The 121,896-nt window shown below is 34.3% G+C and overlaps 11 protein-coding genes and 1 long non-coding RNA gene across 16 annotated transcripts; 6 read left to right on the top strand and 6 right to left on the bottom strand.

The window, feature by feature from the left end:
• Positions 1-1,847: 1,847 nt before the first annotated feature.
• LOC149741888 (dynein axonemal heavy chain 3-like) lies at positions 1,848-41,891 on the bottom strand. Of its 2 annotated transcripts, XM_089893170.1 has the most exons (83): positions 41,644-41,888; positions 41,495-41,586; positions 41,343-41,419; positions 41,044-41,272; positions 40,848-40,975; positions 40,080-40,267; positions 39,814-39,979; positions 39,350-39,479; positions 38,996-39,106; positions 38,419-38,557; positions 38,257-38,361; positions 37,712-37,842; positions 37,290-37,488; positions 37,103-37,224; positions 36,965-37,046; positions 36,817-36,909; positions 36,598-36,758; positions 35,943-36,150; positions 35,731-35,864; positions 35,471-35,671; positions 35,200-35,395; positions 34,193-34,387; positions 33,918-34,106; positions 33,666-33,794; positions 33,401-33,601; positions 33,159-33,284; positions 32,919-33,091; positions 32,624-32,852; positions 32,232-32,384; positions 31,810-31,948; positions 31,454-31,652; positions 31,064-31,292; positions 23,784-23,925; positions 23,483-23,713; positions 22,967-23,178; positions 22,735-22,902; positions 22,112-22,199; positions 19,268-19,398; positions 19,111-19,211; positions 17,141-17,273; positions 16,666-16,781; positions 16,510-16,609; positions 16,199-16,293; positions 15,660-15,864; positions 15,057-15,295; positions 14,840-14,993; positions 14,594-14,775; positions 14,332-14,479; positions 13,957-14,106; positions 13,708-13,894; positions 13,326-13,475; positions 13,065-13,255; positions 12,792-12,976; positions 12,612-12,717; positions 12,042-12,175; positions 11,567-11,789; positions 11,322-11,418; positions 10,971-11,155; positions 10,734-10,841; positions 10,464-10,618; positions 10,113-10,278; positions 9,741-9,941; positions 9,545-9,678; positions 9,261-9,432; positions 8,819-9,022; positions 8,524-8,707; positions 8,223-8,464; positions 7,890-8,050; positions 7,661-7,832; positions 7,458-7,601; positions 7,229-7,388; positions 6,794-7,147; positions 6,147-6,307; positions 5,834-6,049; positions 5,037-5,229; positions 4,419-4,624; positions 4,220-4,342; positions 3,989-4,162; positions 3,394-3,567; positions 3,145-3,315; positions 2,947-3,057; positions 2,697-2,836; positions 1,848-2,447 (listed from the first exon to the last, which is right to left on the bottom strand). In XM_089893170.1, the coding sequence occupies exons 1-83, from the start codon at positions 41,800-41,802 to the stop codon at positions 2,375-2,377; spliced, it is 13,365 nt and encodes a 4,454-aa protein (XP_089749296.1). In that variant the 5' UTR covers positions 41,803-41,888; the 3' UTR covers positions 1,848-2,374. The 2 variants fall into 2 exon arrangements, with proteins under 2 accessions (XP_089749296.1, XP_089749297.1); XM_089893171.1 differs by lacking the exon at positions 6,794-7,147 and having other exon boundaries at positions 41,644-41,891.
• LOC149741890 (uncharacterized) lies at positions 17,333-19,518 on the top strand. Its single transcript, XR_016386717.1, has 2 exons — positions 17,333-18,454; positions 19,104-19,518. It is a non-coding gene; the product is annotated as an uncharacterized LOC149741890 (long non-coding RNA).
• Positions 24,860-31,065, top strand: LOC149741889 (uncharacterized). The gene is made up of 8 exons (XM_089893180.1): positions 24,860-25,281; positions 28,625-28,835; positions 28,914-29,286; positions 29,354-29,391; positions 29,631-29,751; positions 29,824-29,873; positions 30,304-30,485; positions 30,613-31,065. Exons 1-8 carry the CDS (start codon positions 25,048-25,050, stop codon positions 30,745-30,747), a joined length of 1,344 nt encoding a protein of 447 aa, XP_089749306.1. The 5' UTR covers positions 24,860-25,047; the 3' UTR covers positions 30,748-31,065.
• Positions 41,892-44,025: 2,134 nt separating the features above from the next.
• On the bottom strand, positions 44,026-55,823 carry LOC149741887 (uncharacterized). Its single transcript, XM_089894103.1, has 21 exons — positions 55,700-55,823; positions 54,914-55,071; positions 54,038-54,800; positions 53,897-53,971; positions 52,236-52,412; positions 51,952-52,137; positions 51,692-51,879; positions 51,247-51,469; positions 50,389-50,523; positions 49,672-49,784; positions 49,142-49,244; positions 48,868-49,062; positions 48,485-48,763; positions 47,908-48,054; positions 47,412-47,553; positions 47,031-47,198; positions 45,958-46,730; positions 45,586-45,747; positions 45,222-45,381; positions 45,040-45,121; positions 44,026-44,794 (listed from the first exon to the last, which is right to left on the bottom strand). Exons 2-21 carry the CDS (start codon positions 55,018-55,020, stop codon positions 44,683-44,685), a joined length of 4,290 nt encoding a protein of 1,429 aa, XP_089750229.1. The 5' UTR covers positions 55,021-55,071; positions 55,700-55,823; the 3' UTR covers positions 44,026-44,682.
• On the bottom strand, positions 55,072-56,606 carry LOC149741886 (uncharacterized). Its single transcript, XM_089894104.1, has 2 exons — positions 55,946-56,606; positions 55,072-55,825 (listed from the first exon to the last, which is right to left on the bottom strand). Exons 1-2 carry the CDS (start codon positions 56,232-56,234, stop codon positions 55,269-55,271), a joined length of 846 nt encoding a protein of 281 aa, XP_089750230.1. The 5' UTR covers positions 56,235-56,606; the 3' UTR covers positions 55,072-55,268.
• A 1,729-nt stretch (positions 56,607-58,335) lies between these two features.
• Positions 58,336-59,665, top strand: LOC149741885 (uncharacterized). The gene is made up of 4 exons (XM_089891431.1): positions 58,336-58,514; positions 58,603-58,734; positions 58,845-58,954; positions 59,022-59,665. The coding sequence occupies exons 1-4, from the start codon at positions 58,466-58,468 to the stop codon at positions 59,565-59,567; spliced, it is 837 nt and encodes a 278-aa protein (XP_089747557.1). The 5' UTR covers positions 58,336-58,465; the 3' UTR covers positions 59,568-59,665.
• A 1,582-nt stretch (positions 59,666-61,247) lies between these two features.
• LOC149741884 (uncharacterized) lies at positions 61,248-73,663 on the bottom strand. The gene is made up of 13 exons (XM_089891074.1): positions 73,385-73,663; positions 70,802-70,923; positions 69,511-69,668; positions 65,019-65,203; positions 64,649-64,751; positions 64,386-64,477; positions 63,964-64,105; positions 63,508-63,629; positions 63,353-63,437; positions 62,995-63,078; positions 62,759-62,900; positions 62,278-62,693; positions 61,248-62,224 (listed from the first exon to the last, which is right to left on the bottom strand). The coding sequence occupies exons 1-13, from the start codon at positions 73,471-73,473 to the stop codon at positions 61,757-61,759; spliced, it is 2,208 nt and encodes a 735-aa protein (XP_089747200.1). The 5' UTR covers positions 73,474-73,663; the 3' UTR covers positions 61,248-61,756.
• A 2,165-nt stretch (positions 73,664-75,828) lies between these two features.
• On the top strand, positions 75,829-79,817 carry LOC149741883 (peroxisomal trans-2-enoyl-CoA reductase-like). Of its 3 annotated transcripts, none has more exons than XM_089891263.1 (5): positions 75,829-76,238; positions 76,620-77,379; positions 77,474-77,570; positions 78,030-78,111; positions 78,576-79,817. In XM_089891263.1, exons 1-5 carry the CDS (start codon positions 76,152-76,154, stop codon positions 78,636-78,638), a joined length of 1,089 nt encoding a protein of 362 aa, XP_089747389.1. In that variant the 5' UTR covers positions 75,829-76,151; the 3' UTR covers positions 78,639-79,817. The 3 variants fall into 3 exon arrangements, with proteins under 3 accessions (XP_089747389.1, XP_089747302.1, XP_089747451.1); XM_089891176.1 differs by having other exon boundaries at positions 75,830-76,238; positions 78,562-79,817; XM_089891325.1 differs by lacking the exons at positions 78,030-78,111; positions 78,576-79,817 and having other exon boundaries at positions 75,838-76,238; positions 77,474-77,997.
• Positions 79,818-85,459: 5,642 nt separating this feature from the next.
• On the top strand, positions 85,460-87,902 carry LOC149741882 (ribonuclease P protein subunit p30-like). Its single transcript, XM_089890875.1, has 6 exons — positions 85,460-85,482; positions 85,548-85,732; positions 86,093-86,241; positions 86,385-86,573; positions 87,281-87,420; positions 87,655-87,902. Exons 2-6 carry the CDS (start codon positions 85,564-85,566, stop codon positions 87,818-87,820), a joined length of 813 nt encoding a protein of 270 aa, XP_089747001.1. The 5' UTR covers positions 85,460-85,482; positions 85,548-85,563; the 3' UTR covers positions 87,821-87,902.
• A 1,518-nt stretch (positions 87,903-89,420) lies between these two features.
• Positions 89,421-107,622, bottom strand: LOC149741881 (activated CDC42 kinase 1-like). 2 transcript variants are annotated; one of them, XM_089888038.1, is made up of 20 exons: positions 107,395-107,622; positions 106,279-106,419; positions 105,572-105,736; positions 105,127-105,279; positions 104,428-104,610; positions 103,623-103,714; positions 103,147-103,273; positions 102,319-102,465; positions 102,141-102,235; positions 101,636-101,715; positions 101,373-101,484; positions 100,290-100,405; positions 92,206-92,275; positions 91,919-92,136; positions 91,526-91,626; positions 91,362-91,443; positions 90,518-91,275; positions 90,275-90,434; positions 89,955-90,214; positions 89,421-89,897 (listed from the first exon to the last, which is right to left on the bottom strand). In XM_089888038.1, exons 1-20 carry the CDS (start codon positions 107,491-107,493, stop codon positions 89,763-89,765), a joined length of 3,294 nt encoding a protein of 1,097 aa, XP_089744164.1. In that variant the 5' UTR covers positions 107,494-107,622; the 3' UTR covers positions 89,421-89,762. The 2 variants fall into 2 exon arrangements, with proteins under 2 accessions (XP_089744164.1, XP_089744243.1); XM_089888117.1 differs by lacking the exon at positions 106,279-106,419.
• Positions 107,623-108,592: 970 nt separating this feature from the next.
• Positions 108,593-110,980, top strand: LOC149741880 (uncharacterized). Its single transcript, XM_089890954.1, has 3 exons — positions 108,593-109,028; positions 109,361-109,505; positions 110,158-110,980. The coding sequence occupies exons 1-3, from the start codon at positions 108,777-108,779 to the stop codon at positions 110,328-110,330; spliced, it is 570 nt and encodes a 189-aa protein (XP_089747080.1). The 5' UTR covers positions 108,593-108,776; the 3' UTR covers positions 110,331-110,980.
• A 3,653-nt stretch (positions 110,981-114,633) lies between these two features.
• Positions 114,634-116,372, bottom strand: LOC149741879 (uncharacterized). The gene has a single exon (XM_089889371.1). It carries the CDS (start codon positions 116,206-116,208, stop codon positions 114,793-114,795), a length of 1,416 nt encoding a protein of 471 aa, XP_089745497.1. The 5' UTR covers positions 116,209-116,372; the 3' UTR covers positions 114,634-114,792.
• Between the last annotated feature and the right edge of the window lie 5,524 nt (positions 116,373-121,896).

Raw genomic sequence — 121,896 nt, 5'->3', positions numbered from 1 at the left:
TATACCTTAGGGGGGATTTAAATATAATATACTAATATATTTAAAAAATCATGTATGGAAAATATATTCGAAATTCAGTCATTTATTGCACTTGAAGATAATTTATAAGCAGTGGCTTGTGCGAAAAACAGTGCAGCAATACCCAATTTGCGGCAAAAGTATAAATTTTATTACTAGTTTTTATCAATTTTCTGTTATTGTAAGTCATATAGTAGGGTGGGGGGAGATGGGACACCTTTTAAGTCTGTTTTTTTCATTCCATTAGGTAGAAAACAAAGAAAATTCAAAGAATTTAAAAACCGTATCTCCACGATTTCCATAGACCGTTGTTATTTGTTTAAAACACGATCAGGGTATTTGGATATTACGTGCTAAAGGTGTCCCATCTTCCCCCCACAGTACTGTACATTTGTCGGACACAACATTTGTCAAATCGAACAATACCCATTTGCGTTCAATCAAAGTCAATTGTCATACAATAATAATATAATGCAGGTATAACATGTTAAAAAGTACGGCAGTAGGGCGAAAAGAATGTTTAAACTTAATTTTCAAATCGTACAAGATTATTTCGTTTTATTTACGTGTAGCATATTCCTAATAAAATTATACTTATATTAATCGAACTTATTAATGATTTTAAACTGTCCCGTCCTATCCTGTTCATTTTCGAATTTGTAAAATTTAACTTGTTGTGCGGATCGCTAAATAACTCGTCGTGTGTTTTATTGTATTTTTCTATTTTTTGTCAATTATTAAAAGAATGATAGTACTAATTCGTGGTATTACCCAAAAATCGATTTTGGAAATATTTGTCATATAGTATGTGCTTAAAAGTCCCACCTTTCCCCAGTGTACTATGTATATCTGTGGTCAATAAATAAAGGTGTGGCGGTAGTCATTTGCCCCAAAGGTCACATATTTTGAGTTTGGAAACATTGGGCAGTATGTACTTGAGGATTCCGTCTTATGTACCCAACATCCTATTATACAGTTATAGTCAAATTTAAAACCGCACAGTTAGCATATATTTAACGATTGATTTAAATAAGTGTGATTTTTCCAACGTGTCTTGAACTTCTATAAAGTACTGTGGGGGAACATGGGACATCTTTAGTACATAACACCCAAGTATACTGATTGTGGTGTATATACAATTAACAACGCTCTGTGGGAGTCGTGAGAATACGGTTTTATAATCCTTTAATTGTTCCTTGTTTACTACCACAGTACCACGTGAAACGAGAAAATAAAACGAAAAGGTGTCCCATCTTCCCCCATCCTAATATATAAATTAAAAAAAACAATCAATGCAGAATTTTAAATTAAACATTAGTAAATAATTACTTGCGCATAACACTGCCTGCATGAATGAATGTAACTTGCTTTATACCCGCATGGCTGCAAAACGATAGTCGCTAACATGACTATTTCTTATCGTGCACCTCGTGCCAGCTTACGAGTTATCGTTAATTGTTTTTTTTTTCTGGACGACCGACAATTTGTACAACCCATAGGTGAATTAAGCAAACAAAAGCACAAATCTGGCGAGTATTCAATTAGAAAAGCAAAGATTAAACCAAGTTATGGAAAACATTAAAACTTTTCGATTCAAAGTTTGAAAACGAATTTAAAAAGGTTGGCGCCGTGGCATAGTGGTGTCCTTGTGCAAGAAACTTACCGGCAATTGCTCCAACCCAATGGTCACTAATTGGTTGTTCAAATTATCAGCCATACATGAAAAAAAAATAATCACCCACGAAGTAACATACGTGGTAACTCGTAAGCTGGCACGAGGTGTTAAACCCGTGTGATAACGACTGTCGTTTTCCGGCCATGCGAGGATAAAGTTACATTCGTTTATTCATTTGCTGCAAATGGTCATAAATTGATAAATGAGAACGTTTTTAACTTAGTAGACTTGTTTCTGTTTTGTTGGATAAAATATAACTTTTTAATATTTTTTTTGAACAATAACTTGTGTATTAAACCGGTCGGCACAACTTATATATAATGCATCGATTGGGATCAATACTTTAATGTTTAAAGTACATTTTTTACAAATTAATTACAATAATCTTACAATAAATTTGCGACCAGTATTAGTGTATAATTGCTGTCAAAGTTAGTGTATAATATACATTTAACAATTTTGCTATTAATACAGAAGGAATATTTTATCTAAGGTCACATATTGATAAACTGCATGAATGAAATACATTTCCACAGATACAATGATAAAACGTTTAAACGTAGGCCTATACCATGTACAAGTTTCATAATAAATATATCACCCATATTTTTTATTAGAAAATTGACTATGAAGGTTGAAGATTGTAGTAACAGATGCACCAGTGCTACTGATATTCCAACATTAATCATCCAATTGACACAAACAAGCCACGCCCCTGTTTACCCAATGTTGAGATGGTTGGGAAGTTGGAAATCTGTAAGAAATTCAAATTTGCGTAAGTTCATGGTGACCATTTATTAAAGATTCCAAACCACAAACATACACAATTAACTTTTTTGACATGCTCTGATGAGCACTACAACCAAAAAACATTTTCTTCTTTTAGGAATATTTAAATGTACAGTTAACCCCCTCCTCTTCTGTATAAATGTAAACCTAATGTGTTTAAAATACACCTGTTGATGGGATCTGATCAAGCATTTAGTAGTAACAAAAGTCTTACTGTATGGTGAGCACGTAATTTGTGGAATGACCAGTTGTTGAAAGATTTCCCCGCCTTGAACTTGTTTTATACACCGGACAATCATACAGTGGTGTCATTGAATCTATTTTATCTCTTATCCGAATTGGTTCGAGCCAAATCTGTTAAATATTATATTAAAACTGTCTTTGTTACCGTTCACAAAAAAACACTAATTGTAAGTTGTCCAGTGTTAAGATTGATATGTTTTATAAAAAAAGCAATTGTGTACCACAGGTATAGAAACATAAAGATTTTTTTTCTTTGATTCCACAATAGTAAGTTTATCTTTGCACCATCTTGCCCCTTCCATGAACAATCCATTCACATAAACTCCAGTAATCTACAATAAATAAAAAATATTATAACAGGGTATGAAATGTTAAAAGTTCTCTATTAAAACTTTAAATAATGTCCAAGAATTACTCACAGGTTGAGTTTTCATGCTACTTTCTGGTTGAACATGAAACTTGAAATCTAATTGGTCAATCGGGATGTGATGTCTCCTTGAAAAATTTTGCATTGTTCCGGTTAAAAATGATTGAGTGAAGAAAAATCCTGATATCCAGAATGTTGCAGGTTTTCCATTATTGATCCAACGCTGTACAAACATTTATTTAAATAATATGACTTAGAACCATGTAGTTTTAGTAGTTGAATAAATGTTAAGAAAATTTACTTTGAAGAACTCAAGCCGTGCTATGAGATCAGTGATGTAACTCCCTAGTGGTTTAAGTGACGGATAAGATTTTGAACTCCATAAGTTTGGTACTTTCCCTACAAGCATATTGTCCAATACATCTTCTAGTTCAACTGAGAGTAAAACAAACCCCCGCAATGCTCGTTTTAAATCCTGAAATATATTTTCTTTAAATAAGTTAGTTTGATGGTGCTGTTGCCACCATGTATAATAATGTAATTTTAAAATTGTATTCACACTTGTATGAATGATGCCATTGGATGGCAGACAAAACCTTGGTACAATAAGGTCAGAAATTTTTACCAGAAGAGCAATTACAAGCCATTACTTTCTTTAGATTTATTTGGACATTTTTCAAATAATACTTTCCTTATTACCTACATCATATGTGATATTTGCATAAAAATATGAAAAAATCACCTTTGTGGTCATTAACTATCAATAAAACTAACAAAGCTTTCAATCGGTAAATCATAATTAATGAAAAAATTTTATATTTAAAATTTAATAGATCAAAATAATTAAAATAAATTATTGAAAACCACAAAGTATTTATCCACAATACGAGACTTACTTGCAAACTTGATTTTACAACTGCTGTTAGTCGATTGAAACGAACAAGTTCTTGCAAAAGTACAGTGTTCATACTTTCACTGTAATCAGTTGGATATTTACTTTGTACATTCTCCAAATTAAAAGTGTCCGGAAGTTTTGATAAAATATCACCCGCCAAATCTTGCACAATCACCTATAAATAATGAAAGTATTTAATAAAACGATTAACATCACCAGTACTAACCACTACCTGTGGCATAGTTCCACCTGCAGATGAGCTTTGTCTTGGCAAAGTTGTGAGAATTCCATCAAATATTTGTTGTGTTTCTTGTTGGTCTTTTGAAATATCAGCATTTTCATGCAAACCAAATACCTGTTTATCAGTTAGTTATTTGAATAGGTATACCAACAGCATGATTGTAAGCTATTGTAATACTGTATCAACTTACCTCAGGATGACTGTTTATCGGCAACTTTTGTATAAATCCAAGAAATTGTTCATGTTCATCATAGTTTGGTACATAATACAAATCGATGGCTGAAAACTTATACGTAGAATCTTTAAATACTTCAGGACACATAAATGTACAAAGTAAACTTTGTAATAAACGTCTATCTCGTTCATCTGTAACTCGACCTCCATAATTGCACTCGCCTGAAATATAAAAAATCTTTCAAGTTCATATTACTAATCTTAACGCTATTTGCATTGAATTTATTCAGCTATAGTTTATTAAATTACAACAAGAAAAACAAAAATAGGAAATGTATTTTCTGAATGTAACTAAGTATAATAAATAAACCAATGCCAATTTTATAACCACCTTTTAAACATACTTATGTTATAATTAAATACTTTTTAGGGGTTAGGTTTGTGAAAATATTTGGTTTTGTTTTGTCGTGTTTAAATTGCCCATTGATGTGTATCAAATTTAAAAATCAAATTTTCCGAAAATAAAAGTTTACCCTTTTATCCACTTAACCAGTGGTTAATAAAGTCTTTTTAATAACAATCGTTATTTGTAAATAATAATATTTGAAAAAAACAAGAAAAAATGACACCTTACCAATTAGATATTTCAGAGCATTTATCGGAACTTCCTCATAATCTTTCATGAACATTAAAGTTTGTCGAATACTGATTCTTAGATCTGATTCGTTAAATCCATACGGAATATTCCAACCTAGTGGACCAAATTTTCTTCTCTCTTGAACAAGAGCATGAAAGAAACAAAGAGAGAAAAGAATTCTTTTCCACTCCTAAATAAAAAAACAACTGTGAATCTTAAAGATTTAAATGTATAAACAATCTATTATTTAAAACATAATGAATCTTTTGTACAAGTGTAAAATTCTAAAAAAAAAAAAATTTTTTTAAACTAAATATAATTAACTTATCTAAGTTTATAGCGAATCAACATTGTATGATGAGGTATAACAATAAACCTTAAAAGGCATAAACTATTATTCAATAATACTGACCCACAATTAGGTTCTTAATTTCATTTTTTAACCTAATTCTACTTAGCATTTGTTTATTTTTTTATGAATTTATTTTATTAAGATTAAAATGGGTTTAGCAAAAGGTAATTTCATAATGTATTTACTTGTGTTAATACCTATGCTAAGTCAGACAGATTTTTATTTGTTTTAATTCTGTTGTATCTAATTTAATAAGTCTATAGTTAGAGTTAAAATTCCACAAAACATCAAATATACATTGCAAGCAAAAACAGCTTTGCAAAAGCTTAACTTTTGCTCAAAAATATCTGAATTGTATGGATGTAACAGCTATATTTGTAATAAAAATGTATTGTGTTACAAAATAAGTTTCAGTATAAAAACCGTTGTTGCACAAATCTACCTTATTTTTCTCGTTTGTGTCACAGCCGGAAAAAAATGCCGGGTCAGATATTGGATCGCTCTTGTAAGAACGAAATAAGTTGGCTCTTAATCCCTTCGGTGGTTCATTTGTCATCTTGACACTATTTTGTAAGACTGACACCGGAAAGTCAGGTGACGGATAACTGGTCAACCATAACCGAAATTCATGGCGAGTGGTGTTGTGATCTGTGATTACCTTGAAGAAAAAAAAGAATTCTTAAATCTTTTGCCATGAGACACAAACGTTCATAATGATAGCAGCAACTCTCACGTATGCAACACACACCACCAACCTCCTCACAGATTCGCCGCAATTCTGGTAACCAAGACACAGCAAGATGACAGTTTTGTAGCACGATCCATGTTCCATTTGTTCTCGCCCACTCTATCATACGCTGTGCTATTGGTCCTTGTCCTTGTCCCAGAGATATTGTTTGCATACCTGAAGACATGCCTGGAACAATACACGTATGCATGTAAATAAAACAAGTTTTTTCTAGTGTGTTTTTTAAAACCTATTAACATCATTCCTGTAAAATATTCCTGACACTTTATTAAACAAAAACATTTTTTATTTAAATATGACTATGTATTGATCTTTTCCAAGAAAAACTACATAGAAAATATTTCAACCTAAGCAAGCATAATTGTGACATTTTCATTAGTGCAAAATATTTCGTGATATATTTCTGCCGAATTAACAATTATAACAGAAATGAGGTGCAACACCAGGTTTATAAACTTTAAAGTTACCAAAAGAAAACTTATTGTCCATGTTCAAGTGACATTCATTTAGAAGTTGGCTTGATAATAAATATTATTTATTACAAAATTAGTTAAGCAGCTTCTACTTTTTTGTTAAATAATGATGTTATGAATATGAATTAATAAATGATAGATTAATTTGGTCATGCAATTCCAAATTTTTGTTGATACATACTGTACATTATTCCATCCTGCATATTATCATCACTCTGTATTTGCAAAGTTTCAGAAAATTCATCCATTTTGATATTTTTTGAGTCAAATGGAAATGAATCAGTGTTTCTAACATCTTCTGTCATTTTCACTTCAATAGAGTGATTGCTATCAGGTGGTACAAGTAGTGAAGAACTTGAGAGTTGTGAAGATTGTTTCACAAGGAGGGAATTTGATTTTGTATTTGTCAGGTTTATCTCTTTTGGTAGTGGAGGCCGGGGAGGAGACTTTGGTCGCAATGAAGCTTTTCTAGATGAAGGTGTCCTTGGACTTTTGGGAGTTGTGGTTTGTGTGTTAACACTTGAATCAACCATGCCTTTTTTATTAAAGATGAGTTGAAACAATGATGGTGTATGACAATGTGAAATGTGATGAACATGCAGCAACTACTTCTTACCTTTCTCTTCTGCAAATTTGACAAGACTTGCCATCGGATCTGCTCCAGGAGAGAGAATGAAGATGAGAGGAGTTGAAGAATCCGAGTCTTGATAACTTGAATGAAGATCAAACGTGGGTGGCTCAATGTACATTGATCCCATCTTGCTTACTATGAAATCCTGCATTATAAACGTCAAAATGCAGGTTTTGTTCCAAACAAAATAAAGAATTTTAAAGAAATGCATCACCTGTATGGCTGGTACCACTTTATCTGGTCTGAAACATCTGACAACTACCAACTTCTCTAGAAGACCCAGTTTTTCATTCCATGGTTCCGGAAATTGTTCCAAATGTGGTGCAGAAGAATCATAAATTACCTTCCATGCTAATGGCTGGGGAAATGTAACATGTTTATTACTACCACTTTTCAAACAAAAACTATTAACCGTACATTGACTCGAATATGTCTCATCAATCCAGCAAATGTGGGTAAGTCACTACAGCGGACTATCTCTGCCCAAGATTTATCTGGTAACCAATCAAAAACAGGATTTGGAAAGGGGTTCTCAAGTGCAATGCCACCAGTTAATAAAAACCTCCAGTTTGCATCATCAACCTCATTACTGAAAGACAAAAGCATTTAAAAATATAATCATTTCAATCATAAAATAAATTCCAACCTTCCTTTCATGATTCCAATGCAAAGAAGGAATGAGAAAAGTAATTTGTCTTTTTCAAAAAGTGATCGACAAACATTTCTAAAGATGAGTTGCGTGAAATGATATTTCAAGCTTTCTATTCGGTCTTTAAGGTTGATTGATTTCTTACTTTGTTCAATAGACTGGAAATAAATATTACAAGTTAAACAATGTGTAGTGAACGCCAGTTAGTTTGAATATAGAAAAAATTCTCCCATAAAATCAGTTTTGTTTAACAAAGTGTGTTAGTTATATGAAAAAAATCTCCCATAAAATCAGTTTTGTTATACAATCACATTTCTAACTTTATCTCACCTGAATATAAAGGTTGATAAACCACCACAGTGAATACTGATACATTGGATCAATGTTTGCAAGCTCAGAAATAACAAAGAATAGAATGGATGAATGAATTGCAACCGGTTTGTAACCATTCCTGGTTTCATCCAACTCTTGTTCAGTCCGACTCGTTATTTCCTGTTTGCTTGAAATTTCCTCTGACAACTGACGACTTTCCGATAATATTCTGATTGCTGTTTCATCTTCAAGAATATTTCCTACATTGTGTAGCAAAGTGTAAATTTTATAGAAATATAATAAAACTGTTGTACAGAACCTTGTTTTGAGAGTACTTCAAGTATTTTGTCCTCAATATTTTTAAGAAGTCGTCGATTATTTGCTCCTTCCAATATTAAACTATTCTTTTTTTCCTCTAGTTCCGGTCGTTCTTTCGCAGCAACCAACCTTAAAAGTTGATCTTCTAATCCAATTGACGTGATCATGAAATTGATTAGCGTCACCTGCAATAATTATTAAGGCTATAAAAAAACATAGACATAATCATTTTTCTCAAACAATAAATTACAGATGCTGAATCCAACATATAAAAACAATTCAACCATTTATTTGACCTTCACAGAAACTTCTGGTAAATAATGTGGGTTCCTTATACGTGTGCTTATATAGAGCTTAAAATCGTGGCTGTACTGAATTGTGTTTTCCCCCAATTGAACATATTCCATTCCACTTTGTTTAAATGTTTGATGCAGTAGAATAGGATCAAGAACGGGATCGATATGCTCGGGTACATCTTCAATAAGAATCGGGTTTCCAAACTAAAAATAATATCACTTTGTTACTAAAATAATCTGTTGTTAGTTTATTTTTTGATCACATTGCAATTAACAGGTTTGTTTACGAAAGCAAATAAAGAAAAAAATTAAGTACAGTTCAAGTTAAGGAAGTTGTCACATGATTTTATTTTGCAATAAAATTATTGTACAAATTAGTGCAGAGAATTGAATGATTTATTATTAAATAATTAATTATCTTAAAAGATTAAACTAAACTTACCTGAAGACAATTTTCTAATGTTCTCAGAAAATCGGTTTCAGTTAGTTTACAAATATGCAAATTATTTTTTCTTTCCATGTTTTTAATCCATTTACAAGCTTGTCCTTGTGGATCGATCATGAGCGGCCATCGATTTGCATTTTCCACTATTATGGCGTTGTCCACTGATGAACTGTCATAATAATGACTACAGTTTAAATTTGTAATCCTTTTTTAAAGAACTGTGTTTAGACTTTTTTACAGCTGTCTTATTTAATTATTAAACAATCTGTATCATTGCTTACTTATCCTTTGGTAGTCCTGCAAGTTGCCACTCCATTATTTGAACAGGATCTCCAAGCGTGTTAGCAAGAGAAAATTCTTCACTTACTGGAATTTCTCTGTTTCTACACTCCATCCACCATCTCTTCAATGCTTCCTAAAACCACAAAAATATATTTAACAATCAATTACATGGTTGTGTAGTCTTAGAAATCCAACCTGTCTATATAGTGGTGTGAATGGTGGCAGGTACGCAACAACAGCAGATGATAGCAAAACATCACCAACAATATTATGATAAGTGTTGTCCAAGGATTCAGTCATTTCTGTCCATCTTTCTTTTTCACCACCTAATCCACTGATCAACTTCTCTGCTCTTATTAGTTTTAACTTTGTTAGTTCAATATTGTGTTCCAGTGTCTGTATTAACAATATCGTTCAGTTATTATAAAATTTAAGAACCGTATATATATATGTATAACCTACTGTTGCCAAACACATTATAAATCACTGTTTTGTCATTTAAATGTGCACATGTATAATAAATGCCATAATATTATACTACACTAATAAATTGTGAACCAAATATACATTTTTTTCTTTCAGTTTTTCCTGAAGATGATTATTAAGACCATGAAGCTTTGATGTTATTTCTTCTAATTCATCTCTTTTAACTTGAAGTAATGACATCAATCTCTTTAAGTTGTCTTCAGCATATATTAAACTTTCTCTTTTTGGAGCAATGACTTTTGCTACCCTGTAAAGGAAAAAAAGTTTTTTTCTAAATGAAAAATAACGTTCACACTTTTGTATAGTTTTAAATAATACACTTTATATTTAAATTTCATACTAATCCATTCTACATCGTGTCACACATGCGAACCTGAGGTGTTGGACAAAGTTGTGTAATTACAACATGTAAATAAATGTTTATAAATAAACCTGTCATAAACTTCAATTGCAAGAACCCATCTACAAAGTCCTTCACAAGCGGATGAAACATTTCTGATCAACTCGGGACGAAAGTTTTGATCTCCAATGAAACGATCTCGTATTTTGCGCATGATCCCAATTGATATGTTGTCTTTGTCAAAATCCTACATATTTTCAAATATAATAAATAAAATTTTCCAATTTAATCCCATAATTATATTATAATTGAAAACAATATTATCATTGTATAATTAAACATTAAGCGTGTAATGTGCTTACCCTCAATGAATCGAGAAACTTCATGTCACCCAACATTTTCTTGGCAGCTGGCCAAAAGTCATCAATTGCTCTTCCACTGCCATCAGTTTTACGATCAGGTTTAATTCCCTAGAATATTTATTATTGATTTTAAAATTGCATTTACTAGAACAAAACATATTGTAACTGTTGTATTGATAAATATTGTGTGCCAATCTACATTTGGTTGACACAAAAGTTTTACGTGGCAAACATTACCTTTAAAATACAAATGGCTTCCATAGTCATTTTCACACCAGCGGGTGGATTCTGCATTGTTTTAATTAAAGCAATATCTTGTTGATGTAATGTATTTAAAGCTGCAATTGCTGAATTCATGGCTGGCATGGCTACTGCAAGCTTATCTTCACATTCCTGCTTGATTTTCTGAGCTTCATCAGCAGCTATAATTTATATTTCCATTAATTTCTTCTTTATAACAGGAAGATACTGAGGCAGTCACTTAAAAGCTACTACATAAGATACCACTATGAGTAGGTTATATAACATGCCCTATTTCCCAATAGTGTGTGAAAATAAAAGTCTAAAAATCACGACTGTTCCGCTTACAATTAGCAGCCACTGCCTCATCAGCTTCAACAAGTTTTTTCACCATTTCCACTTCAGCACTTTCCGCACTGATATTCGCAACAAGTTTTTCTACTTCCTGCAAGAGGGTAAATTATGTTAGAATATACCAGAATAAATTATTTTATGACATGTTTTAAAATACCATCATAATGTACAATAACAACCCTCTTAAATACAACTGCTTCCACCACCAACATAATGTATGTATTCAGAAACAATCAAACCTTAGAACTTTCTTCCAACTTTGGTTGAAGAGCTGTTAAGTCTTGCTGCATCACATTAATTTGGGTTTCCGCAAATTCTAACTTTTCTAAACCAGTGATGTATCGGTTTTTAAAAGTAAGAAGTTCAAGACGCTTCTGCTGAAGTAATCTCTTAAAAGTTTTGATAAGTTCAAGATAAGATGTTGGGGTAATGAACGTCCAACGTCGCAGTGATTCAAAATATCTGCAAACAATGAACTTAAGAGTATCATTCTGAAAGGTACAAAAAATGTTTGGGTTTGCTTAATGGTGCATTTAGATTTTTGTCATACTTGAGCTTCACTATCCAAACCTAACACCATTATTTCTAAAATTTAACAATAGAAATAAGACACATTAACAATAGATAAACATAGTATGCGTTTATTTAATCAAAATAGAACTACTTTTGACATAAATTTTGCTTTGGCCTATATTATTTTAAATATTTTCATACTTGTTTGATAACAATCGAACATCTTGATGAAAATATTTACACAACTGTACTGCAGCTTGTTGCATAGTCTGGCTCAGTTCAACTTCATCCAAGAAATAGTTGGCCACCATTTCCAAAGCGTCATCTGGCCATGCCTAAACATTAAAACAATTATAAAAATATTTTCATAAACTCGTATAATTTGTTTTAAACTTAAGTATTATACTTATGATACTAAATGTCTTTACAAGACTACAGTTTTCATTAATCACACAGTGCCTTAATAAGCATCAATAACACAAGGTGACAGTCGTTACAACACGGGTATTCACACATCTCGTGCCAGCGTACGAGTTACCATGTATGTTACTTTTTTTGTGTATGGCTGATAAATTGGACAAGCCATTAGTGACCACTGGGTCGGAGAAATTGTCGTTAAGTGGCTTGCCCACAGACACATCACCCACAATGGTAGCAGCGACGAGCCTTAAACCCATTACCTCTGGAATAGAGGCAGGCGCGCTAACCACTTTGGCACGGCGCTGGATGTGTTGCACACACTTCTATAAAATATTTTATTTCAATAAAAACCTGGAACCAATCTATGGTGCAGCAGTTAATAAGTGAAGGAAAATTACGAAGCCTCGTTCTAAAGTTGTCTCCAACTGGACTAAAGGCGAGAACCATGTGCAAAGATCTAACAAACAAAATAAACATTTTTTATAGGACATAAATGCTCTTATGTTTACTACAAGCTGAACCCAAACTTACCTGGTAATTCTTTCAATAAACTTTGCGTACATGTTTATAGGAGTTATTTCAACACGATCATCATTATCTGCTTGAGCCAATCCTTGCATTTTATCAATAATTTCCAATCTCTCTTCATTTTCAAATATATTTGGAATATCTCCGGTGTTTAGAAGTAAATTAATATCCTCCAAGAAAGATTCATCCTTGTAATATTATTAAAATAAATATTTTTATGAAAATATATATTGGTAATGAATAAAATCAGTTTAATCAAACAAAACTGAGTGCTACCTTTATCTGAAAATCTCCAAACAAAAATACGGTTGGAACTAGGTCTTCTCCTGTTCTTCGTAAAACCTTTTTTAAATCACTTCTCCACTCAGAAACTGAGTAAGACTTGGTGACATTAACTTGAAATAATTCATAATCTGCCATAAATGCAGCAATTCTCGTAGAAGATTGTCGTCCACTGCCACCGATACCTATAAAAGTTAAAAAACAATTTCTTTAGGAAGTACAAAATATTTCCAATGAAAGTATATTTCTAATTACCAACAAGCAATGCATGTCCATTTGGCTGTTTTAAAATTCTGCTAATGCGACTAATATGTTCAATCGCGAATTGAAACATCACCAAGTCCATGGGAGCTTTAGAAATTGTGTTGTAATCATCAAGGTAACGTTCAATTGTTGTTGTCAGTGCTGAAATTATAAAAAAAATATTAATTAGAATTTTACCTTGCATGTTGCATCCAGGTTAAAATTTCTAAACATAAAGTGCTTGTTAAACTAGAAGGATAATAGTTAATTTGATTTTGTTTTTTTAAACCAATTTTTTTTTTATATTAATGTACAATTTTTTTTTTCCAACACAAATTTAACATCCTTGTTGTTAATCACTAGTGGTTTTTCCTTACGTGGAAGTTTAGCTAACCTTTTATATCTGTCACTTCATCATACAATCGTTCACTTTCACCACCCTCAATCTTTGGTGACATATAATCACCATAAAACACAGATCGAATGTGGCCGTCGGTAATATCACTGCGTTTATTTTTATTTGTAACAAGATGTTGGAAAATGGTGTTCATTTTCTCTTTGAAGTGCATCGTTGTAGCAATCTAAAATCCCAAACAGTAAAAGATTTATTAAATATGATATTTACATTTGCATCTTCACTTACTTTAACAATACCAAAGAAAGTATTTCTGTCTTCATCATCAACCAAACGATCATAAAATACCCGGTAAACTTCATGAACCCACAGACGACAAATTTTTAAAGCTCCACTGACACCTTCTGGACAACTGTCACTCCTAAACATTAAAACTCCCTGCAATTTAAGTTACAGTTATTAGGAAATCACTCACCATTCAACTTTTACATCGCAGAAAGGGATAAGGAAAACAGTATGAACTTTATGAAAAAAATACGAATAAAAGTGATAAAAATCAATGGTGTAAGGGGGAGGATTATTGATTTATGTATTTAACAGTTTGAAATTATTATTTTTTGATTGTTGTCAAACTCTACTTAATTTGCTGCAATACTTTCCTACCTGGATAACTCTTGCATAGTCTCGTAAATTAAATATATAATGAGATTTTGATGGAGTTGGAAGGAATCTTGATATTGCTTGCATATAAACATCTGTTGTTGCCCATATTATAATACGACCAAATCGTCGTAGAGCATTATCAAAACCACTGAACAAATTAAAATAATTTTATACACAACAAATACCATGGCACAGTGGGTTACTAAAAAACAAAAGACAATTGTTTCTTATCTTTAATTTGTTATACAAAAAATGTACTTACCGACTGAAATGTAAATCTAACAGTGGTTGGAATATTGTCTTCATGGTGTCTTCATCAAATTCATGAATACTTAGCACATTGAAGTGACGTAAAAATCTCTCTGTTATTACATTGCGACCACCACCAGGTGGTGCCATAGCACACACCATTAAAATATCGACAACATTAATTTGGCTTGTGTCCTAAAACATGTATATATATTTTTTACGTTTAAAATCCAACCATGCAATAAACCACACAACAAACTTTTTTATTAAACCAATGTCCGTGATCAATCCATTGACGTAACAATTCTATAGGTGGTTGTGCTCCATATCGTTCCTTTGCAGGCATATTAACATCATCCACAAAAACTATCATTCGCTTACCAGCACTTGGTCCATATGTGTATTTGTGACGCCTGAAAAACAAAACAAACTTCTAAATAACTGTTTATGTTTGTAATATCCTATAAACAAATTACCTGTCTAGCTTTGATAAAATCATGTCTTGAGTTTGACTTGCACTGGTTTGTGCAGAGAAATTTATGTTGTTTATTGCATAGAGTTTCTTTGGGAGACTTCTCAAGTAATTGTTGGTAATAGCTGATTTTCCTGTTCCGGTTGGCCCAACAAATAGTAGTTGTTTGTTTTGGTTGATAAACTTTTGAAGAAAGAAGTGTTGTCTGTAGGTATCCACTGTTTCTATGATCACATTACTAAGCTGTGGAAGTGTTGAAACATTTACATAAAGTGTTTTAAATATTTAGTTGCGTCTTGGAAATGAAAAGAAATATGAATTAACTCACAAAATGTATATGTTGATAGCACTAATAAACACACATGAAACATGATGTACGAAAAACACTGCTAAATGGACTTATTCCTTTCTATTAAGATATCTATACTATATATCATAGAGGCTGGATAAAAAAAATTAATTATTAAATAGTTATATTTAATAAAACAGTAAAGTTTTAAAATTTAAAAACACTTTTAACACCCTTAACAGGACATACCAAGCCATTCAACCATCAAGTAATAGAGCTAATGAAATGCTGTATTAACATGTGTAACAAATTGCTCACATTTGTACGCTCATTAAGCTCAGATTTTTTGGTCAAGTTTTCCCATCTATGCCACGAGCCGTAGTTTTGTTTCATATACACATAATCATACACACTTCCACGCTTCGGTATCATTAGATTTCGAGATATACGAAGTTCCCGGGGTCTGGGGTGTCCCGACTTGCTCCCATCTGTGTCTAACAGCTCACGGAAAAAGTCACTGAATCTGATGGTTATATAGAATTACATGTTAAATACTATTAAGTTGGTCTCTGGTCAATATTAGTTTATGATTCTATCTAATCTTCCATACTCCATGTATTACAATAGATAGAATCTCCAATGAACGGTCATGTATGTTACAACCTTATTAAAAATGCTAAAGGGTAAAATAATACTTACTTATTAGCTGGTGGTAAAACAGGAAGATATATAGAATTATAAACACCTAAAAATATTGCGCCGATTGCGATCAATGGTTTCCAATGCTTCGGCCCAAATTGCAAATGGTCTTTATTAATTACTTGCTACCTTGTTAATTACTTTTATTATTTTATAACCTTTCTCTTGAATTTCCATCTACACATGCTGAGATTGACCACACAATTGCAAAAAGGAAATGAGCAATAACCATATTTCCCCGTTCTTCAATTGCCTGTTTGATCAATAAAATGTGTTTTTTTAAACTTTATTGATAAATGTGTTTTAGCGCAGACTGTACAGCCACTAAGAGAAAACTGTTTTAGTCAATTTACATAAAATAAATAATATATATAGTGTGTATAAACAGATTCAATTAAAAAAAACACTTTTGTTGTTTTTTTAAAAATAGGATTACACAATATAATTTAATACTTTTATTGACTTTAACCTTTAAATCTGAAGCAGAAAGTCTTCCTTCAGGAGCTTCATCTGTCACAGTTGTTGAGATACTTTCAGTATCATCGTCCTCCCATGTTTCAAGCACGCTGCTTGCAAGTAAAACAAAATTAAAAACCAAAGTCATCGATTAAACTATTTAATATACCCAAGTTCATTTAGAAGACAAGAATAAAGTTTGAGGAGGTTGATGGTCATGTGCATGGATGACAACCGAAGAATATGATGACAACTCCGCAAAACAAAATGAATGCATGGTGGAAGCTTAAAAAACAGTTACAAACGTGTAAGCAAAATGCATGAATGTTTAATGAACGTCACGAAAATATGCTTATGAAGGGATTTGTATGATATTAATTTCAATGCAGGCTACCAAAATAAAAAAAAACACCACAACATAGAGGTTTATGAACACTTATCAAAATGATAAAATAAAAAATTTACCACTTAATTTTTTATACTGTTTACTGAAAGTTGGACAATATTAACTGTTCAGTGGCATGGAACAGTTGGTTAGCGCATACCTTTAAACTAACCGAAAGGTTATGGGTTCAAGGCTTGTCGCTGCTACTATTGTTGGAGTTATATATTATATATGTACAACACAAAATTGCTTAACTTACGAGCCAGTTAAAAAGCATGCGGATGTTATCTTTTTGTTGTTTGGTTAAATATTCTGGCAATGAAGTCTGCAACCATGATGTCACAAGAGCAGTGCTTCCAAGTTCATCTGGATCCATGTATATCATTCCACACCTATACTCACAAACGTGTATAAATAAGATTTAAAAGTATCTCACAACGAGTATCTCACAACTAGTGATGTACCGAAGTTTCGGTTTGCCGAATTTATTCGGCCGAATCAGCGATTTTGACAAAGATTCGGTTTTGGCCGAATCGTGCGTAAAGATTCGGCAAAAACCGAACTTTTTCAGAGACAATATAGATAGGATTAGCAAGAACTTGCGCAATTTGTGAGATAAGAATTAAAGAATATTTGCAACAAATAAGTTTAATTCAATTAATCGTCATGCTTTATAGCAATGCTAATCATTTCGGATACGGTTCTATGGGCTATGGCACACGCGCACTTTGATAAACTTCGTCATATTCGCGACCGAATCTGCTCCCGATCGTCGATAAAGAAACACTCGCTTTTTCTCTCTTAATAGTGCACGCGTCTGCTCCCGATCGTCGATAAAGAAACACTCGCTTTTTCTCTCTAAATAGTGCACGCGTCTGCTCCCGATCGTCGATAAAGAAACACTCGCTTTTTCTCTCTAAATAGTGCACGCGTCTGCTCCCGATCGTCGATAAAGAAACACTCGCTTTTTCTCTCTAAATAGTGCACGCGTCTGCGCCCGATTGTAGATAAAGAAACACTCGCTTTTTCTCTCTAAATAGGGCACGCGTCTGCGCACGATCCCCTGCACATTTTTAGCACAAAGCAGAATACAAAATGTAAAAGTAAAGTGTTCGTATAATTTTTTTACTCTCGGTATAGTTTTCAGGCAGTAACCGTGAGTAGTTTAAATGCAGGTAAATCGCGATTATGTGAATTTTAATTGATGTAACTATAAGTGCGAGGAGCAAAGCTATCAGAAAATTAGAACCAACACAAATTGTAATGTATTATTGCTAAGTATCGTCCCGGCCGAGCTTGGACAGAAGCCAAAAACGTCGATTTTAGGCACCACGCGAAAATCAGAGTTTCGTGAATCCCAGTTGCAAGATATTAATTTTACACCTAAAATATTAAATTTAAAATTTATATACACATGTTACGTTATGTAACATTCAAAATCCAAAACATTTCATATAAATCCGACAATTTATATACCACAGGGCACAGGCTGCTCGCAAATTAGACTGAGGTTAGCATTTCGTCAGTTTCCACGAGAATAAAATCAGAACAATTGCTTCCCTTACTAAGTGTTGTAAGTATACTATCGCATGCGTCTTCCTTTATTTCCCAAGCCGACGCAGAGCGTAAAATGAGACGCTCATACAGGATGTTTTTTTCTTCACAAAAGTAATTAATTTTTTTTGTTTGCGTGACACAGGTTTTGTCAATGGTTACGCCGTCACAGTAATGAATTTTTAAGTTCTCGAATTAACTGCTCGTCCGTGTTGCAATAAAATTAAATTTATCTAATCCACGCTCGTCCGTCACCGTTGTGCTTTTCTCCCAACGATTTACCTTTCCTGTAGTTTTAGTTCGTAAATACACACGTTATTACGAGACTAATGTTTCCCACAACGCTTTATTGCCACATTAAAGACTTATACTGAAATTGTTGAACTTGTGTGTGACACGGTGCCTATGATAAAGTATTTTCCTTTATGTCGTTTTTACCGACCGCCCGTCGCCGCAGGTTCGGATGACGTCATAAACGATTCGGTTGATTCGGCCGAATTGATTCGGCACAAATGTCCGAATATTCGGTTTCGGCCGAATCGTTTTTTTAACGATTCGGTACATCACTACTCACAACACAATCTTATGTTGATTCATTTTTCCTGCCACACTACCATAGAAAGGGGAACAAAAAACCAAGCGTAACAATTTAAACCCTCATTTTATAGACTTTACCTGCTGACAGTTGCTGGAGAAGCTTGTTCCAAGTTTTCTACCTCAAACATCATATTTTGCCTAGAATCCATTGCAATTATTTCACCACTCATCAGACAAAGCTAAAAATAAAATTTAAACGATCAAAAAACACAAACATAATTTGCCGTCACCCAACCTTTTTGTTATCATCAAGTACAGTGTTTAAGTTTTCCACCCACACAGCATCAACTGGACCATCAAATATCAACCACTTTCTGTTTTCATCCGTGCTATTCGCATGTGCTCGGAAAGTTGTTGCAAGAACACCTAAGTAAGATTTAATAGTTAGTGGTAATTTTGTTGGTTAGTAAATTTAACAACAATAATTAAAAACATAAAAGATAAAAATGTGGCGCATAAAAACAAAATAAAAGGAACTGATGAGAAGTTGAGTACTCTGGCACATTAGTTAGTTTCTGCCTTTAGCCCAGATGATATTGGATGCTTGAGAATGCTATTACTGTGACTCTGTAATCATATGTCATTGTGCAAAACATTTGCTTTTAATCAAAAGTGGTCCTTCATGGATTGTCAGGCAGACATTAAAAATAATCACAGTCATACACAAAGTTACTTAATATGTGGTAATTCGTAAGCGAGCACAAGGTTTATAAGTATATGTTATGTGCCTACTGACTGCCATGACTGCGATTTTCGAAAATTTCGATCATTAGGGTCGTAAACTGAAGATAAATTGTACTTTTGCAAAAGTTATAAATTTTTTACAGTCCACCCAAAACTGTTATTGCAAGATGTATGTAAACATGCTCACATAGCTGTAATGAGACACATTTTAGAGGATTCAACAATGAACTGAAATCCCGATATGTATAAAATTAGTTTATTCGAACATTCTACAGTACATGGTATCACTTTACCAAATAAATAAAAGCAGTAAATGCAATATTTCTTATTGTAGCATATTACAGTTCATTTAAACAAGTGTATATGGTAAAGTTGGACTATCTACTATAATTTTAAACCAAATATCACACCGAAACAATATTTATAATGGAAATAGAAATGATTATCTATCATATCATTCAACTCGTCAATAATAAATGAAAGTTATTGTGTTTCTTGGGTCACAATAACGAAGAATAAGGGATTTTCCAAAGCAAAAAGACAGGTAGTAACGGTAAAACAATAGTTGTTAAAACACGCTTATTATACAAAGAAAGAATTTTTGAATAAAACGCGTGACCGTTACACCCTACAGACAATACAATATAAATTAATTAAACAATATCTTAATTGTAAGAGAAGTGTGCATAAGGACACAGCCCGTACATTACTGCATCTAAATGTTAATTATAATTTTTTAATTTAGAAATTTTGTTTTATAGACTTTTTTAAAACTGACTTACAAACGTTGTTGCTTGACATATTATTAAACAATAATTATAATAAAAGGTCACTTGTTTTACCTGCATTCCAGTCGAGGAACGGTAAAAATAAAGTTAAAGCTTTATAGACTTTTATTATGGCAATTTTATTTTCAATAAGAAATAAATACCTGAAATTGTCTACTATTAAGCAACATAAGTAATAGTATGTTATAAAACATTAAACCAGAAAATGCAAACAAGTTGCAGTATCTATTTTCTTGTATAAATGCTAGCTAAATACAATAGTTCTGATCCAATTCCACTTCAGTGAAGCACTAGTTCTCACAGCATAAACTTAACTAAATGAATGACAATTACGTATCCTTATATGTTTGATTTTAATATTTTTTTTTTGTTTGAATCTTGGTTTATCTTTTATGTATTAGCAGGAATTCTAATATGGTGTTCTGTTTCATACATCAACGACCTGTATAGAGGCCTGCCTTTAAGTTACCACATATTCAACTTAATAAGTTTCATTTGGAGGAGATTTGCTATTTTTGTAGTGAATTGCTGATGTTTTTAGATAACCTATAAGCTACCCCTGGGTTGAAGAACCCCTAGCAGCGAACCCAGACGCACTAAAAACACATAAGAATGGCATTATTTGGTTATATGTTTATATTTTTCATCAACCAAAATAATAACTTGCCGCAGTAAAAACAGCTTTGCCATTCTGGCTTGGCTGATTCCACAAAACTATATTTATTTTAAATTTCCACTTTTTTTATTTCTTTTTAATTAAACTTCTAATTTAAATAGCTTGTTACCTATAAATGTGAATGGTACCTTTAGGTCACATTAAAGCAACTCTATCTTTATACAAACTTTGATCTTTTTGTTGGTATAGAATAAAATACATCTCGTAAGACAAACACTGTATTAACTGTCTGGTGCAATCTTGGGGAATTTAGAAGCGGTGCTGCCCCTAGCTGTTTGAGGATTTTAACTAAACTACATACATTGACAAAACTAGGTATACATCATCTGTCTTTCTGTTCCGTGTCGGAAACATTACGTTTACCTGTTAGAAATAAGACAAACTGTTTCACGAAAATCAGTTTATATAAACTTCTCGGCAACATCAATCTATAGGTATATGCGCATGACCGGGGAGTCCGCATATAAATACAAAATAGCTCTGGTTGAATGAATGGATAAATGCAACTTACTTTATCCTTGCGTGTTCGGAACGAAAGTCGTTATAACACGGGTGTCCATACACCTCGTGCCATTTACGAGCTACCGTGCATGTTACTTTGTGAATCATAATATTTTTGGATATTTTTATTTTTTCATGAATGGCTGATAATTTCTGCAACCCATTAGTGACCACTGGGTTGAAGCAATTGCGGTTAAGTGTCTTGCCCAAGAGCACATGCGCGCACAATGATATAGCACCGACGAGCCTTGAACCCTTTACCTCTCGGTTGCAGGTCGGCATGCACACTTGACATTTTTTGGTGCTTAAACACTCGAATTTTACCAAACCTTATACAGTGAGTATCAATGCGGCCTAATAAACATTTTAAGCCAACCAGCAAATGCTAAAGGCATTGTGCTGCGTTGCGTACAATCATTAGTTAACTTACCGTCCGACCATTCATGAGACACCGGATCGAAGCTTCCGTATAACTGAGCCATCGTTACAGCCTTCGGATTAATAACCTTGATTTGAACCTATACATACATATATTATATATATATTGTACACGTGAAACCAGCGCCGTTTTGTTATTGAAAGTTTATAATTTATTTCGTAACGTCACTGGAACTTCTTTGTCAAGTGCTTATTCATACATATTAGGCAATGGGAAATAGCGCAATAATCACGAATTTCATTCCGTGACATCTTGAAAAACATTTTACATTATAACAGGTATATATGATTTATATTGCACTTCCCGCCATTTCTACACAGATGCTGGTTGCGCACTGAACTGAGTTCTAGTGACTTTACGGGAAATTATAAATAACATTACTATATAGTAGATAGGGTTAAACGAGACCCTTAAGCACATTTTGCCCAAAACTTCCAGTCTCAAAAAATGCAGTAATTGTCCATCATCAAATGGGTAACAGTAAAAGTAGATTTACAAAAAGTTCCGTCTTTACCCGAATCACGGCTTCTCCCACCCTACTATATCGTCCAGGATTCGGTGATGGTTAGGCTTTAATAACAATCAATTTCATGGATTGGTTATTAAGTACTTACGGCATGTTCGTCCACCTCATCCAGGACAGAAATCTCACCAAGAGCTGCATTGAGCACACGATATGCACTCGTCTTTCCCGCCAGTGCCTTACCCACCACCATGTAACCATGTCGAACTTTCATCATCTCATACAGCTGGAAAACTTTTTCTATGAACCACGGGTTGGGCTGCAATTATTAACCGACGTTTAGAAAACTGATGAAAGATAAATCACGAGCTAACACAAGTTACTTGTAAATTCATTGCAGTAACATTTCTCCGTATCGCTTTGTCCAGTATCCCGTGTTCGTGTTTTAAAAGTTTTACACCAGGAAACAAGTCGGAAATTATACCATGGAAGAGAGGAATGTCATGTGAGAGAAATTTAGGAAGATTGACATCAGTGATGGCTTTCAACATCAGTTCGTCCTCTCGATGATCAATATGCGTCAATTTCAGGTTGCCTAGTAAACCACATAATAATACGTTATTTGTCATCAGCTTGTGTTCACAGTATCGTAGGCTATTAGAATACCCCGATATTTTTAATATATAGTAGGGTGGGGGAAGACACAATGTCCTAAAGTTCTGATCATTCAGCACACAATGTCCTAAACTTCTGATCGTGTTTTAAACAATTAACAACGGTCTACGGGTGTCGGGAGGATGTTGTTATACAGTTTTTAAATATTCTTTATTCATTACCAACTGGGCCGATAAAGAATCGAAAGGTGTTCCATCTTCCCCAGCCCTATATATATAATTAACCTGCAGTAGTAAGTACTGATTTTACAGCTCGCATTCCGTAATCATAATGATGCTGTGATGAAAGTTGTTCCGAACACAGTCGGTAAGTTGCCACTATTTTAGTTGCCAGTGTTCGGGCCGCCAAGAAACCCATCGAGTAAAGTGAGATTTCAGCAATCAGTGCGTAATCCGGAACCATCATCGCGACCGTGCGAAAAAGAACTTTTAGATTGTCCGGCAGTTCGGCCCTTCCTAAAGTTCACAATGAATAAAAATCGACACGTTACACGTAAGTTTTTTGTTGCTTGTTACAATAGCTTACCTGCATACCCAGGATTCATAGTGATAAATATAGTGCAAGACGGATCCAACGAAATTTCGGTTCCTTCAAACACAAATTCACTAACTTGATCAGCAACAGCTCGTTGAATGGTTTGTATTTGTTGTGCGACAACTGAGAGAACCTGTTAACAAACTAATTGTAATAGAAGTTTAATGTTCGAAACTACAAAACCATTTTAGCCAGGTATTACTCTTTTTTTTACTCGTGGTCGATGAATTGTAGGTCATAATATATTATGCGCGGCGTGAGCCAAACATCATGTTCCTTCGCAATACACGTGGTATTGGTAATTTTATTCGTAACGATGTTGTCTATTCTTAATATCGTACGTGTATGTTGAAACACACGACATTTCAATGCGATGGCAGCATACATCGCTTGAAAATTAAATCAGAGTATTTTATATGCTGTTATCGCAGGGAGAGTTTAGTTTCCATTATTAAACGCATGTGCCGCGTGATGATATAGTAGGGTGGGGGAAATGGGACACCTTTGGCAGGTTGAAAATGTGTCCCATCTCCCCGCCCCCCACCCTACTATATAACAAGTTTGCGTTATTAACCGCATGCGCCGCGTGATGATACTGATATAACAACCTTACCGAGACGCGGCTGCGACTTGCCTTATGACACATAAGCATATGCCACTTGTAATTAAAACACGAATCACTATACGAAAATATAACTACGTCACGGATTAACGGAGTAACCGGATGATATCACCTTTGTACATAAATGAAATAAGTTTCTATAACATCTAAATATACAGTAGCTGGGTGCGTTAGAGTCGGAATATCAAAAAAATAAGTAAGTTGATTGTTAAAGAAAACATCATGCGGAAATGTTGGATTCAGGTGATAACGGTTTCCCATTTTACCCCACAGTACTGTACCTCTTTAATCTTATGCGTGCACACATTTACAATATAAATACACCAGGGGATATTATATATATACACAGCAAATAGTCGATCAGGTCTCATGAGTTTATTTTTTTCATTGGACCATTCCGACAAAATCACATAACATGTGTGTAATAGCGTGGATAGGAGATTATGTACAAATATGGTTATCGTTTAATCATGCATTTCTTAATACGTAACAATTGGAATTAGAAATAGTAATGCGTAATACATGAGTCGTATTCCGGCCTTTGACAAAACAATTAGTCTTTCAAAAAGCGAGACAAGCGTATCAGAGAAATTTATCTGCAGAAAGTCTTGGTAAATTGCTAAATATTCAAAGATGAAAACGTTTCTTGCTGTGGTTGTGAGTTTAGTTGTAATACATTGTTCTCTCGCTGCAAACTTTACGAATCACTATGTCAACTGTGGAGTAGACTGTCTTCAAAGATTTCTTGAATGTAATATCGAAGGTAACAAAGAAACAGGAATAAAATGTGCCAAACCCAATGAAACATTTATAGAAACGTTCTTTGGTGGTACATGTCCAGATGAGGCACATTGGATATTTTCAGCGGTATGTACAAAGCATTTAAAATCCAGTTAAAACTATCTACACTTTAATATTACTCCAAAGAGGTCATAAATATACTGTTTAGCCGGCTATAAAGGTGTCTAAGAAGCGATGTAAACATGTTTACCCTATATTACTTCTTCGGCCTATATAGAGACGAAACCGTACTGCTTCCTATAACGCGCAAGTTGTTTAACAGATTCTTATAAGCAGCTTCGTTTATCTAGACACTGTCGTCATTACCGAAAAGTCGAATATAGTTAAAGTAGGTATCTCCGCCGAAATAAAATTATGTTTGGATGATTGTCTCTATTGGGGTAATACGGGACATGGAGTAAGACGGGACAGTTTAAAATCATTGTTATTTTTGATTAATAAAATAATTCATTAATAGGGATACGCGTAAATACTAGTGATGTACCGAATCGTTAAAAAAACGATTCGGCCGAAACCGAATATTCGGACATTTGTGCCGAATCAATTCGGCCGAATCAACCGAATCGTTTATGACGTCATCCGAACCTGCGGCGACGGGCGGTCGGTAAAAACGACATAAAGGAAAATACTTTATCATAGGCACCGTGTCACACACAAGTTCAACAATTTCAGTATAAGTCTTTAATGTGGCAATAAAGCGTTGTGGGAAACATTAGTCTCGTAATAACGTGTGTATTTACGAACTAAAACTACAGGAAAGGTAAATCGTTGGGAGAAAAGCACAACGGTGACGGACGAGCGTGGATTAGATAAATTTAATTTTATTGCAACACGGACGAGCAGTTAATTCGAGAACTTAAAAATTCATTACTGTGACGGCGTAACCATTGATAAAACCTGTGTCACGCAAACAAAAAAAATTAATTACTTTTGTGAAGAAAAAAACATCCTGTATGAGCGTCTCATTTTACGCTCTGCGTCGGCTTGGGAAATAAAGGAAGACGCATGCGATAGTATACTTACAACACTTAGTAAGGGAAGCAATTGTTCTGATTTTATTCTCGTGGAAACTGACGAAATGCTAACCTCAGTCTAATTTGCGAGCAGCCTGTGCCCTGTGGTATATAAATTGTCGGATTTATATGAAATGTTTTGGATTTTGAATGTTACATAACGTAACATGTGTATATAAATTTTAAATTTAATATTTTAGGTGTAAAATTAATATCTTGCAACTGGGATTCACGAAACTCTGATTTTCGCGTGGTGCCTAAAATCGACGTTTTTGGCTTCTGTCCAAGCTCGGCCGGGACGATACTTAGCAATAATACATTACAATTTGTGTTGGTTCTAATTTTCTGATAGCTTTGCTCCTCGCACTTATAGTTACATCAATTAAAATTCACATAATCGCGATTTACCTGCATTTAAACTACTCACGGTTACTGCCTGAAAACTATACCGAGAGTAAAAAAATTATACGAACACTTTACTTTTACATTTTGTATTCTGCTTTGTGCTAAAAATGTGCAGGGGATCGTGCGCAGACGCGTGCCCTATTTAGAGAGAAAAAGCGAGTGTTTCTTTATCTACAATCGGGCGCAGACGCGTGCACTATTTAGAGAGAAAAAGCGAGTGTTTCTTTATCGACGATCGGGAGCAGACGCGTGCACTATTTAGAGAGAAAAAGCGAGTGTTTCTTTATCGACGATCGGGAGCAGACGCGTGCACTATTAAGAGAGAAAAAGCGAGTGTTTCTTTATCGACGATCGGGAGCAGATTCGGTCGCGAATATGACGAAGTTTATCAAAGTGCGCGTGTGCCATAGCCCATAGAACCGTATCCGAAATGATTAGCATTGCTATAAAGCATGACGATTAATTGAATTAAACTTATTTGTTGCAAATATTCTTTAATTCTTATCTCACAAATTGCGCAAGTTCTTGCTAATCCTATCTATATTGTCTCTGAAAAAGTTCGGTTTTTGCCGAATCTTTACGCACGATTCGGCCAAAACCGAATCTTTGTCAAAATCGCTGATTCGGCCGAATAAATTCGGCAAACCGAAACTTCGGTACATCACTAGTAAATACCACGAAATAATACTGTACGCTTTGAAAATCTAGTTTAAACATTTTTTTCTTTCTCTACTGCTTTAGTTTTGATCATGTTATCCGCATTGTATTATTATGTAAAGAATTGCCATTGTTCGAACGATAATGGGTATTGTTAGAATCCGAACAACTTTGGTATTACTATTTCACATTTTGCACAGGCTACCCCTCATAAACTATCTTTAGATAGTGATTAAATTTCAACCTTTTTGGGGGGAAACAAATATTGAACGAAAAATAAATCCATCAAAATTTTACAATAAAACTATAGGCCCACACAATACAATGTGGGGAAGAGTGGACAACACAATTGGGAATTTATGTATTCATAGTTTCCTGTACCTTGTAGTTAACCCACCGAGGGTATTCTTTTGCTGTTTTAATTTTTAATTTAGGACATGTTGACCTCTGTCCATTTTTCTCAAGGATAGTACAGGTCTTTACTATGATTTAACGAACACTTAAAAATAGCAACTTACTATTTTGCAGTAATCCGGTTTGACACGCATTTTATAAAGTCGTAATAATACTATCGAATAATTCTGTAACATTATTCTTTTGATTATCATTAAATGTGGGTCTGTAAAAAAAAATGAAAAAAGTCTCGTCTACAAAAGTGTGCCATCTTCTCCCGTCCAAGTATATTTATATATAGTAGGGTGGTGGAAGATAGGATCTTTTCATTCTATATTCTCGTCTTATTTAGTAGTAAACGAAGAAATTTCAAAGAATTATGAAACTGTTCCCTCACGACTCCCATAGACCATTGTTAATTGTTTAAAACACAATCAAGATATTTGGACATTATGTCCTTAAGGTGGTCCGATTTGGTAGTAAACGAAGAACAGTTACAAAATGTATCCACACGGCTTAAATCGACCGTTGTTAATTGAATACAACAGGATCACGCTGTTGAAATATAATCTGCTAAAGATGTCCCGTTCTCCCCCACCATGATGTATTCGTTCAACATCGAATTTTAAAACATTAGTGACGGTCTTTGCTGAGCGCTTTGTTGGGCCGTGAAAAGGCTTTCGATTTATACTGTAACTGTAACATTTGTTTTTTCTGTCCTCAAACGGGCACCTATAGGCGGAATTTAAAAAACAAACCGTCCTATTTGCCAAATCCCGTCTTCCCCTACCCTACTATATAACAGTGAACGTTTTGCGTAATATTAAAAAAATACAGGGTTAAGAACTCCTTTGTTCAAAATACGTACGCCCCAAAGTTAGTAGGTACGTCCAATCCCAAGACAGTTTTTCCCACGCAATCTGATTTTAACCTTGTTACAGATCAACCAACAATGTAGTGGGAATTGCTACGATGCCACAATTGAGGCAAATTACACATGTTCTGTATCGAATAGCACTATTAAAGTTGCTAAATCGCGCTGTTATAACCAAAACTGTTCTGGAATATGGCTTGAGATAAATTCAACAAGTTGTAATGCCAACTGCGGCGGCGGAGCTCAAATAAAAACTAGAAGATGCTTTGACAAGAACGGTATGTCTATATATTATGTTAACAGACATAAATAACGAACAGGCATAATGGCTAACATTTTGTTTTGTTCCATGCAAGGAAACATTACGAAGAGTTCATACAATTGTCAAGGAACAAACGGCGATAAGACGACACAGTTAGTAAATGTGGTCACCTGCAATACTCATGAATGCCCGGGAAACAATTATACAACAACAATCAAACCAAGTCCCTTAAGTGATAGTCTACCCATGTATATATACATTATAATAGGCTGTGGTGCAGCTTTCTTATTCATTGTAGTGGTAATTGTAGTTTGCATAATATGTTCAAAACGCAAACCAAGCAAACCTCAACCACACAAAACAAAACAGTTTGATACTGTTCTAACAAATGAACACGGTTCACTATCGTCACATGAAACAAAACCTGAACCACTCAAAACCAGTCCACACGATTTTGATCAAAACAGGTGATGAATATTATTAAGATTTGTACTGATTAGAATAACTAACACTAATTAGTTTTATAATTTATAGGAAGAGTGAAAAGGAAACATTGGAAAGTGGTACAAACGGTAATGTGCACACAGGGTATATGCGGGCTATAATACTCGCTAATGTGTTATTAGAATAATAATTTCTTGCTAATAATGAAGGCAGTTTATTTAATGACCAGTGTTAACCTAAATTAAGTTATTTAAAGTGGTATTAAGGAAAATATTATTCGTTTTGTATCTTCACATTATCTATAGGTGTGAACTTTCAAATGCTGTTTTACAAAGATAAAAGTAATAATCGTAATTTACATTTATAGCAACAGATTGTGAAAGTGGTGGAGTGGTCATAGATAATGATGTGATATCTTACATCACAATGCATAGCCTTCGAAAATCAATACCGGAACCCGATTGGATACCAAGTGTTGAACTATATGGGTAAGAAAATAATTACCCGACGTTATTTATGTAATTCGTTATACGATAATCTTCATATTCATTTTTTTTCAGCAAAGGCGACAACCTAGTCGCATCTTCAGCAACTGATTCTGAATCGTGGGGTAAGAAACTTCTGGGTCAAACATCGCAAAGAAAAATTTAAATTTAATAAAAGTCGTAAAACCTTAAACACGAACCTACACATTTTGTGTGTAACTGCGGTAGATAATATATGATAGGGCGGGGGAAGATTGGACACTTTTAGTTCTATATTCTCGTCTTAATCAGTAGTAAACAAAGAAAATTCAAAGAATTATAAAACTGTGCCCTCACGACTCCCATAGGCCTTTGTTAATTGTTTAAAACACAATCAAGATATTTGGATATTATGTCCTAAAGGTGTCCCATCTTTCCCATCCTACTATAAATAAAGTAGTCAAGCGATTTAAAGTCACAAAGTGACAGCTTGTTGTATAAACCCACGTATTCTGCTTATGCACCAAATGAAGGGGAAAAATAGTAAATGTTTTAACCACACTAATTATTATAAAGAATCTGAGTCGAACGATGAAAAGGAAGGAAACCCGAATATAAAGCGTGAAAGAACCCGCAAGGTTCGGAAAAGCAAGAAGACAAGAAGAACTTTGAAACAAGTCCCCACAGATATGGATAAACAATACGACGTGCCAAACGTGTTTCCAAGTATACCCGACATATATGCAGTTAAAACTGAGGTAAGATTTTATTGACTGAAATACCCAGAGTTAGTAAACACTTTAGAAATATCCAATTCTGACTATGTCGGAACATTTGACTACGTCGGGACAAGTGAAATGTATAAGTTGCTATTTACTTCTATAGGTGAACAATACTACACCAGAAGGCTCCGATTCTGCTTACGATAGTTTAAACAACATCCCAAAACAACGTTTTACGTCAAGACCTTCACCCGTGCCGAGAACCAGTCGTATTCGCCACAATAAAATAACATTGTGAGCAAAATTAATTCAAGCAAACAAATTTCCCACCAAGCCAAGCAATTAAACTTTCATAAAAAAAAAACTTTTTTTTAAGTTTGTTTAAAACGAAATTCAGCGCAATATAGTTGAACCATATTTCTTTAGATGTTTACTGTAATAGCAAACACTTGCAACATTGTCTTTGATAATCTGTTTAATAATTTTACATCGCGCCTGACTTAATTTTAAATCGCGCATGACTGGAGTACTTGCATGCGCCGCACGCGCACACATTGCACGCGTTATAAGTAAAACTCCTAAACATGGTTATTGGTAATATTAGGACAACTAACCTCCAGATCGATACGGTTAAATTCATCAAAGCATGCCCATGCACCAGATTGCGCTAATCCCTTGAAAAACTTCCCCATGGCTTTGTAATCTAAACCATCTGAACAGTTGAATACAACGCATTGCTTAGCTACAGCTTTGGCCAAATCTTTGCAAGTCTCAGTTTTACCCGTCCCAGCTGGACCTTCCGGAGCCCCACCCAGGTTTAATTGCAGTGCACCCATCAATGTCCTAATTATTTAAATATTTTTCGCGCTTAATTGTAAATAAATCGTGTTTCGAGCTTACACAATTTTGTTATATTTTTGGGAAATATAATAAACATAGATTACAAATCGATCTGTAAAACCAATTTGTTACTTGCTTGAAAAGGTAAATATTGAAGAACTAACCGGTAACAACGTTCAGTTAGTGGAGTTATGACCAGTCGTCCAGTATTGCCAAGATATTCGTAATCATACGGGACAGTTGTAGAAATCATTCTGACAATAACAGCCGAATTTTCCCAGTAATATCTCATTTGCGAAATCCATTGAAAATCACGAACGTCACTTACATTGTCTTCGGATAATTTGGCAACAACATCTCGGGCTAAAATGCAACAAGTTCAACATCACGCGCCTTTTTAAGCTTTGTTGTTTAGTTTTAATGATTCTACTGCATTTGTCTTAAGATAATGCGTATGATAAGGTTGTGGTACTGCATATAATGCGGTGTAATGTTACCGTATATGTACAATAGAAATTACCGTGCACATCTATAGTCACTAAAGCACCCAGAGTGACTCGATCCATATTACTGAGCGAACCACGAACCAACTGAATTATATCATCGATGTGACTTCTGCAAACACTTAAGTATTTTTCCAAACCTCCTTCTTTTATAGCCTGCATAACGAATATAAATCAAACATTACAACTTTTTTATGTCGCACACAAATACGCTCAGTATATTTAACATTATATACAAAAAGTAGATCTTACCGCTGACTGTGGGTCCAGCTGATAATGGCTTACTTTACTGTGAGAGATATGACGTCACACAGGAAAAGAAAGCCATAAAGAGCCTAAACACCCAATACTGGTAAAGATGCGTGTTTTTGTTATCCTTTTCTTTGATTTGTAAAATCATCATGTCGTGTATTGCGCAGATTTGAGCAAACATATTTACCTGTGTAACTTCGGCGGTCCAATATATTATGCTTGTAGCTAAAACAATTTGACCAGGCCATCGCAAACACCAGTGTTTAAACGGCATTTTTGGAAACGCATCGACCGCTCGTGACATCGATTCGTTAATACTAAGTTTCATTCCTTGTTCAACCTGTAATATCATGCTATTTATGTAAATAGTTCAGGCTGTATTATGATTACATAACCATGTATACATTGGTTACATGAACTACGTGTTATTTATATCAGATTCGTTGAAAGTGCCAACCTCCAGGCATGGCAACATACTGTGTGTACTGCATTAATATACACACAGGAATGTAAAAGCCATAGCTAGAACAGAGCATTACTGGATAAATAACACTTTGATTGAAAACTCAAGCTTCTAACCTGTAAGAGCCATTTTTCCACAAGGCCACCTGCCTCGCAAGGGATAATCGGATGAACAAGTTCCACTTGCTCCCCTTCGGCTGATTGCATTGCAACAATACGCTTGCTGTCAGTGAAAACCAAACACGCAATTCCTTCAAAACATTTCTTGAGATGAGGTTGCACTCTGAGTGGATCTCGTGTTTCTGACAATATTTCTAACAGTTCATCGTTGGACAGAAAGAAAAATCTTTAGAAAAAAAGTTATTGTTAGGATATTAAACACATGGTACAAATAGAAGAAAATTGTTGTAACCTTGGAAAGTAAATTCTTTTCTTTTCTAAATATTCGTTTAGTCCGTTTTGTATATTTTCCAATAGAGATTCGGAGCTTTGAAGTTTTTTTAACATTCCCTGTTCAGAAAGTACAACCATAGCTTTTGTGTTCTTTGCTGCGCGGGTCATTATTTCTTTGTAATCCGTGTCGACCTAATACGAATGAAACTTGTAAAGACGGCATAGAAGCTTATAAAAATAACATCTGCAATATGTTTACTTGTGTAAAAAGTTTCCCTTGCACAGGTATTTGATTGCGAATGTCTTCAGATCCAAATATAGGTTCCAAATACAACCATGCTGATTGAACTACAAGCCAACTTTCAATGATGTCTCGGGCTTTTTGCTGTAAAAAGTTGTTATAACGACTGTCGCTACTATGTCGCGTGGGGATAAAAATGTTACATTTATTCATAACATGAGCTATTAAATCTTGCAATTTAATCTTCATATGTTAATTACCAGAGCATTCTCCCATGATGCAATTTCATCAACGAACGGCTCGATGAAAGGCGATCCTTTCATTGTGTGAGTTTTCACGATATGGTCGTCTAAAAGCATTTGAATATCATCAACGGAAGAAAGGATTTTAAGATTTGAATCCCTGTACGGTACAAGCACGAAATCCACTGTGTCCCAATCCTTCTTCATTCTTGTCAAAGCCTATTTCAAATATAAACACATAAACGTTTAGTAAAAGCTGAACAAACATATATTTTACTTATACCTTTTCCAAAGCATATTCTTTTCTCGCTTGGTTACTTATATGAGTAAGATCATCAAGATGGCGTTCCAACTTTAATTTAAGAATTTCGCTTAATGGAGTGTTGGGTTTGGGAGCCATGTCGAATCCGATCTAACAAAGTTTGATGACATTCAAAATCATTTACTATGTAAAAGTTAAAAATAGTACAATCTTACGCATAATAATCGCTCGCTAAATATTTAAATTTAATGCATAACTGTATTTATATCATACCCGTTCCGACATTAATTCCCAATGCCTCGTCTTGATACCAGGGTTGCACATTGCATTTATGATCGGCATGTTTAATCGAAATTTTTCAAGTTTGTTTTTAATTGTCGCAGCTGCTTTTAATGGACCCATGAGATCGGGATGTTGAAATCGTTTCGTTAACTTGTAACTTGTTTTCCACAGATCTTGTATCTACAGAACTCAAAGATAAAAAATGTAAATCAATATGAGAAGTGCCGAAACGACATGCGGATTTTATAAATGCGTCTCAAACTCACCGTTTCGTCGACGACTTCTGCATTTACTTCAAGTAATGGACCATTCAGCCACTTATCATGCATGCTATTAAACGCAACAACGTTTTTCCAGAGCTTTTCAAATGGTTCCTTTTTAACAATAAGTTCTTGTATTTGAGGATACGGACTGACGTGTCCGACGTCTAGCAAAATTTCTTCTTTGTTTATTTGTTGCTTCTGAAAATAAAATCTTGGCTAAACAGATGTAACGAGAGCTATATATGGCAGGGTTGGAAAGACGGAACTCGGAGCGATACGAAGCTTATTTTTAGTTTTTACAGGAACCCATTTAAATATAAACAAAAAAAAGTTGTAGTATTTATCGACAGCATTCTCCAATGCCAATTGTTTCTACAATAATAGGTAACATGTTAAACACTATATAGTAGGGTGGGGAAAGATGGGACACCTTTTCAATCTATTTTCTTTTCCAATTTGGTAGTAAACAAACATTTAACGATTTTTTTATAAAACTTTATCTTCACGGTTCCCATAGACCGTTGTTAATTGTTTAAAACACGATCAGGATATTTAGTTATTATGTGTCAAAGGTGTCCCATCTTCTCCCACCCTACTATAGCAGTTGGAAAGAAAATGAATGTTTAAATTTAATTTTCAAAGCGTACAATATTATTATTTGTATTAGTTATTTGCGTGTATTCCTAATAAAGAATTCTTTTTTTTTTAATTAAAATTAACACCGATTTTAAACAGTCCCGTCTTACCAGGCCAGTTTTCGAAACTCTATGACTACTCCTGGTGTGCGAAACGTTAAAAACTCCTGGTGTGTTTCAATATATATTTCTTTGAGTTGCTGTTTGAGTTGCAATTAATAAAGGTATGATAGTACTAATTCGTAGTATCGCCCTAAACCAAGTCATATATGTTTTGATTCTGTAAATATTAGGCAATATAGCCTTAAAGGGTCCCGTCTTACCCCACTCTATTTATTATATAAGTTCCCAAACATATGAATGTTTAAATTATACCTCTTCAATAAATCCTGTGATTTTTTCTTGAATTTTATTTAAAGCATCCACATAACGTTGTGCTTCTCCCATTCTTTCCTTCCGTTGAAAATCCCGAACAATTTCAGCGACATCCTGAATTCGTGTTTCCAATCCACGCTGCCATGTGTTTAACTTGCTCACCTTTAAATCATGTTCTTTCTGCAAGCGCTGTTCACTTTAAGTAAGAGTCCGTGTTTAATCGAAAGTTTTTTGACCTCTTAAATTATTGTGCAATCGATTTTTTTAATACCTGTTTCGTATAATAGGAATAATTCGTTCAGGCCATGAAAACGTATTATCATTAAGCAACACATCTTCTTTTGATAAAATCGCATATTCCATGAGAAAGAGAAGATTGCTCGATGCAACGTCGAGCTTTTCTTTCATCTTCACCATTTCTGTTAAAGCTAAGCCATCCACGTATTCTTGCAATTCCACCAGACCAACAGTGCTGTAAAAAGATTATATTATTTCAATCTGGTAAAGAAGACATATTTTCCCTGTATTTACCTTATAACGTGGGATGTAATTCGTTTCACTATTCCATCATATGTGGAACATATTGAACGGTTGAATCGACGTGATATATTTACAACTGTGTTTATCATCATTGTTTGTAGGTGATGGCTTCTGTTAAGTAACCACTGTAGACAAATGTGAATCGGTTGATTAAATCGAGCGTTCTTTTAGACTACTATGTACTTAATATAATATGTTTATACCTGATTTAATTCTTTGCAGTCGAGAAGGAAAAGATGCATCGAGATGTAAACAGGTAAACTTCCGATGCTGCTCGACATTGAACGCAGTTTTTCCAACTCTTTGACATAACTTCGTAGCGGGGGCTCTCTTTCCAAAAAACTCGCTACTTTGCTATCAGTTTGTGATTTTAACAAATGATTGTAGGTTGGTTCATATACGGCGCGATATCTGCAAATAAAAAAATAAAAAGGTGGCAACAAGCTTTTATAAACTATATCATTATAGTTATAGGGTGGGGGAAGACGGGACACCTTTCCAAGACTGGACACATAATATCCAAATAACCTAATCGTGTTTTAAACAATTACCAAAGGTCTATATTATGGCGAGGATACGGTTTTATAATTCTCTGAATGTTCTTTGTTTACCACCAAATGGAACGGAAAAACAGAATAAAAATATGACCCATCTTCCCCCACCCTACTACATATAGTATAATTATAGGCACGATATGATATTGTCAGTTTCTCGTATTTCCCAGTTGTGCTTTTATAATAATTAACAACGTTCTTTTAGAGTCGCGTAAATTCTGTAAATGTTCTTTATTAATTGGGACGAGATTACAGTATAAAAGTGCCCTATCTTACCCTATTCTACCATAATATTGAAAGTTACCTGATAGGGCCGTGGCAATTAATTTGCGCGATGTCATTTATACGTTGTTTAGCGACTCGGACAATCTCATCATCAACTTGTACAGATGAAATATAAGATACTTCGAGAGTTTTTACTGGTTGAAATAGTAGTTGTTCGACTTTAGGTAGTTGTTGTACACTCTTCAACAAAATATCGAGTTAACATAAAAATGAACATTATAACACACACACTACTAACAATAACTATACTGTCTAAAGCCTGATGGATCTTGCTTATAATTTCTTTAAAACTTGGTTTAAAGGTCGTTGATGTGTGTTCCATATCTGCCAGCTGTAAAATTATTGATGTAATGAAAACTAAAAATAAAACGTTTGTTATAACGAACCATGAAGAATTTAATCGGGTGTGGCATCGTGGGAAGATTGAATCCACTTTCTTCATAACTCGCATCGTACTTATTCCCGCATCTGTAATATAATTATTAAATATAAGCATTGTAGTAAGTCAAATATAATTAACTTGCCTGTAATGTTCAAACAAACGTATTACGTCATGGATGGAGCTTCGAACAAGTTCTCTGATGATATTTGACATCAGAGTGGAAAGACAACCGAAAAAATGGTCCATTCCATTCATTCTATTCCCCTGTGATTTATTTTTATAACAGTTTATTTTTGTCCAGACATTTAAAAACAGCAGTTCATTTCAACCTGGTCATAATTACTCGCTGCCGATTCAACTTCCGGTTTGTTGTCTTGCACAATATCAGCACATTCTTGCAACCAAACAACGCGTAAATGTTCAGCTGCATTATTACACGAGATTTGAAATTCTTTGACGAATTCTTCGATTGTGAACGGCATTCTTGGATACAGTTTATCAATATTCACAAGGCGAAAGTCGTCATACCTGATACAATGTAAAATCTAAGTTAAAGCACACCGAAGTCACTTTTATTAATAGTTTTACGCTTGTCATTACCTAGAAGCTGAATCTAATAATACAGTTTTCGTAAAATTGATATTTTTTGATGTAGGGTTATATTTAAATCGATATTCTGCGTTATAGCATATTTCTCATTTGTTCCAGGTTAAATCGAAATGTCAATTATGTATTCTTTATTTCTGCTTACTTGACTTTCCAATTTTGTAATATCTTCAAGTTCACAGGGTGGTTTATGAAAAGTTGATTTCTTATTTGACCTCGGGCTCGTTTTAAAAATTCATACCAAGGATATCGCCACCTACCGGTAGCTTGCTTCGGCTGCAAATGCAGAAAACTCCTCGGTTTTTAACTTTATACAAAATATTGCAACGTATGTATATTACTGTGGGGGAAGACAGGACACTTTTAGTACATTATATCCAAATATCTCGATCGTGTTTTAAACAGTTAACAACAGTCTGTATAGGAGTCGTGAGATAAGATTTTATACTTTTTTGAATGTTGTTTGTTTACTACCAGATGGGAAGAGAAAATAGAACGTAAAGGTGTTTCATGTCCTCCACCCTACCATACATTCGTATAAATTGCTTTAAAATATAAAAATAATAATACTTAAAAATTATGTATTATGGATTTACTGGTATTTAGATAAATAAAAAGAGTAACAACAGAAAAAGAAAGAATAAAACGAAATAAAGTACACAATAATGTATTAAAATAAAAGTTAATTACCTTCCGTAACATGACCAATCCAAGTCGATCCTGTTCTGCTTTATCCAATAAAATATAATCAAGGACAGCTTTTTTAATGCTCTTCAGATAAAGAATATTAATTTCCTACAAAAAAATGAACGAATTTAACTATTGTTTTAAAACTTTGTAAAACATATTTACTTTAAGTAATTGGTCAACTGTATTCGGCCAACCCAGTTTAAGGCAAGATTTAATCATAGAAAGTGAGTTTTCTGTCCATTCGTTTGGTTTTGCAGAAATCATAGAATCGTCAATTGAGTTCGATAAAAGAGAGAAATATCTGAAAAATTATGCAATTTTATTCGAGGTATATGTAAACAATTATTTTTGCCCTAGATCGATCGACGATTGCCCTAGATCTTCATTTAAATTATATATAGTAGGGTGGGGGGAGATGGGACATCTTTAGCACATAATATCCAGATATCCTGATCGTGTTTTAAACAATTAACAACGATCTATGGGGGTCGTGAAGATATAGATTTATAAATGTTTGATTGTTCATTGTAACCTGATAAATGGGACGAGAAAACAGAGTTAAAAGGTGTCCCATCTTCTCCCACCCTACTGTACATCTACGTTTGTATAAACCTCGGTAATCGTATAGTTCGCACCATTTAAAAAAAACAGCCTGGATGTTGGGGTAACTGGCCAAATCAGGACTAAATCCTAGATTATCTAGGACCTTAAACCCAATAGAACAGAATATTGATCTTACCGCTCAGCGTGCTTTTCTTCTGGGCTCGCAGGTCGGGAAATGCCATGAAACGAGCACGTGTAAGGCGGGAAAATTACCTCAAGGGCTGCCCGGGTTGCTTCATCGTGTGTTCTATATTTAATTAGTTTTGTTTATTTGATATTGTTAATAAATATGAGCCGTTCAAGTAATACGCTTATAAAAGCACAGGTATACTCAAAGTTTCTTCCATTATGATAGAAATTGCTACGATTTGATCAATGACGTAAACACATAAAAATACCATGCATACAAACGTATGCGATGAACCCTTGGTTGCATGTACCAATATATAAATAAATAAAACCCAACATAACCATCAACACACAACCATACCGAAGTTCTTCTTCATCAGAACTTGGAGCGGAAGATTCTTCATCAGAGACGTCATCATCACTGGCACCCAACATCACCCCACTGTTACATGTTGTATGTTGACGACTTGTCCCACTGCTACCACTTGAACCTTAATAATTGCATTACTGATAGTACTGTGAGGTAAGATGGGATACTGTTATTGGCACTTAAATCTTATGTTTCTCGATCGTGTTTTAAACAATTAGCGCGATTCGTGGAGCTACGGTTATAAGATTCTTTAAATATTTTACTTTCTACCAAATGAAACAAAATTATAAAAAAACATGTGCCATTTTACCCCATTTCGCTATATTTGCCAATTAATTTATACTTTATAAATTTGAGCATAGCCCAAACATCATGGTGTTTATGCAATGCATATACAACGGGTCTAGAATAAAAGCACGTTGGAGATAAAGTATATTCATCATCAATAAACTTACACTCATCATCATTTGTTTCAATTTGTTTATCCGCACTGTTTGTTTCTTGTTCTCCATCGAAGTGTGTTCGGTGGAATCGAGACCGGACATGATACATTGAGCTTTGATGTTCATAAACTTCTACGTTTGAACTAAAATTATCTTCAGTTTCTCGAAATGCTGTTGTCTGTAGATTTATTTTTTTATATAATAAATATCGTAAACGTTTTTTTTTTATTTATTTATAAAATATATATTGTATTTTTTTAACATATTCTAAAACAGACCTGCTGTGCTTCATCCGTAACTTTATTGGCAGATAGGACAAGCCTTTGGTTCGAAAATAAAGCGGAATTGAAGCGATTTCTATTCGTGTTTGCAACTTCTTCATTTTGTTTCCAGCCAATTCCGTTGCAATGAAAGGAGTTGGAAACCTCAAAGTCAAAATGCGGCATTTTACGTTTATTCGCTGACCCTATAAACAATACAAAATAGGAATATAAACGTGCATGAGCGCATGGCTTATATATTGGATAGCTCGCATTTGAACCAGTTTATGGAGTTGGGTTGGACATTTGAATCTACCATTCTTATGGGCATATATCGGTCCTTAAACAGGACACTTTATAAACCGACAATTGCTTCAATTCATTAGTTTCTGATAGGTTGTTTAAATGAATAAATTTAACTTACTTTATCTTCGAATGGCCAGAAAAAGATGTCGTTATAACACGGGTATTCTGTTTCATACACCTCGTGCCAGCTTAGGTGGCACCATGTATTTTATTTTTTTCATTTTTTTACGTATAGCTCATAATTTGGACAACCCATTAGTGACTACTGGGTTGGAGCAATTGCCGTTAAGTGTTTTGACCAAGGACACATACGCCCACGATGGTAGCAGCGTCGAGCCTTGAACCCATTACATCTGGGTTAGAGGCACGCAAGCTAACTTTGCCACGGCGTTTAAAAAGATTCTAAAAAATAAATCACATACAAAGTTAAATACTGTAAAGTTTAATGTCATGTGAATGAAAAGTTAAATAATGACATACCATGTGATCGAAAATGTCCGTGGTTTGATGTAAATATTCTCTCACCGCGGTTGGCAATAACAGATGATTGCAAAGAACCTTGAGTAGCTGCACGACTTGTGTGCTTTGGGTGGAGCTTGGTAAACCTACTAGGACCATATGTATATTTTATTAATTAATTCAGTACCTTGTGATTACAATATGACAATACACATACATTGATCGGTCACTTCGTCCGTCTTTGTATTCCCTATGTATTTTGTTAAATGTTGGCTGGCGGGCAGATGCATTAAGTTGAATATCGGCAGTTTCTAACAACGGCGTGTAATTACATGCTTTAAACGTGGCAGTAGCGTGGGATGGTGGAAGTGGATGGTTCTTTGGGCATAAATCACGGTGTTCACGTTGTTTTCGACTTCGTTTATTTCTCAATTCTTTTTCCGTCACTGCAGCATGTTTATAACAAACTTTCTATTTCGATATTTATAATAAAACTGTTACAAATATTAAAAATACCTAAATGATACTTTTCAAACAGAATCATAGTCGATAGCTCTCTTGCTTTTGGACTGTAATTATTCCCGATAGAATCACTGAAACATAATTTAAACTGAGTTATAAACAGTGTATTGCGTCGTTAATTCCTAATAATCATTAAGTCAGTATACCTGATCATTCGGCAATGTTTTTCCTCCTTTGTTGGAACCGCGCTCGTCCAAGGTCCCTGTTGTATAATCTTTGGTTTGCCGCTCAATGTCGACTGCAAGTACTTGTTAGTAATGTAAATGTTAGTTTCATCGTTAAAACACATGACTACCTGTGGTCGATCCAGAGATGGAAGATTTTGTATTGTAGACCTTCTCCTGCTGCCCTGCCATGCTTCATACTTACGAGAAGTATTCATATTATACTCTATATTCAGTTTGTCATTGCTTTGGGCGCAAACAAATCTGAAATTAAGCAAGAATAAAATCATTTTGGTGACCGATATATCCTTTTCGTAAGTAAATGCGAAAGTTGCTTTTATACAAAACTTCTCCTAGAGCTGTTATCACTTTATGACTAACTGTAATACGAGTGACCTTTACGGTTACAACTTCGACGTCAATTAAATGCGTATTACATAACAGCTCGACCTGTTAACGATTGAAGGGAGAACCTTAAAATGAGAGAGAAATTATTTTAAAAAAAACTAGAATGGCCAAGCGATATGGGTGGAAAATTGTTTTTGTAAGCCAACGTTCATCGACGGCTCATTGACTGAATAACGAGTCAAAAGGCGCACGGAAAAGATATAAGTGAAAGCTCGCGATCGAACAATACCTATTGTGTTGGTCGCTGATGTTGGTTTAAGGTCCACAAACGGCATAATAATGTGCTTATGAACATTAACCTGTTACCATTGGTAACTGTTAAATCATATTTTAAAAGTTTAAAAACGAACCGTTTGTACAAAAAAAGTCATTATAAAACATCAAACAAAAGACGAGTAAAACGAGATTTGCTACAATGCTAACAACTATGTTTAAATTACAGATGTTGCCATTTTCGTAATAAAATTGTTGCTACAAACTGTATATATATAGTAGGGTGGGGAAAGATGGGACACCTTTAACACATAATTTCCAAATAGCCTGATCGTGTTTTATAGAATTATAACAATGGTCTGTGGAAGTCGTAAGGATACGGTTTCATAATTCTTGGAATGTTCGTTGTTTACTACCAAATGGAAAGAGAAAACAAGATGTCCCATCTTCCCCCACCCTATTATATTTAAGTAAATTGCTACAAACTGTGTATATAGTTAAGTAAATGTAGATCGCCCGTAGCCGACAAAACAATTCTACCGAATTGAGAGATTCGTAAAAATAAAATAACGTTTAAGATCTGACAAGATATTCTCCAGCTCGCTTATCAAAACTAACTTGATGTTTCTTTCTCCCTTATCATAAAACTGCCCTTAAAAATAAAAAGTAGAAACAAAAAAAACTTAGTTAACAAAAGACGAATTTAAAATTGGTCCTTTCTAGCATATTGTCAGTATTTAACTTCACGCACTTTCACATTGCGCGTACCTTTTATACATTTCATATTTCGTAACCAAGTTACCGTACGAATAGAAAAAGGTATTACCGGCCTCAACAATTACAAAATATCCCAAAGAACCATACATGACCCCGAACTATTATTGAATGCAGATTAAATAACATTACCTAAGCCGTAAAAAGTTTCCTTTTGGATTTAAACATATTAGTTGGGTGAGATAAGATGGGATAGCTTTAAATACTATTTTCTCGTCCCGTTTGATAGTAAACAAAGAGCGTTCCAAGAACTATAAAACCGTATCCTTACGACTTCCATAGATTGTTGTTAATTGTTTAAAACACGATCAAGATGTATTATATGTGTTGGTGGTGTCCCATCCTACCCCACGGTATTATATTAAACATCAGCAGTTCTGCGAAGAATTAATGACATATACAACTTCTCTTACTATGTCGGATATTTTACTAACTGAGAAAATGAATTATTGTTTAGGTAGGCCACATTTTAAATCGGTGAATCATATTGCGCAAATGAAATATTACTTCTCTCGTAGAATCGCACGCATAGACAGCAACATACTTAGTGCTTGTCTAAACCTAGGCTGTTTCGAAGACACTCCTACATCACTTTAAAGCGCGCAACTGTGTTTGTAAATGCGAACACTTGGCCACAGTGGATCGGTTGCTTTCATAGAGAGTTTCAGTCAACAATTAGATGGCACTCCAACATTTGGTTGTAGTGACGTAACCCACTTCTGACGTGAAGCAGCTTTATCATCAGCAACCTTTCACACCTCGGATCACTTTCAATATAAAGGGGTTTGACATTTTAAAATTTTAATCAAATTATAGGAGTTGATGGGTTTATGGCTTCATTAACTTGGCTGTCAGCATGGTACTTTAATTGTGATAACTATTACACGAGTTTCATTGCGTGAATAATCAAAATTGAAATTTTGATTTTACATACGACAACGCGAATAACTTTTTTTGTTAACCTAAATATTTTACAAGGTGGACGCGCACGTAGGATGTCGGTTTTATTTAACGGTTTGAACAACGCACTGAGATTAAGCGGAAGAAATACAAAAACTTAACTTCCTTTACCTCTCGCTACTACTATCGCCACAGCAGCCTAAATAAACACGCCAAAGTTTAAAACGGTCGCCCTTTTGTAACGGTTTTCGTTAAGGCACTCATCACGTTCGATAAATAAAAAATGACAGGAAATATTTCAAGAACCGTTAACAAGAGAGAGTCGCACAACCGTTATTCATTCGATACCACAATTCATAACGGTTGAGGACAAAGAAGAACAATTGGAATTATTACATCAGAAGTAAACGACATCGTTCAAATATTAACAGCCAAACGTTGGGAAACAATGAACGTGGTAGAACTTAAATAGTTTTAATGAATAGTAGAGCAACGACCGAGACCACACCCCACACAAATATATTGCATTTAATATAAATATATTATACTGCAAACATGAAGAATAAATTTTTCATAACAGTGAAAAAAAAAATCGCAGCATGCTTCAGTAACTCATAAACGCGTCATGCAGCAAAGAATTTCTAGTACTTAATAATGAAAGAAGCAAGTGCATCTGAAAATACAAACAATAGCAGTAAGAATAAATACTAGAGAAAGTAATTTAAGTTTTTAGGCAGATGGACATTCATGCAAGAACAAGGCACGCAAAAACTCATGAAAGTTGGTTTTAGTTTAAAAAAATAAACACGAGATAGGTATCGTATGGTATGTTTGTAGCAATAACGGTGTTCCAACAAGAGTATGTATAATGTCTATTAATTAGAATGATTCACATTTATCCCACAAATCTCCCTCCAACTTGTGTTTGTCTCACTGACAGCTGAGTTATGTTCAGTTAATTGTTTCTCCAGCATTGAAACTTCCTTTCTGTGTTTTTAACGAGAGAAATATGTTAGCCAGGAATAAAATAAAGTCACAGACAAGTTTTTAGTTTGCAAAAATAGATACCATGTAAAAAAAACAGCCCATGCTAAGGTTAACTTTGTTCATGAAAATTTAAATGCACATGTTCGTGCCTGCCAGGTGCCTTGTTAAGACAACAAAAACAAAGTATTGTGGTAAGAGCTCTTTCACACTAAATGTTAATATATATTATGTTAGCTTGAACTGACCTGAGGTTTTTTAACATGTCGTCTACGTCAGTAACAGAAGCTGGTGTAGTTGTGTTCTTCATAGTTTCATCTAACAAACAACCTACACAACACACTTTATTATTAGCTACAATCACGCAATATTAGTAGAAAGGGATTAAAGCATGTAAGTTGTTTTATTCAATAAATTATAAATATTTTACCAGAACTATTTATTGAAGAATCTTGTTTATTTCTTTGATTGAATGACGACAACCATGAAAGTGAACGAAGATTTTTTTGTAATTTCTTTGATCTTTCCTGATATCGAAGTTTGTCGCGGCGAGTTTCATCGAGATGATAACTAACTTTTTTCAGCTTTATCTGTTAAATAACAACTTGTACACTAGATTGCAACTATCGTATTTTACATTTAAGTTTAAAAAAAAATCAACTAAAAAATGAAAAAACAGGTTTCATATAGTAAAATATATGTTGCATGCTTTTATTAAGTAAATTTTTTAAGGCTCATCTAGACCGTTCTAATGCACAAGAATTTATAGTAAATCATTCTTAAGATGTGTAAACCTCAAGATTTTGAATTGTGATCCTTAATTTCTTGTTGGCATCAACCAGCAATTCAAGTCTTCCATTAGCTTCATCAAGCTTCTTATCATAATGCAACATTCTGTTCTTCTTCAATTCGGTGAATTCTAATCCATGCAATCTCTTCATCTCAGTCATCTGAATCTACACAAACGTCATTATTAATTGATTTTCATTACAACAAATGATGGAAAAAAACAAAACTTAAACAAATGTTACGAGCTCCTGAATAAGCAAACAAAATATGTTCATTTATCTTCACAAAATATGTCAGTAAAGAGAATAATTTTTTTATTTAAATAATGCAGAATTCCAATGCATTAATATGGGTTGATAGAAGCATGTATAAAAAACCTGTAAAGCTATGTTTTCTTTTTCCTTATGTTCTGCGGCATCCTTCCATTGACTTAATTCCTCACACAATCTACTTGTTTTAACCTTCATACCATCATCATCTAATGGAGATGGAATCAAAGCTTTTGTTTCATTTTTTAAAATTCCAATTTCTTTTAATAAATCTGATATCTTCATATCAGAAGCTGTTGATTTGTCTTCAGCTTCTTTCAATTTTTTCCTCAGTATTTTCACAGTTTGTTTGTATGCTTTTAACTTTGCTGCATCGCTTGTTTTAAACAAACATGCAACATCTGACGGATTAGGAATTATCGGGAGGTTGCTTTCATTAGTTTGTGTTGAAACAGATGATTGCATGATTTGTAATTTCTCTTCAATGGATCGGTTTAGGTTCAGATCCCCTGCTTGGTGGCAAGTACAAGTTACAGAATTACTATTGGCAGTTTGGCAGGATGCATGCCTCACATTATAGTCAGCACCAATGGATGATATCTCGTTTGAGTTATTTATCACAGTTTGGGGTTGGTTTAAAGAAATATTACAAATGTTTGATTGCGAAGATGTTGGATTACAAATAGTCGGAGAAGTTGATTGTAAAGAGTTTGAAACATTGTTTTCTTTCGTAAAGGAAAGCCTGGAAAAAGAGTTTTCGTTTGTCTCTTTACAAGAGTTGGTTTGTTTTACATCAGTGTAAGTTGCTGATGAATCGTTTGTAGATTGGCGTTGATTATGTAGTAGTTCTGTAGACTCACAGCTTGTCTGGGTTGAAACATCTGTTAAAAACAATTCAGATAAAAAAAACTTCAATGATATGATGATAATTCATGAGAATGGAGAAGTGAGAAAACTTCAAGGTTGTTTACATGTTTGATAGACATTATTGGATAATTGTAAATATGTTTGTCATGGAGTAATCAGCTAAACTGTAATTGCCTCAACCCATTGATCACTATTAGCAATAAGTAACCCAAATTGTCCAAAAAAAGAAAGAACATTCACCACAATGCACTAGGTGTGTATAAACAACACAAGTAATGCAATAAGACATGTTAGACAAATGATTCGAACTTTACCTGTTTGTGGAAATTTTTCTTCCTTAATTTGAGAATGTTGTAATTTAGCTTTGATTTGTTCCCCCCATTGCTGGTAATGTTTTTGTAACGATGCGAGATATTGTTGTTGTTGGGAAACTGCTTGTTTTAATTTGTCTCGTTCCGTTGTAACAAACTTAACATGTTCAGCTGGAATAAATAAATTATAAACAGTTTGTTACATTATTAATATCCACGATATATCTGCAATGATTAGTAGGTTTGTCTATATCAGTGTTTTTAAACATTAATTGACAAAACAAATTACTTTATTATAATTATTTCGGATATCTATTTTAACTAATCTGAATTTAAAAAAGAAATAAATTGATAAAGTTTGACAATATGAACTTCAGCACTCACAAATGTTTGATTCCCTTTCTTTATATTCCTCCTTTTGTTCCAGCGCATTTACCAATTGTATATTCAGAGAATTCATTTCTTGTTTTGCTGTTTGTACTTCTTCATTTAGTAACTCAAGCTTTGTAAGCAAACTTGAAACTTCCTGTAGCAGTTAAAATATTAATAAAGGAAGCACCAAGCACTTTTTACTTCATCAACATTTTAAAGAAACATTCTTTACCAAGTTGTTGTGGAGTATATTAAATTACAAATCTTGCGAAGAGAATTGAAAAACATTTGTAAAAACATTAAATTAGAGTGTTAAGATAATTTGTGTATTACTGTATGTGGACCATGTGGTACATGATCATATCTTCATATGCATCTTTTTTTAATCAAGAAGATAAATCTTCCATTTAAGCCAAACCATATAATCAATGTTTACGATTTATAAACAATGAGGGTTAGAGTTCTGCATTATTTTAGAAATAAATATTTAAAATCAAATAGTACGTACATTTGATTTATCCATTACTCTTTGCTTTTCACAAGCAAACTGTATCTTGAATTCTTCATTTGAGTTACGAAGCTCACTGTTATACTCAGTTAAATCAGAGATTTCCAATTTAGCTTTTTGATTTAGTTTGCTCAGTTCTTTAAGACGCTGCAGAACAAAAGTTGTTCTTTCATTATGAGTAAACCAAAGTTTATATCATTTTGTTAAGAACATATATAATAACATCTTACCTATTTGTATTTATACTCTTGCCTTTTATTATTTTCATACATTTATGAAACAAAATAATATAAGAGAGTAAGACGTGAGCTGTTTTTAAACAAAATAGTATACTACATAGTGAAGAGTAAGACCTTTTCCATATTTTGTATAAAACAAAAAACCCGATGCTTTATATTTCACTATTTAACCCAAACAATAAGTACAATAAAGTATAGTAAGGCCAAATGAAGTTAAATTTAAACTAAACCTATTAGCAGGACATTAAAATGCCATTATTTTAAAGATCAAACATCATTTGATGAAAATTTACAAAACTTTAGTCTTAGTGCTTCATACCGAGAACACGTACACTCACCTTATTATAACTTTCCTCTATTTCTAATACTTTATTTTGCAGATTTAAGTTCATCTCTTCAAGCTGAGCAACATCCCTTGTTTGTTTTATCAAATTTTCCTCTTGTTTTAACATCTCAGTCTTCATTTTATCTTCCACTAATTGCATTTGTTCAACTTTGGCAATTAAGTTTAGTTTTGTAGTCTGTAACTCAGCTAACATCTCCTTTTGTTCGTGTGAATGATCTGCACGACCAACATTCTGTTGTTGCATCAAAACATTCTGCCTTAATTGAGTCACCTTGTGTAAAAAAAGGTTTATTTTTATATTTTTAATATACAGGGACAAGCAAAAAGATTTGAAAAAATAAATAGAGCAAATAAAACCTAGAAAACATAACTTACTTCCACAACTTGTTTATCTCTCTCATTTGTAACTATTTGAAGATGTTCCTTCCATTTTAAAGACTCTTTGTTTTTCAATTCAATAAGCAAAGTGTTTTGTTTGAGTTTTTCTGACATCATGGCTAATTCTTTTTGTAGTCTTAATAATTCTTCTTCTTTTCTTTCAAACTTGGCAATTGTCTTTTCCAATTCAGACTGCAAACAAATGTAGAATTGTATAATATGATTTACTATCCCCTATTATACCTGTAAAGAATTAGTTGATATTACTTACCTGAGATTTATCTTTTACAGTTACAGCATCTTGATACAAACATTGCAATTTCTCGTACTTAATTTCATACTCTGAACAAGTTTGTGCATTTTCCTTTACTTGGCTACGAAAACAAGGTATGTTTAGATAAAGTTTAACAGTTTGGGATATTTCACAAGTCAAAATGTTAATTTATTTTAATAAATCAATGAATTTGTAATCAATTTAAACCTTGTATGTACCGTGCATCTAATCCAGTATCTATAACATATTTAATATTTCAAATGAAAACCTAAATATTTAAAAACATAATATATAGTAGGTTGGGGGAAGATGGGACACCTTTTCATTCTTTTTTCTCGCCCAATTTGGTAGTAAACAAAGAAAATGCAACGAATTATAAAACAGTATCCTCACAACTCCCATAGACCGTTGTTAATTGTTTAAAACAAGATCAAGACATTTAGGTATTATGTGCTAAAGGTGTCCCATCTTCCCCCACCCTACTGTACCAGTATACTAAGTTTTCTTATGAAATATAATAATATTACCAAGCCAAATGATCAGCGTGAAGTTTTGTTTTCTCTGTAAGTTTCTGCATTTCTTCTTTTGTTCTAACATGTTCACTTTCAACTTTTACCACTTTTCTCTGCAACTCAACAACCTGTTTAATGAAATGAAATTATAATTTTTGCACTTGTCAAGTGCTGGTTACCAAAAATATATTAAATGTGTTTTAGTATTTGTAAAGATCTTTAATAATGTTTTCAACTTTATTAAAGATTTTTTAAACATACATATTAATGTTACAACATTTGCTAATTGTTGTTACTACTCTGATGAAATAATCAACAGCCATAGATATGTAACATTTGTTATACATCTATGGCGTAGTTGACTCCTGGTTGGTTTATTACCAAACTAAATGGATTTTTTAAACTGATGATGTAAAAAAATTCATTATGTCACTTATTACTAGATGGTATTATGGATAATACCAACTGGAAGAGTTTTTACCAATTATAAGTAACCTTATGAAATTTTTTAAAATAATTGTATCAGAATGCATTATTTGCATTACTTTGCCCCAAAAGGTTAAACAGGTCGCATTCAAACCGCAGTTAGCAGGTACAGACGCCCTGGACCAGGGCCCATGGTTTATAGTAAAGCTTAAAAACAATGACAAAACGTGTAATTCAAAGAAATAGCCTAATTTGCGAGAATTCCTTATAGCATAAGTTTTATTATTGTACAAATGTACAACATACTTCATTCTTTTTCTCCATAATTCTTTGCTTAAGAAGTTGAGTTTCTTGTTTAAATGAAACCCTTTCTTCCTTAAAGACTTTACGTTGCATTTCCAACTGTTGTTTCACGCCTTCTTCTCTTGCGACAATGTTAGACTAAATAAAATTAAAATTTTGTAAATGGTAAAACAGTGAATATTTACTGTTGTTAGTTGGTTGTAATTTAAATTAAGGAGCCCAGACCAGGGGTTTTCAGACTTTTATACAAAAACAAAGTTTTAGGACTAGTAACAAATTTACAGCTACTTTGTGGCTTTAATTTACAGGTTTTAACGTTTGAAAAATCAGACTTCAAAGTTGTCAAAAAAAAAACGCACTGGCTGGCACCCGGCACTGTAACATGACAATACAATATTTCGACAGTTACTGACTATAAAGCAAAGGCTAACCACACAAAATAGCCCACCAAGCATAGTGTTAGTGGAATATTAGTTTTTGTCACTTTGAGATTTTTAAAATTTGTCATTTTTCCCAAAAAATATATTTATACCTGTATTTTAAGTTACAATATGATATAGGAATTTAACCTGTGCCAAGTAATCATGCCTGATTGGTGCCTGTGTATCAATACCTAACACATAATTTTTAGGTAAAATAAACAGAAAACGTATGTGGGTAACACGTCATGTTTTGCTGCAAACATATTTTTTTTTTGGGGGGGGGCACAACTAAATAATATTTTAATAAAAAAATACTACTGATACTATTTATTAGGGAGATATTATTATTCAAAACCAACTTGTATGAGCATGGTCTGGACTATTTAATATATATATGATCTTACTATGACCAAAATGATAAATGTTTTAAAATATTGACCTTGTCAGAAATTTCCTGTTTAAGTTTTGTAAGGCACATTTCAACATGAAACAAGTCCTTATGTAGTTTGGCTACCACTGCATCAAGAGAATGTTTTTCTTCACTTTTAATGGAGAGTTGAGATTGAAGTTGGTTAACCGATGAAGTTTGCATCATAAGCGCCTTTCTTACGTTGGCAGACTCATTTTTTAATTTATCATGAGCTTCATTTGTTAACAGTAACCTGGGGTTAAAAATTAAGTATATATATATATGCTGGTGATATATATATATATATGCATATATATATATATATATGTATCATTTTTAACAGTTGATAAACAATATAAGTCACCAGCATATGATACCATGTGTATTTGGTGTTGGTGTTAAAACAGTTGATCAAATAGACAAATAATATTTAAACATCTTATATTTTAGCCTATTTTCTAAACATTTTGTTTACCGGTCTTCTACTTTTTGTAGTTGGTTTTTTGTATCTGCAAGTTGACGATCTTTAGTTAGGAGTTGCATTGAATATTCCTCTCTTACAAGTCGAAGTTGGGAGAAGTTATTTTCAGATTCAACATTTTCATTCGAGCTTTTTTCAATAAATGATTCCAACCGTAACACTTTACCATGCATTTCACTACACTGAAGTAAATAATCTTTATTATAAAATATTTCATTTGCTTATGTTGTTACAACTTGTTAGCTTTAAATTACCTCTTCTTGAAGCGATTTATTTCGATTCATTACATTTTCAACTTCTCGTTTTTTTTCATTTAATTCATTTTTATTCCGATCTCTGTCAACCTGAGTCAACTCAAGCAACTGCGATGTTTCTGACAACTCCAGTTTCAGTTGCTTCACATATTCGTTCATGGATGTTTTGTGAGTCTCCCACACTTCCTAAAAAACAACAGAGGTATAAAGTATTTATATATTTAACTATATATTATATATATAGAATATAAGCAAAACCCAACCGAATATTCAAAAGTTCTTACCATCTTACTTTCCATTTGCTTCTTGAAAAACTTTAATTCTTTATCACGTACAGCAAGTTCTGTTTGAGATGTTTTTAACTGATCATATAATTTATTCTTTTCTTCAGATATTTCATAAATGTCAAGTTGTAATTGTTGTTTGCTTGATACAAGGATAGCTATGTCAGCTTCAGCAAGCTTTAAGAAAAACATGTATCATACCAATTAGTACTTAATATTATACATGATACATTTATATATATAATTGACATTGTTTTTTTTTACATTTTCCAATGTAATGTTTAAATTAAATCTACACATTTGTACCAATATTGTTTTTGTTTGTCACATGACTCATTTAAAATTCCCATTGGGCAGCATACCAAACATATAAAAGTATGACTGACAATTTAGACAAACCAAAAACAGACATATACAATGTTAGCTGTATCAGCTCAAACCCACATCTACTGGGGTAGAGACAGGCACGCTAACCATTGTTCAACGCACTGAGCTGTGCATAATAAAATACTTGTAAGCACAGGTAGAGGACTAGACGTACACGGTTGCAATAGGATTACCATGTGTAGTAATCGTAGCAAAAATCCTGGAGATTGGGAGGAGTCTATAATATCTATTTTATCCAAAAAGCGTTCAAGTTAAAATGCGTGTATACAATAATATACAAGCAACATTAGATGTAGAATTTTAGCTTGTTCTACATTTCTGACTTAGCTATCTATTATCTTTAGAATAGTACAACATATCTTCAGGCTGGAATTCGGAGTTATGGTAATGCAATCGCTGTACCGTTTTTTATTTTTTTATTATACTTTCTTCAGTACGTTTTATGTTGGAGGAAGAATAATTAGTTATCTCCGTCTCCTACATTTAGATATAACAGTGCAAATGCTTATACAAAAATGATTTTATACATTTATATTAAATAATTTAGCTGTAATATTAAACTTTTATCACATTTTTTCGCGGTTGGGATTTCTTTGTAATTTAGCCTCAGAAATCAATTAAATATCAAGTACAAGTGATGTCATGTTGGGATTTGGAACTTACATCATTTTAAAGCAAAATGGCTACAACTTTAATTTGGAAGCTAATATGAGGAGACAGCAGTAAAAAAATAAAATGTTTCGGAAAGGTCTTGAAGTACTGGGAGGAATCCAAAGCACATGTATAGGCTAAATACCAATTCACGGAAATAAACTAATGAACATGTTTCCATACAAGCTAAAATTTGTATTGCCAGGTTTAAAATAGTCCCTTTAGTAGGTTATTAATTAAAAGTACTTTTTTAATGCCTATATAATATATAAAATCATTTTTTATGATCGTTGCACTGCAATATCTAAATGTATCTGGCAACTACTTGCACTAACACAATTAATAAAACAGATAAAACGCAAAAGCGATTGTACTAACATATCTTCACATTGCAGCCTAGGAATAAGAATCATACAGACTGATCCAAAGACAATCGGTAGAACAAACTAAAATTCGGCATCCAATGTTCGTTGCTTGTATATTATTGTATATACGCATATTAACAAAGAGGATCCGGAAAACCGAACCTCTGGTGTTTAGAGTGAGCCAAATTGAATTTATAAGATGGTACAACTTTTACTAATGGGAATCCTATGGCAGCCACGTACTCAACCATTTCTTACTTTTAAATCTTGTGCTAGTTCTTTTCTCTTCGTATTACATTGCTCATGCTCACATTTACATACCATTTCATCAACCTGTCATAGAAATCATTATTAACTAATGAGTCGGATGTAATTATGATTAAGCCATACTAAACTTACAGTTGAATTATTTGCACTATACTCATTAGACAGCATGCTTAGTCCTTGATCAAAGGAGGTAGATGATAATGAGGATTCTTCTGAATCTTCTTCTTTATCCGTCGTCATATTTGTTATAACTGATTCCGTTTCATCATCGGTTGAAAATGTATTAAACACAAGAGAGGCAGATGCAAGTTGATGTTTCCTATCCTGCACTGTTTGAGTTTGCTGCAAATTATACACTTCGTGTTCAACATTTTGATTACTGTCGGCCAAATGCTCAATCCCCATGTTTGCAGTAGAAGTGTTGACAGCTACAGTTTGTGGGAAATTGGAACAGGTGGTTGCTATGTTGATACCAACCCCTGGGAAATGTGGTAACATTAAAGAATTAAAACTTGCATCTGTGTGGAAAGAATCAACATCTGAAACAAAACAACCTTCCGTTGAATCATCTTGTCCAACATTGGATGAGGAAACAGAATCGGAAGAAACAGTATGTTTTCTCCTAACTTCATTATTGAAAAGATTGCTTGGTTTAAGTTTATTGTTGCTATCCACGCCATATAACTTTGCTGCATGGGTTGGTGTTAGCAAGGTTGCTCTTCCATCAACAGTGCGATGTTTTCCAAGACTACAAACTCCGGTGCCTCCAGCTGAATGCAATGCATCACGTTGTGTTAACTTTTTTTTTGAATGTAAGTTGTTTGATTTAATTCGGGTTGTTGGTTCATGGCTACTCACACTTGAACTAGAAGGACTCCTTATTACAACCAATTTTCTGTACAATTAATAAAAATTAGGAGTATATAAATATATAAGCATTTAATATATCTATTTATTTTCACACTGGATTATTCAATCAAGTATGAAAATTTCAAAGATTTTCATTACCTGGAAGAAATAGGTATCAACAGAGCACCATCTTTATGTAGGGGTAAATCAGAAATTCCATTATCCAGTTTTTCTTCGGGAATATTATTTGTCAGATTATTTTTCATTTATGTTTACAAACTGTACAGCATAATTAAATATTCAAAATGAGAAATTACCTGTAAACAAATTGTAAATAAAATGCTATAGAGACATTAGATATAGAAAAATAGAGCCCTGTTTCAGAACAGTCATTCTTTTACCAAGTAACATAAAGCCATAACCAATACATAATGTTTTAATTATAAAATATTTTTGGTTTAAAAAACATGTAAGTGCATGGCATATTACTTTATACTACCAACATAAATTAAACTTAAAAAAGAGTTTTATTTATAGTTTTTGGTTTTTTTTTGCTTAACAAAGATCTGTGTGTTTTTTCGTTACAAATATTTACTGATGCTTCCTTTTGTGACAACTTGGATATATTTGGTATTTTAGATGAACTTGGTTGTAATTCATTATCGGAATCATAATTTATATGGCCACTCTTCTCAGTGCTTTTTTCTATGCGGCGTTTATTGTTTATCACTTTAACAGGTGACTTATCTACCGCTGCTACCACAGCAATGTTTCCTTTAGAGGGTGATTCACATCTTGTTGAAACATCATTTGATTTACGATGCTCTGACGACATAATTAACTGATTGTTAAATGCTGAACCTGCAACAGCTGTGAGAGCATTCTCAGACAAAACCGTGACATAATCTTTCATTTGACAAATTTTTAAACCAAATTTTTCCTTACAAAATTTATCTGTCTTCATAGTGAACTTTGATTGAACTCCCTCAATTTCCGCATATTCTTCTAATTCTTCATCTTTTTCATGCAAGAGATTCTTGAGTGCCTCATTTTCCAAAACAAGCCGTGCAACTGTAATTACCAGTGGTTCAATTAATGTGCTTCTTATTAATCCAGATTGATCTCTTACACATTTGAACACCCAAGTGAAGGGCATTTCATGAAACAGGTTATTTAAATTTAAATGCATACCCCCAGTAACAGGTGTGAAAGAAAAGTTTCGATTTAAATCATCGTTGAGGCTCTGTTCAATGTGGCTGATAATGCTCTTAACTGGAGCTTCAAGTCGATTGTTAAGATTCCTACATCGCACTTTTATTTCTTCAAATGTTAAAACTTCAATAAAAATGGCTTCTGCATTAGTTATCACTAGTAAGTAGTCATTGGGACGTTGAACAAACTTTTTCAGAAATATTAAATGACTTTCTGTGCCATGACATCTTAATGTGGACCACAGTTTCAAAGATAGGTTTTCATCCATATTATTTGTTGTTCCCACAATACACAACAATACATTGGTTGCTTCCCTTCACAAATAAAACAACCTGTGCAAACCAGACCAAACAACTATCACCTTAAAACCTACCAAATGCATAATTTATAGCGACCCATGCAATGTTTCATACAGTGGCGGTATAATTGGCTGTTAAGCCTGTTAGCTAAACCCCCCTGTGCTTATTAGAAATAAACACAATTAGAAGAACTTCATACTGTGTTAGACTCTAAATTGATCTCGGGTTGGGAATTAGTGGATGAAACTTAACTGATCATTTTCATCCTTACACCATACAATCACTACAAGACAACACTTAGTAACTTACTGTGAAATATGACGTCACCTACTATTCGATGCACCAAAAATGAAACATTGTATTTTACAACAAGATAGCGAAGCTCTAATAAGTGAGCACGTATAACACTGATTAGCATAATAGTAATTAACCCTGCAGCATATGTTGAATTATAAATGTACACTAGCTAACCTTGTTGTCGTTTAAATACGTTCGTTTTTGTGAATTTCGACAAACTATAAACAGGCAGTAATTCGGTAATGTTAGAAGTTAGAATTAATTATATGTTGTTTCTGGCGCTAGCGCTAGAAACTCGTCGTTGCTACCATTATGGGCGTATGTGTCCTTGTGCAAAACACGTAACAACAATTGCTCCAACCCAGTGGATTGTCCAAATAAGAACAACTGATCGACAAAAAATGATCTGTATGACCACTTACGTGCTTAAAAATAGGCGGGAGTGCGTGTTTAATATAAAAATTTGTCATAATTAAACTCAAGTCTTAAATATAAATATAAAAAGTTGTATTTCAAAAATTGTAATTGTATTTAAGCCAAGAACGGTCTGTATATCAATAATGTAAATAATGTCAGTGCCCCTATAACGATTAACGGCGGTGACGGGAAGGTCTACCCTGCCCTTAACGTGGTGGCTTGGTAATTTTCTTGTCCCATTTGGTAGTAAACAAAAAACATAGTAGGTGGGGGAAGATAGGACACTTTGTCAGACACAACATTTTTTAATTTTCTTTTCACAGACCCCTATTTAATGATAATCAAAAAATGTTACGGAATTACTCGAGAGTATTATCACGACTTAATAAATCGCGCACCAAAGCCGATTACAGTTATTAAATATTTAAAAAGTATGTTAAATAAAAACAGTATTTTTGAACAGGTAAAAAAATGCCAAATAGTAAAGTGTAAATTTTGAATGTTCGGTAAATCATAGTAAAGCTAATAATTTTTTGTAGTTTGCGAGTGTGAACGTTTAAACTAGTTTTATAAGTTCCAAAAAATTCCCCCACGTTTTAGTTTTGTATGTTTTTAATCCAAACTTGGAAAGGTTTGCCTTTTAAAAAAAAGGGTTGCTTTTTGAATTATTTAAGGTATAATAGTTCTAATTCGTGGTATTACTCAAAAATCGTCATGTATTTCAATTTTGGAAATATAAGGCAATGTAATCGTCATCCCATCTTTCCCCAATCTACTATATCATTAAACCGCGACCGCATGTGTCCACAGACCGTTATTTGATTAAAACACAATCAGAATATTTGAATACTATGTGTTAAAGATTTCCCATCTTACCCACCCTATTGACTATTAAATGAGACGAGAAAATAAAATAAAATAAAATATGTCTTATCTTTCCCTATTATATATTATCGTGTTATTATATTACTTTATCATATTTAATGAACCCCTGAGGTATAAATTTTTGGATAAAAAACAAACCCTTCAATGTTTGGCAATAAAAACCTACACAACTATGAAGTGGGGAAAGACGGGACAAAAAAGAAAAATATGTATAGTAATGGTATTTTGCCACTTGTAGTTTACCCACCGAGTTTAACAGCCTGTGCTACTTTCTGTGCCATGTAAACTTTGGGTAAACAAGAGATTAAAGATCTAATCGGAGTTTTTCCTCACCGAGCTAAATAAACCACAATTAAATTCAACTATAAACCATTGTATAAGATCTCTACCACACAAACGGCTGCTTAGGATTTTGGAATTCGGCGCTTTTTGCGCCGCTGGTAATTACCGCAGTTTTGTTGGTTTGCCTTAAAAGCTTTCAAGTTACTTACTTGTATTTCAGTTGGATAGCTGTGCTTGGGTTGAATTTAAGATTTAAGTTGTATTTAGGTTGCCACGTTTAATTTATTTTGGTCGCCACATTTATTTTGGTCGTCACAGAATGAATATGGAATTGCTTGTGTTGGGATTAATATTATCATTTGTTGCTGGTAAGTTGTTTTAATTTACAAACGTTCGATGTATAGACGAATAAATGTTTTGGATTTGGGGTTTCTTGCTGAACGCAATCTGTTTTAGGTCAACCGTCCGAAGGCACGGAACCTAACACTTGGCCATGTTCGGATGGAGTGAACTCTATCAATATAGATTTCTTGTGTGATGGAAGAAATGACTGTCCGGATTTGTCAGATGAAGACGAGTTCAACTGTGGTTAGTATTATAACAATCATATTGCACAGTGATATGAAGTAGATGGGCTACCGTTAGCACCTAAACCCCTTATTTCCATCGTGTTTTGAATATTTTACACTTTATCGCAGGAAACACGTGTGAATTCACTTGCCATTCTGACAAGAAGTGTGCGTTTAGTTACCAACTATGCGATGGTTTTCCTGACTGCAGTGATTGGTCTGATGAATCTGAATGCCCTGTAAGGCGACTATCATGTTTGTTTGGTCAAAAATTAACCGATGACTTCATTATATTTTTTATTAAAGGAAACCGCATGTGATGGGTTTACATGTGTCGACTCTGGGCGTTGTATAAGCCATCGAGATGTGTGTGATCGGTATAGCGACTGTAGTGACAGTTCCGACGAGAAAGATTGTTTTAAAGTGACAACCACCACAGCCCACGCTACAACTACAACAACGGTTCAACCCCCAACCACCATGGCGAGCATTAACATTCCGCGAAAGTGCAAGAAAAATCCGAGCAAATCGAAGTGTCGTTTATTTTGGGAAATTCTTGCAACAAAACTCACAAAAAGATTCATACGAAAGTGCGTCAAGAAACCAAAGTCGAAAAAGTGCAAAAAATGGCGGCCGGTACTTGAAATAAAGCAGCTTGCATCACCTTACGACTTCGTACCACCAAAGTGCAAGAAGAATCCAGGTTTAGGCAAGTGTCAATCATTCCTCGTTCACATTGCGAAACAACTTCCAAATAAGTTTGTCGCCAAATGTAATGCCAAGCCCAACAAACCAAAATGCAGGAAGTTCCGTGTCGTATTAAACCTTGTTCCAACATTTGTTGAAAACTAGTGGTCAAGCATAACATTAATTGGTTTTGGTTTATATTGTAACCGACCTTTTCATCTTCGATCTTGTGCGCACAAAACAATAAATTTATTTTTTTCGTACCGGAAGTTTGATAAAAAAGTTATATAGTGGGGTGGGGGAAGATGGGACACCTTTAGCACATAATATCAAACTATCCTGACCGTGTTTTAAACAATTAACAACGGTCTATCGGAGTCGTGAGGATATAGTTTCGTAATTATTTGAATGTTCTTTGTTTACTACTAAATGGGTCGGAAAAATCGAGTTAAAAGGTGTCCCATCTTTCCCCACACTACTGTAACAATTCTGTATGGCAGAAAAACTACGACTGAGAAAGAAATTGTAAAGACGATTCGCCTGAATTTTAGGGCCTCTCATTTAATAGATATATATCAGAGAGTGGTATTCTAGAACACGTCTGCATACTACTATAATAAGTTTATATACTATTATTCTGCTTGATGGTACCCACTTGATGATACACAAAACCGAATGTTATAGTAGGGTGGGGGGAGATGGGACAACTTTTCATTCGATTTTCTTGCTCCATTTGCTATTAAATAAAGTTTTATCAAATATCTTCACAATTCCTATTGGCCATGGGTAATTGCTTAAAACACGATCAGTATATTTGGATATCATGTGCCAAAGATGTCCCATCTTATCTACTATTACATTATAAAAGAAGATAACTGTTAGGTATTAAAATTCGGTTTTGAACGAATAAAACATAATCCGTCATCGTGAGTTTAATAAAATGAACTAAAATTCGTTTAAGTTTTATGAGTATGCCTGAGATATATGTACATGAGACATATAAGTAGGGAGGTCAATAGGCTTAAATTTGGGGTATAGTAGGGTGGGGGAAGATAGGACAGATTTTTTTCTTTTTTGTAGCATTTGGTGGGAAACAAAGAAAATTCAAAGAATTATGAAACCCTAACCTACGACTCCTGTAGACCGTTGTTAACTTTTTAAAACGAGATCAGGATATTTAAATACTGTGTGCCAAAGGTCTTCCCCCCCCCACCCTACTATATATATAATAAGACTAAAAATATTGTTTTAAAATTATAGATGTATATGTACGTCGCAAAAAAAAACTAGCAGAAAGCGTTAATTTGTTTGTTTGTTTTCTTGGGAGGAGTTTGTTGTCAAACTTTGAAATAATTGTTTGTAAGTTAATAAGCTAATATATATATATGAAAAATATAATCGGAATTCAGTCACATGCACTTGGAGAGGAAATATGAGTGGCTTGGTCGAAATATAAGGTAGCAATGCCCAATTTGTTAAAAAAATTTCATTTTTATTCTATTTTTTTGGTAATATAAGTCTAAATAGATTTGTAGCACAGTTCGTATACATGCGTTTATATACGGACACTTATAGTGGAATCTCGTTTAACGTTTTTGTCACCACTCTGCACTTACGCGAAAGTGTGGTTCAATGTCCCCCTCGTGCTGGGGCCCTGCTGTTTGCAATGATCAAATGCATGGTACCAAGAAGTCGAATACATTCACGAATTTCTAATTCTCTTTTACCAAAGTGTTTATACTTTCATAACGAAAAAATATTTCCTACATTGTATTCTTAACGTAGCCAGAGGTCAATCTTAGATTAAAAAGTTGGTGTGATTTTAAAATTAACCTACAAAAATAATTAAACATTCGACTTTTATTAATGTATTACGTCAAAATTAGATATCATTACTCATTAGGTTTTATAACGACTGTGGTTAACTTATAAGGCCCATAAGTTAATCAAATAAATAAACATTGTGGTTTTCATTTCAATGGTGGCAAGCATGGCAAATAGACACCAATAAAATGTTTATACAATACAAGCAACACTTGTTTACACATTATCTGTAAATTGAAGCGAGCAGGCATTAGCAGCTGCATTTATTAAATTTAGACTTTTCGTTTTTTAACTTATAATACAAATTTGATCACTGACTATTGAGTGCACAGACAGAAATGACATCAACACTGAAATATTTAAGTTACAAAGTTATGTCAGTTATTATTTACATATGGAGAGCTTTATTTATAATCTGGATTTTGTGCAAAACATTGAAGTTTAAAGCCGCTCTGAAGAAAGTGAGTTTCAGTTATATATTTTAATTTCATGGATTGAATTATTCATGGTGTGTATGCAATTATTGATCATCATTTAGCGAGGAGACTCTCAGTGTCAGTAGTATTAGTAAGAATGTGCGACTCCCTGTTGACAGGGTTTGTTAATTTCTGTACTGCTGGTTCATACCCGTGTTCAAATATTCCAATTATGTTGGACACATGACCAGCAGTAGGAAGTTTCTCGTACTTGGGCATTCCAATCAACAACCTTTGCTGCCTTGATGTAGATGACGAACGTGATCGATTTCTTGCGGGAATATCATTTCTACTTTGCTTATTATCTTCTTTTTGAAATGTTCTTTGTCTATTTGGGATTTTTTCTGGTTCGTGACTTTTCCTCCTTGATTGATAAGTTTGACTGTTTAACATTTCATCAGCAGTACGTACAGTTAAATCAAAGCCACTATCAGATAACTTAGTAAAACATGCTTGATCATGCTCTAGTTCCCGTTCAGCTTGGCTTACTTCAAATAAGGCGGCATTTAAATCACGATCAACCTGTTTAAAAGTAAACAATGACATTTATTGGGATTAAATCAAGATATAGTTACCTGTTCTTTTGCTTTTTCCATGCGTTTATTAATAATAACAGCACTGTTGTTTTGCAGAGGGACGAGACTATCTTGTTTGATATGGTCTTCACTGTTGTTACATACATTTATTTGTTCTTGTGTTGTTGTATGATGGATAGGTAGCCATGTAGCTGTTATGTTGTCATACTCTCCATGTGACTTGCTCTTATTTCTCGGAGATCTTCCCTTTCTCGCTTGTTCCATGTATGGTTCTCTGTTGCTATTATTATTTGACCCAAGGGTAGGATCCGAAATCAATGTTTTATGTTCTTCAACCTGCATTGGTACCTTTGAACTTGTACTTCCTCTTACATTTTCGTCAGTCAAGTGTTTTGACTCATCATCCGATGATGAAAGGTCAAGTCTGTTGTTCAATGAACTCATGGAACCATTCACTTGTGAAAAAGAAGTATTTCTGTAAAATCCTATTTTTTACATCACAAAAATATTCAAACCTTACCTTTTGAATCTTGTTTAAAAAACTTTTTGAAAACTGACTGAGATAGTGTTGGACTTGGTCTCTCAGATAAATCAGTTTGATCATTCAAACTCCAATTATCTTTATTTTGCATTCCATCTTTTAGATCATAGCTTGTAGTAACCTGCATAAAGTAGCTGTTTTGTGTATGTATGTTTAAAAATATATAAGTCATGGGGAATATAATAAAAATGAATAAAAATAAGTAACTAGTTCACCTCATTATCATTTAATGTATTTTGATGATGAACAGACGGATCAACGGCTGTTACTCGAGCTCGGAACCTTTCTGGATCAAATTCCTTAAAATGGTGAAAACATTGTTAAGTTTAAAAAGATCAATCATACACACCACAAATGCTAACCATTAAAACTTTATAAATTTAAACAAGATTTATTTAAGTTTTTGTTTCACAAAAAGTGAAGCTGCAAACATATTTAATTTGTATGTAAAGGTAAAAAATGCCCCTTTTTAACAATATGATTGCTGTTGCCAAATATTTGTGTTGTCTTATAATATCTTAATAATGTGTTAAAACTGTGGCCAACTGTTGACATATCGTATTGATTTTAAACCTTTCTGTCCGAGTTGCTTCGGTGATGATTATGTGATGAATCCATCATCATGTTGCTTTGTACGGATGATTCTTCTACTGTTGATCTAATTCATCATAAAACTTCAATAAACAATTTGTACAAAAAAAAACAAATCTATTATCTTTAATAGTCACCTTGAATTAAGTTGGTCAGTTGTATTATAATAAGCAGATGGAAAGGGAATATTCTTAGGTGGAGGAGCTTCTGTGTCTTCCGAAAGAGCGATTCCCAACTCCATTTCATCAAACGAATCATGCTGAACAAAGTTAAAACATAGAAACTGTTATTAAAACAATATTAATAAAATCATATTTATCATGTGGTGGAGCAACTGGGCAGTTTTTTATACAGAAGGAATGCAACTTAGTTAACTATTCTGCCTAGGGACATGTATTTCCAGTATTTCCACAATAGCACCACCAAGCATTGAACCTAGCTCCAGTATCACATGGTTATTGGTTACAAAGTATTCTTACAACTGACTCCGTTAGATGGATTCCTGTTGCATACTTTGCATGGTGGCTTTATACACCTGATATCTGTACTTTGTTCCTTGTAGTTAATTCGTTCAAACCAACAGCTTAACTTACATGTAATAAATGCGTCACAGGTTGTGTATGTCCATTCTCCTGCACTCTAACAACGACCATGCTGGCTGATGTAGCTCTTTTCTTGACTGAGGTTTTTTCCATGGTGTAATGTGAAAGGTCTGTTACTTGATAATCAAGATATCTGCATAATTTGTTCATTACATTACAAATTCATCGGCATTTAGCATATTTTAATAACACATATTGCCAGCAAATTAGGTATTTAAACAAAGAATATTGTCCGTTGATAAAAAGCAGCTCAGTAAAAAATCAATGTATTTGAATTTACTTTACATCACCTAAGAAGGAAGTTGTAGAATGAATATTAGATTTGGAACAACTGAACTTGGTACATTATTAATTACTGTACATAGTAATAATATATCCATATACATTACCAGAATTATGTTAAATAGACTTACTTCGGTGATTCAGAAACACAAAAAGCAGATGAGCAGTTATTGATGCAGCCTTCATCAAATGGGTTAAGTCCATTCTGAAACTTGCCCGTCACCTATAAATTGTACAAATGCATTTCAGTTTATTTGATATTTTTAATGCTCCTTTTACTTTATTTGACTACCATTAGGCTTTCCAGTCAAAAGCAATAAATGTTTAATTGGCTGCAAATCAAGTTTTACCAGAAATATTCTTAAAATTCAAGGTTATAATAAATATAACTCACTTGCTCGTTGGTTGTTCGTCCACGTACAACAAGAGTGATGTGAAAGACAGTCAAACCAAACACTGGTATGAAAAGAAGTGCAACTATAACCATAATAAAAATTCTGAAAACAAAAAGTAAAAACCAAGTTAAAATTTAAATAATTTCCTTTTTGTAAACCGGGTAATAATTCTGTAAAGGATTTGTTGCCATAGCACTCATTACATTAGTTTAGATTTTGGGATAATTACTGTATAAGGATTAAAATATAATAGTCACTCATAAATAAGACATAGTATGCTTGCTTGGTTATTACCTTAGGTTGGCTACCTAAACATTATGCATATTTAACATTAAATTGAACACAAGATAAAGAAATATAATAACTTACGATAATGCAATAGGAGGGTCATATGTTGGAGCTTGTGCACCATACATGTTCCGAATAACAAACCAGAGACTTATTGCAAACGTGTTGATCATATGTAATGAAAGAGTATTCAGGAAGATGAAAAAATAACGATAATTCCTTCGACCAACACAATTATTTACCCAAGGACAATGATGATCAAATTTCTGAAATACATATATATAGACTAAAGTTAAGTGAAGTTGTCGGTTAACGGAATAAAATACAATTAGGTTATTGGGATAGAAAGGGACAATCCCACTAGCACGCTAAAAAATCCTTTTATCACAAACAGCTTTTGTGGGGAAGAAATATATTTATTTGGTTAATTTTTAATTCTAACTTTCATTCTAGGCGGTAGTTTTTTCAGGTAAAGCACAAAGTACAAACAAAAACAAAAATTATACAAAAACATGACAAAAAAACTTGTTATTTTGTGAGAAAGCCTTTCGTGATAAACTTATTGTAAAGACTCGCAGTTTATTATTTTTTATTCTTTGTGGGTGAGGTCCTTGTTAAGGACTTGAGAATTTAAGCCTGATTTGGCCCATTACCTAAACACCCAGAAATCCCATTCAAGTTGCTGAAGAAAACGAGTGAAAAAATTTGGCTGTTTTGACAAAACATAGGATTTCCCGTAAGAAAAATTTAACTCAACTTTGATTGTTTTTAGTTTTCCAAAATACCTAAAAAATTAAATTTTATTTCTGATTTGGTATAATAATTTTTTGATATAGTTTTGAAGAAGAAGCATTCATTATATCATCAGAAATAAAATTTGAATTTTCTTTAGTCTTTAAGAAACCAGAAACGATCAACGTTTTCTAATGGGAAATTCCATGCATTGCGCCACAGCAATTTTTTTTTTTACTTTAGCGGTCGAATTTGCAATTTTGAAACTCATTTTTAGTAAAAGCTGTTTTGTATTTTAAAACTTTGATGGTAGCTTTAGATCACATTTGAGCATATCTATCAATACACAAATTTTGATTTTTCGCTGGTATGCCCCTTTAAGTGTCTTGCCCAAAGACACATACACTGATCAGCCAGGGGCGTATACAAGGGGGGGGTCACGGGGGTCCGGACCCCCCCCTTTGAATATTATTTAAAAAATTTTTTTTTTTTTTTTGTAAAATTGTTTTTTTTTTCTTTAATCTAAAGTTCCACTATTTTTGTGTTAATATTTTTACCCGGGGTTAGTATAAGGTGCTTAATCACGTGTAAAAAACTAGGGATGGGCCGAATCAGGATTCCATCAATTCGGCGTTATTCGATGCATTTTTTATTATGCAATCGAATCCGAATATGCGTGGTTGAATACGTGGGATTCGAGTTTGTAACAAAACCTAGTTCAAACAAATTCGTTCGTTAGGAATTTACTCTTGGAAAGTCAGGAACAGCAGCACCTGCGAGTTACTGAGTGGCATGTGTGTCCGCGTTTGATTTCGTAATTAAAGGCGAAAAATTGTAAAACTACTCCTACTTTAATATTGCAAAATCTTTTGTAACAATTATAAATAATTTTTTTTACATGAATTCTACATGTTGCAGCACTGCAATTCACGAAACTCGTGTCTTGTGCGGTCTCTCTGATCGTAAACCACATGTTCGTTTGATCGGAAACCACGTGTTCTGTGCGATTTTGATTAGCAGCTCCTTCCGACTAAAACCGAACGTGTTCGCGTGCGCCTTTTCTCCTTAATGGCGTCGTTAGCGCTCGGGCCCAGGCCATTATTAACTGTTAACAGAAGCATATTAATAAAACTATAACGATTTGCACGTTTTACATGCCTGGCTACAGGTGCAATATCATAAAACAAAAAGTGAATTAAATATTTAAATTCAACCGTATTGATGTAGAGACCAGTCGTCAATACAACATTTCACTCTGCCAACTTTGTAATTCTGGATAATATGTAGATGTAATATCGAGTTTAACCTTTCATGGCATGTGGTCAATGATGGTGCATCGCCTTATATCGGCACTCGGCCGGCGTTGATAGACAGGTTTTTAATTAATTTCTCGGCTTGTAGAAAACGCTAAAATAAAACGTTACCAAGAGAAACGATGCTCGATTTGCACCGGTACCTACGCAGCACCATGCGTCAAGATCAGTTTTATTAATGCTTTGGGATGTTGATCTATAACTGTTTCGCATGTGTAGAAATCATGACGTTATCTCATACAATCGACTATCAAAAATTTTGATTGCGGTCGTCTTTGTACCCATTTTTGCTACACACGCTGTGTGTCACACGGTGAGTAGACTTAACTCGATTACGACTTTTTACTGAGGTATAGAAAGTTGGGTACTATCACAAAAAGAACAAGGAACGTAATTCTAACGTGTTTTTTACATCCACGATGTAGCTAATAACGGACGCGTCAATGGACATTATGACGCAATTAACCACATATAAATTGTTGTTACGTCGCAAAATAAGCTTCGCCGTCGTAACCCAATAACATGACAACGTACGTGGTAATTTAAAAATTTAATTAGGTTTGTAAAACGGGGGGGTTTTACAGCAGAAAGGTGGGGCCGTGGGGGTTTAAGCAAAATTTTTTTTGCGCCTTCGGCGCAAATCAGATAGCCTCCCTTTGAACACGTCTATTTGCGCCAGCGTGTGCGTTATTATTTATGCTAGTCAGGGGGGGTTTTTATCGAGCACGTTACGTTTTATACGCATCCGTTTTCTAAGCAAAAACTTGCGGACCCCCCCCCCTTTATAAATTCCTGGATACGCCCCTGTGATCAGCATTAGTACCACTGTCGAGCATCGAACCAGGGACACTTAGGTTACGATGCACGCGCCTAAACCACTCAACCATGGCTCCAGAATGTTGGAAGTTAAATATACATATACATATATAATATTGTTATACATTGTTCTAGCGTTTCTGTCCTATTCAATTCGTTCGTTAATCAGTTTTATTGCCGTCTTCCCATCCTGTTGTCCTATTTTCGTGCTGCAGCTTGGATATATCCAGCTACGATTCTCACAAACCCAATAACATTCTCACACGACCCAAATGTTTCATGTCTTTCACAGCGGTGTAAAAAGTGCCTATTTTCGATGCCGCCGGCATCGGCCGGATTTTTTTAAAACTGCCGGCAAAAAAACGGCCGGCGTGGGAATCCGGAATTTATTTACTTCGCCGGCTGCGTAACATTTTGTTTCGTGTTAACGTATGCGTAAGTTACCTATTCGTGCAGTTCTGACGTAACAAACAGCTTTATATTATCATAAATCCGGCATTTATTCGGAGACAGAGGCAATTGTGACGTAACATTACTAGCTATGTCGTAATGCATTTGCTGTATTTGATTGCGCCATAATAGGGATTGTGACTAATGTTATACGTAACAAGACGAACAAATATTTCAACTCGTGTTACGGAATATAAAACACAGACAATCTTAAAGCACTATTAAATTCCCGGTAATTATTATTACAAAGAAAATTCGTTGCAGGTAGAAACGTGTGAGTTTTAAACTGTAGTTGGTAATCGCCGATTAGTTTTATAGTTTTATTAAAGTAGCAATCCTAGTAGAGTATTCCTTGCTTAAACTAGCGTCTGTTATTAATTTTAATGTTGACCGGACAAAGTTTATCGCGCATAGTATAACTATAAATGACACTATGCCGTATTTATTAGAAAGGCTCAGTAGCAAAACTTTAATTTTACGGCTAAATGTTTAGTCCTGTGACACTTACCTTGTGTTACACGTGAAAATCGTCGCGGAAAACAGACTTTGATCGGGAAAAGACGAAACATGATTGACACATTTTAAATTAAATTTCTACGCTACGAAGGACCGCGGAAGAAACCATAAGGCTTATATCCAAAAGCCTCGTACATGGTGAAATCGGCGCACGAACGCGGGGCTAGATAGAGATGCAAAATTTGACGTCAGAACACACGCGCCGGGAAAACTGCCGGAAAAATATAAATGCAAACCGGTATCGGCCGGATTTTTATTTTGTACATGCCTGGTCTTTCATTCCCGCTATAATTTGATATGATTTTCCCTTTTATTTATTCTGAATTATTGCAGAAATAGCTTTCGGATGTAAGTATTATTCGAACTGGTTAAGTCGTAACCTCTAATTTAGGATTGTTATTACAAGTTACAAGATAAGATTCGCGATCGATCCATTGTTTCTTACTGCTGTGCACTTTCAAGCATTAAACAATTTTTAATTCCCAGCAAATGAACATATTGAGAAGACCAGGTTAAGTGGCAAACAAAATTTATATATGATTGATATACAACTTTAGGTAGTGTCTTACACACCAGAAGTTATTAATAATTTTGAAAAAATAAATTATTTAATTTGAATATACACTACCATTACTTTAAAGGATTTAAAGATTTATCTAATTAAGTGATGGTTTATTAGTCCGAATCACTAATTAGTCACTAATTCAATTTTATTGCCACCATGCACTATAAAACCAAGAACAAACCTCAATGCAGTTGTTGCATGCACTGCAATGTGAAACTCGTGGTGGTCGATAAAATTTACATGTACTACACCATTTCATACGAACTGACACATTATGGATGAGTGCAGTGATGTGAACTGGAGCTCTGAAGTCATCTTCATCATCCTCAGGCTCCGTACCTGGGAAAGCAAACAATATTTTTTCAAACTTTACTGAAAAATTGTTTGGATGTTTGTATATTATTCTTTGTATGAATCCTAAAACAATGTTGACTTGAATTAGTTTGCATCTGCAGTATACTAAGCAAGATAACAATTTGGCAAAAATTGTTGACAATTTCGGTAATGTACACAAAAAGAAATGAATTTTATGCAATTCTGCTGCTTGTTACCTAATAAACTAACCATAAAACCTCATTTCAGAGTTTAAATTGTATTTATGAGCCATGTAATATTTTCTCTCTGTAATATTTTTCTCCACGTCAACACATGGGCTAAGAACAGAAAAGAGCCTGAAAAGCCTAGCAAAAAAAAGTATACACATATATATATATATATATACATCATACATGGATTCGCTTATACCTCAGAATATTTACTGGTATGCGATGGGAATGAGCTGAAGTTGTAAAAACTCGGGTACGCCAGGTTGTAAGCTTTAACTAAAAGCTTTGCACGAGCGCCGAGCCGGTCACTTATGACGTCATCAAGGAGAAAGTTATACAAAAATACTAGTCAAAAAGCGCCATTAATCAAAATCATACAGAACACATGGTTTGCGGTTAAAGAGACGACCTGTTGCATAATTCCCAGTGTTGCAAAATGTAGAATTCATAAAAATAGAAATTAGTAAAAAAATTGTTTATAACTGTTGCAGCAGTTTTTATTGTTTAAAAATGTTTGTTTTTTTATAAAAAAATCAGATCTGGAAATGTTGGGCACTAGTGTAAATTTGCTAAAGCAATTCTTCACTAGGAGAAAGCAAATTCACAACAAACGAATAATAATTAAAGAAAAAGTTATGTTGACTAGACTCGTTATCTTTTAGTTGCTTCATTTTTTTCTTTCATTATTTTTTGCTCTTGCGTGCAACATTATATTAATAGCATAAGGCTCGGCCCTCCACTAAACCGACTCTTATTTACATTGGAATAAAATAGGTGATACAATTATTCAATTAATCTATCTTCACCTTCGGAAAATTGTTTTTTTTGTACAATACCATATTCTAATATCACATATTAACTAAAAGCTAATTTAACAAAAAAAACAGCATAAATAAATTCGAACAAAAATGCTTTTCACATACTTACGTTTTGCATATACTCCAGGATCTTTAATTCCAGCCATAATAAAGTTGATCAAAACATAAACATACACCACCACCGTGTACACTATTAACCAATATGACACTTCTTGCAGCATAATTCTCCCTCTGCAGAATCAGGAATTTTAATAAAAATAACCAATCAACTTTAATTTCACTTTCACAGCTAATCATTTATATTGTTGTTTAAACCCCCTAAAAAGTTAGTGAAAGGTAAAGTATTATTACACTTCAGCAAGTTAGTAACATGAACAAATTTCTAACACAGCGTATTTTTTAGACAAACTTGGACAACTAGGTTGAAAGCTGGATCAATTAAGTGTCTTGCCACAACAGGCATACGATGACAACAATGGTAGCAGTGTGCCTATTACTCATAGGCACCGAGTTTTGCAAAAACGTGGAGTTGCAAAATGTGATGTCATAAATAAACAAAGCTCTATAGGCATCGCTTATCATTATCGGCATATTGTTTACCACCGCCTATGGTTATTATTCCAACTTTAAAGCAATAAAGTTGATGTTTACGTAAGTTTTTCATCATCCATGCTTATTGCTTTGTTATGTCATAATGGCAATTCACACATTGATTACTGGCTTCATAATGGCGATTAGGTTCATATCAGCAGTCGGGAAGATATTTACATTTACGGTGACGCTACTTCAGAATCTTACCTATAGGTTGAAACAGGCGCGACAGTATCTAAAAATTCTATTCCATATGTAGCACTGCTTTATATTTACAATGTTTTCCTCAGCCAAGCAGAAAGTTTGCTACGAAATAGCAGGGATTCACACATGTATGGGTGGATTCATTGCTATTTACATTTGTTTAACCTGTCAATTAAATTCGACACGATAGCAATTCCATAGTTGTTTATAATTATGCGTCATAAGAGCAACTCACACGTTTATCATTTAGCAGATGATTGCCTAAAAATAGGCTATAAGTTTACTTTCTCACGTTTGCAATAAAGTAAAGGATTGACACGTTTCAGTGAATATTTTGTAAGCACTTAAACGTGGCGTAATAATGCTCTGATTTTGTGATTGGTATAAGACTGCTAGAACTCTTAAGCGTTATGAACTCGGAATCTAACAACATTTCAAAAATTGTTGAAGTTTAAAACATTCAGGTCAGACCTCTGCACCTCTGGCCTCTGGGTGTCGGCACGACGGCACCTTATGATCAGCGGTGTAAAAAGTGCCTATTTTCAATGCCCCGGCATCGGCCGGATTTTTTAAAAACTGCCGGAATAAAACGTCCGGCGTGGGAATCCGGAATTTATTTACTTCGCCGGCTGCGTAACATTTTGTGTTAACGTATGAGTAAGTTACCTATTCATGCAGTTCTGACGTAACAAACAGCTTTATACTATCAGAAATTCGGCATTTATGAGGAGACAATGGTAATTGTGACGCAACATTACTAGCTATGTCGTAATGCACTTGCGGTATTTGATTGCGCCATAATAGGGATTGTCACTAATGTAATACGTAACAATACGAACAAATATTTCAACTCCTGTTACGGAATATAAAACACAGATAATCTTAAAGCACTATTAAATTCCCGGTAACTATTATTACAAAAAAAATTTGTTGCAGGTAGAAACATGTGAGTTTTTTAAACTGTAGTTGGTAATCGCCGATTAGTTTTATAGTTTTATTAAAGTAGCAATCCTAGTAGAGTATTCCAGGCTTAAACTAGCGTCTGTTATTAATTTCAATGTTGACCGGACAAAGTTTATCCCGCGTAGTATAAATGACACTATGCCGTATTTATTAGAAAAGCTCAGTAGCAAAACTTTAACTTTACGGCTAAATATTTAGTCCTGTGACACTTACGTATGTGTTACACATAAAAATTGTCGCGGCAATCAGACTTTAATCGGGAAAAGACGAAACATGATTGACACATTTTTAATTAAACTCTTACGCTACGAAGGACCGCGGGATAAATCGTTGGCTTATACCCAAAAGCCTCGTACATGGTGAGAGCGGCACACGAACGCGGGGCTAGATAGAGAGGCAAAATTTGAAGTTAGAACATAGCGCCGGAAAACCTGCCGGCAAAATATAAATGCAAACCGATATCAGCCGGATTTTTATATTTTACATGCCTGCTTATGATTATATCATTACAATTACAATTTGTAATCCTGGTTTCCTTACCTATCAATTGGCATATCCACTCACCAAAACATTTCCCTGATTTTAGAGAAAACGTCGAGCACTGGGTCCAGCGCCTTTGTTATCAAGAGCCCATTTACATATTCCACATACTAGGTTATCGGTTTTCATATTGTATTTAATCCAAAACCGCTGATGGGCTATTTAAATTACTGATGAAATTTACACTACTGATTTATCTACGGCTCTGACTCACGTGTGAGCTAATTCTTCGTAATTTTAATATAGGAATGCTAAAATAACCAGAAGTGGTGCCTCTCTAACTCTGTGGGCACCAGTGATCACAAAAAGTGTGATAGGTGTTTAAAAACTTTAAAAATATTGTACATTCAGATTGTATTGTAAAAACCTCGGCATTGTAATTGTAAAAACTTACGGAAAGGCAAAGAAAAGTGCAGGAATAGTTGTCAGAAGAATCCCAGCAACACACAGTGGGATATAATTTTTCATCTTTATCTCTCCCATTGTGCAAATGTTGACAGTGTATATCGTAAGTCATAACTATTATGACTTAACCAATAATCTCATTGCATACATTAACGGGGCACGGAGTCCTTTATAGCAATCTCCAAATTAAAAGAAATAAAGTTGCTGCATCACGTATTCGGAGAGTCTCATGTTATCTAATATCGTTGAACAAAGTAGTCTAACTACATAGTAAAGAGCGTAGCTTTTTTATCGGTATTTTAATGGGACCAAAAGCAATAGATGTTTAATACATAAAATCAGAGTATCTGCGTGAAATGGCTGTTTATATAAAATGGCTGTTTGTTAGTCATCCTGTTTGAGAAAAATGTTAGTAAATTAGACAAAATATGAATAAGTTTACCAAGTTTGTTACTTTGTAGGTATTTATTTTTGTGGAATTTTTTCATTTTTTTCATTTTTTCAATTTTTTATGTGTTGCTGATAATTTGGAGAACCCATTAGTGACCACTTAGTTTGAGCAATTGCCAGTAAGTGTCGTACCTAAGGACACATACGACCGCAATGGTAGCAGCCAGAGAACGGCTGAAACCTAATAGGCTACCTCTTGGTTAAAGCCATGCGCTTTATCCGCTTTGCCACGGCGCAAGACAAATGCTTAAACTAATTTATTTAGTTTGTTAGTAGTACTTGTCATTCCAGGCTACAAATAACATACACAACTAAGTTTTGTTGACTTAAATCACAAACTAAAATTTCGACGTGTCGGTGGGCTGGGAGTAAAGGATGCACTTTTTCATTCTGTTTTCTCATCCCATTTAATAGTTAAAACAGAACATTTGAAGTAAAAAATAAAACCATATTCTCACGAGTTTCATGTACCGTTATTATTTATTTAAAACACAATCAGGATATTTGGACATTATATGCTAAAGGTGTAGGCCTACCGTCTTTCTATTAAACTTCGTGGTTGGAACGTTTTCAATTGAGGGTCGTATAGTAAATTTGAACCGAGTGGTCATTATGTTTGTTCCGACCTACTGCACATGCGCAGTAGCATCACGGCGCATAGGTATGACGACATTCAGTTCTGTGCATTTTATTACTATGTTAAAAAGAAAAAAATCTTGGTGTATTTACATGCATTAATATAGGACGTGTAATTGTTGCTTGCATTCAAGTTCGAACCCACGCGGACATTCGTAGACTATAGAATGAATGAATGAATGAATGAATGAATGAATGAATGAATGAATGAATGAATGAATGAATGAATGAATGAATGAATGAATGAATGTAACGTACTTTATCCTCGCGTGGCCGGAAAACGACAGTCGTATCACACGGATTTAACACCTCGTGCCAGCTTACGAGCTACCATGTATGTTACTATGTGGGTGATTATTTTTTTTGTGAATTTTGATATTTTTTTGTTATGTGGCACAAGTTAGACAAGTTAGACAACCCATTAGTGACCACTGGGCTGGAGCAATTGCTGTTAAGTGTTTTGCCCAAGGAAACATACGCCCACAGTGGTAGGAACCACGAGCCTTGAACCGATTACCCCTGGGACCGAGGCAGGCGCGCGAACCAACTGTGCTACGGCGCCGAGCCTGTCTGAAAGTTTGGAAGTTCGCGCGTTAGTAAGATATAAAGAATCTGCACAAGAATTGACGACTATACTGAACTAATAAGTGAGGGCGCATTAAAATCACTACTCTTATACTTCATTATAATTAATCGTAATTGAAACCTTATTTTAAGTTGCAAGTAAACAGATTCAGGAGTTGTATAAAGTGTATTTACACATATTCTTTACCAATTACTCAATCCTTATACACAAGTATTTATGAGTTATATTAAAGGTATAAATAAATTCTACCTACTGCTGCACGGTCACCGATGTCGATTAAAAAGCGCTCTGTTTGTTACTTCTGGTTTGATTTAATGTGATTTAATATTTTGCTACTTAGTTACGTGCTGACTCATTAGAGCTTTACTCTCTTGTTTACTACAAAAATCATGGTAAGGGAAATTACTTTGGTCATAGAAATACCTATTTTGATATATAAATATTTTGGACACACATAGACGGCAGTTGGACTACTCGGTGTTTATACGACTCTGATACAGAGAAGACGGAAAACTTTTTCCGCTAGGTGTCGGTAATTATTTAAATTAAAAAGAACGGAAAAACGAACAAAACATCACTACAAAGTGTTCATAAGTGTAAAACAAATTAATTAAATAATAAAAATACCTTTCTAAATACATAAAACACTAGTAAGAACATATTTCCCACATTAGGTCGGTTATATGTGAAACTAACTGCTTCCCAAAGAATAGAGAAACGAATTTGTCATCGCCTCCTGGCGGAAAATTTTTACCGTATTCTCTGTATAGTTCCATGTAGGGAAATTGTAGTTTTGCCTGTACTGTTTTGCTTCATAATCTCTAAAGTCTAAAGTAAGCTGGAAAATCATTTTAAAAAAGTAACTATTGTGTTGGTAAGCGTGACAACTGAACGCGTGTGCTTGGGTGTGTGCAACAGCAGCCACACACAAACAGCCATAGCCTGTACTGAATAAACAGGATTGCTGGTTGGGCTCATACTAACTTTGATTAGTTCTCATTATTGTGTTAGAGAAAGGGAGAATACACCTCTATACTAACTTTGAAATACACCAGACAGAATCACGTGACAGCAGTGTAACGCCATGCTAAAAGCTGGAAACGATTTGGGCCTGTCATCGGCTGAACGGGATATCATTAACCTCGTTCAACAGGGGGTTTGTTTTCATGAAGTAAGTCGTATTCGCAGCGTTGACATTGATTAACGGAGTATTGTGGTTGGGTAATGTGAGGTCACTTTAACGTCGAGTTGCAACACGTCTACCCTCAGCGTTGCACACAAAAGCGATATATGTGTGTGGTGGCCCTAGCCCCATAACCTTATTTTTATCATATTACGGATATGCTTTGTGTTCTGTGGCACGGTTGCTTAGCTCTGGGTTATACCGTATAACTATTTTGTAACGGAGGTGCAAATGCAATATTGTGTGAAACATTGGTTATTATGTCTTAAACCTACTTGTTGCCCAATGCTATGTTTTCTTTGGCTTTGATAGTCTCAAGAAAGAGACAGTATTTTACTTGGTGAAGTAAAAATGAGTTTATCATTTTAGGGATTTGCATCTTCTAATATGCTATCGGTTAAATCTGTATTAAAACCAAACTTGTTTCGTGGGAATGTTGCAGTTGTAACTGGTGGAGGTACAGGAATTGGTAAAGCAATTGCTTCAGAGCTTGCTAGCCTTGGTTGTAATGTGGTTATAGCATCAAGGAATGAAAGTAAACTCAATGATGCTGCAGAAGTATTAAACAGGAATCCTACTTTATCCGGCCGAATCACTCCAATGCAGTGCAATATAAGAAAACCTGATCAAGTGAAAACTTTGTTCAAGAATACAGTAAAAATGTTTGGGAAATTGGACTATCTGGTTAACAATGGTGGGGGACAGTTTCTGTCTCCTGCTGAGAATATTTCTCCAAAGGGTTGGCATGCTGTCATTGAAACAAATCTTACTGGGACGTTCTATTGTTGCCAAACTGTTTTCAACGAGTGGATGGCGGAAAACGGGGGTGTTATTGTAAATATTGTTGTGGATATGTGGAGAGGCTACCCTTTTCTTTCTCACACTGGGGCAGCAAGAGCTGCTGTTGACAACCTTACCAAGTCACTTGCAATTGAATGGATTTCAAAAGGTGTACGAATCAACTCAGTTGCACCGGGAACTATTTTCTCCGAAACAGCTGTTGCAAACTACCCACCAAACACATTTGATGAAGCAAAAAAAATTCAACCAAGCTGCAGATTGGGTGTACCAGAAGAAATATCTGGAGTTGTTTGTTTTTTGTTGTCCCCAGCTGCATCCTTCATTACAGGTAACTTTTTAAATACTCGTGTTCTAACTGTTTCATCGATTTAAAAATGACTAATTTGCGTAAGAATTTAATAAATAATTTTTTGTTTCATTAGGTGAAACTGTTAAGGTGGATGGGGCACAAAGTTTATATGATCAACCAATAAAAGTTCCCCCTCATAATAAATTGCCAACATGGAAGTGGAGCAAGTTGTAACTATAATAATTGCAATATTATTAAAAATTTGTTTAATTTTAATTCTATTTAATTTATATACCTCAAAAAAAATAATAACCTAGTCTAGGATCCTTTGCTGTAAAAAGGTTTTCCTAACGCGGTTGTTTTGTATTATTTTGCTTTTATTTAATCCAATGTTATTTTTTTATTTTAAATGAACATAACCTTTTGTGGAAAAACCTAGAGAGTAAAGTAGGCCACCACCTGCACTAGTAACATTTTTTTAAATTTGATTACAAATTATGTTACCTAAGCTAAAAGTATCTCAAAGAAGTTAATGTAAATTGTTTCAAACTCTTTACTAATTTTTAATTTGCTGACACTGATTAGCTATATTTATTGTCATTTCATTGAAGTTTTAATTTCCTACTTGACTAATTAAAATTCTTCTTTTTAATTTTACACTTATGTGTAGCGAGTTTTTCTTGATTTAGGTTCTTTATTAGTGGAACAAACTTTAAAGTACCAAACATTTTCAATTATATGAGAACTCATACAATAATGGGAAGTCAGAAGGTGAGGATTTTGTTTTTCATGTAACCCATTAGTGACTGGATCTGGATTGGAGCAATTCCCTCTTAAAAGACACAGACAGCCACAATGGTAGCAGCGACAAGCCTTTAACACATTACCTCTGGGTTAGAAACATGAGCACAACTAGCTATGCCACAGAGTCAAACAATTGTAACAGTGTATGCCTATATAATATATTAATATATTTCAATCACCCATGACCATAGGTTTATTAAATTACAAACAATTCTTAAGTTTGGCAGTTACCAACCTCCAAGAGTGGTGCAAGATAGGTAATAAAAATCTGTCAATTTTTCTTCCCTACACATCTCAGTTTTTCTGACATATCTAAACTAATAAGTAATTTTATAACAGAATCAAAATGTAGAAAATATTTCAGCAAATTTATTAAACTTACTATGATAATGGATTGATGATTCAATTTCTTGGCAGTTTTTATATGATAGGCGGGTATTCAAAATGACCATCTTGAAGGGGGATACCAACGAAAAATGAAAATTTGTATATGAATGGAGATTTCTAAATTTGACCTAAAGTTACCATCAAGTTTCCTAAGATTATACAATGCATGGGATTTCCCATAGGTGGAGAAAAATCCAATTTTATTTTGTATTTAGTATAATGAATACTTCTTCTTCAACAATATACAAAAAAATATAAAAATGTATACTTTGTTATGTTTTAATTTTTTGGTAGAATGTAGCTACATACCAGAATATGCTGACTCATCAATTTTTCAATATATCAGTGGCTCATCTTGTATAAAAACGTAGTGTATTTCCAACGTTTCGCCTGCCATACGGCGAGACTTCATCAGGGAAAAATCATTTCTTTTAAAAAAAAAAAATGAAACTGCCGGTATACATTTTTTTATATTAAAATGTTCACTATGTCTTACTGGTACCCGTTGTATCATTTTGTTTTTTTTTAAAGGATGGTCCTGGCGTTTTTTTATTGGAAATTCCATGCATTTTCGCTCGAGCTTTGAGCCTAGTCGACCGTTGTAATAATAGGGTAAATTAATATTATGCTAAATAGTTTAACACGTGTTTATCCATTAGAGCTTTGCTACCTTGTTTTTTTAGTGTTTTTTTCACACTTGTTTTAATTTTAGCCTTTTATCTCTTCCAACTAAAAGCTCTTAACTACACTAACCACTCCCTCTAACCAATAACTGGCAACCTCTTAACACCCTTCTAACACCTTAATCTGTAACTTACTGGTATCGTGATATATAAATATGTTCCGACCGTTAATTTTGTACCGGTGTCGTGATATATTCATTTCTATTGATATATTTGTACCGGGAGCTGTTGCGCATGCGAAGTAGGTCGAAACAAATGACCAGCACCCGGTACAAAATTATTACCACCCTTGAAAACATTCCAGACACAGTGTTTTCATGTTGAAACTAATTTTTCGATTTAAGGTCAGTCGAACTAAGATGAGTAGGTTATTCCTAGCCTAGAATAAGAAAATACCACTAACAAACTTTTTTTAGATTAGTTTAAGCAACGGTACCGTTGGTTTAAGGTATACTTTACTTAATTTACTAACACTTTTCTCAAACAGAATACCTTATGCATACCATACTTTTCTTGTTGAAAATTACTTTAAAAATATGCTGTGTTATACAAAGTGAATATTTGCCTTAGTTGATAAAAATAAATAATGCTAAATGGGAACCATATTCTTTGTTTTTGCTTTACAAAATAGAATAATACTAACAGAATCAAAGTGCAACAGAGAAGTGTTTTGAGTGTTTATTTAATTACTGGTAATTATCCTCACAGCATGATGTCTGACGTAATCAAACATAGCGATACCAACAGCAAGTACAGATGAAATAATGTACCTTGAAACAATGCAAAATGTGTTAGTAATATTTTGCCCCGGTGTCGTGATATATTCGGCCCGATTGATATGTTTGTACCGGGCAGTATTGCGCTTGCACCGAGACACTACTGCGCATGCACAGTAGGTCGGAACAAAAAGGAAAAAAAAATATCATTATAGAAACGAATATATATCACGACACCGGTCAACTGCCCTAACTTCGAACAGTTAACAGCGACCCCTACATTTTTATAAAATCGACGCCACTGCTATTAAATGTCAAACAAACCTATTGGGAGCAATTTTAAATGTTTAATAAAACCAAACCGGTGCAATACAACGGATTTGTAATGAAAAAAACAGAAGTTCGACAAAGAATACAAAAAATGTTTGTGTATATTGCCTTATTACACATTCATTACTTAACTGCACTCTGCACACATATGTTAGTATTTTGGATTCTATAACAAATAAAGAAGCATTTAAGTTGACATAGGTGTCAATTCAGCAATACTGAGGTGACAAGTAATCTCTGTTTTCAAAGCTGGGTTTACAAAGCCACATTATATGTTTATCCATTAAATAGATCATTATGATGTTCGGTGCTAGTGAGGAATCCTCCCCCCCGCCCCTTTCAATTGCATACAACAAAAAAGTAAAACATACTGTTATTGTATGATAACAATGTATTAAATAAACTAACAGGTACAACAAAATTGAAATCCTGATTTCTATGTTATTTGGAGTTTTTAGGGGAAGTTCTGGAGAAGACTCGACCACAAAAAAGGCTAAATTAATCGTTAATTATGCGTGGTTTTAAAACTGAAAGTTTAGTCTAAAAGTTATAAATTTGTTTTATGATTTGATTTCAATCAAGAGATAAGTGTTAGAATTAGGAATTGAGATAAATGCAAAAAAGTCGCGAAAAAAAACAGCAAGAACAACTGTCCGACAAAAAAGAATCTATATAACCACTACCGTGTTCAATAAATGGCAATTTTTCAATGCACAACCCGAACGATCGCGGTCTGTCGTCCAAAGTTAGGCAGATTTCGGTTACCTACGGACAGTAATAAAACAGTGAATATTTATGAATGTGATTTAAATATTAGGTTCACTGATAAAAAACAATTAAAGTACTTACGTAGTGTTATGTGAAACTATGCCATAATTTGTTAGCGCAAACCATTCAAAAAATTAAACCATATTTGTCTAAAAACCGTCCGAAGTTAGGGCAGTGGATGGTATCAGACTTACATACGTCCGTTTATGTATCTCTGACCAAAAAGAATTGTTTTAATATCTCTGCTCTGGCGGTACCTTACCTCTGCTGACACGCTGACACGTGATGCTACTACAATCCTTTGCGTGACGTAAACACTGTTGAAAACTGTATTTCCCCTTTTTTTCTCCTTGGCTTGTCGGTGAGAATTACGTTCGGGACGGAGGATAAAGTATCATCTACCGTTCACTAAATACATATAACGTGTGTATAAAATAAATTAACAAGAGATCACAGATCTAATGAATGAGCACGTTTTAAACTAATTAGCATAAAATAGTAGAGTCGGGGAAGATGGGACACCTTTAACACATAATATCCAAGTAGCCTGATCGTGTTTTAAACAATTAACAACGGTCTGTGGAAGTCGTGAAGATACGGTTTTATAATTCATCAAATGTTCTTTGTTTACTACCAAATGAAAAGAGAAAACAAAATGAAAAGGTGTCCCATCTACCCCCACCCTTCTATATTAATTATTCCTTTTACTACAGCGGTCGACTAGGTTCGATCAAAAACAAATCTGAAGTAACCAACAAAACGGGTTCTAATCGCTCTTGGTGACTGTGGAGCAGTAGGCAGAATGTGTTTATACATGCATTATACCTAATGAAACTTAAGACGTATGAGGATTGAGTGATTGGTGAAGAATATGTGTAAATACGCTTTGTACAACTCCTGTACCATGTGTTTATTGTAAACTTACACTAGTTAACGTTGTCGTAGCTTAAAAACTTTTGTTTTCATGAATTTTGATAAACCGTAATCACGCAGTAACTAGGTAATGTTAGAAGTTAATATTAATCATATGATATTAATTTAAAAATAATGTTTCAATTACGATTAATGATAATACGGTATAAGAGTAGTGCATTTAATGCGTCCCCACTTAAATGCTAATAGTTTGATTCCAACACAGATCTAGAAAACACACTAACTTGGCTATGCACAAACAAACTGGTACTAAACACTGATAAAACTAAATTTATGTATTTTTCCAACTCCCCCAACACTAAACTACCCCATGTACCAATAGAAATCAAGATTAATAATAATAAGATTGAACAAGTCAACTCTTTTCGGTTCCTTGGAATAACAATTACAGAAAATCTTTCATGGAAACTACATATCACAGAGTTAATCAAAAAATTAGGAACTAACTTAGCCATAGTACGCAAAATTAAGCCATTAGTAAATCAACCAACCCTCATAACCCTGTACCACTCAATGATGTTAAGCCATATTAGATATTGCATATCCACTTGGTGTAACGGAAACAAACAACTGATATCTAAACTTCAAATTCTCTGCAACAAATTCATTAAAATGACTTTTAACCTTGGTAAACGAGAAAACATAACTTCAACTGTGAACCAACATGGTCTTTTTACCATCCAAGAAATGTACCAGATAGAAATCCTTAGTTTTATGTACAAATGTAACAATAATAAACTCCCTCAACCCCTTATTGACATAATTTCCCCAAAACCACCGCACCTGATTAGAAAAACAAGAAGTAATGCCAAATTCTTCATTCCATTCTGCAACAAATTAACTTCCCAACAGTCTATGAGATACATCGACCCTAAATTATGGTCTTCTTTACAAATTAATATTCGTGACCAACCCACCCTCAGAAGATTTCATGCAGCTGTCAAACAACACCTTAACCTAAATGCTATGACCTTGCAATTATACCCCCTTATCCACAATATAGAAATTAATATTCAAATTATAACCCCTGTTTCAAAGGTTTAAATTGCCAGTATCTACATCTCCTCTTAAAATTCTTCATTACTGAACCTTTTCCTTTCTGCTTTTGTTTCATTGTTTGTTTGTTTTGCTTTTTTATTATATATATTTATTTATTTTTTATTACACATATTTAACTCACATTTTGCTGTATCTCAGGTTTTAGTTGCTGTGTGAACACTGTGCTTCTGACCACTATATACTAATACTTTTAAATTGAAGTGTTGCATGGTTTTTGTCAAATATTTCACATTTTTATTTTCTTACATTCACTCAAAAATATGATGTAACTGTTGAGATAGAACTACCACTTGGCAAGCCGATGGCACAAATGTGTGTGTTGTATTTATTTATTTTTTCTTTGCAAAAAATATGATTAAACTAAATAGTGCCGGCCCTGATAGTCTCTCATCCCTCACTTTTGTTTGTTTTCATTATCCACAAATTTCAAAACTTTTATCACAATTGCACCTGTATTACTCGCTTTTCTTTCTGTATTCTATTTCCTTATTATCTTATTTATTTAAATACATATATTCCAAGTTACTGCTGAAATATTTCCTTTGAGTTGCAGAAAATGGGGATAGAAAAAATCGGCCATCTTCAGCTGGGATCTCTTGACCTACATGGACCTTCACCAAATAGGCAAATAACATTTCATCAACCAAGCACCTCATCCATAAGTCATTGATTAACATTGCTGCATCTTTTGTACATATCTTTCTTTCTACACGTTTATTTTTTCTCGTATTCATTCTTATATTGAATTTCTTGTGTATTACAGTAATGCACGCCTTCTGCAATTTACAAGTGTGCCCCTGCAACTGTTCACTGTGAACTATTGGTGGAATTTCTTTTTGGGGGTTTTGTTTTTCCATCAGGGCCCAATCTTTGGGTCAATTCTCTTTAAAGCCGACTCCCCCCATTGTACGGGTCGTGTCTTTACGCACACTTTTGTTTCTATTAGAAGTTTAACTTAATTAAAATAAATGGCTCGTTTGTCCGCTAGGTGTAGCGACCACGCTTATTTTCTTCCAACTAAATGTAAATATGTTTTTAACTGTAAGCGTGTTTTAATAACTGTTGTTTTGTCGCTATATCATGTCTTTTCGTTTGTAACATTTCTAAATCTTCGCTACTGTAATCGAAGAGACAAATAAAAGTTATTATTATTATTATTATTATTATTGATTCAGTCGTGAATCGTTGTGTGGATACGACACGTGTCGTTTCCCGCCAAACTGCCAGACAGTGTTTCCGCTATGTAAAGTGCATGAGGAAAGTAATCGTTAATTAATCGCTCATCGTGCGGTTTTAAATCTGAAAATTCAGTCTAAAAATTATAAATATATATGTCCGGCGCCGTGGCGTAGTGGTTAGCGCGCCTGCCTGTAACCATTAGATAATGAGTTCAAGGCTCGTCGGTGCTACCATTGTGGGCGTATGTGTCCTTGGGCAAGACACTTAACGACAATTGCTCCAACCCAGTGGTCACTAATGGGTTGTCCAAATTATCAGCCATACATAAAAAAATGAAAAAATCCCCCCAAAAAATAATCACCCACAAAGTAACATACAAGGTAACTCGTAAGCTGACAAGAGGTGTTAAACCCGTGTGATAACGACTGTCGTTTTCCGGCCACGCGAGGATAAAGTAAGATTCATTCATTCATTGTAATTTGATTTCAATCAAGAGAATAAAGAATAAATGCTAGAATTAAAAAAATTAGGTAAGTGCGGAAAAAAGTCGCCTAAAAACAACAACAACAAGAACAACTGTTCGACGAAAAGGATCTATATGATCACTAACGTGCTCAACAATGCCAAGAACAACTGTTCGACGAAAAAGGATCTATATGGTCACTAACGTGCCCAATAAAGAATAAATGCTAGAATTGAAAATTGAGGTAAGTGCGGAAAAAAGTCGTCCAAAAAACAACAACAACAAGAGCAACTGTTCGACGAAAAAGGATCTATATGACCACTAACGTGCTCAAAAATAAAAATTTGGTACTAGTGAAAGATCTTCCCCCCCTCCCACCTTTTTTGCTAACCATTAAGGGTTAGGTGTTGATGGTTAGGGGGTTCGTGATTATGGGGGTTAGTGGTTAGTGGTTATAGGGATTAGGGGTTAGTGGTTAGCAAATGTCGTAACCTAATTACAAGTTTCAATAATATAGGCTTTATTGGACTGCATCTGCAAACGCACACAACGTTAAATACACAAAGCGCACAATATATACAACGCAATTCTAAGATACTACATTCATACTCAACACAACAACCTTCGCATACTATTACTATAATACAGTGAACACTGCAGCACGATAAGTCTAACACAAGGAAAGAAGGACACGCGGCGGCAAGGCAACCTCGGGCAACAATGCTTAGAGCGCGTAAGGCGCGATAAGTCTACAGTGAGCAGACCATAGATATCATATATAGATATCTATGGAGCAGACACGATAAACAGTTTACAACAGGTGGGGGAAAACCCTTTACTAGCACCAAAAATTTATTACCGACTTATTTTAAATGTGTGTTGTAGAGTTTGTAAGCGTACCATGAGTAGTATACCAATTCCACCTCACGGAAAACTATATGACCTCAACATACAATATGAAAGTAACTGCTTAATGGAGACTACCAGCAAAGCTAATATGGCTGTACGCCTGGGTTACGAAGTAGTTGCAATCAATCAAAATGTTTCATCCGTTGCAAAAGAGACCAAAGGTACAGACTTTTCCATTTATATGGTGATTTGTTCCTGGTACCACAAAAGAATTCAACCAATACCTAATCATCACATTACTATAATATAATGACACCTCTTTTTGGTCAAAATTGAGAAACCTATGCAGGAATAAACCCTCTGTGCTTGTCATTCATTTCAATCTGGAACTTTGTAACCCTGGCATAACTCACATCACAAAGCTTTAGCTATAAGGTTCTGCCCTCAAAATCAACACTATATTTCTTCAAGCTGCTTGGGTGTACATTTTATATCAACAACTAAGAACGATTGAGCAAATATGTCATCCATAACATATCCCTAAATGATATTAATATGTTTTCTAAAGTTGTAATTTTCAGCCAAACGAATGAAACTGATGTTACCTGAGCCACCTCCTTTATTGCATCTTGATGCAGAATCTAAAAGTTATTTAAAAATCAACAAAAAAAACTTTCAACAATATTCACGTATCACAATCGAGTTGTGTGAACTAGATGACCTGCATAAAGTTAGTACAATTGTCTTGTGAAGTAATTTATAGTTAAAAACTGATAGGATTTTTTTAAACAGAATTGTAAAATACATATGAAATTATATATATTTAAAAACCTTTGTTAAAGATCCATAAGCTCATCATTAGCTGTTTTGTAGGTTCGTGATGTATTATCAACGGGTTTATACGATATCATTGCTGTACTGCCACGTACTGATCGCTTGTTTCATTCTGCTTGCACTGAACTTCATATCGACATTATTTGTATTGATGGAAGTGAAAAACTTCCTTATCTTCCAAAACATGCCACTGTGCAAGCTGCTATAAGTCGTGGCATCAATTTTGAGGTATTTTCTTGGTAATGTTCCAGCTAATATAAATTAAATAAATACAGATTAACATGTATATATCTAATTTATGCTATTATTCCAGGATATTCAAAGGAAAAACCAATGATATTATATAATATGTTTGTGCACTGAGTATGATTGTACGCATTTAAAAAGAAAATAACATTTGTGTATAGCCAGCTACTTAATTTAAACATGAGTTATAGCAGCATATGCTACATTACATTCACAACAACGAAAAGTTTTAAGTACACAAAAGACTGAACTAGGCCATGAAAAAATAGTCCTCATGACATCATACATTTAAATGATGAATTGTATCACTTATAAATAACAGTGATGTATAAAAACACATTGGCAAGTTTAGAAACATTAATGACATTGTTTTCTTACCACAATTACACATCACAGAAATCCGCTAAGTTGAAGTTATGTTTTTACAGTAACACTTCCACTACATTAACTAAAACTGCATCCACATCCAGTTAATAGTTAATATGAGAATACTTTTGGGGCAGTCTGTATTGTTGCCACATGTGTACACATATGGTACACATATTATATATAAATGAAAATGGTTAAACAACAATTACATTTGGTACTGTCCAGTGTCTATAGTTATATACTATTTGAAATTCTCAACCAGGAATATTTTAAAATAGTTTAAGCATTTATTAATTCTCACTTCCTAGTGTATGTGCTAGGTTTGTTATGCCCCGATGATCAGGGACACCACAATGCGCCGACTCACGATAAACAACGTACAACGATTAGTTGAAAGTTCCAAAGGAAAAAATCTCATTTTATCCAGTGGAGCCTTGCATCAAATGGAAATGCGTGGACCGTGAGTATTCACTCCTTGTTATATCATATGTGGCACATTTTTCATTGTGGTTTATCTAAAAATATTGTTTATTACTATTAATTACAACTATTACTTTGTAACGAATTTTGTTTTTACCTTTTGTGAGTATGTGAATAAAATTTGTGTTTGAATTAAATGCTTTTTCGATAAAGGCTCGTTGTGTTATACAATAAAGTAACATTATTTTCAACTGACCCGTGTATTTACCACCAGGTATGATGTTGCAAACTTGAGTACTTTATTTGGAATCAAAGAAAATCTTCATATTCACTGTGTTAGTAACAACTGTAGATCTGCAATTGTTCACAGTTTTACAAGAAAAACAGCTAAATGTGCTGTTTATGTTCAACAGTTGAACGAAACTATTGCAACTATTTAACCGAGCAGAAAATTCAGCATTGCAGTTGAAAGTGGAATACATGCGCACTGCCATGAATAAAAAAAAGTCCAATGATTTGTAACCGTTGACAATATGTATGATTGATTTTTAAATATTTTAAATGACAAAATCGTGTTTAATACCACACACTTTACTTCATAATATTCCTGCTTTCCCATCAGCCATCTGCCCATCACTGTTTTAAATTTTCTACATTATCAATTGACACCACCCTCACAGCCCAACAAACGCAGACCAAAGTCAATACTGTTTTAACTATAAAAAAATATATATTGAACACCTGCTAGGGGTAGGAGAAAAAATGTGACATGTTTATTGGGAATGAGGTAAGATGGGACATGTTTTACTTTTTCTGCAATGTCTTACTGCAATAGTAAACAAAGAGTTATAACTGTTCCCCCGGCGACTCTAAAAAGAAAATTTCTAATTGTACAAAATGCGATCAGTAAATATGGGATTGAGTTGCGGTATCCCATCTTACCCCACAATATTATGTGTGGGTAAGTGGGACACCTTTTCATTCTATTTTCTCATCCCATTTGGTAGTAAACAAAGGACGTTCAAAAAAATATAAAATATCCTCGCGACTTTTTTACTTTAATATTATGTTTCCCGTTTTACCCCACCCTACTTATATGATAAAAAGGTTGGGGTCAAGATGGCTCAGTGGAAATAGGACAATATTGTCGTTTTATAATTTTTTAATAAAGTAAATGTGTGGCTAAAAACCAGCATCACTTACAAATCAAAATACACAAGATTTTATTCAGTTTTATTTCGTTATACGACATACGTACGCGAATCGGTACAAGCCTCTCGTATATTTTAAATACATTTCTTTGTGTTGTAAATTAACGAATTACACCTAAAACCCGTCAAATTCATTTTAAAACATACATTGAAGTGGCGAAAGATTAAACATTTTCATTCTATTTTCTCGCGCAGTTTGGTTTAGTAAACAAAAACATTTAAAGAATGAAACCATATCCTCAGACCGGTTTCAAGTGCTTAAAACACGGTCAGGATATTTGTATATTATGTGCTTAACATGTCCCATCTTTTCCCATCCTACCACGAGACAAAATATATGCTTAAGCGGTCATCTTGCCACACCCTACTTTTGGTTCGGAATTTTAAAATATGTAGCCATGTTGCGCTAAAAAAAGCCATTTTACCCCACAATTTTAATACAGACTGTAGAGCCAATAACCTTTCCTACATCGTATGTGAAAAAGTGTAGTGTGGAACTAATCGAGCCGATGACGTAGGTTTGATCCAGATTGTAGCATATTATACAGTAGGGTTGGAGAAGATGGGACACCTTTAGCACATAATATACAATTAGCCTGGTCGTGTTTTTAATAATTAACAACGGTCCGTGAGGATATAGTTTTATGATTCTATGAATTTCCTTTGTTTACTACTAATCGGGACGAGAAAATGGAGTTAAAAGGCGTCCCATCTTCCCCTACCCTACTGTATAATATATATATATATATATTAAGTATGTATATTATCCCGTATTTTAAACAATTTACACTGTTTACTGCAATTCCGCAACGTTCGAAGTTAAAACAGCTTGTTGTGGTTGAAATAGTTGAATTCATATTTGATAGTTCAAAATGATTCGGCAGATACAGAAGTATATAAAAATAAAACAATAAAATCGATGAACAGTAATAAGTGGTAGTAAAACATCAGAGCAACAAACTGCTGTCTGCTGTGAATACTGCAATTCAAAGGTAATATTGGAGTAATAGATAAAATATTTTAACAACAATAACACAAAAGTGAATGGCTTTACGCAAAAAAAACAAAATAAAAATGCCGTTGATTTGACTAAATATTTTTACCCTACTTTGACAAATTATAATGAATATTCTAGCAACACCGAAATGAAGAAAGCACCAGAAAGTTTAACTCAGATTGTATTATTTTGTTGATGGTGTTCTAAAAGTAAAAATCGTGATGCAGACTGGAGATCCCAGGCAGCAGCTTGGAGGATTTGTTGACAACGTTCTCGGCTTGAAACCCCGATCCGAAACAATTGCTCTATCTGCGATTTCAAAATATATTAGATACCACAGACGACTTCACTGCATGACATATCTACCTTTAAATAGTTGATCGTTTTAAGAACGTCCCACGAGTTAAGTCTTAAAGCAGATTGGCATTCTTCATCTGTTACACCAAAAACTTCCGATTGAACAGCCACCACTTTCTGTCCTGGGCCCATGTCCTTGTATATACTAAAATTCGCTTGTGTGTGGTGTGCTGGCGAAAGTCGGCGCGGTGGATAAGTGAGAGCTGGGTTTGCTGATGCAATAGGAATGACTGTTGGTGTGGGGGTGCTTGATGACGTACGAGTGAGTGCTGTACAAAAATTAAGTTTAAAGAATTGAGTAACACACACTTGCATTATGTTTAACTTACCAATGGCCTGACCATATCCAGATGATAGAGGTGGCGGTGGGCGTGGTGGGGGCGGGGCACTAGATCGGATGAGAGGAACTACACGAGCTGACGGCGTGGGACGAGATATTCCATGCAGTGGTTGATTTCGTTCTTGTTTTTTCTTTATTTGCTCTTCCATCTATCAGGTAAGAGCAGTATTAAACAATGTTTCGTATTAATATGTGATAAAATAAAAGAAACATCGTATACAATGAAACTTACCCGGTTGTCACCAGGGAGTAGATAATAATGAGTGAAGCTTTCTTGCTTGCCGTCCTTCATTATTGGCAGGATGACCGGATTCGAACCACTCATGTTTGGTGGGAGGGCTGAAAACACAGAGGTTGTGGAAGACTGGCTCGGATGCTTCGGTTTTGAATATGCGGAGGATTGGAGTAAAGATGAGTCAGCAGTTGAGGAACATGAGGTTGGGGATGGTGTGGAGGAATGTCGGTGAGGAGAAACCCTTGCAAGTCTGACAGGTTCCCGTGGTGGAATAAGAGGTGGTATGTCACACCAGTTAACTTCTTTACTGGTGACGGTGGTTGAACTTGATCGGGGCTTGGGTGTTAACGAGCGTTGTGGGAGTGGATCCGGTCGTAACCGGTCAAAACCTCGATGTCCTCGTTCTTCAGCACACAGCGCACGAACCGACTCAAATGAAGCGGTTGCTTGATCCACAGATGTCGTTACGAGGCTTGATGTTGAAGATGAAAGTGAAGACAAACTGGTCTCGCTACCGGAGTTCACAGCTCCAACAAAACCATATTTCTTCATCATTTCATTCTTAAGGTCTTCAAAATCATCAGCTGCGATTTTTGATGCGTTTTGATTAAGAGATGCTGAAGATGCGGCTGTTTGTGGAACACTGTGTGTTTCTTGTTGCAGGGAACTCAGCTTTAAAGCTTTGATTAATGCCATTGTCTCATCGTTTGAATCATTTGTCGTGGTCGGGAAACGTACGTCCCATGCGTTCATTCCTTCACAAGACAAATATAAATATTCACATCATTCGCCTAATAAACGAATTGAAATATTTCAAAGAGATATAATGAAAATTAATTACCTTGGTCATTAAGCCACGTTGGCGACGGACGCGAAAATACGTCATCGTGTGACTGGTCTTCATCCGGCGCTACAGTATCATACTGTGAAAACGAGTTCACGTAATTATTTTGTCACAACACGACGTTAAGAGAATTATAGCAAGAGAAGAAAACAAGTGTTTACCGCAGCCGATTGATCTTGAAAGACTGGATTCAATAAATCTTGCTTATTTTCCAGGAAAAGGTGATTGGCATCATGTGGTTTTATCGGGGAAGGAAGTTGGTCTAAGACGTCACAACAGTGGTTAGATGGGCGATATGACAGAGGTTAATAGAACACTTTGTGGTAAGGGTGGAAATAGAGTTCAAAATATTAAAGAACAACTGGCTCTGTTTGATACAATAACAGCATGCATTTAGTAAATGCAAATTTTATACAAATTCTAAATTTCTAAAAAAAGTGAATTAAAAATAAGACGTTTGGTTGAAAAATAAAGGCTTTCTAAGATAAGAACTATTTTTTTTGGCGTACAACGTGATACGGAAAGTATAATTGAGAAAAAAAACACAATTCTACCTGAAGATGCACTTTCATCTAAAAGTGAAGTAGGATCCGTTACTTCTGATGTTTCTTTCCATTTTCCGGGTTTTATTCTTCTCTGACGGTGAGGTTTTACATCAGTAGACGATGGTTCGATAATAACCGGGGAACATTGCTTTTGATATTCAGAGCCGTCGCCGGTAGTCGAATCCGATTTCGTGGTTGAAGCTTTCGGTAATTGCTGCCATTTTTGTCTAAGGTGAAGAAATACTTTACATCCTCCGCCCACAACTTGACTTATTCAAGAAAAAAACTAAACTCACCGTTTCTTTGTCAACTTATGAAGTTTTTTCCTCTCCAGTATTTTTGATTCGTTTTGTTCATACGCACCATCTAAAAAAAAACAAACATAACACATTAGCCATAAAAATACATCGTCATTGACCTCGGTGACTTACCGGAATCCACACCCCGCGTCACACAAGTATACATGCCTTTCAACTTCATTTTGTAAGCGCAAAACATAAATCGTTGTTTTGTAATCAATTAATTAAGAAGTTTTTGTCTTGGTCGGCATCAGTATAACAAACAACTTTATAATAAAACTAGGAAAACCTGTACAACGAAATACAAGTAGTAATCTCAAGTTCGCATTCGTGTGAAGAACTAACTGTGTTAAAAACGTTCCATACATAAGATACTCTAGACAATCGCCTTTCTTCTGACTTTAATAAAATTAATATTCCCGACCATAACTTAAATCTTCTGAATCACGAAAGCCTTAAATAGACTGGTTGTTCACACCACATATAATGATATTACTGGAACTTTCTCCCCGACTGCCCGGTAACAAATGAACACTGCCACTGAGCGCTACGATCGCTTAGGTCTGGGAAGCGTCCGGTGAGAAGAAATGATGTCGAGCACGCACACACACACCAACACGCACCTTGCCTTGCGAGCAGTCAGCGGAAACGGATGCATGCTAATAACAATAAAACGATTCCAACATATGCACGAGGAGATAAAGAACACTGACAAATTTTCACAACTTTTCATAACCACGGTCGGCAGAAATTATTAGGTCGTGGTACATTTAGTATATCTAACACCGCGCTAGTACTCACACAAAATTCTCTGGTACGCGGAAACGGAAGTATTTAGTAACAATATTAGTCTATCCACATTGCGTAAGTGGCTTACATCATCCGTGTTATATGTGAATCATCATCAGACGTGACAAAGAACTAAGATGTCTGTTCTTACTGGATTTAAATAAAAGCATTCGCCCACGCCTTGTTTGTTCAACTTCTAGCGACAGTGTGCCAGCTGTAGGCAGCCAAGCGCATCGATTAAATGGAAAAACTGACTTAAAGGGAGAAGTTTTACTTCACGATCAATCAGTTTGTGAAAATTGTATAAGTTAAGTTATGGAATTAGTGTGAACGCAGAGTTTTATTTGGTTATTTCACCGAACTGCCTTTCTCCAAACGTGGACATGACGTAATAATGAATTGTCGCGTGCCGATCACACAAACTAATCACGTAAGGAAGAAATACTCACCACATCAGAACACGAGCCGGTCGTAATTTCGCGTGTCGGAAGTTACGTATTTATTTGACGCTTCTGCGTCATAAAGCAAAACAATGAATTCTACAACTGGGTGTTAGAAATTCACCAGTCACTTTGAAGTGGTGGCGCCAAGAACGGGAAGGGTTCAACCGGTTTATTTAACAAACAACACCGCAGGATATTCTCTTGTCGCTCCGGGACAAAGATAATTTTATTTGCGCGGATTCGATCCATTCCTTTTCGGCGTCCAACGCTAAATCGAATTAATATTGAACGATCCTATCAACACACTTGAAAACATAAACAAATAATTCCCATGTTGGAAATTTACAACGTAGGAAAACTTGAAGAAAATTGTCTGAACATTCCAGTAAACGTTCATCTCTGACGTCACATCTAGATAAGAATAACATATACCGCCTTATGACGTGCTGTAGTCAGCAGATTGGAAACACACGGCCATCTGAAAATGACTGTACCTAATCGATTACGGATAGCACAGTGCACAAGCGTGTTGTGAACTTCTATTTATTTACCTTGTCAAAATAGAACTGCAAACCTCGACTGTTTACATAAAGAGCATAGGGTGACGGGAGATAAAGATATGCATTAAAGTTAGCGCCACCCACCAAGGCATAGCGCCGCTATACGACACACAAATATGTAAACAACGGTAAGCAATGAGGATCTTGCTTGACGTAAAACTTACATTACATGACCTTCACTGTAAGTGCAGTGGAAACTTACGTAACCAAAGTTGGCGTTTGTGAGTTTTCATATTTGGTGATTATTTATCAATGAATTCAACAACAAGTGTTTACAAGAAAAGCTGCTATATATTGAAAACACGTAATTGTATCAAAATAAGAACCTGTGTCCATCACACGATTGTGCATTTAAAATTTCATTTTCAATGTAAAATTGTTGGTAACTGGAAGTTTAAACTGAACGTTTATTTTCTCAGTCGAATCATTTGCGTTGCCGCGTAAACTTTGCCGACAGCACCAAGACAACCCATAAATCTGGTTTAATCGGTGAAAAACTTCTACTCAGCTTAACTGAAGTTTCTCCTGTGCGGCCAACCAGCCTTAGTTCTTACTTATAAGGCATAACAAAAGTGACAGCGAGTATTATAATCTATGACGCACGTACGGATTTTTTGAATAACTGTCCTACAATTGACGCATATACTGGGAGCCGTGAAACTTGTGTTCAGACTGCTTAATTACTTTAGGGCAACCTTTGTTGAACAGATTTCTGAAGCCGCAGTTTGATCCGCAATGCTCGGGCACGAATTACAATAAACAATGGCGCATTAGCGGAGGATGTGTGACCACAATGCTCCACAAAACCGATACTCGATTGAAAAGATTGTTAACGGACTGACCGCATAACAGAAACTAATGAAAGTGAGGATATGTTAATACAACATATTTAGGAAACTATAAATATGAAACAGCGATTTTACATAAAAACTATAATCAGCGTTAAGGTGTTATCTATTCTTATTATACAAACGTTTTTTGAAACAAAAAGTCAGATACATTCGTCTGTGGTAGTTTGGTATATACATGCTGATGCTGCACAATCTGTACGTTTCACGAACCGCCATTAAACCTGCAGCAGCTAATCGAAAAAGCAAATATTAACCAACGGATATTCAGGTGAACAGATTGCCATGTGGGCAAGCTATAACTTAAAGTTATCACAGTTTTTTATGTCTTACAGTGACTGATGTCTCGTGATTCTAGAGATGCGAATTACAGAATAATAAAGTATTCTATAATATTCTAAAATACTTTCTTTCAAACCTAAAATTTCAAGTCTATTTTATTTATATTACAATATTAATTTTACCCACATATATCAGTTTATTGACACTTTAATAGTAGCCTTGTTGGACCTGTAGTGCAAACGGCTAAAGCAAACGTATAGCAATCTATGCTGTAGGTATAGGACGCTGTTGCGAAACGTTTTCTGCTGAACGCCCAACAAATACAAGGAAAAGTTTTTATACTAACCATGATTAATTAATTTATTAATTTAATTTAACATGTGATGTATGATGATGTCATTAAACAGAATACGAATCCTGTAATTAGATTTATAGACAAAGGATTCGAAATTCTGTATTGTGCATCCCTTTTTGTCTGTGATTTACGTTTAATGGTTTCCCTCTAAACACGCTGCAAAGATTAACCCAGGGAAAATAGTCCAACGACATTATTGTTTCATGTAAAACGTAAGATATAATAGGCACTTTATAAAAAAGCAAAAGTAAAAGGCTAAAAAAAATTATAAAAAAGATATCTAATGTAAATAATTATTGATATTTTCTCGTCACAGGGAGAACTATAGTTTGATTGTGTAACACAATGTCGGGAAGCGAGCAAGGTATTATTATTATTTAAGGAAAAATTGCCCATCAACCCATTTACATTAAAAACCACGACTTTTTTCGTGTCTCAGGAAAATAATTAAGATTTATTTGTTTAAGAAGGACGGTGAAGTAAAATGCAGCCGCTGTAAATGTTTGTGCTGATATGGTAAATATAATTTCCTTGTCGCGTGCTTTATTTATTATTTCACGACCACCAACGTTCACTTTGTTTATTTGTCCAAGATTTATGACGTCACCTTCGGCGTATTGTGACGTCATAACTGAAAGCATAACTGTGATGAGAAACTAAAGATTAGTGAAATTGCCGCACACCTATTCGAACGTTTAAGGTTATCTCACAGATAAATCGATTATTTTTACATTTCAACATTAAATATCACGTACAAAGATACAGCAGGTGCTTGCACAAAAATAAATACACCTAACTGTGGACAAAAAATACCAGTGAACAGTTTTCATTTAAAACCATGTGATTCAACAAAAAATCGAGGCAAATATAAAGTCCTTGAGCGAATTTGAACCAAAAACAGAATTCATTTAAAAACTTATTTTTTTAAAATTCTTCGTATGGATAAAAATGGTATAAAAGTTAACTATATTATGGACTCACGTGTATGACGTGTTTAATGGTTAAGTGTGTGCCTACACGTATGTGAAGAAACATATTAACAACCCGAATTCGTTTTATAGCAAGCGATATGATTAACACATCCCACGCTCGCTTTCAATAACTTAGTATATGTAAGTGTGATTAAATATTTCGAAGAATTGAGATCACAATTTCTACTACAGATTACGTTTGGATACAAACGAAACCGCATTTGTATTTATTGTTGGTGGATATACTTTTCCTTTCTCCTAACATGCGTGGCTTACATGACATACTACTTGGTTACTTTCAATAGTTAACGGTGTCTCCTATCGGTAAAAACTACACCACAGGAAAATTTGAACTGTAATGTGCTACCATGTTTACGTGTTTGGGGAGCTAACCGAATGTGATGTAAATCAATTGACCTTCATGGAACCACCGGGTTCTGCGCTACAGAGTAATCTTCTGTGAAAATTGCATGTTTGTTATTTGATAAACAGGACTTGAGTGGCCGCACGGTCGTACGCAGGTGCAAAGACTGCAAACACATACCCATGTTGAGGAAGAATAACTTAACTATAAACCCAACACAAACTCATATGAGACCAATCAATTTATATTAAACCAACTCATCCCTGGTTTGACAACACAGTATATTGTGTCATTGTAATAAAACGATGTACAACAGACGTTTTTGTTATATAGATATGAAACGTGAATTATCATCCAATTAACATAATGAACTTGGGAATCCCATTGCCTTCCATACTATATATATGTTTATGTGGTATCTCGGAAAGTTTTTCTCGTAACATCGCATTATGCGCAAACGGAAATTAAATTTTGAACATTATAGACTATATAGAAACCGTGTGTGATTTTGTTGCATTTGGTGCCACAAACACAAACTATTAAACTGTGATATGTAAGTAAGCGATGCATACAGAGAATATATAAACACAGGTCAGTATCTGAAAGTATAGTTGCTACCGGTTTTAATCATCGCATATACGTCACAAGGAGTCGACCCCTCATTGACATACGTAACATACAAAACGAAAAAGACAAGAAAGATAGAATTTAAGTTTATAGGTATGCTCGTGAATTAAGTGAACTGAAAGTCGAACCTTAAAAACAATACGTCACTTTTAGAACAGTGTATTAAATGTGCGTGAACTCATGCTACGTCAAAACGAGACAATTGTGAACTATAACGGATTGGGTATTTTCCGAATGCGTCCACTCAATAGACGCGGAAACGAAAGATCCGCTCCCTATGACGTAACAGTGGTAGTATTGCTAGTGTGTAAGAAGTCTCTTCCGGTGGGGTCAGTAGAAAATAAAACAGAAAAGTAGTAAATAGAACATGGACTGCCGCTTAGAAATGTGAATGCAGCTATATAACAAGGTCGATCCAGTCGCATATAAGCATGTTATTCGCGGGACATCTGATTAGATATTTAAGTATATGACAAGATGGCTGCTGCACCTTGCTTCAAAGTCACCGGATCGATGGCAAACCGAGTAAAATCATTTATTATCAGGAAACATGATCAGTAAACACAGATGACGACGGAAGATGATCAAGACGAGATAAAAATCAGCATTCTTATGAATTTGTGGCCACTTCTAGGAAAAGATAGAAATCTTTTGAGCCTTTAACTCAACCTTCAGTGAGGAGCAGGATCCCATCACCTCCCACTGCACGAGATAACGTCAATGCTTCCTTCACAGATCTACAAACCTAAATCTACGCAGATATTGACGTCAGCACCGATAATGACGTGAGCCTCGACACTGCGACAACAAGAGCGTGCAACAAATATTCCTTCCTTTCTTCACAAAAAGTACATGTGATAATATTGACTGTTAGGAACTAACAAACGATCACTTGAAAAACATATTTGAGTAGTTTTCCGTGTGGTATCATGGCGCCATTTTGTTAAAATGTCAATAGGATGCGAAAGAAAGCCTCGTGTAAATATAACGATTATGTTTTTTAAATGTGCATTTAGAGCACGGTGAGTTTTTGGAATTAATAACATGAACTAATAATGTATAAAACATACGACTTGGGTAAACGGGGTTAACGTTTCATACAACAATACAAAATTCAATCGAGTTTAACTTATTGGAACTAATTGTAAAGAAACTAATTCACAAAATATTCGTTGTAAATGTGGATACAATAAAGTGAAACAATCTCATGCACGATGGTCACAGTTAGAATTACAAGTTTACTGTGTTGTGGTTCGCCGCATTATGTAAACCAGCGGACCTGCCGATATGTTTAAGCGCTTCGACGGTTTGTTTTGTTCGTGGAGTAAGATAATAAACAGTGCATAGCTTTAACCGATAGCAAGAGCTGATTTATGTTCGGCGGGATGCCGTACATGGGGGTTGACATTTTATGACGTCATTGATGCTGGATCAGATTACGAGAAAAAGGTAAACCCTGAGCGATTTTATTTCGTAGCCGAATGTCATGAGGGTTTAATATTGTTTTATACCGAATGATTTATATTTACTTGACACATAGGAAAAAGCAAACGGTTATATTTAGCACCTGCATACCGTTTATCTTTCCAGGCACGTATAAGTGACATGGCTTATCTCTGTTCGGTATGTTGCAAAACGCAAATCATACTGACAATGTGCCAAGATTATCAATGCAATGCATGGCGTAATGGGTTGTTTTTTGCAGAGTTTTATCCCCACAACGGCTATCTCTTCTATTTTTGTAAAACGAATATGAAGCTTTGAACAACCTATGATGCAGGGCCTATGTTGTCAAATAAAATTTACTTTGATTACAAAACTGGAAAAATCATAAACACTAAACAGTATGTTGCTGGAGTCAATTGTGAAAATGTAATATCAAAATAATGTCAATATGACGTTACAGCTTAAACTATATACAATCCCAACACTTCAATATAAATACTTAATTTTATCAACGGAACACTTTCGCCTTTTCACTGATCAACGTCGTATTTTAAGGCGATCATGACGTCATAAAGTTACTTTACTTCGAGTTAATGCGGGACACGGACCACAAATATAACTAATAGTTGGTAAGCATTCTTAGAATCCAGTAGATCAAACTATAATCGTACTCAAAGATTATAGGTCAAAATGGCGTCCATTGATATCAATCAATCAACGAGTGTAAGAATTTGTAATTGTACAGCTGGCTGTGGGTGTGGGAAAACAGAAGTGTAAACATAATATAGTTTAAATTGGAATTCTAACAACATTTCATTAATAAAGTTACCGAGTATATCACGCTCGTTTCAACGCTTTTGTTAACAAATAAGTCGGCATGCCAAAAGCGACCCTGACATTCTTATAGAAACGTGAGCTTAATTCCATGTACATGGGTGTACAGCCTGTACAGGTATGCTATGGCTGGACTAACAAATAGGTTAACCACATGATGATATGTCAAGTTTAGGAAATAAATCTCAAGTTTGACAACTTCCGCTAAAGTCAATTAAAGCAGAATAAAACACACTTAGATGTTTTTTATCCTGATGAAATGGAACAAAAACGACATTAAAAACACTTGAGAAGCATCCCAAAATAAGAATTAAATGGCCTTTTTTATAAAAAAAGAGACAACGTTCTTTATGACCAGCTGAATATACAATTTAAGAATATTATAAAGTTTAGAAGAAAAGACTTATAATATTTCTCATTTCCAAATTTAAAGCACAATCAATATTCGCTACTGAATCATTGCTTATAATTTTGTGCAACTACCTTTCCAAAAGGATGAGCTAGAAATATATAAATGCTGAGCAAATGTTAATATGATACAAGATACAAACAGGACACTTACTAGCGTGGCCAGGATGAACCTTCGCGTCCCAAGTGTTTTCTTGAGGAAGGCTGTCACTTAAAACTGTGGACATGTCGATAAGATCTGGTGGTTCCATCGGATTGCTGAGGTATAATCTGCGTGAAATCTAATTGTTACAACACATTATAGACAGAGATGACATCAATTAATCCAAAGGATATTTGTGAAGTTGGTCATCTATGTGTTTAACCAGGCTTTTTTTTAAATTAACAATCCAAAATTTGTTTTCAGCAACTTTATCATCTCTTGTATATTATGTTGTATTAATATCCGGCTGAAGGATGCACTTTACCACAAAGGGAGGCAATCAGGTGCTTATTGAAAGGTCATATATGTTAGTGACGTGGGAAGGAGCCAAATATTTCCAAGTCTGATTTATTATTGTCCGGTTTGGTCAATTAGAGGTCGCGAATGAAAAACAAGAAACAGATTTCGATATTTCTACCAACTCCATATAAAGCTTAATCTGACCAATCATATCATTTGTTTCTTCCCAAAGTAAAATAACTTCTCTTTTAGCGGTTGCAAAAGGCGGGAAACCAAACCATTTTATTTGCTTCTTTAGTAGTAACAATAAAAAAAGGTAAAATTGTGGATGCCTAATGCCCTGTACTTATGTAAATATTGTTGTTCATCAGCTGTATAGTTTGATGCTTTTTAGTACTTTCCACATACACAGTGCAAACATAACATGGTTTATGTTCTTTGTGGAAAGGTTTATGAGAAATGTAAGAGTTACGTGGAAAATCATTAAAATAAAAATCACAATTACTCTGGATCAGGTAAATTTTCTCATTTTTCAGTGTTTACAGACCTTTTTTAAACTGTTTCCAACTGAACAAAATATTTATCTTCTTTTTCTTATGTTTATACTTAAAGGTTGAAAATGAAAGATTACCAAATAGTTTTTGGCATGAATTTGTACAAAGTGTTAGCAGATTACTACATATTGTATTGAATACTGTGTCTGTAACCAATCTCAAATTACTCACTGACCAGCAAAAAGTGTAAATATGAAACATTAAAAGGCAGAATGATTGTGATTACTTTGTGTTTACTTACTCATCTATTTTATCTACATTTCCCCAACTTTGTAGTGGATCAATTGATCCATGTCCGGTGTGAATAAACGAACATTTCAAGGGAGCACTGATATCATCACAAGAATACGCACCTACACACAATCGAATTAAAAGTTATTCAATTACCAAATTAATTGTATGACAAATGCTTACCAAAATATAAAAGCAGATGAAAATTAATATAAGGAATTTTATGGTTATAAAGAGGAAATTTATACAACAAACCAATTAAACCCGTATTACCTCTTGCACAAATGTGCCGAGCAAACAATCCAACTTCTAATGTTCGTTTATTCTGACCTCTCCACCAGTAATTGTCTGCTCTATTGAAAAAATACATTCAGAAAAATCGAAAAAATAACACCATGACAGTACAGAGAAAGAGGGTTTTAAATTTTTATATTTAACAGCCATACTTTACTAATTAGGAAATAGGGTAATTATGATAACTTATAAACCTCTGCACATGCACAGTTGTCACGGTACTATCATACACCTTTATTACTTTTTGTTTGTTTCGGTTCATTTGAACCTATTGGTGATCCGTGATTTAGAGCAATGACCTAAAAATGTCTTGCCTAAGTGTACACACACACACTATGGAAGCAACAACGAGATTTAATTCCACTCTCTTATCACATGGCAATTACACTAACCACATTGGTATGATAAATGATATCCACCAGTAAATTAACTGTATTAATAAAAAAAACTGTTGCAAACAACAACTTGTATTACAGCATGGTACCTGCCACGTAACACAGTCAATGAATCTCCCACATCAACAAACAAACGCCCGGCTTCCGTCAATGAACTTGTTGCTTTTAATTCTTCCGGAAATCCCTGGAACACAATAATTAATCAGTACAGAAATTGAAAGTTCACCAAAAAAAACATTTTTTTTATAAAATGTGCAGCCTACATACATTTTTTGTCATCTCTTTTATTTGTGCAAAGGAAGGTCTTTCACTTGGAGCAAGTTTCCAACACTTTCGCATGATAATGTAAAATGAATCAGGACAATTGTCCGGTTGAGATAATCGTTCATTTTCTTTTTCAATCTTGTGTAAAATCTAAAAGAATTCTTTAATAGTTAAAAATAAATATAACTTGTTTACCCTCATGTGGCGATAAAACGACAGTGGTTGTACTACGGGAGTTCTGTTTCAAATACCTGCTGCCAACTTATGAGGCACCATGTATGTTACTTTGTGGGGAATTAATTGTTTCTAGGGGATTTTTTGTGTTTCATGTATGGCTGACAGTTTAGACAAGTGACAACTGTGTTGGAGCAATGTCAGCTAAGTGTCTTGCTCACGAACGCATACACAAGCACAAAGCTAGCAGCAACAAGCATTGAGCCCATTACCTTAGCTAACCAACTGTGCCATGGGGACAGACAAAAATAGTAGTTTGTAAACTATTTATATAAAGGGAAACTGAAGTCAAATTTATGAATAGTGGTCAGATGACCCTCACTGTTAGATACACAATGAAGTTAATTATAAACTAGAAAATATGACCTTATTCCACTTTAATACTTTTTTTACAATTCTACAGTGCACAAGTTTTATCAATACATTTTATAAAGTAATACGCATCTTCAAATACAATAGTTGTGCAGGTGATTTGCATTGCGATGGTATGTTCAATATGTTGAAATTTGCTGTTTATAAAAATGCATATGAATCATTAAACAAAGCTGTGTTGAGTGACTTAAGTCAAATTAAACATATATAAATATGAAATCTTACCTGTGCTCCATTATAACTAAGCCATGGTTCGTGACCATATGTGAATATTTCCCACAAAGTAACACCAAACATCCAAACATCACTTGCATGTGAAAATTGACGCAATTTCAGTGATTCAGGGGCACACCTGTAATTTTATATTGTTTAAGTAATTCTGATCAACTGTGAAATATTTTTATTACCCACGATTTAAAAAGTTTATTAAAAAAAATATATATAAGTTTTATCAAAAGGATGTTTGAAATTTAATCAGTAAATGTTACAAAGGTAAATTTACAGACGAGATTAATATTGAGTTTGTGGAATCAGTTGAACTGTTTAACATGTTTAAAGTTGTTTTTATTTAAATATATAGCAGTTGTGTTTTTACATGCAACCATCAAACACAGATGTAAAGCAATGTTTTATTTTAAACACTTGTAGTAAATTTTTACCATAATCATAATAACAAAATATTAAAATATATAATACCATACCAGGCAAATGGAACTTTTCGTTTTTCTCTCATAATATAATGATCGTCATTTTTATCTAAAGCCCTCATCAATCCAAAATCTCCTATCTTCACCTAATTTTTGGAAAAACAACAACAAAATAGCCAGTAGTATTACCAATAAGATTAGTTAGTATAAATTAGATTGCCAAAATGATTATTTTTCCTTTTTTTAATATCACCCTCTGGACAATAAATAGAGCATTAAAGCCCCTTTGACAAAAATGGGAAAATCAAAGTTATTTTTATTCATCACAACCACAAGTTTTAATTAAAACCCCATAAAATATATATTTGGAGGGTTATTTCCCAGTTTGTCTCCTTGATTTGATTTTTCTTGGATTTTTTCTTAGGGGTTCTGAAGCCAAAACAATTGATAAGGAATTTAATCTTGTTCCTGTAACAGTCTTAATTTACTTTTATTTATAATGAAGAAATAGCCTGTGAATCTATAACATCCCTCTTATAACATAAGCATGTTTTTAAAAGCAAAATTTAAAATAAAACTAATAAAGATTTTTTAACACAACATTTTATCTACATTTTAAAAACAAATGTAAAATAAGGAAATTTCACCAAACCAATAGTGGAAAGTTTTGTTTCTTTAAATTTCTATTTAACAAATATATGCAGAAACATGAACCAGAAATGGACCCATTGTTAATAATATGCACATTAACATTGTCATTTTGCTGCATCTTATTACTGTTGGCTTCAGTCAGTAATAACTGAATAATACTGGCCACCATACCCATGTCAAACATCTTAATTAACACCCAATCGCCGACCTTTTCTTTTGAAGAAAGCAAGATGTTGCGTGCAGCAAGATCTCTATGAATGAAGCGTTTATGTTCCAAGTAAGCCATTCCAACGGCAATTTGAACGGCATATTCACACAATGTAAATAAAAGATGACGACTGCTCTTTCGTAAACAATCAAGCAATGAACCAAACTGTGCAAGCTCTGTTACCTGGGAATAATAACAAGGTATAGTTAAGAGGGAATAAAGACAAAACTCACAAACTTTCGTTTTCCTCACCAAGTAAACTATTAACATCATTATTTAGTCTGTGTGAACAACCTTGATTGATCGTACATTGATGTCTAGAAATGATTGTAGGAATTCTATGATTATATAAACTATTCCAAAGTTTGTACATCTTTTTATTTTTCTGATTTTTGGGCAAAAAAAACATTTGGGGAAAAGTTTGGCAAACTACAAAACAGTTTTGACTGTTTTGTTTTTAATTTCTTGTTTGATTTAGTAATTTGAGGTATAAGGAAAAATAACGCGTAGAATGAAAGTTACAATAAAAGATAAGCTAAATAAATATATATAATTTTTAAACTGTTTACGAAAAAATGAGTTTTTAGTAGGCTAGGCCGCTAGGGGATGTAAAATGTTAAGAGCTTGTAATTAAAATAAAAAGTCAAGTTGAAATTAGTTATCAGAGCATAGACATTGAGAAAAGTTATCTAAACTTACCATTTTCATTGGAGATGAAATTACTATTCCATATAAACGAATAAGATTTGGGTGATCCAGCATATGCATTGTGTTGACTTCTTTCACAAAGTCATCAAACACACTTTGATCGTTTAACATTTCTTGCTTTAAACATTTAACAGCAACTTTAACCTGAAAAATGACGGTTATTTTTAAATAAACAGCAATTTAAGGTAAAAAAAAGTAAAAACATAATTTAATAGTCAAGAGATGTGGAAAATCATTGTAAGACAACAAGGACATTATCAAAAACATCAAATAATAACCTATTATAAAAAAATTACATCATTCATCAATGTATTATAAAATCTAAGTAGAAATTAGATAATCTGAATAAACACTTTGATTATACCTTATTCATTAAATGAAAAATGACAAGCGTTACATATCACAATCTTTATTTTAAATAAAGGGATCTACTTACAATTGCACCACTAGGTGATGTCCATTCTCCTTTTCGTACAAATCCAAACGAGCCACTTCCTATTTTTTCTTGAAGTACAAGTTCCTTTTCACTAATAAAACAAGTCAACCCCGCACCGAGCACCAAACCCAAACTTTTTTCTTCCAATGAATTCGAAACAGTTTTCTGTTTAGGAGTAAATAGTGGCATTGTCTAAATCCTGATTATCAAAAATTAACATTTATAAAATATAATATATATGGGCTATTCAATAACATTAGTTCTACGATTTATCAACTTTGTGTATAATTTTTGTTTTGATAGGCTTATAACGTGTACAACTCATTACTGACCACTGGGTTGGAACAATGTATGTTAACTGTCTTGTACTTTTGCCAAAGGACACATACCGCAATCAGTATTAGTATTGCTGTGGAGCATCTGACCTAGTACCCTTAGGTTAAAACGCAAGCTCTTAAACCAGTAAGCAACAGCTCCAGACATTATTAAAATGAACGTTCAATTATTTATTTGTTCAACAGTTGCTAAAGTATGATTTCCAAAATGTTTAATACATGACATAAATGTGTAACGGTATATTTTTTAATTAATCTGAAACTGGAAAAATAATAATAACAAAGAGTGCTTCTTACTTGGTAGAAAAAAAATAGTATTAGAAACTCATCTGAACTCATTGTTTTAAATAATTTTTCAAAAACATAAAGCACCTTTCTTCCAAAGCGATTTTTTTTAAGATTCAACTTTGCTTTCTTAACGGTATCCCAAAGTCTCCGCTGCGCGGGTTTTCCAAGCCCTATCTTATCAAGGTCTTCACTTTTCACAAAATCAAAGTGAGAAAGACGTGTAACCTAAACACATTAATTTTACGAAATTGCTCTTGTGTACTTTGTTGCAGAACACACAATAGCATATGTATGTAAAAGGTTGCCATAAATTCCAATATGTATATTAATCTCACCTAAGTTGGTAGGGCTTACTGTTTATTATTCAAGCTTTAAAGGCATTTACGTAATCCTTTAGCTGGTGACCACCTGAAATTTTGGTTTTAAAATGTTCTATAGCCCTCTTTTTTTAAAAAGTTGGGCATTCGTGTCGAAAATTAACTTTAAAAATGTGCATTCTATGTAACAATAGGCATTCTATGACGTAATAATCCAACATTGGTTTAATTCATAACGGCTGGTGTGGAAAAAACGATTACGCAACCAATTTGCGCACTTTCAAAGTTAATTTTCGACACAGTGAGACTTAAGGAACATTTTGAAACCAAAATTTCAGGTGGCCACCAGCTAAAGGATTACCAGCATTTTACTTAAATCTGAGCAAACTATATGAACATGGAGGAGTCTGGGTCCCTAATAAAACTACGGGTTGCAAATGGTCGCAAACATTATGCTTATTTCGAACAGAAACCAAGGGTTTTTGAGTTTTTCAAATAACCAAAATATCTGCAACTGCGAGTAGTCTTTTGCAACCACAAAATCTTTTTTGACCATACCTGAAAAAATCATTTTAAGTATCAGACCAAAAGTTGGTTTGTCATACTCGCATGGTCATTTCACATCTATTGGACGTGGCCACGTAGCGTTTCTGGTCAAAACAAAAAAATATTTGCAATCCGTAGTTTTATTAGGGACCCGAAGATACTTTGTGGTAGTGGATCCTTAACTTGCGACATCTGCTGAGCACTAACCCCCAACTAAAAACCCCAACTGCTAGCCTCATTTCCTACCAGCCTAATCTGCAAAGAACCAGAGGATCTGCTCGATAAAACACTTACGATAATTTAACTAAATCAAATATAAAAAACCAAAAGCTTATACCTGTAGTTCGTCTCTTAGTTTTAAAAAGAATTGTTCAAGTTGAATACTGGAAAGAAGGCAACGAAGCCAAGCTGCATCATCAAATGCGACATCAGCCATTGTATTTCACTTTATGGGTGAAATGGGTCTACCATTGTGTTCGTATTTACAAAATGATTTACTACTAATATTGAATAAATACAAAGTACCACTAAAATATTGCTGAATTCTGTCAGAAATATGGAAGCAATAGGAGAATGACGTCACATAAATCGGGTTGCCAAAAAACGCAACATTTTTTAAAGAAGATCAAGAGAGCTAAGCTTTAATCAACAAGGTCAATTCAGAATCGTATAAACACCGAGTAGTCCAACTGCCGTCCTTGTGTCTCAAGAAAAGCAAAAGCGGTGACTTTGGATTGATTTAAACGAACTTTTTAGGTTTTGTTTGTGTTTTCCTTTTTTGGAAAGGTGTAAAACAGCTTTTATTTACCTTTCCAAACATTTTTTGGAAAAAATATATAAATTTAGCCGAATTAAAAGACTAAATCGTCACAAATCAACCGCTTGTAATTCTATTAGGCCAGTTTAGTTATTTGATAGGCTAACGCTTACAGTTTAGCGCTTGTTTATTAAGTTGCAATAAACTTGGTCTACCAGTTGGCCTTTTTCGGCTAGATATGCGGGACGTTCGGCTAGATATGCGGATACTACTAATCAGACTCCGTATATACGGACTCTGCTACTAATAAGTCGCACACGGGGTAATGATTACAATAAACAGTACATTTAATCTTGGGCGGTGTATGTTTTTGCTACGATATTTTACACAAGCAGACATATAATAAATGAATGAAGAAAATTTCTTTTGTCTTATCGGTCACGATATCAAAAAAAATTATGGCACTTGGAGGCAGCAAATATGTTAAAGAAATATATAAGAAGAATATTATGAAAATGAAAATAATAAATATATTCATACATATATATATATATAGACAAATTTAAAGAAGAGAAGCTGGTAATCAACAGAGAAGGATTATAGATCAGCAGAATTAAATAAATGAAAAAATAAAATATGAACAAAACTCAGTGACATGCAGATGTGTGCTATATAACAATTATAATGTGAGGTACAGAAACAGTATAGCTTAATAGACAGAGTTCTATTACGACCGACACAAGGGTAGTTAGAAAATTAAACAAACGAAAAACACAAAGTTGGCGGTATATATATACGTTAATGTATTACGAACTGTAAGTTAAGTGTGGTGGCAAAAGCATTCGGAATAGCCGTTACTTATTAACTAAACTTATTGTAGGTGCATTTAACACATGACGGAACAAGCAAGCTAAAATCTTGCAATAACAACGCAGTCGAAAGTATAATTGAATTACGATAAAATGAAAGTAATATATGCTGGTTACGCCAAAACTGGGACCAAAACCATGGCAGCTGTGTTCAATGAATTTGGTTATAAAACGTATGATTGGCTTGAAAACTCGTGGTATCTTGGAAAAGATTGGAGAAAAATATTGAAAGAAGGTGGAACTGTGGCCGATTTCAGAAGAATGTACGAAGGTGTGGACGCAGTGGTTGATGCTCCTTGTTATACCTTCTGGGAAGAAATATTAGAAGCTTACCCGGAATCAAAGGTCTTTATATTTATGTTTTGTTAACCTTTTTAACAGGGGTGCCGTTGTTATTAAACTCACATGTTAATCGAGCGACTTCACGTCGCTAAGTTTAATCAGTACCTATTGTAACTCGAATTAATTCTTGATCGAATACCCAAGTCTTATATAGCTTCTTCTAAATACATTGTGTGTTTAATTGTTTGATTTGAAAAGATTTGGAATATTCTATGTGTTTGTATATCGAGCGTTAAAAGAAAGAAAAGTGCGTTGTTACCAAGGTACCATTTTAAGATTTGGTCAAGTTGAATTTGGTCATGAGATTACCATTTTGATCTTTCGTATATCTGCAGATAATATTTTCCATTCGAGATGAAGACGATTGGGTGCGAAGTTTAAAGCAAACATTGGATTCCTTGCTAGACCAAACTACGTACGTTTTATTGCAAGTGCTCTCCTATTCTGCATGGCAGCATTTTCAGTTTACTTCAGCTTGTTGTAAGTTAACAGACTTGGTTATTTTCAGGTAAATGTTTATTTTGACAACCTCGAACCAAAAGGTTACGAGACATGGGCTTGTGTCGTTGCTACCAATGTGGTGGTTTGTGTTAAATATAACTTGATTTATTCTCGGGTGGACGAAAAAACAACAGTAGTTATAACATGGTTATTCTCTTTCATACACACCATGTCAGCGAGTTACTACGAACGTAACTTTGCGGGTGATTTTTTATCTTTGTCTGACAATTTCGACAACCGATTAGTTACCACTGAATTGAAGCAGTTATGCCGTTAAGTGTTTTGGCCAATACGACCAGTATGCTAGCAGCGACGAGCCTTAAGCCTATATTCCGTTTGGGTACACGTTATAACAAACCGTGCCACTGCGCCAATGTTCCTGGGCAAAACACTTATAACGGCAGTTGCTCGAACCCAGTGGTCACTAATGGGCTGTTTAAATTGTAAACCACACTAAAAACATCTTTCACATAATTACATACGTGGTAACTGGTAAGTGGGCACGAGCACGAGGTGTGTGAAACATATCACCCGTGTAATTAAAACCGTCGTTTTCCAATCACGTGAAGATTAGAGTAAGTTGCATTTATTTTCTCATTCATAATCTGAAGACAGTTGATTTCCTTTTCAGTGCAAGTGGAAGTTGGTTCAACGCAAAAATGGCCTTGGTCAAAATGCCAGCATAACGAGACAGTTTGGAGACGAATGTACAGAAATCACAATGCGTACGTTTTGCAGGTAACACCTATACTTGTCAGAGAGGATATTTTTATTCTTACACAATTTTGTCCTTTTTTTCTATGACATTAAAAAGTCCCGAAAGATAAGTTGTTGTTATACAATTTCAAAGACGGTTGGGAACCAATTTGTAAATTTCTTGGAGAGAAAATCCCGGAAAAAGCCTTTCCACATGCAAATGCTAGGGCTTCTATTCTTAAAGAATACATGGAAAGTCATCCTATTATGAAAAGAATGAAGCAAGAAGCGATGATTACGATCGGGGTTCTTACTCTTATTGGGGCGTATGGTGGATACAAAGTTTACCAAAACCCAACAAGTATAAGAGGTTGGATAAACGCAGCGATGTCAAGGTTCACATTTTGGGGACAGTATTAGTTTTACAAAACTAAAATACATTTGAAAGTTTTTTCATAAACCTTCGTTTTAGTATTAGAATCGGTAGTAAATACTATATAAACATGTTCACGTTCCCACGGCCTATACGCTCTATATTTCGCACAAGCCATTTCTCATAAACTATCCCCAAGTAACTGTGACTGAATTAATTTTATTATCTGTGCTAATGTCATCTAAAATTGAACCATGCCTATTTTCTTAGGTACATAATTTTCGTTTATCTCTAAAACTAGTTTTATGAGTGTTAACTTTTTTTTTTTTTTTTTTTTTTTTTTTTTTTTATTGCAATAAAAATTACGAACAACAGTACGATTGTAGTAACAACATTAACAAACGGCTGCACCCCATTTCATAAAATGTGTGGAAGTAAGACCACGTATTTTGGCTATTTGATATTCAGTGGCTTGGATCCTTTCCACTTCATGAACAAAAATTTTTACTACGGGAATTTTCTCCTGCACTCTACAGCGATAAATACAAAATCGAGCACACAACAATAAGCAGTTCACAAGAACATCATTAACACCGAATAAAAAGTGTTTTACGTGAAAGCAAAATGGTCTACGGACCCTTGCGCAAATCCAGTTTTCAACTTTATACCAATAGTCTTTAACTTTTGGACAATTATAAAAAGCATGGATTATCGTTTCAGTTTCATCTCTACAGTAAACACAGCTGTCATTGTCTTTAAATCCCAATTTAAATAGTAGTTCATTAGTTACGATACCGTGGTTTTGTAGTTTTATTTGAAATGACCGTAATCTTGTTTCGACTGTGCAGAAATAATTTCTTAAATACACTTTCTCCCAATTTTCAATGTATCCCACTATTAAGGCCCATTTTTGTTGTGTTTTGGGGTTCGGATCTTTAAATGCGCCAGTTATTTCTCGGTAAATCGAGTTTGTTGCTTTAAGTTCTTTAACGCCATCTAGCAGTTTTGCTGCGTCAGCGGCATGATTCTCTATCTCGACATTACCCTTGTCCCAACTGTCTGGTATAGATTTTATTAGTTCGTTGTAACATTTATAATCGGTATTACTGTCTTTCACCCTATATTTTTCGACAATTTCTGAATAGCTCATATAGTTACCCACTTCATTGATTATTTGGCAGTAGTTTATTATCCCGGCACTTGCAAACTCTTGGATGAAAAACGGATGAGAGCGACACTTAACTTTTGCGTTTAACCATAAACATCTATTGCTATTAATTTTCTCGCCCAACGCTCCACAGTTATAAATACGTTTAATCGTTAGTAAGGTGGTTCGTAACGATCGGATCGGTAACATTCGTTTGAATTCGACGGACGTTTCACGTATAGTTGATAGTAATGTAGCCAGTAAGATCTCTGAGTTAAAGTAACGGGATTCAATAAGTTTCCACGATGACTCATATGCTGGATTTATGAGAAATTTTAACCACTTGGACTGTAGGGCTAGAGTGTAAGCTTCAATGTCGATCATGCTTGCACCTCCCCGTTTTATCTCTTGGCACAGCGTTTTTCTTTTTATTCGTTCCCATTTTGATCCCCAAACGAACCGAAAAATTCTCGTGTTTAAGGACTTTATAATTTGTGTCGGGATTGGTATTGGAAGCACGCTTACCTTATATGTTAGTATCGGGATTATTAGAGATTTCACGACCGTAATCTTTCCGAGCATTGTAAGGGCTCTGCCTGACCAAATGTTTAGAAGAGTTGCAATCTTATTTAGCGGCTTTGTTAAATTGGATTTTATTAAATTTTTATCGCTTTCATTTTGAATAGGAAATTCAATGCCCAAGTATTTCATATGATCTTGAGGCCACCTAAGTCCCTGGCCCGACATTGGCCTGCTTAAACACTTTCGTTTGCTACCGATGTGAAACGCTTGAGATTTTTGAAGGTTAATTGTGCAACCAGATTTAACCCCAAACCCATGTAAAATTTTAAAGATACTGTCAAAGCTTTTCTGCGTGCCGTCTGTAAATATAACGGTGTCATCTGCAAAGAGCGATACTTTGATCTGATTGCCGTCGACTTCAATACCTTTAAAGTCAGCTGCACGAATTTCTGCAGCTAACGTTTCAATGGCAAGAACAAAAAGTGAAGGAGATATTGGATCTCCTTGCCTACAACCTCTTCCGACCCTAAACAGGGGAGACACATGCCCGTTATTTGCTACTGCGCACCGCGGATTATTGTAAAAAATGTTGATCCATTTTTGTATGTACTTCGGAAAACCCCAGTTTTTTACCATTTCATGTATATAGTTAAAGGTTAACGTGTCAAAGGCTTTAAAAAAATCGAGGCTGACCACCGTTCCTGGGATGTTTTCTGAGTCACAGTAGTCGATTACGTCAAACAACAGTCTTATGTTATCACCAATGAAACGCCCTTTCATAAAGCCATTTTGATTTGGATGTATTAGCTCAGGTAACGTGGATTTAATTCTTGAGTTAATTATTTTAGAAAATATTTTGTAATCAACGTTGAGGAGCGTGATAGGTCGGTAATTTGTAGCAAGCAACGGATCTTTACCTTCTTTCGGAATCAGTGTTATTACGCCTTCGGTCTGGGAATTCGACAACATGCCTGTAGCTTCAGTGCGTCGAATCGAGTCGATAAGGAATACTTTAATATCCGGCCAAAAGGTTTTGTAAAACTCTGCTGTGAGTCCGTCGTTCCCGGGCGTTTTATTATTAGGCATGGACGTTATAATTGAGTGTATTTCTTCTACTCTTATAGGTTGCTCAAGATTGAGAGCGTCGTCATGGCTAAGTCTTGGTAGCGATAGCGAGTTTAAGTGATTGGCGATATCGGATATTGGTGTCGGTTGCGGCCCTGGATCATATAGATTTTTATAAAAAGTACGGAGTTCATTAATTATTTCCAATTGGTCGGTTAGCACGGTGTTTGACTTTTTAAGACGCCATATCGTTTTTTTCTCAGAGTTACGTTTTTCTAAGTTTAAAAAAAATTTGGAGCATTTTTCACCACTCTCGGCCCAGCGCGCACGACTTCTTATTATAGCGCCATGTGTGCGATGTTCAATTAAACAATCCAGTTCGTTACGCAGTTGTTGTCTACGCTCCAGAAGACTTTCATCTGGGTTGGACCCAGCATCGGTGACTTCGGATTCTACAGAGGCTAGTTTATTTTCTAGTTTCGTCTGAGTCTTCTGTATCGATTTTCTATATTGTGCGCTTAGTTTAATGAATTCTCCACGAACCACACACTTTAAAGTGTCCCATCGAACATGAGCATTGACATGTCCGCGAGGATTGGTTGCGCCAAAGTCCCTGATTAGTTTCCGTATTTTAGTAACTGACGCTTCATCTTGCAGTAACGAGTTATTAAGTTTCCACAAACCCTTCCCTCTGTTAATAGGGGATAAACGCAGGGACAGTATCACAAGACTGTGATCAGATCTAATGCTTGGACGAATAACGCAATTACTTAACTTTGGCACGAGTTGTTGGGATAGTAGGAACAAATCAATTCGACCGGCTGAATATGGATTAGATTGGTAGCGAGTAAATTGTTTAAGGTTACAGTTTTTTAATCGAAACGCGTCTTCTAGTCCAAGAGTTTGCATGTGCTCCAGGACAGTCTCTCGCGCATTATGGTTTCTTTCGGCGTTTGGATTATGTCTATCTAAGTGCGGGTCAAGTGTAAGATTGAAATCACCGCCTAAAATTATATCTGCGCTGGTTATCGTGCGAGAAACTGTTTGGAATAAATCTTCAAAAAATATCGGGTCATCTCTGTTAGGGGCGTATATGTTTGCCAGCAGCAGCGTTCGAGATTCTATTCGAATTTCAGCGGTTATATATCTTCCCTCTGGGTCTGCATTAGTGCTTCCCAAAGTGTAAGAAGTTTTTTTATCGCAAAGTATCGCCACCCCTCTACTTCTGTTTGACCCATTAGCCCAAAGAATTTGTCCTCCCCATTCCATTTCCCATAGCCTATTAGAGACTGCACAGCCGTGTGTTTCTTGTAGAAATGTGAAATTAAGTTTTTTACCTCGGATAAAGTTGAACACTGCTTTGCGCTTTTTGCTATCCCGCAAACCAGCCACATTATAAATAGCAATATTAAGTGACATTAAAAAGTTAAAATAAAAGTCGTCCAGATTTGCTAAATCAATAGTTACGCTTCACATCTATAAACACAACCACAAGGACATACAAATGGTTCGTCGTCAAGTTCTTCGATATACCGCTTCCCGCATTCACAGTTAATTAGCTTACTTTTACACGCAATGTTTTTGCAAGCTTTACTGGTATTTCTATTGCCGAAACAGCTAAAATTTGAACATTTACAAAGTCTAGAATACCTTTGACAAGTGACGCACTCGTAGCAGCCGTCGTCCAACCGAGACTCTGGTTGAAAGGTGTTGCAGCAAGCCATCTTCTTCAATCTCCTCTGGCATAAAGGGCAGCTTGTATCTTCTACTTCCATTGATTCCAGAAACAAGTCATTTGAGCAACAAGTGCGAGCCACGACAAACTCCTGCGAGCAGCCCCAACAGTGGTATGACGTAGCATTCTCTGTGGACAATCCTTCATTTTTGCACTTCAGACAGCTCACAGGGAGTTTTGTTTCACTGAGACTGACAGAGTGCATCTTGGCTTTGTTACACTCTTCCGGGCTCGATAGTGGCCTTTTTGGTCTAGATTTCACTTGACCCGACTTGCTACTTGCCTCTATATTCTCAGCAAGTACTGCTTCTCTCGGATGATTTGCTGTAGGCATTACCTCGAGGCTTGGTGAGTCTCGATCTAGACTGCCGCGCACCTTCTCCTTAGGCGTAGATGTGACGTCACGCGGAAGAATATCGTCGACTGTAGTGCCAGTGAGTTGATCTTTATCACTTTGTTTTGTTTTATGTTCTAATCTTGGGTAATCCTGCAATCTTTTGGAGCATTCGGCTTGTTTGTGCCCAGGTTCTTTACAATATTTACAGGTTACTGTTTGCCCATTGTAAGTGACGTAAAACTCCATATTATTTATTGAGATATAGCTTGGTATTGGGTGCTTCATCAGGTCCTCTTTTTTCATTACTGCTATCCTTACGCCGGTTTTAAGCCCATCTCTGTCGGTCTTTTGAACTATTTTATCTACTGATCCATGGTTATGTTGCAGAAATTCGGTTATTAAAAGGTCAGGAAATGGTATAGGTACCCATCCCAGGATGACATTAACATGATCCGATTCGTACAAGTATACATTGTAAAACTCTTCCCGTTTAGATAGTATTTCTCTTAGCTCTAGAACATTTTCTCTTGAGCTGCAAGTGACATCGATTTTGGTTCCTTTCATTTCAGCAATTCCCTGAATTTTCTTTCTTTCAAAGCCTATTTTCTTTAAGATATCAATCACTTCGTGTCTTTTGATTTGCTTTTCTGTTTTAAAACTCAGACAGTTGGGGCGTTTAAACATATTAATCTTTTGGGTGCTCACCACCCTAGCAAAGCTAGCTTTTTCGCGCATGTTGCGAGAACCGTCCGCACGCTGCCGTGCACAACCAAAAAGTTTATGAGTGTTAACTCCAACTATTATCATTTTACTGACTGTCTAGCGCCACCGTCTGACTGGCTTATATTGCCTTTCTCCTGTCTGGTGTATGGTGGCCCAGTGTTGCCACACGTTTTTTTAACTCTTAACAATAAAAAAAACAAAAAAAAAACGAAAATGAAATTGAAAACGAAATTGAAATTGAAAACGGAAATGAAAACGAAATTGAAAACGAAAATGAAAACGAAAATGAAAACGAAATTGAAAACGAAAATGAAAACGAAAATGAAAATGAAAACGAAAATAAAAATGAAAACGAAAACAAAAATGAAAACGAAAATGAAATTGAAAATGAAAACGAAAATGAAAACGAAAATGAAAACGAAAATAAAAATGAAAACGAAAATGAAAACGAAAATGAAAACAAAAATGAAAACGAAATTGAAAACGAAAATGAAATTGAAAACGAAAAAAAAATGAAAATCAATTTCGCTTTTCGCGTCGTGGCCGAGGAGTGCCAACGAAAAAAAAACGAAAATGAAATTCAATCGCGCCGTGGCCGAGGAGTGCCATGTGCAGTGTTACCGTTGTATTTCATTTATACTTACCATATTGGATTGTACGTCCTTCTGATAAACAATAATGATGTAGAGTTAGGCGTATCTACAATCTACATTATGTATTTACTTTATTGAGTTATTTAGCAAATAAAACTCAGTGAAATTATCAGTACGTAAACTCGTTATTTTGCATTGCATCACTGAATCGAATGACGTCATATTCAAGCAATTCCCTCGGGTAAAATCGCTGTTAGTCTTTTTATATATTGCGGTTTTACCAACACAAAACTGTGCGAAAAACAAGAATATAATGTGCCATATCCGACGTAACATATCCTTATTGTGACGTCATATGTTGCTATTTAGACGTAACAAATGGTTACGCATTGCAGGTGAATTACGGCGACGAAGCTTCTTTTCGCTTGTTAAAATTAATTTACGAAACGAACGCTCGACTTTGTTCAAAAAAAACTATATATATAGCGGGTATCAGTGAGACCAAGGAACATTTTGAGATTGATACTCTGAAAAATCTCTTTCCATGTATTGTAAAATGAGTTTTCTTGGAGTAGATTGACAAACATATCTTTCCAGTTCCAACCTAAGATCATCATCAGTTTTCCAATCGGTTTCCATTGTGAATTGAAACAGGAAACTGACTACAGAGGTAACTCACGCAGGCAACATAGCCATTACTAACTAACAGCGCTTTCACCCGAGGGAATTGCTTGAATATGACGTCATTCGATTCAGTGATGCAATGCAAAATAACGAGTTTACGTACTGATAATTTCACTGAGTTTTATTTGCTAAATAACTCAATAAAGTAAATACATAATGTAGATTGTAGATACGCCTAACTCTACATCTTTATTGTTTATCAGAAGGACGTACAATCCAATATGGTAAGTATAAATGAAATACAACGGTAACACTGCACATGGCACTCCTCGGCCACGGCGCGATTGAATTTCATTTTCGTTTTTTTTTCGTTGGCACTCCTCGGCCACGACGCGAAAAGCGAAATTGATTTTCATTTTTTTTCGTTTTCAATTTCATTTTCGTTTTCAATTTCGTTTTCATTTTTATTTTCATTTTCGTTTTCATTTTCATTTTCGTTTTCATTTTTATTTTCGTTTTCGTTTTCATTTTCATTTTTATTTTCGTTTTCATTTTCATTTTCGTTTTCATTTTCGTTTTCATTTTCGTTTTCATTTTCGTTTTCATTTTTATTTTCGTTTTCATTTTCGTTTTCATTTTCGTTTTTATTTTCGTTTTTATTTTCGTTTTCATTTTCGTTTTCATTTTCGTTTTCAATTTCATTTTCGTTTTCGTTTTCAATTTCGTTTTCATTTTTCGTTTTCAATTTCGTTTTCATTTTCGTTTTCATTTTCAATTTTATTTTCGTTTTTTTTTTGTTTTTTTTATTGTTAAGAGATAAAAAAACGTGTGGCAACACTGGGCCACCATACTGGTGCGGCAAGGTACGTACTTTATCCTCTGTCCCAGAACGTAATTCTCGCCGACATGCCTGAGTGGTTAAAAAGAAAAAAAAAGGATTTGCAATATTACGCAACGCAAATAGGTTTGTAGTAACATCACATGTCCGTCGCAGAAGTAGAAACTACGAGGTTTACATTGTTAGCTGTATCATGTATAACTGATTAACTGTATCCTGTAGGCTGTATTATATGTATTTTACTGACCTATTCGATTTATATTATTTTCGATAATATATTGAGCTACATCCCACATAAGTGGAAGTGATATGCTCACCATAAGTTATATTTTCTGTACAATATATATCCACCCTAAAACGTAATGAACGCTTTATATGCAATATATCTACCCTAGAACGTAATTATTGTTTTGTATTCAATATATCTACCCTAGAACGTAAATGTTGTTTTGTATTCAATATATCTACCCTAGAACGTAATTAATGTTTTATATTCAATATATCTACCCTAGAACGTAATTATTGTTTTGTATTCAATATATCTACCCTAGAACGTAATTATTGTTTTGTATTCAATATATCCACCCTAGAACGTAATTAACGTTTTATATGCAATATATCCACCCTAGAACGTAATTAATGTTTTATATGCAATATATCTACCCTAGAACGTAATTATTGTTTTATATTCAATATATCTACCCTAGAACGTAATTATTGTTTTGTATTCAATATATCTACCCTAGAACGTAATTATTGTTTTGTATTCAATATATCCACCCTAGAACGTAATTAACGTTTTATATGCAATATATCCACCCTAGAACGTAATTAATGTTTTATATGCAATATATCTACCCTAGAACGTAAGTTATGTTTTATATGCAAATGCAATATATCTACCCTAGAACGTAATTATTGTTTTGTATTCAATATATCTACCCTAGAACGTAATTATTGTTTTGTATTCAATATATCTACCCTAGAACGTAATTATTGTTTTGTATTCAATATATCCACCCTAGAACGTAATTAACGTTTTATATGCAATATATCCACCCTAGAACGTAAATAATGTTTTATATGCAATATATCTACCCTAGAACGTAAGTTATGTTTTATATGCAAATGCAATATATCTACCCTAGAACGTAATTATTGTTTTGTATTCAATATATCCACCCTAGAACGTAATTATTGTTTTATATTCAATATATCTACCCTAGAACGTAATTATTGTTTTGTATTCAATATATCCACCCTAGAACGTAATTATTGTTTTGTATTCAATATATCTACCCTAGAACGTAATTAATGTTTTATATTTAATATATCTACCCTAGAACGTAATTCATGTTTTGTATTCAATATATCCACCCTAGAACGTAATTATTGTTTTATATTCAATATATCTACCCTAGAACGTAATTCATGTTTTGTATTCAATATATCTACCCTAGAACAAAATTAATGTTTGTATGTAATATTCCCATTTGATTTTACTTATAGAGTGGTAGGTAGATAAATTTATGTCGTTGTTTTGAGTGCAATCCGATGGGAAATGTAAAACCACAGCTTTTAAGTGGTATTATGCAATAGGTATAAGCAATATACAGTCTCTTTAGATGACTGCTTCTGAATATTGAATCAGGTAATGTTCTATATATTATATAGTTAGTTATTGATAAATGTTATGTGTGCTGACCGAATGCCTCAATTAGGTTGTTATGTTACAGGTATGGGTGCTTTCCATAACTGTACATAGCTACCGATATCGATGTGTTCAATTCAACTTATTTATTTTGTTGTATTTACGCCATTAGATACATATATTACAACATCAGTATGCAACTATGCATATATTACAATATCAGTAAAGTAGTATGTTTATGTTTAATTCTTTAAAATACTTCAGTAATTAATTAAAAATGATATTTCATTAATAATAGGCCTACCACTTAAAGTTGTCATTAGGCTAGGAATAGCCTCAAACCATTTAATCGGAAAAGTTTCTTAACCAATTAATAATTGATTTAAAAATGAGGATCCTGACTCTGTGTTTCAAATGATCCACCTCCATGCGTAGATGACACATTGTCAGGCAAGTGGTTTGCATCCAATACTATACCTATATATTGCAATAGTATTCTACAAACCAACCTATTAAATGCTTGTGAACTTCTTACAAGTCACAATATGTACTTAGGCGCCAAACCTTGATTGGCGGGGTGGGCAGACCAACCAATTATCTACACTGCATTAGTCAATAAATTGTAAATTTTTACTAAGTCAATGTTTCGTCGACCGATTTTCTGTAAATTTTTACTAAGTCAATGTTTCGTCGACCGATTTTCTGTCTAAATAGTGAGGTGCCTGCTTCCGATCTTCGATAAAGAAACAGTTTCTCTTTTTCTCTAAATAGTGCACGCACGTGCTCCCAATCGTCGATAAAGAAAAAACCTGCTTTTTCTCTCTAAACAGTGAAGGTAGCTATGTACAGTTATGGAAAGCACCCATACCTGTAACATAACAACCTAATTGAGGCATTCGGTGAGCACACATTACATTTATCAATAACTAACTATATAATATATAGGACATTACCTGATTCAATATTCAGAAGCAGTCATCTAAAGAGACTGTATATTGCTAATACCTATTACATAATACTACTTAAAAGCTGTGGTTTTACATTTCCCATTGGATTGTGCTCAATACAACGACATAAATTTATCTACCTACCACTCTAAAATCAAATGGGAATATTACATACAAACATTAATTTTGTTCTAGGGTAGATATATTGCATACAAAACATGAATTACGTTCTAGGGTGGATATATTGAATACAAAACATAAATTACGTTCTAGCTAGGGTAGATATATTGAATATAAAACATTAATTACGCTCTAGGGTAGATATATTGAATACAAAACAAGAAAACATTAATTACGTTCTAGGGTAGATATATTGAATATAAAACATTAATTACGTTCTAGGGTGGATATATTGAATACAAAACATGTATTACGTTTTAGGGTAGATATATTGCATACAAAACATAACTTACGTTCTAGGGTAGATATATTGAATACAAAACAATAATTACGTTCTAGGGTAGATATATTGAATACAAAACAATAATTAGGTTCTAGGGTAGATATATTGAATATAAAACAATAATTACGTTCTAGGGTAGATATATTGAATATAAAACATTAATTACGTTCTAGGGTAGATATATTGAATATAAAACATTAATTACGTTCTAGGGTAGATATATTGAATACAAAACAATAATTACGTTCTAGGGTAGATATATTGCATACAAAACATAACTTACGTTCTAGGGTAGATATATTGAATACAAAACAATAATTACGTTCTAGGGTAGATATATTGAATACAAAACAATAATTACGTTCTAGGGTAGATATATTGAATACAAAACAATAATTACGTTCTAGGGTAGATATATTGAATACAAAACAATAATTACGTTCTAGGGTAGATATATTGAATACAAAACATTCATTACGTTCTAGGGTAGATATATTGCATACAAAACATAACTTACGTTCTAGGGTAGATATATTGAATATAAAACAATAATTACGTTCTAGGGTGGATATATTGCATATAAAGCGTTCATTACGTTCTAGGGTGGATATATATTGTACAGAAAATATAACTTATGGTGAGCATATCACTTCCAC

This window comes from Ciona robusta, chromosome 1 (assembly GCF_009617815.1).
Source record: "Ciona robusta chromosome 1, ASM961781v2".
Lineage (NCBI taxonomy): Eukaryota > Metazoa > Chordata > Ascidiacea > Phlebobranchia > Cionidae > Ciona > Ciona robusta.
The sequence above is the reverse complement of the archived record's forward strand: the minus strand, read 5'-3'. Positions and strand labels throughout refer to the sequence as shown.

Bases quoted from the DNA above. Each gene is read 5' to 3' on its own strand.
- LOC149741889 (XM_089893180.1), top strand. From the start codon at position 25,048: ATGAAAACGTTTCTTGCTGTGGTTGTGAGTTTAGTTGTAATACATTGT. The intron at 25,282-28,624 runs GTATGTACAAAG...ACCTTGTTACAG, and splicing joins CACATTGGATATTTTCAGCG to ATCAACCAACAATGTAGTGG. The intron at 28,836-28,913 runs GTATGTCTATAT...GTTCCATGCAAG, and splicing joins AAGATGCTTTGACAAGAACG to GAAACATTACGAAGAGTTCA.
- LOC149741888 (XM_089893170.1), bottom strand. From the start codon at position 41,802: ATGATTTTATTCTTGCTTAATTTCAGATTTGTTTGCGCCCAAAGCAAT. The intron at 31,949-32,231 runs GTAAATATGTTT...TTCGTTATGCAG, and splicing joins GGACCGCCGAAGTTACACAG to GCTATAAAAGAAGGAGGTTT. The intron at 10,279-10,463 runs GTTTATTTATAA...TTTCCTTTACAG, and splicing joins GCAATTGAAGTTTATGACAG to GGTAGCAAAAGTCATTGCTC.
- LOC149741887 (XM_089894103.1), bottom strand. From the start codon at position 55,020: ATGAAAAATAATCTGACAAATAATATTCCCGAAGAAAAACTGGATAAT. The intron at 47,199-47,411 runs GTGAGTGCTGAA...TATTTATTCCAG, and splicing joins AGAAAGGGAATCAAACATTT to CTGAACATGTTAAGTTTGTT. The intron at 46,731-47,030 runs GTAAAGTTCGAA...TGTTTTTAACAG, and splicing joins AGAAAAATTTCCACAAACAG to ATGTTTCAACCCAGACAAGC.
- LOC149741886 (XM_089894104.1), bottom strand. From the start codon at position 56,234: ATGGATGAAAACCTATCTTTGAAACTGTGGTCCACATTAAGATGTCAT. The intron at 55,826-55,945 runs GTATGCATTTAA...TGGTAATTACAG, and splicing joins TTTCACACCTGTTACTGGGG to TTGCACGGCTTGTTTTGGAA.
- LOC149741885 (XM_089891431.1), top strand. From the start codon at position 58,466: ATGAATATGGAATTGCTTGTGTTGGGATTAATATTATCATTTGTTGCT. The intron at 58,515-58,602 runs GTAAGTTGTTTT...AATCTGTTTTAG, and splicing joins AATATTATCATTTGTTGCTG to GTCAACCGTCCGAAGGCACG. The intron at 58,735-58,844 runs GTTAGTATTATA...ACTTTATCGCAG, and splicing joins TGAAGACGAGTTCAACTGTG to GAAACACGTGTGAATTCACT.
- LOC149741884 (XM_089891074.1), bottom strand. From the start codon at position 73,473: ATGGGAGAGATAAAGATGAAAAATTATATCCCACTGTGTGTTGCTGGG. The intron at 65,204-69,510 runs GTTTGTTCTTGG...TATGTATTTCAG, and splicing joins CATGCAACAACTGCATTGAG to AAATTTGATCATCATTGTCC. The intron at 62,901-62,994 runs GTGAACTAGTTA...TACTTTATGCAG, and splicing joins ATACATTAAATGATAATGAG to GTTACTACAAGCTATGATCT.
- LOC149741883 (XM_089891263.1), top strand. From the start codon at position 76,152: ATGCTAAAAGCTGGAAACGATTTGGGCCTGTCATCGGCTGAACGGGAT. The intron at 77,571-78,029 runs GTAACTATAATA...TTCTTGATTTAG, and splicing joins ACATGGAAGTGGAGCAAGTT to GTTCTTTATTAGTGGAACAA. The intron at 78,112-78,575 runs GTGAGGATTTTG...TTTATATGATAG, and splicing joins CAATAATGGGAAGTCAGAAG to GCGGGTATTCAAAATGACCA.
- LOC149741882 (XM_089890875.1), top strand. From the start codon at position 85,564: ATGAGTAGTATACCAATTCCACCTCACGGAAAACTATATGACCTCAAC. The intron at 85,733-86,092 runs GTACAGACTTTT...TGTAATTTTCAG, and splicing joins CGTTGCAAAAGAGACCAAAG to CCAAACGAATGAAACTGATG. The intron at 86,574-87,280 runs GTATTTTCTTGG...TGTATGTGCTAG, and splicing joins GTCGTGGCATCAATTTTGAG to GTTTGTTATGCCCCGATGAT.
- LOC149741881 (XM_089888038.1), bottom strand. From the start codon at position 107,493: ATGGCTGATGTCGCATTTGATGATGCAGCTTGGCTTCGTTGCCTTCTT. The intron at 91,276-91,361 runs GTAATTAATTTT...TGTCTTGTGAAG, and splicing joins AACGTGGCTTAATGACCAAG to GAATGAACGCATGGGACGTA. The intron at 90,215-90,274 runs GTAAGTTAAACA...ATTTTTGTACAG, and splicing joins TGGATATGGTCAGGCCATTG to CACTCACTCGTACGTCATCA.
- LOC149741880 (XM_089890954.1), top strand. From the start codon at position 108,777: ATGAAAGTAATATATGCTGGTTACGCCAAAACTGGGACCAAAACCATG. The intron at 109,029-109,360 runs GTCTTTATATTT...GTATATCTGCAG, and splicing joins AAGCTTACCCGGAATCAAAG to ATAATATTTTCCATTCGAGA. The intron at 109,506-110,157 runs GTAAGTTAACAG...TTTCCTTTTCAG, and splicing joins TCAGTTTACTTCAGCTTGTT to TGCAAGTGGAAGTTGGTTCA.
- LOC149741879 (XM_089889371.1), bottom strand. From the start codon at position 116,208: ATGATAATAGTTGGAGTTAACACTCATAAACTTTTTGGTTGTGCACGG.